We start from the raw sequence: 108354 nt of genomic DNA, 5'->3' as shown, positions 1-108354 counted from the left end.
GCAACATAGTGAGACTCTGACTTGGAAAAAAAAAAAAAACTTCACTATCTTGGCTAGAGCTACCATTTAGTAACAGACTGTTGAAGTGATTCCTGAAATACAGTCTAAAGATTCCATTTGAGAGTGGAGAGGGTTGGTGAGGTCTCTCCATGAGAAGTCCTGTCTGAGCTAACTCCCCTTCCCACCAGATCCAGGGGCTTCCTCCCTGCCTCTGGAATCTGGACCATGGCCTCAGCCAGAGAATCCCTGGGTGGAATAGGCAGCTCAGGAGCTAGCCCCTTCCAAAATAGATAGAGGGGTCAGAACCCCCATATTGTTGGCTGTGGTGTGACTTAGGATAGGCAGTGTCCAGAGACCACAGTGTCTGGTTGACTGCAAGATGCCGTTCTTAGGAAACACAACACCACTGTCTGTCCCAGGGACACATTAAACTCTGAGAGGCTGTGGATGAGACATCTCCACCTTCAGGGTTGTGAGACTGAGAAGTAGGACAATGTGAAACTGATGCAGCAAACATGGTGCCTGAACGTGTGACAGTGAGAACCCAGATGGGGCTCTGCTCATACTTGGCAGCCATGACACTCCTGGAAGTGATGTGTAAAAAGTAATGGATATGGCTCAGTGCCCATAGCTCAGTGGTTAGGGCACCAGCCACATGCACCGGGGCTAGTGGGTTTGAACCCGGCCCAGGCCTGCTAAACAACAATGACAACTACAACAAAAAAAGTGGGTGTTGTGGCAGGCACCTGTTGTCCCAGCTACTTGGGAGACTGAGGCAAGAGAATCACTTAAGCCCAAGAGTTTGAGGTTGCTATGATCTGTGATGGTATGGCACTCTGCCAGGGGGACATAGTGAGACCCTGTCTCCAAAAAAAAAGTAATGGATAACAGAAAAAGATGCTCATACGACATCGTTTTAAAAGCAGGTCATAAAGCTTGTGGTATGAACACCAGCGGGTGTGGAGCACCACCCTCACACTCCCATCACACCAGAAAAGCTGCAAACAGCATCCAGTGCCCCATGAGGAACACAGAAGGATGTTGTCAGTGGGCAGAAGGTGGGGAGAGATTTCTGAAAGAGCCAATGGGGTTAAACTGACAGAGAAGAGCTTGGGGAGAGTCAAAACCTATAACAAGAACCAAGATAGCAAAAATCCAAGCCTGAGGGATGAGCTGAGTGGGACAGGATTGCTGGGAAGGCCGGGGAAGGACGACCCTCAGCCCTGGCTCTCTCAGTGCGCTGTGGCCACAGGAGGCTTGATCTCACCACCCCCAGCCTGAGGCCCCAGACCCCCCAAAGATGGACTGTCAGCCTGAGACAGCCACAAAGATAAAACCAGAGCAGAGTTGGGAGTTCATCTGGGAGAGGTGGCTGCCTGGCCAGCACATGACACAGTGTCCACCGCCAGAAAAAAGTGCTCATGGCCGGGGCCCCAGCCTGCATCTGCATAGACCCACAGCATAGCCTGAGGCCCCACAAGCCCTCCCAAGCCCACCCTCCTGCGGGGGAGACAGGCACACCCCCTCAACGGAGGATGACTGGGAAGTCAAGACTGCTGACGTGAAAACCTGGCCAGCTTGCCAAACCACAGCACAGTCTTGGCAGAGGAATCAACTAAACAACTGGCAGATAATTGTGGGACGCCCCCAGGACAGAAACTTGCCAGAGGGCGGGAGAGCAAGGACAAGAAGGGCCGCGTCCCTCTCACAGGAGTGTCAGAGCAGACAGAAACACAGGAGGGTGAAGTCCAAGACAGGACTGAAGACACGTCTCTGAACTGAAGAACGAAAGACCTGCGGGAGTCGGGCGGTGACCCAGGAGAGGCTGACACCGATCATGGCATGAGGGGGGCCTGCTCTGACGCTTTAGAAGGACTAGCTGCAGGCCAGATGTGGTGGCTCATGCCTGTGACTCTAGCACTCTGGGAGGCCAAGGTGGGTGGATTGTCTGAGCTTACCGGTTTGAGACCAGCCTGAACCAGAGCAAGACCCCATCTCTAAAAAACAGCCATGCTTTGTGGCAGGTGTCTGTAGTCCCAGCTACTCAGGAGGCTGAGGCAAGAGAATAGCTTGAGCACAGGAGTTTGAGGTTGCTGTGAGCTATGAAACTACGACACTCAACGAAGGGGGACAAAGTGAGACTCTGTCTCAAAAAAAAAAAAAAAAGGAAGAAGGACTATCTGCATCAGACAAGGCCTCACAACAAAAATAACCAGAAATTTTATATAAAATACAGGGATTTAAAAAATCTGATTAAAGATACCAGCTCACTATCACAACACACTAGACTTCCTCTGAGGGGTGAAGACCCCGGAAAGGGAAGTGTTTTTTTCCCTGGAGGCATTTGGTGATTAGATTGCTGTCTTAACTCAGGCTGCCATTCGTTTGCCTTCCTGAGCTGCTTCACACTGGCAAAGGGAAGAAAGGAAGATCCTTTGGGGCAGTGCCTGTGGCGGAAAGGAGTAGGGCACCGGCCCCGTATGCTGGAGGTGGCGGGTTCAAACCTAGCCACAGCCAAAAACTGCAAAAAAAAGGAAGATCCTTTGTTACTAATCTTTTCTACTATGATGAATAGTGTGACTTCATATAAAACATGAAAATCCAAGCCTGAGGGATGAGCATTGCCTTTAGTTAATCTATTTAATTTCTCTGCTTATCAGTTTAGTTTTTAGTTGATCCACTGTAGTGTTGTCAATGTGCCTTTTTGTGCCTCTCTGTGCTTTACAGATGCTTTTGTCTTTTTAAAATGGGGGGGTCATTTAATTTTTTTTTTGTAGAGACAGAGTCTTATTTACCGCCCTCGGTAGAGTGCCATGACGTCACAGGACTCACAGCAACCTCCAGCTCTTGGGCTTCCGCGATTCTCCAGCCTCAGCCTCCCAAGCAGCTGGGACTACAGGCACCCGCCACAACGCCCCGCTATTTTTTTGTTGCAGTTCGGCCGGGGCTGGGTTTGAACCTGCCACCCTCGGTATATGGGGCCACCGCCCTACTCACTGAGCCACAGGCGCCACCCGGGGTTGTTTAATTTTGAGTTTGGCTGTAATCTGTGTACCCACACCACTCCTCCTCCTACAGTAGGCCTCTGCATTTTTTTTTTTTTTGAGAGACAGAGTCTCACTTTGTCCCCCTCAGTAGAGTGCTGTGGCATCACAGCTCACAGCAACTTCTAGCTTTTGAGGCTCTTGCCTCAGACTCCCAAGTAGCTATTTTTGTTGCAGTTTGGCTGGGGCCGGGTTCGAACCTGTCACCCTTGGTATATGGGGCCGGTGCCCTACTCACGGAAGAACAGGCACCACCCAGCCCCTGCATTTTGGTTTTAAATTTTTTTTTTTTTCAGCTTGCTTGTTCATCATTCTTCTTCGTTTGAAGTACTCTTTTTTGTTGTTGTTCATTTTCTTTCTTCTTTTTTTCAATGCTTCCTCTGGCGATGCTCTGTCCTGTTGCCTCCCCAGTAGCTGGGATTACAGATGCCCACCACAACGTCTGGCTGTTTTTGATGTTAGTAGAGACAGGGTCTTGCTCTGGCTCACTGCTGGTCATACTGTTCTCGAACCTCTGAGCTCAGGCAATCCACCTGCGCTGGGACTATAGGCGTGAGCCACCATGCCCAGCCAGCACCTGCATTTTGAATCAAAATACTTCCCCTGAACTTTGGCTCCGGGGAGTCATGTGATGGAAGTACGTGCACGAGGTGTGCACCCCCGGAGGTGGGCCTGTACTTCCCGGGGCACACGCCTCGTGTATGCACTCCTATCAAGTTTTCAGTACTTTTCCCATATTTTCTTTTTTTTTATTGTTGGGGATTCATTGAGGATACAAGAAACCAGGTTACACAGATTGCATTTGTTAGGCAAAGCCCCTCTTACAATCGTGTCTTGCCCCCAAAAGGTGTGGCACACACCAGGGCTCCACCCCCTTCCCTCCTTCCCTCTCTCTGCTCTCCCCTTCCCCCACCCCCACCGTGTCATTAATTGTCCTCATATCAAAATTGAGTACATAGGATTCATGATTCTCCATTCTTGTGTGCTTTACTAAGAATAATGTGTTCCACTTCCATCCAGATTAATACAAAGGCTGTAACGTCTGTTTTTTGTAATAGCTGAATAGTATTCCATGGTGTACATATACCACAGCTTGTTAATTCATTCCTGGGTTGGTGGGCATTTAGACTGTTTCCACATTTTGGCAATTGTAAATTGAGCTGCAATGAACAGTCTAGTACAAGTGTCCTTATGATAAAAGGACTTTTTTCCTTCTGGGTAGATGCCCAGTAATGGGATTGCAGGATCAAATGGGCGGTCTAGCTTGAGTTCTTTGAGAATTCTTCATCCTTCCTTCCAAAAAGGTTGTATTAGTTTGCAGTCCCACCAGCAGTGTAAAAGTGTTCCTTTCTCTCCACATCCACGCCAGCATCTGCAGTTTTGAGATTTTTGTGATGTGGGCCATTCTCACTGGGGTTAGATGGTACCTCAGGGTGGTTTTGATTTGCATTTCTCTAGTAAATAGGGATGATGAGCATTTTTTTCTATGTTAGCCATTCATCTGTCTTCTTTAGAGAAGGTTCTATTCATGTCTCTTGCCCATTGATATATGGGATTGTTGGCTTTTTTCATGTGGATTGATTTGAGTTCTCTATAGATCCTAGTTATTAAGCTTTTGTCTGATTCAAAATATGCAAATTCCTTTCCCATTGTGTAGGTTGTCTATTTGCTTTGGTTATTGTCTCCTTAGCTGTACAGAAGCTTTTCGGTTTAATTAAGTCCCATTTGTTTATTTTTGTTGTTGCAATTGCCACAGCAGTCTTCTTCATGAGGTCTTTCCCCAGGCCAATATCTTCCAGTGTTTTTCCTATGCTTTCTTTGAGGATTTTTATTGTTTCATGCTTTAAATTTAAGTCCTTTATCCATCTTGAATCAATTTTTGAGTGGAGAAAGGTGTGGGTCCAGTTTCAGTCTTTTAAGTGTGGATATCCAGTTCTTCCAGCACCATTTATTGAACAGGAAATCTTTCCCCCAAGGTATGTTCTTGTTTGGTTTATCGAAGATTAGGTGGTTGTAAGATGTTAGTTTCATTTCCTGGTTTTCTATTCGATTTCAAATGTCTATGTCTCTATTTTTGTGCCAGTACCATGCTGTCTTGACCACTGTGGCTTTGTAGTACAGACTAAAATCTGATGTGGTGATTCCCCCAGCTTTATTTTTATTACTAAGAACTGCCTTAGCTATACGGGATTTTTTCTGGTTCCATACAAAATGCAGAATCATTTTTTCCAAATCTTGAAAGTACGATGTTGGTATTTTAATAGGAATGGCATTGAATAGATAGATTGCTCTGGGAAGTATAGACATTTTAACAATGTTGATTCTTCCCAGCCACTTTCCCCATGTTTTCTATTCTTTTCCCTATCTTGTGGTTATTTAGCCATATGTCATACATTTTTGTTTTCAGTACTTTCCCTCCATACATCTTAGTTTCAGTAATTTTTTCACTTGGTTTTATTTAAAGGTCAGTTGGGGGACACTTGGTACTTCCCGGTCTGTTTCCCAGGGAGTTAGCCAAGCAAGAAACTGGGAGTGAACTAGAAGTGAGAAATCAGGGCGGCGCCTGTGGCTCAGTGAGTAGGGCACCGGCCCCATATACCAAAGGTGGCGGATTCAAACCCAGCCCCGGCTGAACTGCAACCAAAAAATAGCCGGGCGTTGTGGCGGGCGCCTGTAATCCCAGCTGCTTGGAAGGCTGAGGCAGGAGAATCACAGAAGCCCAAGACCTAGGGGTTGCTGTGAGTCTCGTGACATCATGGCACCCTGCTGAAGGCAGTAAAGTGAGACTCCGTCTCTACAAAAAAAAAAAAAAACAAGTGAGAAATCAGTTAGTAGTTTCTCATTTATCTTGGGGGTGAACTAGACTTATTTCATCTCTTTGTTCTTAAAGTTTGCAGTCTGGAAATTTGCCAGGAGTTAACTGGTATTTTCCCATTATAGCTTAGGCATAACAAGTCCCCCCTTTTCTTTTTTTTTGGGGGGGGGGTTAAATCATTGACACAGTGGCAGGTACAAGGTTGGGGACAGGGTTAAATTGATTTTTAGTTATTATAAGTTTGGTGGTGCTTATTTGCTTTTTAACTTAAGCAGTAAATTGATTCAAAATGCAGGGGCCTACCACTAGGAGGAGGAGGAGCAGTGGTGTGGGTACATAGATTACATTTTTTTCCCCTCTTTTTCCAGAGTTTAAAGTTTAATTAAGACAAGTCCCTCAAGGAGTCTCCGGGCTTCAGCCATGTGTGCAGCAGCCAGCGTCCAGTATGTGGCTGGAACAAGCACGTTGGCCATTTAAAAAGTTACTTTTGTTTTCTATGGGGTAGTGAAGTTTAGCTATGAGGAAATTAGGTGAGGGTTTTTCTTTTCTTTTTTTTTTGAGACAGTCTCAAGCTGTTGCCCTGGGTAGAGTGCCATGGTCTCATAGCTCACAGCAACCTCAAACACTTGGGCTTAAGCGATTTTCTTTCCTCAGCCTCCCAAGTAGCTGGGACTACAGGTGCCTGCCACAACACCCAGCTATTTTTTGGTTGTAGTTGTCATGGTTGTTTGACAGGCCTTGCTGGATTCAAACCTGCCAGCTCCAGCGTATGTAGCTGGTGCCCTAGCTGCTGAGTGAGATACAGGTATCAAGCCTAGATGAGGATTTCTTAAATACTGACAGAGATGAAGTTAAGGTTGGGTTTAGTATAAGAGAATGAAACTATTTAGCAGTTATTTACAAGTTCTGGATTTCAAGGTTAAGGTTTACATAGTAACAAACTTAGCACAGTTTTTAAGATAATACATAGTTTTAAGAGTTTCTATAGAATTGATTCAAAGTTCTGGATAATTGAAGTGAATATTCTTAAATACCCGTTGAGTTTGGGGCCATATGAGGTCATGATATAGTTACATAATTTACTGGGAAATTTTTATTCAGGTTTACAGCAGATAACGTTTAATACTGTACAAATTTTTTTTTTTTTTTTTTGTAGACAGAATCTCACTTTATGGCCCTCGGTAGAGTGCCGTGGCCTCACACAGCTCACAGCAACCTCCAACTCCTGGGCTTAAGCGATTCTCTTGCCTCAGCCTCCTGAGTAGCTGGGACTACAGGCGCCCGCCACAACGCCCGGCTATTTTTTGGTTGCAGTTTGGCCGGGGCCAGGTTTGAACCCGCCACCCTCGGTATATGGGGCTGGCGCCTTACCGACTGAGCCACAGGCGCCACCCAATACTGTACAAATTTTCTAGTGTGGTCGATAGATAATTTTTGTTGAGTTTCAAGGTTTTAGAGCAAATGTGACTACTGTATATAATTCTATACTCTGGCTAGTTTCTTAATCTCATTTAACAGTTTAGTAAAATAGTTATGTTTTCTTTTATGAGCTGACATTACAGACAAGGTTGGGATTTAATACAGTTGGGCCACGGCTTCTTTTCTCCTTGAATTATTTTTCTTTTTCCAATTTTTCTCTTTACTAAAGACAAATTATAAGTAGAACTAACTTAGTTGCTAAAATAAGCTGAATTTTGAGTATACTGGGTTTGATTATTTGCATAAAGTGCATCAAGAATGATTATTAGCCATGTAGGCTTGCTTCTTTTTAAAATTGGCTTTGCTGGAACTTTTTATAAGGAATCTCAGGAAACTTGAAAGTTTTCCACAAGCCCACGTTTTATCTGTGCCATTAGATACCTGTATGCATTGGGTAAATTCCTCTTCTTTTGAGGTCCCAAGTACATTTTGGTTCCTGGACCCATTAGAAAGTGACTTTTGTTGGCTCGGCACCTATGGCTGAAGCGGCTAAGGCGCCAGCCACATACACCTGAGCTGGCGGGTTTGAATCCAGCCCTGGCCCGCCAAACAACAATGACGGCTGCAACCAAAAAATAGCCGGGCATTGTGGCAGCCGCCTGGGGCCCAGCTACTTGGGAGGTGGAGGCAGGAGAATCGCTTGAGCCCAAGAGTTGGAGGTTGCTGTGAGTTGTGAAGTCATGGCACTCTACCCAGGGTGACAGCTTGAGGCTCTGTCTCAAAAAAAAAAAAAAAAAGAAAGAAAAGAAAAGAAAAAGGAAAGTGACCTTTGTTACTTACTATAGATCAGGAAATGGTACTGAAGGGTGTCTGGCCAGTTTTTTCCAAAGGGCTTGTTTTTTTTCTTTTTTTTCCAGACAAAGTCTCAAGCTGTCCCCCTGGGTAGAGTGCCATGGCATCACAGCTCACAACAACCTCCAACTCCTGGGCTTATGCGATTCTCCTGCCTCTGCCTCCCAGGTAGCTGGGACTACAGGCGCCTGCCACAATGCTCGGCCATTTTTTGGTTGCAGCTGTCGTTGTTTGGCGGGCCTAGGCTGGATTCGAACCAGCTCAGGTGTATGTGGCTGGTGCCTTAGCCTCTTAGGCTCCAGGTGCTGAGCCACCAAAGGGCTTTTTTAAATTGGTCTTATAAAGTTAACCTTAATTCCTTAATGCAGTCTGAACACCTCTGGAAATGCTATTCCTGCTAAAGCCTTGGTAAAATAACCAGTGTTTTCATTATATTTTATAGAACAAAATAGATTCTCATTGAACTTATGCAAATAACTGTATTGTCAGAAATTAAGAATACTTACAAATAGGGTGGTGCCTGTGGCTCAAGGAGTAGGGCGCCAGTCCCATATGCCGGAGGTGGCAGGTTCAAACCCAGCCCCGGCCAAAAAAAACCACAAAAAATAAAATAAAAAATAAAAACTGTTTAAAAAAAAAAAAAATAAAATAAATAAAAAAAAAAAAAAGACAAAAAAAAAAAAAAAAAAAAAAAAAAGAATACTTACAAATAGCTTTTAAATTCTGAAGAAATCAAGGAGAGAAAAAGAATACATGTTTTAAATTCTGCTTATAAGTACATACATTGCTTGAAAAGCTACAAATAGCTTACAAGATAGAAAATGGTTTTTTCTTGAAAACAGAACACAAAAAGAATTACCAATATTTCAAACAAAAAGCCTTAACAAATCAGTCCAATTCCACGTAACTGATTTCTGTTCTCTTTGAAGTTAGATTAGCAATACTTATAGACATGTGAACTTTCCAATCAACATTCTAAAAGTCTGCTTTTCCTTCAAAAGTATTTAATTTTCAAAGACTTTGGAAATTTGAATTCAAGAGAATTCATCAGTTTCTCTTAATATATATATATATATATATTTTGTAGAGACAGAGTCTCACTTTATGGCCCTCAGTAGAGTGCCGTGGCATCACACAGCTCACAGCAACCTCCAGCTCCTGGGCTTAAGCGATTCTCTTGCCTCAGTCTCCCGAGTAGCTGGGACTACAGGTGCCCGCCACAGCACCCGGCTATTTTTTTGTTGCAGTTTGGCCGGGGCTGGGTTTGAACCCGCCACCCTCAGCATATGGGGCCGGCGCCCTACTCACTGAGCCACAGGCGCCGCCTGCTCTCTTAATATTTTTTGAAGGACAAACTTTGGACTTAGTTATAAAAAAACATTTTTTGAGGGCGGCGCCTGTGGCTCAGTGAGTAGGGCGCCGGCCCCATATGCTGAGGGTGGCAGGTTCAAACTCAGCCCCTGCCAAACTGCAAAAACAACAACAAAAAAATTAGCCAGGCATTGTGGCGGGTGCCTGTAGTCCCAGCTACTTGGGAGGCTGAGGCAAGAGAATCGCGTAAGCCCAAGAGTTAGATGTTGCTGTGAGCCATGTGACAGCACGGCACTCTACTGAGGTCAGTATAGTGAGACTCTGTCTCTACAAAAAAAAAACAAAAAAACATTTTTTGAGATGAATTAAAACTAGTATCGATAATATATGATAAGACAGACTAATATTTTACAATATTGGAATATACATATAAATATAATTTATAGTCTTGGTGCCCATAGCACAGTGGTTATGGCATAGGCCACATGCCCTGAGACTTGGCGAGTTCAAACCTGGCCCAGCCAGCTAAACAATGGCAACTGCAACAAAAAAATAGCCGGGCATTGTGGGCACCTGTAGTCCCAGCTACTTGGGAGGCTGAGGCAAGAGAATCGCTTAAGTCCAAGAGTTGGAGGTAGCTGTGAGCTGTGACAGCATGGCACTCTATGGAGGGCCACATAAACTCTGTCTCAAAAAAAAAAAAAAATATATATATATATATATATAATTTATATAAAATTAACTACCATTTCATATTTGACAATGTTTCCTATATATTTTAAATATACCAAATAAGTCTAATATGTCTTTCCAAAAAGACTAAATTTAGAGTTTTGATTTTGGAAGGTTTGTCAAATATCAAAGGTTTAAAATATTTCTTTAAACAAGATTACAAGTTAGGGGTGGCGCCTGTGGCTCAAAGGGGTAGGGCGCCAGCCCCATACACTGGAGGTGGCAGGTTCAAACCCAGCCCCAGCCAAAAACTGAAAAAAAAAGATTACAAGTTAAAAGATTTTAAAGGCAATACTTAGTTAGCTGGATTACATGTAAATTCCATTATAAATGTTCTCTTGTGAGTTTCTATTTTTCTTTAATTTCTTTCAGTTTCAAAAACTCATTTTTTACAAAATAGGATCACAGTATACTACAAAGTTAATTATTTACTTGGCTAGACTGACAATTAGAAGGTTTAAAAGGTGGCTTGGCACCTATAGCTCAAGGGGCTAAGGTGCCAGCTGCATACACCTGAGCTGGCAGGTTCTGATCCTGCCCGGGCCCACCAAACAACAATGATGGCTGTGATAAAAAAAAGTAGCCAGGTGTTGTGGCAGGTGCCTATAGTCCCAGCTACTTGAGAGGTGGAGGCAGGAGAATCGCTTGAGCCCAGGAGTTGGAGGTGGCTGTGAGCTGTGATGCCACGGCACTCTACCGAGGGCAATAAAGTGAGACTCTGTCTCTAAAAAAAAAAAAAATTAAAAATAGAGTGGGGCTTGTGGCTCAAAGGAGTAGGGCGCCAGCCCCATATACAGGAGGTGGTGGGTTCAAACCCAGCCCTGGCCAAAAACTGCAATAAAATAAAATAAATAAATAAAAGAAACTAGTAGTGAGCAAAGAAACCAGTACAAGTCATCTACTACTAAATACTTTTGTGCTATATTGTGTAAAAATACAGTATCTGGGACTAGAACCCCAGGGGAATATAATTCAGCAGATGAAAGTGAAAGCACATATAGGATGGCGTGCATCAGGTTAGGTCAGATATGACACAGCTGGTCTCGTTGGTTTAGGTCCTCCCTGACCCTCACACCCTGTTTCCCATTCTAAGATGCTGAGTAGTGTATGTGGATTTGAGAGAGGATACCTGGAAAAATAAGGTCTAAGAGAACAGAGGTCTAGGTGGCGCCTGTGGCTCAAAGGAGTAGGGTGCCGGCCCCCTATGCTGGAGGTGGTGGGTTCAAGCCCAGCCCCGGCCAAAAACTGCAAAAAAAAGAACAGAAGGTCTTCTCAAGGAGACCCAAGGATACACACCTGTGAGGTCCTCCCTGGTGCTCAGCTCTTAGGAATTTGTAGAAACTTAACTTCCTGGGACCTGGAAAGTAACACTTGCTCCCACTACTGTAAAAGCTCTCAGTTCTGTAAAAGCCCATGTTCTCCAGCTTGATTCAAACAGACCAATGAGAAAGGGACCCATGGGCCTGAAGTTTTTGATTGGGGATAAAAAGGAGAAGACTGAGCCAGTCAGGGAGCATGGCCATTTTGAATTCTTCTGTGCAGTCGCTCCACTGGCTGAAATAAAGCTCCTCCTCTTTCAAACACGATGTTTGGGTGTTCATTCTCTCCCCTAGGCCTCATCTTCCTGCAATATTTCTGGTTTCCTGACTGGGAAGCCAGACCATTTGAGGAGAGTGCAGGCTCAGATGCACCTGGTTGTTGTCTCCAACCCTCTGGACACTCACCGGGGGAGGGGAGAGTCCCTGATCAGCCTGGGCACTGTGAACCACAGAGCACTTTAGGGATGGCAGTTTTGCATCCCTGTGTGGAGGCCTTGACTGGGTGGAGAAAGGACCCCTTCAGTAGGTCTTCAAGGAGTCAAACACTGGGAGGAACTGGCACCTGCCCTGGAGATGTCTGAAGCAAGGTAGGACTAGTCAGGACCCACTACATTTGAGTGGAAGAGGGGTCTGATCAACCTCTGGGTGTTACATCGCTGACGAGATGGGTGGGAGACATGAAACTGTGGGTGTGATGTGACTGAGGCAGACACCTAGGGGGGTTCTGACTTCCCCTTACATTGCTGAGGGCAGCGTTGGTTCCCAACCACAGTACCAGAGAACGCCTCGTATGGCCAAGTGGCAGTTTGTGTGGGAAACCGAGGCTGCCCAGCTCAGGAAATGTGTTGGAATTGTGTGTGTGAGAGTGCTTGGAGACCGACAGAGATGAGTAACAGTAGAGAGGGCTCTGGCCCCCACTTCACAGGGTGAAACGATTGTGTGACTGCCCCATGCCGATGCCCATTTCACCCCATCTGTAATGTGTCTGTGGTTTGTCTGAGGGAAGGAAATGGAAAACACATGGGAGAAGCCCACGCCATTGGGAACTGTGCTGAAGCATTTTAAGAAAAGGTTTACAGAAGACTATGCTGTAACTATGTCTCCGGGGAGATTGAGACTTTGTGTGAGCAGAAATGACTCAAATGCCTGGTTGTTTAGGCAATTGTGGTATTCCTTTGGCGTAAAATTAGTTTTAAACCTGTTATTTGTTGGGTCCCACCCCGGGTGCAGGGTCTACTAAGACCTGTGGAAACTGGCGGTGACCAACTGAAGAAATATAGCGTTAGAAACGACAGTAAAGAAAGAGACACGAGACACAGAGTAGAATTAAAGGTGGGAGCTCAGAGTCCACGGCCCATGTGTGGGCTCCTGGCAATGGCCCCAAGTGTTTGCTACACTCTGATTTTATTGATGTCTATTTGAGGGTAAGATGAGGGAGGGAACAAAGAGGCCAGCAGTTTCTCTGATTGAGAGTATCAGCTCCTATTGTTATTATTATTAACCTTAAGGGTAGCCTTGTATTGGTAGCGCCTCCTGCTTGAGATCACACACACAGATTTCTAGGGAGGTGTTAAACTCTGCTAGTTCCCTGTGGAATAAAACACCACCAGTGTTAATCTCCTCGGAGGAATTGGTAGGAGGGAAGAATTTTCCTCCCCTTACCACCACGGAGGATCTTCCTCTGTGATAAGGGATATAAGCTCTTCTGCCCATATCTTAGGGCTGGAGCTACTCCCTTGACCTCTGCCGCAGGCGAATGCAAATCTCCACGATGGGTATCTGCTTTGCCTGTTTACTAGGCAGGAAACAACCCAGTTAATGTATCTTTTTAGGTCTTTGTCATAGCCTCTTCTATGGCCATTTTTCCTCAGAGTGCTCACAGACCCAGCAGGGGTGTTTTAAGCTGTATCCCCAACTGGCTAGAATTTCAGGAAAGGCAGGAAGCTTGCTAGCAATGGCTAGCTTAAATGTAAGCTAGCTGACTTTTCTTTGTTCCAACTCACTCAGCTTACTTTTTAATTTTCCTCTTTTTCTGGGGGTGCTTTCCTTTGCCAAGAATGGGGTCTTTGGTCCCCATTCTCCCTGCAGTTATTAAAGTTCGAATGTTCAAAGATTCTAAAACTTCCACCTCTGTAATATTTCTAAATTTGCTACATTTGGCTGTGAACTTATGTTCTTGATTTTAAGCCTCTGAATTCTGAAGTCTAGAGAGGTAGCTATGGTAAGGCATAAGAAACATGTTCCCCCATACTTAGGCCAGCAGCTACAAGGCAGTCTACCCACATGGCCCCTTCTTCCCTTCTCCAACTTTGCCCCCCTGGCTATCCTGAGAGAAAATGGATGTTCTGGTTTCCTGTTCTCAGTCATAAATTCTGTGCCTGGTAAATGAAATAAGGACACAGGTCCTGTCCTTGGTGGCCATTTTTGATGCCATGTGGCCATGTGAGACTTAGGGGACAATGAAGAGACATCAGAAATGATGCCTATGTTGTGGTTTCAGAACATTTTTTGGTAACTTGAAACCTTAAAGTCGTGTTATGTTCAATGAAAAGTCTCTCGTTTGTAAAATGTAATAATTTGGTTGTTTAGATTATTTGGGAAACTGAGTTTTTGTCAAAGAATAGATTTTTGCCTTTTAAACCTTCTTTCTAATTATCAGGTTAGCCAAGCAAATAATTAACTTCATAGTAAACTGTGATCCTGTTTTATGAAAAGTGGGTTCTTTCTTTCTTTCTTTCTTTCTTTTTTTTTTTTTGAGACAGAGCTTCAAGCTGTTGGCCTGGGTAGAGTGCTGTGGCATTACAGCTCATGGCAACTTCCAACTCCTGGGCTCAAGTGATTCTCCTGCCTCTGCCTCCCAAGTAGCTGTGACTACAGGCACCCACCACAACGCCCGGCTATTTTTTGGTTGTAGTTGTCGTTGTTGTTTGGCAGGCCCAGGCTGAATTCAAACCCACCAACTCCAGTGTATGTGGCTGGTGCCTTAGCCACTTGAGGTGCCAAGCTGAAAAGTGGTTTCTTAAGAGTAAGAAAAATTAGACTGAAAGGAAAATGGCATTGTGTAAGAAAGAATTTTTTGTGGTAAATTTTGTCCTGAAACAGAATTGTTATTTAAGAAAGTGAAAGGCAGAACAAACCAGAAGGACTAGAATGCTTGTAAATTGTTTATTCAGGTTGAATTAGGCTCATAAAGAAAATTTGTGAAGGAATTTGCATGTGATCCAGTTGCCTATGTATTGTCTTTACTATCTTTTGGCTTGTAATCCTGTTTGAACAAATGTTTTAAGCCTTTGATATTTGACAAACTTTCCAAAATCAAAACTCTAAATTTGGTCTTTTTGAAATATTAAGACCACGGAAAGTCTGAGAAAGACATATTAGGCTTATTTGGTATGTTAAAAATGTATAGGAAATACTTTCAAATATGAAATGGTGGTTCATTTTCTGTGGATTATGTTTATATATATGATCTAATATTATAAAATATCAGTTTGTATTAATGTATGTTGTTAGTAATAATTTTAATTCATCTCAGAAAGTATTTTTGTAACTGGCTAAGTCCAAAGTTTGGACTTCAAATAAAAGTAGTACAAAAGGCTGGCAAATTCTCTCAAATTCAAATTTCCAATGACTTTGGAGTTAAATTGAATTAAATTTATTAATTTAATAAATTGTATTTATTTATTTATTTATTTATTTTGCAGTTTTGGGCCAGGGCTGGGTTTGAACCCACCACCTCTGGCATATGGGGCCAGCGCCCTACTCCTTTGAGTCACAGGTGCCACCCAATAAATTTTATATATTAACATCAGACTAGACTTTAATTAGAAAGCTACCATGTCCATGAGTATTGCTAACTTAACTTCAAACAGAACAGAAACCAGTTACATGGAACCAAGCTGATTTGTTATGGCTTTATGTTTGAAATATTGCTGATTGTTTCTGTGTTCTGTTTTCTGGAAGTTAAGAAAACCATTTTCTATCTTTCAAGCTATTTGTACCTTTCAGCAATGTATGTACTTATGAGCAAAATTTAAAACATATTTTTTTCTCTCTCCTTGGTTTCTCCAGAATTTGAAAACCATTTGTAAGTATTCTTAACTTCTGACAATATAGTTATTTGCATAAGTTCAATAAGAATCTGTTTTGTTCTATAGGACACAATGAAAGACACTGGTTATTTTACCAAGGCTTTGACTAGAATAGCATTTCCAGAGGTGTCCAGACTGCATTAAGGAATTAAGATTGACTTTAAAAGGCCAATGAAAAAGCCTGTTGGAAAGACTGATCAGATGCCTCATTAATAACATTTCCTTTTTGTTGGTTTGTTTGTTTTTTTGAGACAGAGCCTCAAGCTGTCGGCCCTGGGTAGAGTGCTGTGTCATCACAGCTCACAGCAACCTCAAACTCCTGGGCTTAAGTGATTCTCTTGCCTCAGCTTCCCAAGTAGCTGGGACCTCAGGCACATACCACAATGCCCAGCTATTTTTTGGTTGTAGTTGTCCTAGTTGTTTGGCAGGCCCGGGCTGGATTCAAACCCACCAGCTCTGGGGTATGTGGCTGGTGCCTTAGCCACTTGAGCTACAGGCACCAAGCCCAATAACATTTCCTGATCTGCAGTGAGTAAAGAATGTCACTTTCTGACAGGTCCAGGAATCCCAAGATAAAACCTGGGCTTGTGAGAGGCTTTCAAGTCTAACCCAAGATTCCTTCTTTTTTTTTGAGACAATTTTACTTTGTCACCCTCGGTAGAGTGCTATGGCATCATAGCTCACAGCAACCTCAAACTCCTGGGCTCAAGCTATTCTCTTGCCTCACTCCCAAGTAGCTGTGACTACAGATGCCCTGCTATTTTTAGAGACAGGGTCTTTCTCTTGCTCAGGCTGGTCTTGAACCTGTGAGCTCAGGCAATCCACCCACCTTGGCTTGCCAGAGTGCAAGGATTATAGGTGTGAGCCACCAGGCCTGGCCTTTCCTTTTTTTTTTTTCTAACCCAAGTTTCCTTATAGAAGGTTCCGGCAAAGCCAATTTTAAAAGGAAGAAAAGCCTAGATGGTTAATAATTATTCTTGCTGCACTTTATGCAAACAATCAGACCCAGTATACTGAAAGTATAGTTTATTTTGGCAATTAAATTAGTTGTGCTATAATTTGTTTTTAATAAAGTGAGAAATAAGGGAGAGAAAAATGGTTCAAAAGGAAAAATACTGCAAGCCACCTCTATTAGATTCCAGTCTTGTCTGCAATGCCTTCTCATAGAATGAGACAGCTGTTTAACTAAACTGATCTGTTAAACAGGACTAAGAGACTAGCCAAAAAATATAGAATTATATACAGTGGTCATATTTGCTCTGAACCTCTAAGACTCAACAAATGTTGCCTGGTAGCTACACTGGAAAAATTTGTGGTTAGCTACACTGGAAAAATTTGTGTAGTATTAAACACTATCTGCTGCATCTATATAGAACCTGAATTAAATTTTCCCAGTAAGTGGTGCAACATGGCCTTATAAGTGGCCCCAGACCCAACTTGGAATATTCACTTGAATTGCTCAGAACTTTGGATCAGTTCTGTAGGAGCTGTTAAAACTAGGTATTATCTTAAGAACTATGCTAAGGCTGTAAATAAGAATACTAAGGTTCTCGTTGTGCAAACCTTAGCCTCGAAATCCAGAACTTGTAGATATTTGTAGGTGTCTGCTAACTGCTTTCATTCTCTTACCCTGGACCCAACCTTGACTTGATCCCTGTCAGTGTAAGAGAAACAGAAAGCCACAAACATATCAAGGTGGCTGAGGTGATGCAGAAGCCAAATGAAAGCCCTGGAGATTTCTATGAAAGACTGTGTGAAACATACAGACTGGCCAAACCAATGTATGAAGCCACAAAGTGGGGAGAGAAAGGGCCAATTGGGTAGAAATCCGACCAACCAAAAGCTTTCAAGAGGCTGAAGGAGGCTGAACACAGTGGCTCATGCCTATAATCCTAGCACTCAGGGAGGCCAAGGTGGGTCGACTGCTCGAGCTCACAGATTTGAGACCAGCCTGAGGAAGAGCGGGACCCTGTCTCTAAAAATACGTGGGCTTTGTGGTGGGGACTTGTAGTCCCAGTTACTTGGGAGGCTGAGGCAAGAGAATCACTGGAGCCCAAGAATTTGAGGTTGCTGTGAGCTATGATGCCCCAGCACTCTACTGAGGGGGACAAAAGTGAGACTCTATCTCAATTTAAAAAAGAGAGAGAAAGAAAATTAAAAGGGGCTGAAGGAAGAACTGCAGGCGGCCCTGGCACTAGGCCTCCCTGACCTGGCCAAGCCTTTTGAACTGTATGTATCAGAAAGAAATAGAATGTAGAGTCCTGGGCAAGACCAGTTGCTTATCTCTCTAGGCGACTTGACGGGGTCTCGAAAGGATGGCCTCCATGCCTAAGAACACTTGCAAACACTTCCATGCTGGTGCAAGAGGCTGATAAGTTGACTTTGACACAAAACTCAAGAGTCTGGGTACCATATGCAGTGGTCACTCTTATGAACACCAAAGGGCACCATTCGTTGACCAACTCATGCCTCACTGAATATCAAAGCTTACTGTGTAAAAATCCAAGTGAGTTACAGAGGTTGTATGCATGAGGCCATGCACTTAGGACAGAAGAAAAAATAAAATTAAGAAGCTTCTAGGGAGATACTTCTACATTCCCCTCTTGGCCACCCTTGCCAAGAAAGTCGGCCCCCATTATGTGATATGCAACCAACACAATGCTAGACAGGGACCATCCCTGCCACCTGAAATTCAGTCCTATAGGGCAGCTGCTTTTGAAGATGTGCAAATGGATTATACTGAGTTCTCCAGATGTGGAGAAAACTGTTAATTACTAGTTCTGGTCTGCACGTGCTCAGGATAGGTGGAAGCCCTCCCCACCAGGATAAAGAGGACTCGTGTTGCCCAGAGAAATCATCCCATGGTTTAGGTTGTCAATCTGGATTGGATCTGATAATGGACTGGCCTTGTAACAGACATAGTGCAAATAATAGCCAAAGCCTTGAATATCACCTGCAAACCACCTGTGGCATATAGGCCTCAAAGCTCGGGCAGGGTAGAGCACATGAGCAGAGCCATAAAAGCAGGCATGGGTAAACTCTGCCAAGTTTAATTGGGTACAGGCCTTGCCGCTAGTCTTGTTCAATATTAAATGTACCCCTTCTAAGAGGTCAGAGTACTTCCCTTGTGAGATAATGTGTAACAGGCCTCCACCAGTCCTCTGCCATTTACCAGGGACTCCTAAAAGAACTGGGAGAGACTGAGTTCAAAAGGCAGGTAGAAGCCCTAGGAAGAGCAGCAAAGAAGATCTCCACTGGGGTAATTAACCATGTTCTGTTTAGTCTTTTGTGTATGTATACCCTTTCTCTCCAAGGGATCAAGTTGGGGTCAAGGATTGGAACCTGATCCCCTCAAACCAAGGTGGAAGGGACCCTGTACCGTCATCCTGACCACACCCACAGCAGTGAAGGTGGAAGGAATCCTCACCTGGATCCATCACAGCAGGGTAAAGAGAGCTTCACTGCCCCTGTGGGAAGCACAGACAGATCCGGCCAACCCCTAGGAGGTAACTTTTAAAACAGTCAACATGCCCTGCTCCAACCACATACTGGGAGCTGGCTGGTCAATGCCCCTCTGAAGCCTGAGGAAGCTCCAAGCGAGACTTGTCTTAATTGGATTTTGGACTTTGGGAAAAGGGGAGGAGGAATGTGGTCTGTGCACCTACACCACTAAGGACAAAAGGTGACTTTTACAGCTTTTATGAATGCAAAGGCACCCAGCAGGGAGCTCGCACTCATGATCAGACACAGTACTCAATATGTGACACAGAGAAAGGCGAAAACCCTTATGTATATTACAACCCCACAGAGCCCCCATCATGGTAAAATTAAGGCCTGGATAGCAGACCTAAGAGGAGTCACAGTCCCTGAAATCTGAATGCTGGTCCAGACCAGGGAAATAGAAAAGCCCAGCCAGGGGACGCTTCAGTTTAATGCCTGCACTGCAGCAGAAGGAACTAGGAAAGAAACGATAAGACACATCAGAAATGTGTCTGTGCCTTAGATTTCATAGAAAAGAGGTGTCGGTGGAATGTGAAAGGTGAAAATGTACAATAGAAGGCACCTGGGACGGTGAGGACTGCAGCAAGAGAAATATCGTGCTCAAAAAAAAGAGTGTGGAGACAGACTGCTCCATGGGTCAGTGTAACCCCCGGAGCTAGTCTTGCAAATTAATAACCAAGTAAAAGTCATATGAGGCATGGTAAAGAACAACCCAGACATTGACCCAGGCTCCAGTACAGACTTGGGTTATTCCCTGTCTCCTCCCACTAGTAGTCAGGGCTATACGCTGGATAATCAAGACAGATGCCAATCAGAAAACAAAAATCAAAAAACTGTGTCACACTGTTCTATATGAAACGCTACCCGCTCCTGCTGGAGCAAGCTCATAGTGAGACTCCAAATTAAAATATAGAGAGAATCTCAAAAGGGGAGAATAAGAGAGGATATCCAGAAAAAGTAAGGTCTAACACAGCGGTTCTCAACCTTCCTAATGCCGCACCCTTTAATACAGTTCCTCATGTTGTGGTGACTCCTAACCATAAAATTATTTTTGTTGCTACTTCATCACTGTAATTTTGCTACTGTTATGAATCTAATGTAAATATCTGACATGCAGGAAGTATTTTCATTGTTACGAAGGGGTCGCAACCCATAGGTTGGGAACCCCGCTGGTCTAAGAGAACAGAGGTCTTCTCAAGGAGACCCCAAGGATACACCTGCAAGGTCCTCCCCATGGTGACTCAGCTCTTAGGAATTTGTAAACTTAAATTCCTGGGACCTGGAAACTAATGCCTGCTTCTGCTTCTGTAAGAGCCAGAGCTGGCTTCTCCAGCCTGATTCAAACTGACCAGTGAGAAAGTTCCCCGTGGGCCCAAACTTTGTGACTGGGGATAAGAAGGAGAAGAAAGAGCCAGTCGGGGAGCTGGCCATTTTGAATTCTTCTGTGCCGTTGCTCCACCGGCTGAAAGCCCTTCCTCTGTTAGACACGGTATTTGGGAGTTTGGGAGTTCGTTCTCTCCACTGGGCCTCATCTTCCTGCAACAGAGTTTATGGAAACACTGTCCCAGGTGAGGGTGGGATGGGGGATCCTGAGACTCCTCCCTTGGGGACATCTTGGTGGGACCTTTTCCCCTCCACACCCAGTCCTCCCAGATGGCACTGAGTGAATCCTCCATTTGGCCATGACACCCTGACTGGCCTGTGGGAGCTCGGAAGGGACCTGAACTGGGTCGGGGGCTTGACTGGACATCCCTGTGTCTGTGGCAAGCCAGGGTCTCAGCAGCTGTGACAGCTGCTCTGGCTTCCACCAGCCTGGAGGAGGTGGCAGTGAGAATAAGCTGGGAGGGGCAGGTGAGTGTGCCAGGCCACAGCACCTGGAGCGTCCTCTGCAGTGAGAGCGGCTGCCCCTCCATGTGGACTTGGCCTCGCAGGGCCAGGGACGCCCTCAGGTAGCCTGGCCGGCTCCCGGGGTCTTTGCTCTGGTGTGTCTGTTGCTTCCAGAAAGGGTCAGGAGGGACAGTGGCACCACACAGACTTCAAATCTAGGAGCACATGTCACCCCCCTGACAGCCCCCAGCCCTGCCCAGCCCACCTCTGACATGAGACAACACAGCTGGGAGGCCTGGGAGGACTGAGACCTCTGCAGGACAGGGACCCAGGTGCTGCTACACAGGCCACGGAGGTGTAGGGTGGGTGCCTGGGGATAGGGGTGTGAGCCAGTCCCGGGTGCAGACAGGGGCAGGACCCATAGGGGACAGGCCCGCGCCACTGGAGCACCAGCACACACGTCCCTTTTCCCTACCCAGGAGCACTGGGCACAAGGCCTAGCAGCGTCTTGGGTCATAGGTGACCCTCCTGCGAAAGAAGCCAACCCCAATCCCACTGGTCTAGGGGTGCTCCAAGGGTGCTCCAAGGAGCCCAGAGGATCAAAGATTTATTTATTTATTTATTATTTTTTCGGAGACAGATTCTCAAGCTGTCACCCTGGGTAGAGTGCCATGGCATCACAGCTCACAGCAACCTCCAACTCCTGGGCTTAAGTGATTCTCTTGCCTCAGCCTCCCAAGTAGCTGGTGCCCGCCACAATGTCCAGCTATTTTTTTGTTGTTGTTGCGATTGTCATTGTTATTTTTCAGCTGGCCCAGGCTGGGTTCGAACCTGCTAGCTTCAGTGTATGTGGCCAGTGCCCTACCCACCAAGCTACAGGTGCCCTCCAAAGATTTAGATGCAAGATGAAAATTACAAAGGTAGTCCAGGTGGTAGCTCACGCCTATAATCCCAGCACTCTGGCAGGCCGAGGTGGATTGCTTGAGCTCATGAGACCAGCCTGAGCAAAAGCGAGACCCTGTCTCTACTAAAAATAGAAAACCTAGCCAGGTGTTGTGGTGGGTGCCAGTAGTACTAGCTTCTCCGGAGACTGAGGCAGGAGGATACTCAAGCCCAAGAGTTTGAAGTTGCTGTGAGCTGTGATGCTATAGCATTCTACCCAGGGTGAGAGGATGAGACTCTATCTCAAACAAATTACAAAGGTGCCAGAAAAAACTCTGGCAACATAGCTTCCTAATTGTTTAATGAGGAAAGGCCCAATAGCAGTGCCCAGGAAGCCCTGCAAGGAACAGGCTGATATATCGATACGTGAAAACCCAAAATTTCTGCTTGACAAGAGTGGCCTGAGCAACTCTGTATGCCACCCCTCAGAGTGCATAAATGATTAAATAGTTCTCCACCTGAAGACAATGCTCCTGGCAGCTCAGGCCTGTAATTCCAGTACTCTGAAAGGCCAAGGTGGGTGGATCACTTGAGCTCAAGAGTTTGAGACCAGCCTGAGTCAGACAGAGCAAGACCCCATGTCTAAAAATAGTTGGGCAGTGTTGAGGCGGGCACCTGTAGTCCCAGCTACTTGGGAGGCTGAGGCAAGAGAATCCCTTGAACCCAAGAGTTTGAGGTTGCTGTGAGCTGTGACGCTACAGCACACTACCAAGGGTGACAAAGTGGGACTCGGTCTCAAAAATAAATAAATAATTAAAGACAGTGCTCTTAATGTTATTTTACATGTATTGTATTCTAAATAAGCTCTAAATAAGTTTCATCAGTTCTGGAGGAAAGTTCTTAAACATTCACATATTCCTTCAAACTCTTAGTGTTTCAGAATCCTATGGGAGTGATGCAAGCAACAAAAAGAAAAAGGCCACTCTTAGTACAAAGGGCACCCTGGGTGGGAGGAGCAGCAGCTCCCACTGTTCTTCTAGAAGCTCCTAGAGCCACTGACCCACAGCCAGGCCACCAATTCCTGATCGGCAGAGTCAGGTGAGTGGGGAGAGACATGGCAGATGACGGCTGTTTCTGCAGCAGCCAGACAACAGAGCCAGCTGGGGGAGAGCTCCTGAGCAGCCATGGGCGGGGCTGCAGGGGTAAACACAGAGGGGCTGAAGCTCATCTCAGGTGTAGATGGAGACCCATGGGGCCTTAGAGGCCCTCCTAGGGGTCAGGCCTCATTCTGAGTGTGGTGGTGGCCATGGGGGATGGGGGAAGTGATCAGAGTGCAGTTTAAGGAGTTCCCCCCTCAGGCGGCTGGGTGGAGTGCAGGCAGAGAGAGCAGCAGGGCTGGTGGCTGGCAAGGGCAGGGTGTCAGGTGGGCAGTGCAGAGCTCCCCTGCACACTGTAGAGTTTTGAATGGAGAGGAGAGTCGGGTGACTGTGCGTCGTGGCAGGGCCAGGCTGTGGTCCAGCCTGTGAGACCGCAGCTGGGCAGTGGCCTGCAGAAGGGATGCGGATCAGGTCATTTGGGGCTGTGGGGGTGTGGAGAGGGTGCACTGCAGTCCCAGCCCCTGCTGCTGAGCTACTCTCTGTCCGCTCATAATTTTGGTGTCTGGACCCCTGGAATCACAGCCACCCTGTCCTGCTCCACTCTGGCCCAACCTCTCCACCCACAAACACCACGGGAGACAAGAACCCAGAACCTCCTTGGGAAACAGGGCCAGGTCTCACCAGCCCCTGTGGCCTATGACCTCAGCCCTGCCCCTTCTTGTGGTTTCTGTTCTTAAAAATCCCATCATGTGGGGTGGGGCTTCTTAGCAGGTGCAGGCTGACCGGAGTCTGTGTCCCAGGGTTGGCAGTTGGCACTTCCCAGGGAGCAGGCTGGAGACTAGCAGCCTGGATGGGCAGAAAGGACCCATAGGGACACCTCAGACATTCTTAGAGACCCTTAGGGCATCCCTCTCTCATAGCCTGACTCAAGGCCAGACATAGCATCCAGCCTACCCATCTACACTGCATCACCAGCAATTCCCTGCCAGGCACTGCCAACAGAGAGAGGACAGTTCTGGCGGGGAAGGGGGAGCAGAGACAACCGCCAGCCCCCCACCCCTGGCACAGGGCCACGGGTCTGAGTCTGAGGTCGGCCTCATCATGAACAAGGCCCTGCAGTGTGCCCTCTGCCTCCCACTCTCCCGCCCTGAGTTAGCCACGCTTCATACCAGGCGACTGCCTCCTTTCTGCTGGGCCTTCTCCCTGCAGGAACCCTGGCTGTCAGCAGAGCTCACTGCAGGGGCAGCCCTCCTACCACCAGTCTGAGACAGGCTAAGGACCTGGCGGGGGCCCTGTGATTCTGTAGGGTGCTGTGATGGGGAGCACTCTGGACCTCTGCCCTCAGCCCTGGAGACCAGAGACTGATGTCAGAGAGGCAGAGTGCCAGTGCCAGGAGAGGACAGGAGCCATGAGGGAGGTAGACAAGAGCTTTAAGGTAAGCGACTGGAGTTGGTGTGAAGACATCCAACAAACCAGGCCTGGTTGAGGGCAGGCACACCACCTATGGCCACGACACACACACCCCCACCCTGGAAACAGTTCAGTGAACCAGATGACTGACACCAGTCCTGCAAAGCCCCATGGGCAAATCCTGGTCTCAAAAAAATTCATTGTATTTTGTCTACTAAGTGCCACTACATGCAAGCTCAGAGAACTAGAATTTGTGGAAGAAAATTATTATTATTGGGTATATTTAATGATTTATCTGTAGTTAGGAATTGTTAGTATTTAAGGTTTGAAACAACTAAACACCTGCACCTTGATGGTGGGTTGAACAACAGATTCTTTTTTTTTTTTTTTGTAGAGACAGAGTCTCACCTTATCGCCCTCGGTAGAGTGCCGTGGTGTCACACAGCTCACAGCAACCTCCAAATCCTTGGGCTTAGGCAATTCTCTTGCCTCAGCCTCCCGAGTAGCTGGGACTACAGGCGCCCACCACAACGCCCGGCTATTTTTTTGTTGCAGTTTGGCCAGGGCTGGGTTTGAACCTGCCACCCTAGGCATATGGGGCTGGTGCCCTACCCGCTGAGCCACAGGCACCGCCCAACAGATTCTTTTTTTTTTTTTTCCTTTTCTGGTTTTTGGCCACGGATGGGTTTGAACCTGCCACCTCCAACGTATGGGGCCGGCACCCTACTCCTTTGAACCACAGGCACCACTTAACAGCTTTTTTTTTTTGAGATACTCTCAGTCACCCTGGGCAGAATGCCATGGTGTCATAGTTCACAGCAACCTCAGACTCTTGGGCTCAAGTGATCCTCTTGAGTAACTGGGTTTACAGGTGCCTGCCATGGGGGACTGCTAATTTTTCCTTTTTTTTTTTTTTTTCCTATGATCAGGTTGGTCTTGAACTATTGGGCTCAAACAATCCTTACGAAGAGTGGTGGGATTGCAGGAGGGAGGCAACATATTCAGCACTGGGGAGCAGAAAACCCACCAACTCATGTACTGGCTGCACTGGGAGGTTCCTTTGTGAGGAAGAGAGGACCTGCAGACTGCCTCAGGGGGGCCTCCCCAGCACAGAAGGCCACTGCAGGAAGTGACCTGCTCCTGCAATGTCTTCCTACCAGGTGGGGCTCTGCAGCAGGGTGTGGGTTGCTCTCACCACCCCTGCCGGCCCAGGAGGCGGGGCAGCGAGACACGGGGTTGTCCTTGCCCTGTGGGCAGGGAACAGGGCCCCAGAGCGCTGGAGTTTGGGCTAGCAGTGCCAAACTGGTGGCTTCCCCCTTCCTGTGTAGACCCTTCGGCTACAGTTACCCCACTAGAACGCAGGGGAGCAGGGACAGGAGTGGGGCGCGGTATGGGGGGACACCAGGTGAACCCCCGGATCAGCAGCATGGTGAGCGTGGCCCATTGCCCCCATGCTGTCTTCTCAGAAGCTCTGCCAGCCCCCAGCTTAGTCAGTGGCAGGATGGAGTGACTGTCCTGCCTGCCGTCCTGGCCTTTGCCCATGCCCAGGGCCTTGCCTTCAGCTGCTGTGGGCCCCGTGCTCTCCCTCACACCCAGCTCCCTACACCAACTCTGCTGAACATGCTGGGTGGTCCCTGCTTACCGCCATCTATCTTGCCAGGGTTCTTCTCTTTGGAGGGTCATTTGGCAGATTCTACTCAATATTTTAAATAAGCATCACACTCTGGCGCTGAATTCGGGGTCTGGAAACTGCCCCTGGGAGCATCTGTACAGGAACAGAGGACACGCCTCATGAGGTGGAGCCAGGCACTAAACAAGCGAAGCAGCAGCCCCAGCCAAGTGTGCCAAGGACCATGTGCTGGGTGCTGTCCGTGGGCCACTGGCACAGTGCAGCCTAGACGGAGAGTAAGGACCAGTCACAGGATACTGCCCAGTAGCTTGAGTTAGCCCTGTGCAGACATCAGCAGGAAGCCCACACCTGCAACCCCTTCCTTTCAAAACAGGCATGGCAGCACATCAGACTGCCAACTCCTTAAGGATCCAAACCCAGCGTGTCCACCGCAGAGGAGACTGACAAAGTGCCAGGCCTGAAGACCACTGTGCCTGGGGGCCCTTACATTTTCCCCTTTATAGATGTGGGTCTGCAACCTTCCTGTTCCTGAACACGGAGCCCAAAAGCAGCTGAGCACTGTAGGCCTGGCTGCGAGCGCTGACAGAGCAGCAGGCCCGCTCTGTGCCACAGACTAAGCCACAGAGACCTGACACCGAAGGAGCCACACAGAGTGGCTCAGAAGAGGGCAGGCACCCCAGGCGCCAGGCACTAGAGACTCCCAGGGCAGGAGGGCCTCTGAGCACATGCTAATCAGGTGTTTCAAAGAGGGGAACTGGGTGTGCCTCAGAGGCAACCCTGCCTCCCCAGCCCAGTCCTCCATACCCAGCACCAGAGACAGTGGGGCAGATACCACAGTGCCCTCCCAGGCAGGGCAGGGCAGGACACCAGCCCCTGGTCTCATGCTGGAACTGACAGAAGAGAGCACACTGCAGGCTGGGCTGCAGGTCTGGGATACAGCCCGTTCCCTGCTGGCCACAGGCTGAAGTCTGGAGACGGTTGTGCAGCCGGCATCACTACAGTAAAGCCCCGCTGCCTCCCAGCCTCCCAAAGCAGAAATACAGGACACAGCAGGATGGAACACAGTGCACAGTGAACAAAGCACCCATTAAATAATTTTATTGGAAACTGGTTAAAAATTAAGGCACTCCAACTTTATGGTGTCCTTGAGATTACAACTTCGTAGCTGCTCTTAGTACTAAATCAGAGAAATTCCAGGAACAGAGGCAGCCTCACACACACTGCACTGAACAGCCCACATTCACGAGAGCAGTGTGGTTTTCTATACATATGACAATATGAATACAAAGTTCACTAGAGTCTACTAGAAAGTTTTTATGAATAAACAGTAGAAAGTCAAATTTTGAAGGCATCTATAAAATACTTAGAAAATCTTTGTAATGCTTTAAGTTACTACAAATGCCCAAGAAGTCAGAAAAGTAAGACTAAAGAATTTGTTAGAAGTTACGTTCTTAGTTTGTGAAAATTTCAGGGTGAACTGTTAGTTCACACCATAGTCACAGTTCAAAGGGCTCATCCAAGTGTGTGATGCTGGATCACAGTAGTGACCGTCTGTGAGCCTGATTCTTACTGATGATAGTTCCCTCTCAGTGTGAAGTGTGTGAAAATTGAATACGTCACTTATTTTAGGTGCTGTCAACCTATTTTCCCAAAGCAAAACTTTTTGAAATTCAAAGCAATCTGGCAACTGGGACTATTCTCAAATCTGTTTTAGGTACATGAGCAGAGCTTTTCACACAGTAATGTCATTGTATTTTGCTTTCCCTGCCATGAAGTGCTTGGTGTATTTACTGAAGTCACACACTTGATTTTAAGGAAATGCATTACATGACATGCACACCACGGCGGACACTCAGAGTACCATCAGGGAGCTCTCAGAGAGGCTGACTCTGAAGGGTTGTCCAGGCCAAAGCGCTAGTAGCAGAGTGATCTCTCAGGGCAGGACATTACCCAGTGCCTGCTGGGTGCTATGGGTGGAGCCCTTGCTGCATCCAGGGCACATAGCCCTCCCTAGAAAGGCTGACATGCGGGATAGCTCCTGCCCTCTCCTTGGGCAGACCTCCCGCAGCACTGATCCCAGACAGCCTGATGGGCAGGCACGGGGATCTGTGACTTGTGCCAGACCCTGAGGGTGTTGCCCAGGTTGGACACAACAGGGTCGTCTTCCTCCTGTAGTTAGCACACAGCAGCCAACAGCCCCTTAGAGACAGCTTGGAAAACCACATGTATAATTCAAGTTTCTACTGGGAAAAAGATTTTCATGGTCTGTTAAAGATACAAATTTTAAAAATTGTCCAGTAACTTAGATGAAAGTTTTTTTGTGAACTTTTAATTGGGGGGGGGGGTGAATCATAAAAAAAATTAGGGTGATTTTACATATTCCTTAATGCCATTCCACACAGTTGAGTCTAGGAGGTGGGTCCCTACTAGAACCCCAGGTGTGTTGGAACCCCACACATCATCAGCAAAAGCCACCTGAGTCAACACAGGTATAGATGCAGACGGGATGAACACACCAGGCCGTACACATACGGTACAGAGATGCTGTTCCTGGTTTTATGTGGAAATGATGAGGGACTGATGAATTCTCCCCACAACAAAGGTAAAAATGACTTTGATTTGTTACTGTGTGACGCTTCTTTGAGTGTGAAGCTTGTTAGTGGGCACAAAGGAACTCAAGAGTTCTGCTGCCTGATAGAAGAATGAACAGCAGCAGTGAGTTAGTGCTGTTAGGCTGCTTAGTTTGCGATGAGCTTATAAATCAAGCAGTAGTAGAACAGGCACATTTCCTTCTCAAAAGAACAAAAACAAAACCCCCAAAGGTTTGCTGTCCCAAGTGACTACAGAAATAGAGATAATAGGAAACAGAAGTTTTCAGGGACAAGAGACGGATTGTCCTTTCAAGGCACCTCCCCAAGCAGCCAGTTGTAAAGGGCTGGCAGGTGCACAGTGTCAAGGTCGGTGTCAAGGTCAGGAGATGGACAAGGATAGAGCCTCCCCGCTGTATCATGCTGAGGAAGGTGCGCGCCACACACGCAGCTCTGGATTGCTCTGGAGTGTGTCAGTTGTTTTCAAATCTAGCATATGGGTTTTCTTCTTTAAACAAACCTGAAAACAGAATAAACCTGAATTATAAATCCATTCACTAAAACAGCAACAAAATTTTAAAAAGCCATAAAGTTAACAAAGTCTAACATGAAGCCCTGCTAAAGTTGTAAGAGAAACAGGTGTTCTTTTTTTTTTTTTGAGACAGTCTCACTTTGTTACCCTCAGTAGAGTGCCGTAGCGTCACGGTTCACAGCAACCTCAAACTCTTGGGCTCAAGCTATTCTCTTGCCTCAGCCTCTTGATTATCTGGGACTATAGGCGCCCAGCACAACACATGGCTATTTTTAGAGACGGGGTCTTGCTCTTGCTCAGGCTGGTCTCAAACTCCTGAGCTCATGAAATCTGCCCACCTTAGCCTCCCAATGTGCTAGGATTACAGGCGTGAGCCACCACACCTAGCCATACACACTCTTTCTCTTTAAAAATCTATTTTACCTGCCAAAATTATCAGGAGCAATGCAACAAATCTCCTTCCTGCAAGTTTTTTTGGCAGAGGTGATGGGGGGAGAGATAATAAGAGAGGGAGAGGCAGCAGGGAAGTGGTGAGGAAAGAACAGGCTCACAGCCCTCTCTCACTTGTCAGCGGAGACCACAGGGGCCAGGCTTTAAGGGTGAGGCTCCATGTCAGTTTCAGGGACTGGCTGTGAGACACTAAGGCCAGAAAAGAACAGCCTTGTCCAGCTCTACTTTTATTTTAAGGGGAAAACCAAAATCAAAGGAAAGGTTTCGTGAACGCACTGGTATTTGTATGATTCCAGAGCCTTCTCCCTTGGGGAACTCCTGGGAATTCTTCCCCCTCCTTGAGGCTTTCCAAAGTGCAAGCCATTCAGTATATTTGTCATAAGCCGGCACAAAGAGATAATTTCATTAGTATGATTAAAGGGTCAAATTAAAAACCAGTGGGGGTGGCGCCTATAGCTCAAGCAGCTAAGGAGGCAGCCACATACACCAGAGCTGGTGGGTTCGAATCCGGCCTGAGCCTGCCAAACAATGACAACTACAACCAAAAAGATAGCTGGGTGTTGTGGCGGGCGCCTGCGGTCCCAGCTACTCGGGAGGCTGAGGCAGGAGAATCGCTTAAGCCCAGGAGTTGGAGGTTACTGTGAGCTGTGATGCCACAGCACTCTACCCAGGGCTATAGCTTGAGGCTCTGTCTCAAAAAAAAAACAAAAACCAAAAAACCAGTGGGACACTCAGTCAGTGCAGGATACAGAAGACCAGCCCCACTGACAGCCCTTCCCCCGGCTGGGGCCCAAGCAGAGCCAAGGTGGAGCAGTTCTAAACACTGCTTGTGTTTACATTAATGCTAATCAGATGTGGAAAAGCTCTCCAGCCTGGCAGACGCACAATGGCCGACCCTGCACTGCACAAGTGTGCACTCAGCAAGGGGGATGACGACACTCTGGAGCCCCATCCCCACCCATGCCACACACACCAGAACACAGGACATGGAGGGCCAGCATTGGGGAAGGAAGGGCAAGGGCCACGCTGAATCAGGGGCAGAGCGGGCTCAAAGACAACAGCCTGACAACTTCAGAGAAGCCCAGAAGCCAGCACAGCCCTGCCCAGGCACAAAGAGGACTGCGGGGCAAAAGCACAGGAGGGCAGGCTCTGCCAGCTGCTGGACATCTAGCTACCCTCATAGCAGAGGAGCCGGGGCCTCGGAGCACCAGGAGAGCCTCACAGCTGGAGATGACCGGAGGCCTCAATGGACGGGAGAGGGACATCCCAGCCAAGGCAGAGCCAGCCCTGCGCACGCTCATCCAACAACGCCCCTCAGAAAGAGGTGACTGTTTACTGCTGCTCCTGGGCTCTGCTCTAACATCGTCTCCTCAGATGACTGAGACAAATTACAATGACATGATGTCCCTAGTAGGCAAGATCCTAAAATTCCACTAAACTATGACAGTTCCTTATACAAAGGGGGACTCCAAAAGGAATGTGCATTAGAAAAAGATTTTGGGGCAGCGCCTTTGGCTCAGTGAGTAGGGCACTGACCCCATATACGGAGGGTGGCAAGTTTGAACCTGGCCCTGGCCAAACTGCCACAAAAAAAAATAGCCAGGTGGCAGCGCCTGTGGCTCAGTGAGTAGGGCGCCGGCCCCATATGCCGAGGGTGGCGGGTTCAAACCCAGCCCCGGCCAAACTGCAACAAAAAAATAGCCGGGCGTTGTGGCGGGCGCCTGTAGTCCCAGCTGCTTGGGAGGCTGAGGCAGGAGAATTGCGTAAGGCCAAGAGTTAGAGGTTGCTGTGAGCCGTGTGACGCCATGGCACTCTACCCGAGGGCGGTACAGTGAGACTCTGTCTCTACAAAAAAAAAAAAAAAAAAAAAAAAAAAAAATAGCCAGGTATTGTGGCGGGTCCCAGCTACTCTGGAGGCTGAGGCAAGAGAATCGCCTAAGCCCAAGAGCTGGAGATTGCTGTGAGCTGTGACGCCATAGCACTCTATGAGGGTGACAAAATGAGACTCTGTCTCTTAAAAAAAAAAAAAAAGATTTTGAACTTTTCCAGATCAGATTTAGCCTGTTAACACAGTGATCTGAAGGAAGTGCAGCAGGCTCAGTCCTGGAGATGCTCTGAGGCCCTTGGCCACCAGGTCCAGACAAGGGAGGAGTCAGTTCCATCATACCTGGCACCATCATACAACCAAAAAACCTGGCCAGAAAACACCATTACTCTTTACGGACTTTTAATATCATGTAAGTAGGGGGAGTATAGATAATTTAATGTATATTTCCAATTCACTCCAATTAAATGAAAGGTTTACACTTGACACTCATGTCCATTCTGGCTACTTCAAAGTCTCCCCCTAGAATCTCCCCAAACAAGAACAATGTCTAGGAGACACGGTGAGAGGAACTACAGCCTCAGTTTCTGTGAATTTTCTGAAAAAGCAATGTTGCCTGTGACATTCAGAAGATGAGAGTTGAGTACTATGCACCCCGCAGATGGAGGGGCTGCACTCAGGACAAGGACAGGAGCTAGGGCACCAGCCACCCGGGGACACCCACGTTAAGGCTCAAATGAGATGACAAACAGCTGCACACAGGCCATTCTGGAAGCTTTTATACCGTGTGAGCAAACAAGCATCCAAGAAAGCACACATGCTGAAGAAGCCCAGTGAGATGCAGGGCTCCGCCTCTGGCGCTCTGGGCAGTGGAGAGAGCTGACCACAGCACCACCCACAACGATGCTGAACCCACAGGACAGAACCCGCAGCCCAAATCCTCAGCTGCATCTCACTTGGCATTAACGAGGACCAAGACAGCCTGGTGTCAAAGCCCAGCCCAACCGACTGAAAAGGAAACAATTCTCACCATATTTTTTTCTGATTTCATCATGTCTTGACTTCATCTCTGCTCGCCTAAGAAAGAAAAGAAAGAAAGATTGTGGGCGGTGCCTGTGGCTCAAGGAGTACGGCACCGGCCGCATATGCCGGAGGTGGTAGGTTCATAAACCCAGCCCCGGCCAAAAAAAAAAAAAAAAAAAAAAAGAAAGAAAGATTGTTAGCACCAAAGTACAAAGTACAACATAACATCAAAGCCACGCTCTGCAGTCTCCTTCAGCAGAGGCTGCAAGATCCTTCCAGTGGCCTCCCCCCAGTTCCCAAAATGAGACAGGATGGGGGTAGGCTTGGCTATGAGGCCACATCCCTGTCAGGGCAGGGCAGTGGCAAACAGTCTTCAGAGCTGCTCCAAAATATTGTCCTATTCTTTTCAGTAAAAGCAATTAAAATCCCAATACAGTAATTTTTAAAGTTTTTTCATATAAAGAAAATGCACTTTTTAAGTTTCAAGCTAGATTCCAAAGATGGTTAGGAAAAGGCAATCGTCAGCCTTCATTTAGTAGCACATGACCTCAAGGTGACCACATGGAAGGTCTGTCCAGCCTCTAACCTCACCAGCTGCCAGTCCCACCAGTCAGCCCTTTTGTTCCTCCCTTTGTCCAGGTGTGGATGATACAAGCCACCTCAGCTGCCCCCAGGGCTGCCAGACAGCCCCTGCAACACACTCAGGACAGTGCTGTGTCAGAGACTGGTGATGCCAGACCCAACTCCGCCACGGGCAGATCCTGCCCAGTGCTGTCCCCTCTCCGCCACTTTGCAGTTAAAACAAACAGCTGTTAAAGTGCAAACACAGGTGTTTTGCCTGCCAGTCACCAGCAGCTGCAACCCTAGTTCTCCAACTGGAGAACATGGGACATGGGCAAGGGAGCATAAACAAGCTGGGCACCCAGGGCCCACCACACGCACTTTCTCCTCACTTTCCTACAGCCGGGAAATTCCATGGATACTGAACACACTCTTAATTCTTTTTTTAATTTCTTTTTTATTTTATTTTTATTAAATCATAGCTGTGTACATTAATGCAATCATGGGGTACGTGCTAGTTTTATACACAATTTGAAATATTTTCATCAAACTGGTTAACATAGCCTTCATGGCATTTTCTTAGTTATTGTGTTAAGACATTTATATTCTATATTTAGTAAGTTTCACATGTACTCCTGTAAGACGCACCATAGGTTGTGGTCCCACTAATTACCCTCCCTCACATTCTTAATTTTTAAAACCTAATAAAACTCAAGACTTATTTCCATGGCCTTCCAAAACTTCCACGTGGAAGGCCGAGGCCTCACCTCTCCTCCTGCCGCATCCGCCGCTCTTCCTGCTCTCTCATTGCCTTCTCGTCACTCTTGTCCAGTTTCCGACCCCTTTTCCTCCGGCAGCAGCAGCAGCAGCAGATAGCAATACCCAGAAGAAGAGCTGCCCCCACCACTGACATGGTAATAATCAATGCTTCAAAGTTCACTGGAAAAGCAAGCAAGCTGAGTGAGACTGATGTCGAGCATAGAACCTGCCACTGTGGAGAACGATCTCAGAGCACCCAGATGCTGGCTCCAAGGGCTTGCAGAGCCCATGGCTGTGCCCCTATGACAGGGTCCCAGGATGGCTCTCTTGGAATCTTTCCTTTTTTTTTTTTTGAGACAGTCTCACTTTATCACCCTCGGTAAAGTGCTGTGGCATCGCAGCTCACAGCAACCTCCAACTCCTGGACTTAGGTGATTCTCTTGCCTCAGCATCCCAAGTAGCTGGGACTACAGGAACCCGTCACAATGCCTGGCTATTTTTTGTTGCAGTTTGGCCGGGGCCAGGTTCGAACTCACCACCCCTGGTATATGGGGCCAGCACTCTACCCACTGAGCCACAGGTGCCGCCCGACTCTTGGGAGTCTTTCAACCACATATATGTGACTTACAATTTATGGGTAACTCCAATGAATTTAAGTGATAAGACAGTTTTTCTCACTTAATACTTAAGTTTTTCATGCCTTTAATCCCAGCACTCTGGGAGGCGAGGTGGGTGGATTGTTTGAGCTCAGAAGTTGGAGAACAGCTTGAGCAAGAGCGAGAGTCCATCTCTAAAAAATAGCCGGGTGTTGTGGTGTGCAACTGCAGTCTCAGCTACCAAAGAGACTGAGGCAGAAGGATCACTTGAGCCCAGGAATTTGAGTTGCTGTGAGCTGTGACACCATGGCACTCTACTCAGGGCAACAAAGTGAGATTCTGTCTCGAAAAAATAAAAAAATACGGGGGAGGAACAAGATGGCAGCTGAGTAACAGCTTCCTTGCAACTGGGCACAGTGAGACTAGGGAGAGAAGACTCCAGGCATCTCCGGCTGGTGGGATCTGCCCAGAAACATCCCTCTGGGGACATAGGGAGTCAGTGAGAGACTTCTGAATGCCACGAGGAGGACAAAAGCAGTGGAGAACTGGCAAGTGGTTGCGTGTGTTCAGTCTAATCCTGCCGGTGGCTGTGAGTACAGCAGCAGTGAGACTGCAAACTGGAAAGGCCTTACCTGTGAGCTGCTTTGGTTTCTTTGGACTTGGCACTCAGTTGAACTACCTTGAGAGAACTTGGGCAAGAGTGTGGAGGACTTTAAGCATTGTCTAGGGCCCTATTACTGAGCCACTGAACCACCAAGCCCGGCTGTGGGTCATGCATAGCCATTGCGGGAGAAGTACCCCAGCAAGCTCTGCCCTCAGGGTTGCAGAGAAGGATGGGGCGGGAGCTAGTAATCTAGTGACTGAGGAGCCTAAAGGCAGGGACTGAGACGCCTTACAGCCTTAGCTCTTGGGGGCATAGAGTGAGACAGGTTTTGTCACACTGGGTAAGTGGACAGCCACTTCGGGAGTGATCCCAGTGACAAGTGCTTTCCTGGGAAAGCTTCTGCTTAGCCAATAAGTGGGCTGAGGAGAGATTTAGGCTCTCTACCCTGTGGGGTTTGAGAAATCAGCAGAGGCCTCCAGTCTCCATCTCGTACAGCCATATCAGCATTGTGATTAACATCTCATACCCCAGAAGATCACCTGTTGCTCAGACAATATTCAGCAAGATACATATACATACTGCTTTGTTTTTTTTTTTAAATTTCAACATTTTCCCTCTAGATTTTTCTTTTCTTTCTTTATTTTTTTAGTTTAAACATAATTTTCCATTGTTGCCTTCTTTAACAATTAGAACTTTTTGCTAGTGTTTCTACCCCTATTATTTGTTTTTTTTTTCCCCCCAGTTTTATCCTGTAAAGTTTCCTGTTTGCTTGTTTTGGTTTGATTTATGGCATTTATGGCATTTTTGTCTTTCCTCTCTACTTGGTGGAGGTGGGGTACTGTGTACAAACAGGCTAGCAAAGAATGGCTGACCTCAAGGGAACCACACAACCTGGCACCCCCAGAGGTTGGGGTTTTTTAGGTTGAGTCAAAGTACCCTACTGTACACCTATATTGATCTGTCTCCCTCTTTCTGTGCCTCTCTTCTTTTTGTCAATATTCCCTTTTACTCACCCCCTTACCTTTCTCTTTTTTCTTCCCCCCAACCCCTTGCTCTTCAATCTTCTCATCCTTCTGGTCCTGTATCAAAACTCTTCGAAACCCTAGTCCAGAGGCACAGTAAATTAAACAGCAAGAGGAAGTAAAAGGAAAATTAGGGCAAAGAAACAGATACAAGAAAACACTCATGAGGAAGAATCAGCAGAAAAATCCTGGCAACATGAAAAACCAGTCCAGAGCAACCCCTCCAAGGGACTGTGAGGTAGCTACTACAGAGGATTCCACCTAGGAAGAAATGTAAGAAATGACAGAAAGGGCATTTAGAATATAGGTGATGAAAACAATGAAGGAAATGATGGAAACAATGAAGGAAACTGCTGACAAAGTGGAAAATAACCAAAAGGAAATCCAAAAACAGAATCAAATAAGAGATGAACAATATGAAGACTACAGAAAGGATATAGCAGAGTAGAAGGAACTGAAGCAGCCAATTAGGGAACTTAAAAATGCAATAGAAAGTATCAACAGATTAGAACATGCAAAAGAAAGAATCTCAGAGGTAGAGGACAAAGCTCTTGAGATAACTCAGATAGTTAAAGAGGCAGAAAAAAAGAGAGAAAGCAGCCGGGCGGTGGCTCACGCCTGTAATCCCAGCACTGTGGGAGGCTGAGGAGGGAGAATCGCTTGAGCTCAGGAGTTCGAGACTCGCCTGAGCGACAGTGAGACCCCGACTCATGAAAAAAAATGGAAAAACCCAGCCGGGTGCCGTGGCAAGCGCCTGTAATCCCAGCGGCTTCCGGAGGCTGAGGCAGCGGAGTGCCTGCAGCCCAAGTCTGAGGTTGTGGTGAGCTACCACACGCACTGCACTCTGCTCAGGGGCATAGAGTGGGACCCTGTCTCAACAAAAAAAAAAGAGAGAGAAAGCAGAACGTTCGCTGACAGAATTAGGGGACTTTATGAAGTGTTCAAACATACGAGTTGTAGGAATCCCAGAAGGGGAAGAAGAATGCCCCAGGGGAATGGAAGCCATACTAGAGAATATTATAAATGAAAATGTCCCAAATATCACCAAAGATTCTGACACACTCCTTTCAGAGGAATATCGGACCCCAGGTCACCTCAACTCTAACCAAGCTTCTCCAAGACACATTGTGATGAACCTGTCCAAAGTCAAGACAAAAGAAAAGATTCTTCAAGCAGCCAGAAGTAAGCGCCAGTTGACCTACAGGGGCAAATCCATCAGGGTGACTGCAGACTTCTCTAATGAAACTTTTCAAACAAGACAGTGGTCATCGACCTTTAATCTACTTAAACAGAATAATTTCCAGCCCAGAATTCTGTACCCTGCTAAGCTAAGCTTTAACAGACAGAGAAATCAAAGCATTTACTGATATACAAACATTGAAGAAATTCGCCACAACAAGACCAGCTCTACAGGAAATACTTCAACCTGTTCTACACACTGACCATCACAATGGATCAACAGCAAAGTAAGAACTCAGAAATTAAAGGACAGAGCCTAAGTTCCACAGTGATGCAAAAGATAAAACTAAGCAATGGACTCTCACAAAATAAGATGAATAGAACACTACCACACTAATGGCTTGAATTCCCCACTGAAGAGGCATAGATTGGCTGACTGAATTAAAAACACAAGCCATCCATTTGCTGTCTGCCAGGAAACACACCTAGTTTCAAAAGACATATTAAAACTCCGAGTTAAGGGTTAAAAGACAATTTTTCAGGCAAACAGATTCAGAAGAAAAGAGAAGTTGCAATTTTATTTTCAGATACATGTGGATTTAAAGCAACTAAAGTCAAAAAAGACAAAGATGGTCACTTTACATTGGTCAAGGGAAAAATACAACGAGAAGATGTTTCAATTCTAAATATTTATGTATCCAACTTCAATGCTCCCAGACTCTTCAAACAGACTTTACTCAGTCCGAGCAATATGATATCCTGTAACACCATAATAACAGGGCACTTTAACACTCCTCTTACAGAGCTGGACAGATCCTCTAAACAGAAATCAAACAAAGATATAAGGGACTTAAATGAGACCCTAGAACAACTGTGCTTGATAGACACATATAGAACACTCCATCCCAAAGATAAAGAATATACATTCTTCTCATCATCCCATGGAACATTCTCCAAAACTGATCATATCCTAGGACACAAAACAAACCTCAAAAGAATCAAAAGAATTGAAATTTTACCTTGTATCTTCTCAGACCACAAGGCAGTAAAGGTGGAACTCAAATCCAACAAAAACGTTCAACTCCACACAAAGGCATGGAGATTAAATAACCTTCTGTTGAATGAAACATGGCTGCAGGAAGAAATAAAAGGAAATCATTAACTTCCTTGAGCATAACAACAATGAAGACACAAGCTACCAAAACCTGTGGGATACTGCAAAAGCAGTTCTGAGAGGAAAAATTTGTCGTTTTAAATGCCTACATTCGAAAAACAGAAAGAGAGCACGTCAACAAACTCACAAGTCATCTTATGGGATTGGAAAAAGAACAATCTAGCCTAAACCCAGAAGAAAAGAAATATCCAAAATTAAATCAGAGATCAATGAAATTGAAAACAAAAGAATCGTTCAGAAAATTTATGAAACAAGGAGTTGATTTTTTGAAAAAAAAAAAAAAAAGAAAAAACGAATATAATAGTAAATCTTTGACCAGACTAACTAGAAATAGAAAAGTAAAATCTCTAGTAAGCTCAATCACAAGTGATAAAGGGGAAATAACTGATGCCACAGAGATACAAAAGATCATCTCTGAATACTACCAGAAACTCTATACCCAGAAATTTGACAATGTGAAGGAAATGGATCAATATTTGGAATCACACCCTCTCCTTAGACTTAGCCAGGAAGAAATAGAGCTCCTGAACAGACCAATTTCAAGCATTGAGATTAAAGAAACAATAAAAAAGCTTCCAACAAAAAAAATGCCCTGGTCCAGATGGCTTCACACCAGAATTCTATCAAACCTTCAAGGAAGAGCTTATTCCTGTACTGCAGAAATTATTCCAAAAAATTGAGGAGGAAGGAATCTTCCCCAACACGTTCTACGAAGCAAACATCACCCTGATACCAAAACCAGGAAAAACCCCAAATAAAAAGGAGAATTTCAGACCAATTTCACTCATGAATATAGATGCAAAAATTCTCAACAAAATCCTAGCCAATAGATTACAGCTTATCATCAAAAAAGTCATACATTATGATCACGTAGGTTTCATCCCAGGAATGCAAGGCTGGTTTAACATATGCAAGTCCATAAACATTATCCATCATATTAACAGAGGCAAAAATAAAGATCATATGATCCTCTCAATAGATGCAGAAAAAGCATTTGATAAAATCCAGCATCCTTTTCTAATTAGAACACTGAAGAGTACAGGCATAGGTGGCACATTTCTAAAACCGATTGAAGCTATCTATGATAAACCCACAGCTAATACTTTACTGAATGGAGTAAAACTGAAAGCTTTTCCTCTTAGAACTGGAACCAGACAAGGTTGTCCTCTGTCACCATTACTATCCAACACAGTGCTGGAAGTTCTAGCCAATATAATTAGGCAAGACAAGGAAACAAAGGGCATCGAAATGGGAGCAGAGGAGGTCAAACTCTCCCTCTTTGCTGACAATATGATCTTATACTTAGAGAACCCCAAAGACTCAACCACAAGACTCCTGGAAATCATCAAAAAATACAGTAATGTCTCAGGATATAAGATCAGTGTCCACAAGTCAGCAGCCTTTGTACACAGCAACAACAGTCAAGATGAGAGGCTAATTAAGGACACAACTCCCTTTACCATACCTTCAAAGAAAATGAAATACCTAGGAATATACCTAACAAAAGAGGTGAAAGACCTCTATAAAGAAAATTATGAAATCCTCAGAAAGGAAATAGCAGAGGATATTAACAAATGAAAGAGCATGCTCATGGCTGGGAGGAATCAACATTGTTAAAATGTCTATACTTCCCAAAGCAATCTACCGATTCAATGCCATCCCTATTAAAATACCAACATCGTACTTTCAAGACTTGGAAAAAATGATTCTGCATTTTGTATGGAACCAGAAAAAAACCCATATAGCTAAGGCAGTTCTTAGTAATAAAAATAAAGCTGGGGCATCACCATACCAGATTTTAGGCTGTACTACAAAGCCACAGTGATCAAGACAGCATGGTACTGGCACAAAAATAGACATTGACATTTGGAATCAAATAGAAAACCAGGAAATGAAACTAGCATCTTACAACCACCTAATCTTTGATAAACAAAACAAGAACATACCTTGGGGGAAAGATTCCCTATTCAATAAATGGTGCTGGGAAAACTGGATATCCACATGTAAAAGACTGAAACTGGACCCACACCTTTCTCCACTCACAAAAATTGATTCAAGATGGAAAAGGACTTAAATTTAATGCATGAAACAACAAAAATCCTCAAAGAAAGCATAGGAAAAACATTGGAAGATATTGGCCTGGGGAAAGACCTCATGAAGATGACTGCCGTGGCAATTGCAACAACAACAAAAATAAACAAATGGGACTTAATTAAACCGAAAAGCTTCTGTACAGCTGAGACAACAACCAAAGCAAAAAGACAATCTACATAATGGGAAAGGATATTTGCATATTTTGAATCAGACAAAAGCTTGATAACTAGGATCTATAGAGAACTCGAATCAATCCACATGAAAAAAGCCAACAATCCCATATGTCAATGGGCAAGAGACATGAATAGAATCTTCTCTAAAGAAGACAGACGAATGGCTAACAAATGTAGAAAAAAATGCTCATCATCCCTATTTATTAGAGAAATGCAAATCAAAACCACCCTGAGATACCATCTAACCCCAGTGAGAATGGCCCACATCACAAAATCTCAAAACTGCAGATGCTGGCGTGGATATGGAGAGAAGGGAACACTTTTACACTGGTGGTGGGACTGCAAACTAATACAACCTTTTTGGAAGTATGAAGAACCCTCAAAAAACTCAAGTTAGACCTCCCAATTGAACCTGTAATCCCATTACTGGGCATCTACCCAGAAGGAAAAAAGTCCTTTTATCATAAGGACACTTGCACTAGACTGTTTATTGCAGCTCAATTTACAATCGCCAAAATGTGGAAACAGCCTAAATGCCCACCAACCCAGGAATGGATTAACAAGCTGTGGTGTATGTATACCATGGAATACTATTCAGCTATTAAAAAAAACGGAGACTTTACAGCCTTTGTATTAATCTGGATGGAAGTGGAACACATTGTTCTTAGTAAAGCATTACAAAAATGGAGAACCATGAATCCTATGTACTCGATTTTGATATGAGGACAATTAATGACATGGTGGGGGTGGGGGAAGAGGAGAGCAGAGAGAGAAAGGAGGAGGGAGGGGCTGGGGGGAAGGAAAAGCAGAGAGAGGGAAGGAGGGAGAAGGGTGGGGTCTTGGTGTGTGCCACACATTTTGGGGGCAAGACACAATTGTAAGAGGGACTTTACCTAACAAATGCAATCAGTGTAACCTGGTTTCTTGTACACTCAATGAATCTCCAACAATTAAAAAAAAAGTATAATTATATTCAAATAAAGTATAACTTTATTCAAAAGTATAATTAAAAAAAAAAAACGAAAAATATAAAAATAAAATAAAAATAAAAGATGTTTGGCCCAGTGCCTGTAGCACAGTGTTTACAGCGCCAGCCACATAAACAGAGGCTGTTGGGTTCGAACCAGACCCAGGCCAGTTAAACAACAATGACAACTGCAACAAAAAATAGCCAGGCATCGTGGTGGGCGCCTGTAGTCCCAGCTGTTTCGTGAGGCTGAGGCAAGAGAATCGCTTCAGCCCAAGAGTTTGAGGTTGCTGAGAGCTGTGATGCTACAGCACTCTACCCAGGGTGACAAAGTGGGACTCTGTCTCAAAAAAAAAAAAGTTTGAAGCCTGAGAACAGTTAAGAGAAACCAGAAAGAAAAATAATTCTAAGCAGCTTATTCATAAGTCATAATTCAGCATAAGTCATTCTAAACTCTTAATTTAGTGGAACTCATGGAAATGGAGGTGAAGCCTGACATTTGATGCATATACATATGTATGCATTTGTTTTTTGAGACAGAGTCCCACTCTGTCACCATGAATAGATTGCCGTGGCATCATAGCTCACAGCAACCTCAGACTCCTGGGTTCAAGAGATCCTCTTGCCTCAACCTCCTGAGTAGCTGGAACTACAGGCACCTGCCACAATGCTCGATTAATTTTTCTATTTTAGTACAGATGGGGTCTTGCTCTTGCTCAGGCTGGTCTGGAACTCCTGAAATCAAATGATCTACCTGCCTTAGCTTCCCAAAGTGTGAGGGTTACACGTGTGAGCCACTGCATCCAGCCTTATTTATTATTTAAACCAAAGTCCAGAATATTACTATCAGCCAGGCACAGTGGCTCATGCCTGTAATCCTGGCAATCTGGGAGGTAGAGGTGGGAGGTTAGCTTGAACTTAGAAGTTCAAGAACAGCCTGAGCAAGAGCAAAACCCTCTTTCTACTAAATATAGAAAAATTAGCCAGGTGTTGTAGCTGGCACCTGTAATCCCAGCTACTCAGGAGGCTGAGGCAGGAGGATCACCTGAGCCCAGGAGTTGGAGGCTGCAGTGAGCTATGATGATGCCACTGCACTCTAGTGCTGGTGAGAGTAAGACCCTGCCTCAAAAAAAAAAAAAAAGCCTATTACAGTTATTCCCAAGACAAATTTCTTTTGGGGCACACATGGATCACCAAAAAGAGTGACCCTAGAAGAGAGGACCAAGCCATGGGACAACATGGGGGCATCTTCAAAGATGAGCATCTTTTGATATTGTGGGGTTTGAAGATGGCTGACTAATCAGTATCACATGGTATCATGACATCCTGTTGAAACCAAACTTCACAAGTACAAAGTTAAAAGAAGTTTTACGATTCTTTTCCACTTCCTCTTAAAGATCTATGAATTAAAACCAGTCAAGTCATTTTCCATTCAATTCAAACCAGAGCCAGTAAGAACACCCTAACGCTGCTTAGTTAAACCAGCTCACTGGAGACAGCTTCACTTCCCAGCAGTGGTGTCACCATATGATTCCATTTGTTTTTAACTAAAGTTAAACATGTGCCACCACCTACAGTACTCTAACCTCCCAGGTCCCTGGGCTGCTGTGGGCTGGGAAGGTGAGCCTTCTGCAAGGTCCCTGGGATATGGCTAGAGAGGCTGACGCCCAGTCTTCTGCTTGACTCACTCACTCTGCCTGCAATGGACCCCGGACACACTTCCTAGCAGCTGCTCTTTCAACAGAACTCATCTTTAAGATCAAGAGGTGGGCGGTGCCTGTGGCTCAAGGACTAGGGCTCCGGCCCCATATACTGGAGGTGGTGGGTTCAAACCTGGCACCAGCCAAAAAAAAAAAAAAAAAAAAAAATCAAGGGGTATCATCATATTTGATCAAATGCCTCTTATGCTTGTTTAGTCACTTGTCTTTTCCTACTTTGACCTGTTCTGCAAGTGGAGAATTGCAAAAATAGTACTTAATAGGCAGAGTTAGTAAAAAGGCCCTTATTCTCTCATATGGTATAATTTTTGGACTAGAGAATCCTGAAAAACAAACTTAAAATACCAATTAGGTCAACAAAATAGCTGGCTCTAAAACGTATCTATCTACCCTCCAAAATCACTTTTCTGATTAGTAATTAATTTCTAACAAGTTACAAAATAAAAACACATCACAATGGGAAACAAAACTTGGGCTTTCTATGTTAGTTCCGCAGGGCAACTCTACCAGATGATACAAACATGACCTGAAAGAAGGAGTGACACCTAGTTTCTAGACAGAAAGCCAAAACTGTAAAGATCTTGTTTTTCCCCAAAGGAACATGTATTTTATTTTTTTCCTTAATTAGGCCTAGGCAGGTTCAGACTCGTCATCCCCAGTCTGCAGGGCCAGTTTGCTCTACTGACTGAGCTATGATGCCCAGATTGAACCTGTGTTTTAGAGCATTACAATTAGAACACAAAAATAACTTTGCCTAGGACTAGATAAAATGGTTCTACAGTTATCTGTAAGGCCTACAGCATAAGGCCTAAATTTACTATCATGTGCTGCCATGACATCTGGGCAACAAAAGAAGCCTGCGTGGCCCAACCATAGTTCTCCTCCCCACCTTGCTCCTGCCAGTAGGGTCCCCAGTCAAGCAAATGTCCATAGCTCCCGTCTGTCACCCAGTAGCAGACTGCAGTCCCCTCCGCCCTCAGGACTGAGCAAACAAGCCAAGGGCACCCGCCCTGGAGATCAGGGCACTCTACCTCCTGCTACAAGGCTGCACCAGTGGCTCCCCTGTGTGGTGCAGTGTGCCCTCACCTGGGCTGGGACTGCCTGTGACTAACAAGCACTGCTGTCTATCTCACTGGTCCAGGGTGTCATGTATTGGGCCACCCCTATCACCTTGGATGGGAGTTTCATTTCACAAGAGAGTGAGCAGAACCACCTACCACTTGAAGAGGTGCTCAACATCATTAGTCAGAGACATGCAATTTAAAACTACAATTAGATGGCTAGGCGTCTGTAGCTCAAGTGGCTACAGCACCAGCCACATACACCAGAGCTGGTGGGTTCAAATCCAGCCCGGGCCTGCCAAACAACAAGGACAACTCCAACCAAAAAATAGCCAGGTGTTGTGGCGGGCACCTGTAGTCCCAGCTACTTGGGAGGCTGAGGCAAGAGAATCTCTTACGCCCAGAGTTGGAGGTTGCTGCGAGCTATGACACCACGACACTCTACCCAGTGCGATAGCTTGAGGCTCTGTCTTAAACACACACACACAAAATTAGACAGTACAGCACACCCAGCAGATGGACTAAAATTACAACGACTGGACACTCAGAGTGGTGGCAGGATGTGGAGCAGTTGGACGTCACCCCAGTGCTCAGAGGAGCGACTGCAGACACATCTGGCAGACGCACTGAGCCCCGAATGCTGTGGCCCGGCTACCCCACTCGGCAGTCAGGGCCCAGCGGAAATGAGCACCTGTGCTAACGCCAACACGAGAACACGTACAGTGGCACCAGGAACACTCAGCGCCATCAGCATAAAACAGACAAACAACTCTTGAACGCCTCACAACGAGGTCACCAGGTGAACAAACGGCCTGCATGAGTCTCAGACACACACTGGGCAAAAGCCAGACATAATATTGTATTATTTTCTTCCTATAAAGACCAGGCAACACCAGTCTGTGGTGACAGAGGTCAGTCAGGGACAGCCACGGGGGCCTGACAGGAGTGGACCTGCTGGGAGCACAGGAACATCCTACGGTATTTGGCCTGAGTGGTGCTAACTTGAATATGCACGGGAGTAGACACACGTGCACATCCTGTGTGTGAACTGTCGTCTACACAGAGACTTAAGACATGTGCACTGCACCTTAATAACAGGAACTCAAAATGTCCAGCCTCCCTGGTCCGGGAGCTGTGTGTGGAAGTCAGTAAAGGAAGGCTCCACAGAGCAGACAGCGGCAGGAATGCACATAGCGCAGCCAGGCCCAGGGGAGCCTCTTTGGTTGAGGCTGGCAGAGAGAATGGCCAGCTGGGCAGGTATAATAGGTGTGCACTCACACATACACCTCCTGCACAGATAACTCACAATTACAACTGTTCACTCCCCCAACCCCAGACAACTGCTGAATTCCCTGGAGTCTTGACACCAGAAATAAGTTCTTTCAGATGGAGGCTGTGACGGATTTTGAGATGAAAATCAATTAGAAAAAAGATAAAGAATAAGCTGCAGAGGGGTCCAAGATACAAAACACAAAAAGAATGATCAAAGGACTCTAAGAAGATATTGGCTCGTCCATGAAGCTTAAGATGGCCTACATATTACCCCAAAACCTGAAGCCATAAAAGAAAAGATTAATAAATTCAACTACTTAAGAATGACTTCTAGGTAGCAAAACACATCACAAATTAGTTTCTTTTCTTTTTTGAGACAGAGTCTCACTTTGTCCCAGTAGAGTGCCATGGTGTCATAGCTCACAGCAACCTCAGACTCTTGGGAGCAAGCGATTTTCTTGCCTCAGCCTCCCAAGTAGCCGGGTCGACAGGCACCCGCCACAATGCCCAGCTATTTTTTTTTTTTTTTTTTGGTAGAGACAGAGTCTCACTTTATGGCCCTCGGTAGAGTGCCGTGGCCTCACACAGCTCACAGCAACCTCCAACTCCTGGGCTTAAGCGATTCTCTTGCCTCAGCCTCCCGAGTAGCTGGGACTACAGGCGCCCGCCACAACGCCCGGCTATTTTTTGGTTGCAGTTTGGCCGGGGCCAGGTTTGAACCCGCCACCCTCGGTATATGGGGCTGGCGCCTTACCGACTGAGCCATAGGCGCCGCCCACCCAGCTATTTTTTTTAAGAGACAGGGTCTCGCACTAGCTCAGGCTGGTCTCGAACTTGGGAGCTCAAGCAATTCACCCACTTCGGCCTCCCAGAGTGCTGGGATTACAAATGTGAACCACTGTGCCTGGCCCACAAACTAATTTAAAAGGCAAACTTTTTGAAGCTGGGCACAGGGGTTCAAGCCTATAATCCTAGACCTCTGGGAGAATGAGGTGAGCAGATTGCTTGAGGCCCGGAGTTCAAGACAAGCTTGATCAAGAGCGAAACCTCTCTACAAAAAATAGAAAGATTATCCAGGTGGTGTGGCAGGCACTTGTAGTCTCAGCTACTCGGGCAGGAGGATCATTTGAACACAGGGATTTAAGGCTGCTGTCAGAGCTAGGCTGATGCCATCACACTTTAGCCTGGTGACAGTGTGAGACTGTCCTAAAAAAGAAAAAGAAAAACCCCAATCTAAATCTCACAAGGGCTAATCCTTTCTAATCCACCCATGCAAGTTTCAACTTGCTAGGCAGGCTTCATTTGTTTCTATAAGCAAAGAATTTTACATTTCTTGATTTTTGTGCATCAAAGCTTTTGTAATAACACCTGTAAAATTAACTATATGCAGATGGAGACCCATTAGAAAAAAACCAGGGTGGGCGGCTCCTGTGACTCAGTGGGTAGGGCACCAGCCCCATATACCATGGGTGGCGGGTTCAAACCTGGCCCCAGCCAAACTGCAACAAAAAAAACAGCCGGGTGTTGTAGCGGGCGCCTATAGTCCCAGCTACTTGGGAGGCTGAGACAACAGAATCTCTTAAGCCCTGAAACTGGAGGTTGCTGTGAGCTATGTGATGCCACGGCACTCTACCGAGGGTGACAAAGTAAGACTCTGTCTCTAAAAAAAGAAAATAAAGAAAGAAAGAAAAAAACCAGGGCTGTGTCTGTGCTGAACAAGGATTCTTCAGCTTGGGAAACTGTAGATCCATGGGAATCCACAGTGGGTTCGAGGTGGCACATGAACACGCCAACACATAATGTGCAGATAAGTCAAAAGACAGTACCTAGGCTCAGCGCCTGTGGCTCAGCGGCTAGGGCGTCAGCTACATACACCGGAGCTGGAGGGTTCAAATCCAGCCTGGGCCTGCCAAACAATGACAATTGCTAAAAAAAAAAATAGCCAGGTGTTATAGTGTGTGCCTGTAGTCTCCGCTACTTGAGAGGCTGAGGCAAGAGAATTGCTTGGGCCCAGGAGCTTAAGGTTGTTGTGAGCTGTGATGCCATGGCCATCTACCAACAGCAACATAGTAAGACTCTGTCTAAAAATTAATAAATAAATAAAACTCACTTTCCGACCCTTCCACGTGGAGAAAGTTCATGCTGGGGTGATAATCTTGAAGGTTACCCTCAGACTCCCCAGGCCCCTTTCCCAGACACAAGACCATCACTGCTCCCAGCCATCTCAATGGGGGTCACAGAGCTAATTGCACAGGTTTCCAGCAACTTACGTTAACTGAGCAAATACTAAAATCTTCAAAGGGCACTGATTTTGTAAGAAGCAATGGAAATGACTTACCCCAGCAAACGCCCCAGCGTGCAGAACTCAACTTACAAAGAGAACCAGGTGGCAAGATTTTTGTAACTGGGTAGTCCAAACATGCCTTGTTACTGTTGCACCAGAGGCACTGAAAGAGAACAGCGTTAACAAACAACCCTCAGAAACAAAGCACAAAAACAAAGAATCTGATTGCCCAGGACCCAACCACTTCTCATGGCTGCCACTGCCGCCCAGCATGGCCATCTCTCTTGTGTGGCTGTGATGGCCTTGTCCTCTTGGACTCACCCCAGGCTCATAGTTACTCAGACCTCTTCCACAACTCTCTGGGCCACAGCTTTGGGGCTCCATGCTACTTCTGAGAACTGCCAACCCCTGTTCTGCCAGGAGCCCCCCTCCCCAGACACTTACCAGCCAGCCCCAGCCCCAGCCAGCCTGCTTCACACTGGCCCTGCTCCCTGCCCTCCCTGCCCTCAGCACCAGCTGCTCCACTGCAGCACCAGCCAACACACTGTACACGTGCACCATGCCAGGCAGGCACCTGTGCACATCAGTGGCGCAACCCAGAACGCAGGGCAGAGTCTGGCCCAGGGCAGGCATTCATTAAGTGTCTGCTGAATGGACTCCAGCAACCATGGTGATTGCTATTTTTAGAAAGTTCCCATGCATCCCACCTCTGACCTTTACAACTGTACTAAATTGTTGCCAGCCGCTTAAAAGATAATGCAATTGGTTCAGCACCTGTAGCACAGTGGTTATGGCACAAGCCATATACACCCAGAGCAGCAGGTTCGAACCTGGCCCAGCTGAACAACTACAACAAAAAAATAGCCAGGCGTGTGGCGGGTGCCTGTAGTCCCAGCTACTTGGGAGGCTGAAGCAAGAGAATTGCTTAAACCCAGGAGTTTAAGATTGCTGTGAGCTGTGATGCCATGAACTTCGAGGCATAGCGAGAATGTAACATAGTGAGACTGTCTCAAAAGAAAAAAAAAAAAAAGATAATGCAATTAAGACTCCAAGGCATCTGGCCAGAACTTGAGAGCAGTCCAAATGCTCCCATGGGAGCCCTTCAAGTGTCGGGGATGAGGATAAAGTGGTGCAGAGACGTCACATCACACCAGTGGGCACAGCAGCAAGAAGGCCCGAGAGCGCGTTGTGGACAGACACTGTGGGCAACAGGAACTGCAGCCCAAGTGACTCAGGCAGAGGACGCACAGCAGGGGCAACCGAACCGCAGTTTCAGTGCACCTGAATGTTGTTGCCAACCAATGTTGGGACATTGCCTGCTATTTTAAATCTTGGTATTAACAATGCTATTGTTTTTTAAAATAGGATAGAAAAATCATAATTTTTGTTTTTGTCCCAGGTTAAGGTGAAAATCTTTTATAATTTTTTTTGAGATAAGAGTTTCACTTTGTCACTCTTGGTAAAGTGCTGTGGCATCACAACTCACATCAACCTCAAATACTTGGGCTCAAGTGATCCTCCTGCCTCAGCCTCCAGAGTAGCTGGGACTACAGGAGCCTGCCACAATGCCCAGTTGCTTTTTTTTTTTTTTAAAGAGACAGGTCTTGCTTTTGCTCAGGATGGTCTTGAACTCCTGAGCTCCCTCAGCCTCCCAGGTAGCTGGGACTTCAGGTGCCTGCCACAAAGCCCAGCTATTTTTAAAGATGGGGTCTCACTCTTGCTCAGGCTGGTCTTGAACACCTGAGCTAAAGCAATTCACCCACCTTGGCCTCCCAGAGTGCCAGGTTTACAGGTGAGAGCCACTGTGCCCTGCCTCATTATAAATTTTTATTAAAATATAACCCAGGCTTTTTTCCCCAGCGTTATTTATATAGTGACTACTTTAATGCCTTATTTAAATGGCTTAGAGCATTGGCTCGGTGCCTGTGGCTAACGCAGCTAAAGCACCAGCCACATACACCTGAGCTGGCAGCTAAAAAACCCAGCCCCGGGCCTGCCAAACAACAATGACGGCCGCAACCAAAAAATAGCCAGGCGTTGTGGCAGGCGCCTGTAGTCCCAGCTACTTGGGAGGCAGAAGCAGGAAGACTCGCTTGAGCCCAGGAGTTGGAGGTTTGTATGGATGTTGTTTTTTTTTTTTTTTTTTTTTTTTTGAGACAGAGTCTCACTCTCTTGCCCTGGCTATAGTGCTATGAACACCACAGCTCAGAGCAACTTCAAACTTTTGGGCTCAAGTGATGCTCTTGCCTCAGCCTCCAGAGTAGCTGGGACTGCAGGCGCCTGTCACAACGCCCAGTTACCACAAGACCCTTGCTCTTGCTCAGGCTGGTCTCCAACTCCTGAGCTCAGGCAGTCCACCTGCCTTGGCCTCCCATAGCGCTGGGATTATAGGTGTGAGCCACCACACCTGGCAGTATTTATTTTCATATTTGCTTATTTTTAATGAAGATGGGATCTTGCTAAGTTGCCCAGGCTGGTCTCAAGCTGCTGGTCTCAAGTGATCCTCCTGCCTCACAAATAGCTGGGATTATAGGTGTGCATCACCACGCCTGGCTACAGTTTAACCTAATAAACAGCAGGAAAATGCTGTCTATTTTGGCTATTTGGGAATATTTTCCATTTATGTCTGGGATTAACAATGTTTGGCTAGTTCTGCCTTTTCAAATAGCTCAAGATATAAATGTCTAACTTTCCATTTTGATATGACAATTTTACCACAAACCTAAGAGGGGACATATAACATTGTTTTTGGTGAGGTTTAGTTTGGTTTGTGGTTATATTTTCTTTGGACAGGATATCAAAATCTATCTTTTCAAACTGTATTATTTAATCAATGAAATAATATGCATGCAGCACATAACTCAGACAGCACCCAGGGGACAGTCTGCCACACCCTCTCTTCTACCCCTAGGCACTTGGCATGCTTCCAGAATCCTTCCCTGTGCACTCAGGGACATTGAAGTCTGGGGCTGACCACACGTTAGTTACTGTTCCTCTGCAGCAGCCTGACTTGCTCTGGTCTGGGTTCAGAGCAGGAGTCAAGTCAGGCCTTGAGATAAAATCTGCACCCACCCCTCCACTGTGACGTGGCCACCTTAACTGAGACTGATGTCATCATCACACCTAACCCAGGTGGTGAGGGCTTCACAGGGCAACGCAGTAAGTACGCTCTCTAGACTGCAAAGCAGCATGCAACAGAGAGCTGCTTTTATGGCTGAAATGAGTTCCAGCAGAAAAATCCAGAGACCAAAAAGAAGCCCCATCATGAAAATACCACTCAAGCTGTGCATAGTGGCTTACATCAGTAACCCTAGCACTCTGGGAGGCTGAGGCAGGTGAACTGCTTGAGCTCAGGAGTTTGAGACCAGCCTCGGCAAGAGCAAGACTCCTTCTCTACTAAAAACAGAAAAATTAGCCAGGTGTTGTGGCGGGTATCTATAATCCCAGTTACTTGGGAGGCTGAGGCAAGAGGATCTCTGGAGCCCAGGAGTTTGAGGTTGCTGCGAGCTAAAGTGTCCACAGCACTCCAGCCAGGGCAACAGAGAGAGACTCTGTCTCAAACAAAAAGAAAAAAGAAAAGAAAATACCACCCATGAGGACTTGACCCACTTGAACGAGTTCAACATTATCAATGACAAGATCTGAAAGCTACAGTCATCATGTGTCTCAAATTTTAATCAGCATATCAAGTACCCCTTAAGTCCCACAAACTGACAAGATCTGTCTAAAGCCTCCACTTCTCCATGGGTGAGAAATGTTTTTTTTACAAACATAGCTAATACCTTGGAGTGGAAACCACCTAATATATCTTTCCTGACTAGTCTCATGTCGTGCACCCTCACTGTCAGGGTAAGAGAAACAGGCCCCACAGTTCTCAGTGCCCTCTAAAGCCTGGAAGGGGTGAGGGATGGCGGCCTCCCTGGTATCCTAAGGCAAAGATACCACAGAACGCTGACTTCTGTCCCAACTGTTGCCACCCACTGCTGGGCTGTGCGCAGGTTTTCCCAGGCTGGTGTCAGTGCCGCAGTGACACTACATGTAAGTGCTGCTGAATCTAGCTCTCTACACCACACACCTGTGCGGAGATCTGTGCTATGGCTACTTCCCCACCACTGCTCCGACTGCTCCTAGACAGACAAATGAACACTCAGTTCAGATCGCAGCACAGAGTGCCTGGGAACAACCCTGACAAGTCTCTGACCTGCTCTGTCAAGAGGAGGATTGGGAAACTTTGCTCCAGAATAGCTACCCTCTTGCTCAAAGTTATCCAGGGATGTAGAAGTGGTGGGGACAAAATCCAACCTTACTGGCTGAGTATTACGTTATTACATGAGATGCTGTGGATAGCATCAGACCCACTGGACCAGAAGGCCTCTAAGCCACTGAACCAGCCCACCCTGTTCCTGTGTGGAGAGCGAAGAGAGGAGTGTCTACCACAGCCCCTGACAGGTGAGGCAGGTCCAAGGTTTACAGACAACCCAGTTCCTCTGCCTGTTAAGAAAGCTGACCCTGCAGCTCTAAGCAGGGAGTGAGCGATAACACCTCCAGGCTCTCGGCAAGTGTGGACAGAAGCCCTGCTCTGCTCCCAGAGCATTTGCCACCATGTCTTGGGGGCCCATCTCATAGACAAAGTCACAGCCCTACCCCTGACAGGCCTCTAAGGCCTCACTCCCCAGGAAAGTCCTGGTGGCAGGCTAACAGTCACCTAAAGCCCAGCCAACCTGACACCCCCCAACCAGTGCCCACACCCACCAGGCCTGGCCGACACACTCATCTTCCACACCCACGTCTTCCACATCCACAAGCCTTATGCTTCCCCCGCCTACTACAGGAGTGAATGCTGATCGTGCAGGTGGTACCTACAGTTTTCATGGCAAGGTTTTATGTGCCTGAGAAAGGCTAAAATAACATTCAATAACTATCAAATAAATACCTTTACAAACCCCAAACAGGAGAACTATTCAAGCACACAAGCGACTCTGTGGACTTAGAGAAAGCCATGTGCTCTCGACGGCACTCAGCTCTGCACACTGCTTACCGAGACGTTCTTCAGGCACTCCTCACAGGTTCTGTTTGTGTTCTGAGAACAACCTGCAGGGAAGACACAGAGACAAATAAACTACCAAGAAACAAGGCAATGTCAGTATTAGCTCACGAAGACAGGGAAGGTGTAAAGGGGGGACGCCGACACTGAGATGCTCTGATTTGGAACTAACAGGATGACTACCCTCTCAAGCCTCTCCTGGCAACAAGCTTTCCTCAAGATATTTGGAACAAAGGCTGGGCACGGTGGCTCGCACCTGTAATCCTAGAATTCAGGGAGGCTGAGGTGCATAGACCGCCTGAGCTCAGTAGTCCCAGTCACTTGGGAGGCTGAGGCAGGACAATCGCCTAGGCCCAGGAGTTGGAGGTTGCTGTGAGCTGTGTGACACCACGGCACTCTACTGAGGGCGATAAAGTGAAACTCTGTCTCTACAAAAAAAAAAAAAAAGAAAGACCTAAAGACCTGCTGAGGAACATTCATAGCAGCTGTGTCTGTAAAAGCCCCAAGCTGAAAACAGCTGACATCCCTCTGTAGGAGGATGGACAGACAGACTGGAATGTTCCTACAATTGGGCAGAGAACCAAGAACAGCAAACAGGCGGCTTCCCAGCTGCAAGAGACCTTGTGAGAAAGAGGAGATTCTAAGCAAAAAGGCTATCTATCTTCCCTATAGAGGAGATGTGTAGTGTGGCCATGTAATCACTAACACTATTCAGCCAAAAAAGAAATGAACTGGTCTATGTAGAACACAGGTGCATCTAAGAATCATTGTGCAGAATGAAAAAGCCTCTATGGCCATGGAAGAGCATGTTGCACATTTCCATGGCGATGCAGCTGCACAACAGCTGAAATTCATCTACGGGGGACAGGGGCAGACATGGAAGAGGGGTGGGGCCCAAACTTTCTGGACTGAGGGTCACTTCTAGGTCTGGATAGGGGTCGTAGCTACACAGACGTAACTTATTGAAAAACACTCAAGGGCGGCGCCTGTGGCTCAAGGAGTAGGGCGCCGGTCCCATATGCCAGAGGTGGCGGGTTCAAACCCAGCCCTGGCCAAAAAATCACAAAAAAAAAAAAAAAAAAAGAAAGAAAAACACTCAGTTTCCTGAATTCCATCGTATGGAAAATTTATCTCAAAAGAAAGACAAGACAGCCACTGAACTCTGGCCACTGACGCTGTGACCAACTAGCACACACAGAAGGCTGGACAGAAAAAACACAGCAAAATGTGGTGACAAAGCCTCCATGGGGTGTATGTGTGTGCACTACAAAGAGCATTGCCTTTGCTGTATGTGTGAAGATTTTCATCATATGCAGAGAAGAGCTTCAGCTGTAAGCTACAATTTTACTCACTATGTTTACTAACAGGGACAATCCAGAGAGTAAATTGGCACTTTGAAATAGTTGGGGTCCTCCTCTCCAACAATCTAGTTCTTCTGTATTCCGTTTTTCTAAATAAAACTCCATTTTATTTGAAATGAAATAACATTTTGTCACATATTATGCTATCACAATTATTACTAATTAGCACCCTTGTCTAGCAGTGTGCTATTCAATCTGTGTTGAAGTCATTTTAAACCACTCTATTTATTTTTTGAGACAGAGTCTCACTCGGTCATCTGGGATAGAGTATGTGGCGTCACAGTTCACAACAACCTCAGAGTCTTGGGCTCAAGCGATCCTTCTGCCTCAGCCTCCCTCGTTGCTGAGACTACAGGTGCCCACAGCAACGCACAGCTAGTTTAAAAGGTGGGGCTCTTGCTCAGTCTGATCTTGAACTCTAGAGCTCAAACAATCCACTCCCAATCTCAGCCTCCCAAAGTGCTGAAATTACAGGCGTGAGTCACTGAGCCCAGCCTTTAAACTACTTTAAATACTCAAAATGACAGATTTTATTCAGCCCCAGGAAGGTAAAGAAAACTAATCACCACTGAAATAGCTCCTTTCCTACAGCTGTGCTGTGCTGAGAGCAGCACCACTGACACCTTGGCACTGTGGGACAAAGGAGTCCCAGGTAAGGTCGACAAAGGGTAAAGATACCTGTGGTGGGTGTGCTCAAGCACCATTATGAACTCTGAACTCTGGATGGCTGTGTTCACAGAACGGTGGCACGCAATTGCAGAGGAGCACACTCAGCATCCAGGCCTTGGTTGTTCTGTGCTAAGAGGAACCAGGGCGGTCTTGGATAAATGGCTGATTCCAGAACCAGAGCAAGGAAAGGACAAGATGAGCTGCAGACAGGTGCTATGCCTGAGAATGGCACAGATTTGTGAGTAAATGGCAAGACGACCTCAAAGCCAGCCTGGAAAAGAGTCTCCAAGGCCAAATCTGGGACAATTTAAACGTCAAAATAAATGACAGGCAGGGCATGTTGGCTCATAGCTATAATCCTAGCACTTTGGGGAGCCAAGGCAGGAGAAATGCTTGAGGCCAGAAGTTCAAGACCAGGAAAGGAGAGAAGAGGGAGAGGAGGGGAGGGGAAGGCAGGGGGACAAAGAAAGTCAGGGACTCCAATCCCCTGAATGAAATAGTCTATGATTTTATACTGACAAAATAAAACAAAGCCAACTAGCAAACAGAAGAATGGGTTGGGCACAGTGGAATTGTGCTCACACCTATAATCTCAGCATTTTGGAGGCTGAGACAGGAGGGTGCTTGAGCCAAGGAGTTCAAGACCAGCCAGGGCAACACAGGGAGATCCTGTCTCTACCTTCCCCCGCCAATTTTAAGTTAGCCAGGTGTGGGAGCATGTACTTGTGACTCCATATACTCAGGAGGCTGAGGCAGAAGAATCAACTGGGGTCCAGGAGTTCCAGGCTACAGTAAGCTAGGATTGTGCCACTGCACTCCAGCCTGGGGAACAGAGCAAGATTTTTGGTAACTCTGTATATTCCAATTATGTAGAATGTTCTTGTCTAACCTACTCTCAAATGGTTGGGTCAAAATAACAAGCAATACAATTATAATTTGCAATAAAATTTTAAATATTAATCAAACACAAACAAGAGTATTATAAACTGAAAACCAAGCAGATCTGGGGACGTGCTAAAGCAATGGAGCAAATAGTGAGAGCACAGATGGGACTCAGACTTAGTCCGCTGCCCTCCCCCAGCTTTTGTGCAGCTTTGAGGTCTTTCCACATAACTCTGGGGAGGATCCTTAAGTCCTTTTTGAAAAGACAGAAATAGGAAAGGATGCTTCCTTCCTCTCGGTCTAAGAGTGGATACAGGAGACATGGATGATATAGTACAGGAAGTCCATCAGGATTTGCCTTTTTAAAGCCTTTTTGGTCTCTAGTCTGTGCAAACTGAAAGAACTGAGCTCCAAGATACCATAAATCCATCCACCTTCAGGCCTTTAGATTATGGGCCAGTCTGAATCAACAGACAGGCATGGGAGAAAGAGTCAAGGGCAACTGCCCAATGTGTATCCACCATATCAATAACAGAGTGGGGTTTCAATGTGGGGGAAACATCAATGTCAAAAGCCTTCAAGGCTGGGAAAAAAGATCATTCTAGTCTCTCTCTTTTTTTCTTTTTGAGACAGAATCTTACTTTTTTGTGCTCGGTAAAGTGCTCTGGTGTCATAGCTCACAGCAACGTCAGACTCTTCGGCTCAAGTGATCCTACTGTTTTAGCCTCCCTCACAGTTGGGACTACAGACGCCCGCCACAACGCCCAGCTATTTTTAGAGACAGGTTCTCACTCTTGCACAGGCTGGTCTCAAACTACTGAGCTCAGGTAATACACACACATTGGCCTCCCAGCGTGCTAGGATTATAGGTGTGAGTCACTGCACTTGGCCTCCTAGTCTCTCCTTTGAAAATACGTCATTTTACAAAGTAAGAAAGGAAAGACAGTAACCATTTATTACTGCTTGGAAACAGGCAGTCACTCATCTCACTTATCTCATCATGGGACACAGAAAACCATGGGCTGGAGAGCCAGAGAGAAGAAAAATGCTCTTGCATTTCTTAAGGCTAATATTGAACATGAATGCTTTCACTTCTGAGGTCCTCTGAATGTGAGGTTTCAACTTCAATTTTATTTTTCAATTAAAGAGCTTCCAGGATGGGGCCTGTGGCTCAGTGGATAGGGCACCTGCCCCATATACCGAGGGTGGCGGGTTCAAACCCAGCCCCCGCCAAACTGCAACAAAAAAATAGTCAGGCGTTGTGGCGGGCGGCTGTAGTCCCAGCTACTCAGGAGGCTGAGGCAAGAGAATTGCCTAAGCCCAGAAGTTAGAAGTTGCTGTGAGCTGTGTGATGCCACAGCACTCTACCAAGGGTGAAAAAGTAAGACTCTGTCTCTACAAAAAATAAAGTTCTTTACAATTAAAAAACTTCCAGTGTCACTGATTTTGGAAATTAAAGTAAAACAAACAAAAAGTGTTTTCACTGTCAGGATACACTAGCCCAGGGTGACCCTTTAAGTGCTTTCCTAAAGTTTCCAGAGGGTCAATAAATTCATTAAGCACAAAAGGACACACTAGCATGTGTACTTTTTATGTTTTTTTTTTTTGTGGTTTTTTTTTTTGGCCGGGGCTGTGTTTGAACCCGCCACCTCCGGCATATGGGACTGGCGCCCCACTCACTGAGCCACAGGCGCCGCGCGCATGTGTACTTTTTAAAAATAAGGCAGCAAGCCTGGGCACAATGGCTAAGGCTAGTATTTTGAGAGACCAAGTCAGGGGATTGCTGAGACTAGCATGAGCCAAGAGCAAGACTGTCATCTTTACAAAACATAGAAAAATAAGCCAGATGTGGCTCATGCCTATAGAACCAGCTAGTCAGGAGGCTGAGGCAGGAAGATCACTTGAGCCCAGGAGTTTGAGGTTGTAGTGAGCTATGATGATGCCACTGCACTCTAGCCCAGGTGAAAAAGACCCTGTTTCAAACAAACAAACAAGGCAGCGAGTAAGTATATCACTCATTCTGTACCCATCACAAAACAGGCTGCAGGGAGCAGTCCACCATGGCCCTCAGTGGTAGAACAAGTCCCTGAAAGGAGCACTGTGCCCACTCTGCACAGAAACGGGCATGGAGAACACCTGCACTATCAATTCCAGCCAAGAAAAGAAGGCGATTGTTCATTTAGACCAGTGGTTCTCAACCTTCCTAATGCTGTGGCCCTTTAATACAGTTCCTGTGGATCGCAACCCACAGGTTGAGAACCGCTGATTTAGACAAAAAGTCCTTGTCATCCTACTATTTCAGTAGAAAATAAAAGTGAAGAGTAGTAGCATACATAAAAAATATGAATCAAATGTATGCTGCAGCATTCTGTACAACTTACTTAGAGAGCCATGTTTCTCAGCCTTTCTGAGGTGGGGCAGAAATACAGAGTCCCCCTGTAAATCAAGAGTCCCCACTATAGGGAGCAGTTGAGGAGACTCACCGCCCAGAGGTGGCTGCCACCGGGCTCCTTAGGACTCCTCTGTAGAGTGCAGCAGACTGAGGTCCCTTCAGAGGTCATCGTCCCCCAGATGCTCTTGGATTGAGTCTAAACTCAACCCCAAAAACAAAGTGGGGTCTAAATACCCTATCAAGGCTTTTTAAATTTCATGAATTTCATTCTAAAGATCTTCCATACACAGTGGGTTTCTAATGTCTCCCCTCCACCAAAACACACGAAAAGAGATTAAAAATTGTTGGCTCTGATTTAGTGTGATCCATTCTTTAAATTCACACAGTATCCTTGTAAAGAAGACAAAGTGTTTTGAACATGATTACTGTGCTCACACTGCTATGACAGGCAGTAAAAATCTCATACAAAGCAAACACTCTGCAGGAAAAGGCTCTCACTGCTCTGAGTAGCGCCTCTCTGAGGCAGATGCAGACCCTGACACACCTGCACAGTAAGCACCAACATGGCATGACATTACTCCTCCCACTGCAAGGTGCTCCTAGGGAGAGAAGCTGCCCAGGCCTGAGTGATTACAAGCGGTGAGCACAGCCTCCAACTACAGCAGGAAGTGCTGTCCAGCTGGCACACTCAGTAGCACCACAGTCCACTCACCTCACCCATCTCTGCACCCTTAGGAAAACCAGAGCAGGAGCAGAATCAGGGCAGCCACACAAAAACCTCCGGGTTGCTTTCCTGACACACCCACTCTAATAATGCAGCAAACACACCCCTGAGCCACTGATAATTCCTATATCACAAACTCTGGCAGACACCCATTTGTTTGGTGAAAAGTATTCACTGCACATTTGTACTTAGAACTTAATTAAGCCAAAAGTTCCTTGTACTATTCAACTCCTTTATTAACAAACTTCAAGACGGCAACCTGTTAATGCCACAAACACTAAACCCACCAGGAAGCAGGTAAAAAGAAACTGAAACAATCCTGCACTGGAATGAACATTCAATACAGCTGCAACCAGAACAGGTGCTTTGCTATGCCACAGTTAAAGAGAACCTGACTGAACCTGACTGAGTCTGGGGCTGCCAAGAGTTGACAAAAGTATCAGCCCCTCAAGCTGAGCCTAGCTCAGCCCTAAGGTCACGAAACTGAGGTTAAGGCGCTATTAAGTGATCATCTGGACACTCCACGCCAGAAGCCAGCATCACACTTCTGAAGCAGGTCCAACGATGACATTCTCCAGTTTTACTTCCCACTAGCCCCGGGAAAGCTCCCCTCCAGAAATACTCCCTGCTTCTGGAACTCTGTGGGCTGCAAGTCGGGCTCTTTCCTTCGCCAGAATTCCCCTTGCCCAGCGCCCTAATTGCTGGCCGGTCTCCCCAGCAACTCGGTTCCTAAAGAATAGGAGCGCGGTCTCTCGGTCACCACCGTGGCCCCAGTGCCTGGCACACACAGGATAACGAATTAAGAATGCCCAGGTGGGAATGCCCGTCTGGACAGCGTTTAAACGCAAGCAGTTCGCTCCGAAGCAGATACTACAGCATCCTTTTTCGATAAAGCCTCTCCTTGCCTAAGGCATGAAATAACTGCAAGCGCTCGCCGCTGTACTCAGAACTCCGCGGCATCTAAGATCACACCGGCTGCGGCCCTCGGGGGAGCCCACGTTTCCAGCTCGGGTCTGACCCCCGCCCGCAGGGAGCGCTCTCTCAGGGTCGCAGTGAGACTAAGGGGGACCACAGGGTGCCGGGCACGGCCGCGGCGTCGGCTCCCTACACAGTCACGCGCGCAGAGTGGCCGCAGCAGCTGGACAAAGACAAAGGGTGGGCCGCGGCTCGCCCCCGACACTCCTCCACCGCCCCGCGGCCCCGTCGGCCCCGGCGCCCTCACCCGTTGCGGGCGGCTCCTGCGCGGCGACCGCCGGGATGAGCAGCAGGAGCAGCGCAGCGCTGCCGAGGGGCAGCCCCCAGCACCGCGTCGGCCCGCGGGCCCCGCCAGGCGCCATGGTGGCTCTGCGGGTCAGTCAGTCAGGAATTCCCGAAGACTCCAACGCCAACCCAGCCCGTTTCTGCCCGGAAGAGCGGCGGCGCCGGAAGTGCCCCGGAGGGCGGGGCCAGGCGAGTGCGCAGCCGCAGGCTTTGGCTCGCTCCGCCCCTCGTCCCAGGCCCTTCTCCGGGCGCCTTAGCGGCTCGTGGCGCCTGCGCAATGGAGCGGGCTCGGTAATGGCAGCGATTGAGGCTTAGTGCTCCTACGTGGCGCGGCAGGGCAATGAGTGTAGGCACTGTCCCTGGCCGAGCGCTTTGAGGGCAGAGCATCTCGGTGGCCTTGACCCTGAAGCGGAGCAGCGGTCCGAGACGGTGTCCCCAAGCGCTGCTAACGCTACTCTGAAAAGGTTCCTGGAAGAGGAGGAGGTGCCGCGCCGGGTCCGGGGCGCCCGCCTTCTGGGGCCAGAGCTCCGCGCGCCGGTCCCCTCGATGGTCGTAGAGGGTTTGGTTATGTGTGCGCTTGAGAACGCTTAAATCACTCTCAAAGTGGGCCTCGCCATGTGCTACGGAGCTGCCATCCAGGTTCCCGACAGGAAAGTGCTTCGCCCCTCCTTGGTCTCCTTGGGCACTGAACGGCCCCACAGTGATTTCCCCGTTGGGGATCTCCCCTATGGTGATGACTCCCTCACCGTGACACTCCCCAGTGACTGCCGCTGGTACCACCCCTGTCTGGGTTGGCCTTGCTCATGGCCTGTCCACCCCCTCCCCCACCAAGGCTTAGGGCCCCTCCGTGTCAGACTCTAGTTAGGTATTTTGAAGTTCAGTAGATAAAAAGAAATACTAAATACTGAAGCTTATTTTTTTAGGCTACTTAAATGACAGAAATAACATACAGGCGTGAATATAAACACAATTTAAAAGCTGTTGGAACCCTCTTCTAAACATGTTAAGCCTTGAGAGAGAAATGACTGTGATCTGAGTCACCTGTTGTTAGGACTTCAGTTTTCCAATTATAGATTAACTCACTTCTTACAGTTCTTACTGTGTACAATGACCAGAGAGAATTAAATGACGTCAGTGACAGAAACCTCCTGCCTTCTTAGTTAATGATCCTTGTAGATTAATTCCCTTTTGTTGTCTTGCTTTGCTTAGATCAGATGACGGGAAAACCCTTGACTATTACACCCTCCTCAAGAAGGCCAAACGTGCCTTTCCCAAGAAGTAGCTCTGCCTGTAACTAAGTTGCTGTAACTCTGCCAGCATTGTGTGGGAAATAGGGTAATCCCACAAATACCCTGTCTCTGCCTGGGTAATGAAACCTCAACTTCCCTACTTAGAAATGCTGTTGCCAGTCCTTAGGAGTTGGTGTTTCCAGGTGGGCCATCCTCAAACTTTGCATTTGAATAAACTCTCTTTAAATTAGATTCTGAACCTTTTGATTATTTTAGGTTGACACAGGAGTCTAGGTGCTTTCTTTTCAAGAAAAGGTTTCCATAGCCATAATAGAGTAGTAGAGTGAAGATTTGGGAATTGTTTAGCAGATTTAGGGATTGTCCGAGAGTAAGAATCATCTCCTGTGCTTACTCTGATCCATTATTTGTAGCTGTCCAGACTATCCTGGCTCAGTAGGAGCAGTGGTTGGATCTACTAGTGATGTCTGCCACAGGTGGGGTACTTACCAAAAGTGAAGTGTCTGCCACCTTTCCTCCGCAGTGCCTTGGTACAATCTACTGGGTCATGCTCCGTTGCTGCTGCACACCTACCTTGGGGGGGCACTGGGGCAGTGTGGCAGTGAGTTGTGCACCCCTCCCTCTGTTCTAGCATGCTATGATTCAGCCATGTGGCCCCTAAAATCATCCCTACTTCCTTTCTCTAAGAGGCTTTCAACATGGGTTGGATTTAACCTGCCCTCTACCCCAACGCCAGTGGGGAAAGGATTAGTGAAGTCTCTGGCTAGGGGCACTGGTGGCCCTTGTGTATTCCTGTTTTCTTCATCACCTCATCCAGCCCCAGTACTACAGTTATGGAAAGCCAGACCCAGGGGTATGACTGCCCAAGGTCACAGGGCCAGAAGAACAGCTCCTCAGGATCTGTGAAACCCATAGACTGGGCTCAAAGCCCAACTCTACCAGCTCCAATCTTCCTGACCTCAGCCAAGTCATATGGCCCCCACAGGCTTCACTCCCCACAGCCCTCCTCATAGTTGAGGAAGCAAAGGAGATCATGTGATTGCACACTGAAATCACTAGTGGATGGTCTGTCTTGGCATCATGTTAACTCTCCTGTTCTTCCCCATTAGGACAGCCTGAGCTAACACATCCCCGCAGCGCTGGGCAGAGTCTCCTCAGCTCTATTAGAAATGGTTTACCAGAAGCCTGTTCATAAGCCCACTGCACACAGACAACAGGTTGTTGGTGTATTTGTGTACATGGCAGATGCTTAACCAGCATGCCTTCTGCTTTGCACTGGCTCATCATAAAGTGATAAAGTTCATTCCTATCCATGTGGGGCTGCAGAGGGCCCTTAATGGCCATAAACTGTGTCTCTGACCCACACCTTCCAATTAAAATACTTTACATCTTCATTAAGATCTTCTATTATATAAAAAGATATTTAAAAGTCCATTTGCAGAAACAGTAAATATAAGCCTGGGCTTAGAATTACCCCCTGAAACATTTTTCTTTAATCCTAACAATGCAACCACACAATGCCAATTGAATGATAATCAAAAGACATTGGGTATTTGTAAGTAGTAATGACTCACAAAGCCCCACAGAATACTACCACATTTAAGAAATTTATTTATTTATTTATTTTTTGAGATAGTCTCACTTTGATGGCCTTGGTAGAGTGCTGTGGTTTCATCGCTCACAGCAACCTCAAACTCTTGGGCTCAAGTGATTCTCCTGCTTCACCTCCCTGGTAGCTGGGACTATGGGTGCCGACCACAACGCCAAGCTATTTTTAGAGATGGGTCTTGCTCTTGCTCAGGCTGGTCTCTAACTTCTGAGCTAAGGCAATCCACCTGCCTCAGCCTCCCAGAGTGCTAGTATTACAGGTGGGAGCCACCACTCCCAACCCCTATGACCACATTTTAAACAATGCCATCAGCAATGGCATTTTTTTTTTTTTTTGAGAGAGAGTCTCATTATGTCACCCTCGGTAGAGTGCTATGGTGTCACAGCTCACAGCAACCTCTAGCTCTTGGGATTAAGCGATTTTCTTGCCTCAGCCTCCCAAGTAGCTGGGACTATAAGCGCCCATCACAATGTCCAGATTTTTTGTCGCAGTTGTCGTTGTTTTAGCTGGCTGGGGCCAGGTTTGAACCCTCCAGCCTCGTTGTATGTGGCTGGCACCGTAACCACTGTGCTATGGGTGCCAAGCCTTAGCAATAGCATTTTAAAATAACAACTGAGTTTGGGGACAATTCTGCAATGCAGAAGTTAGAAAAATTCTAGGTAATTATAGCCTAAATTCCTGTTTTATCCACAGTGAAGTTGAAATTTAAAAGGAGGAGGGGAGCATTCTGCAGCTTAGCATGTCTGAAGTTCACAGACATATTTCAATTGTCAAAGATCTCCAAGTTCACAGGAATGGCCCAATGACAGTGTATAGGAAGAACAAATTATAGTGACTTTTCAGACAAACAGAATGATTACTTAGAGCAGTCTGTAATTAAAAGTATATATGTCTTTCCAAGAAGAAAGATAGTTAAGGAATTAGACTGACAAAATCACAATGTTGGGTGGTGTCTGTGGCTCAGTGCGTAGGGCGCCAGCCCCATATACCAAGGGTGGCGGGTTCAAACCTGGCCCTGGCCAAACTGCAACAATAACAACAATAAAAAAATTGAAATTACTTTAAAAAAAAAATCACAATGTTATCAGCTTAGGGGACAGGTGCATCCCAGAGCTGTGGAAAGGGCTGTCCATAGGCACAGACCAGACACAGCAGGCTGAGGCCAAAGCCCTCATGGTTCTTCCAGAGTCACCACTTAGGAATGTCCCATTTTAGAGTCACCTGTTGGGGACTTTCACCAGATTTGTTATTTGGTGGTTAAGCACCTGTACCATCTGTTTGGTTTTGTGTACATGTGTGTATGTATGTATATATATATATTCATTACTCAGTAGGTTAAAGAATTACTTCAATAGAAGCTTCACAAAAAGAATGAAGCTTTTGGTGACACATTAAATCACCAAGGTTGCTAACACTAGGAAAGACAAAGAGAACTTTGAAGGGAAGCTGGAGAGAGTGAGAACTCTTAGGAGGTGTCGGGGAGGGAAAGGCTGTATTCACAGGCCAGAGTCCATTTCCCGTGTTTGGACTAAGCCACAATCCTCAACCATGTGGGAAGGGTGGGGGTTGCGGGGGCTTTGGAGCTGGTCTGTGGTCAAGTGAGGCCTCTCAGGCTCAGGGATTTGTCCTTGACCAAGACACAGAAGCTTCTGATTGCCAATCCTTTGCAAGTAGTCACCATTCTCAAAGCACTTTCTGTATCAGCCTTTCAAATCCTCTGAAAACTAGTGGGAAATGTAAAGAAACACACACGTACACAAAATGGGTTGAAAGCAACTGACTTTACCATTTGTCTTGCTAGAGATCTCTTCTGGGGGTCAGGCCTGGCCCTCATCACAAGCTTCCTTGGCAGAGATGGACATGACGCCCTCTGCCTGCCTAGGAAGCTTTACCTGGGTTGACCCTTCCTCTGCCCTCCCTCCTGAGGAGGCATTGCCACCCTGCACACACAGCCCACAATGCCTGCCGCAGACTACACCTTCACCTTGACAGACCTTCATCTTCTAGCTTTGTCTTGTGGTTCTTGAACCTCAGTGTAACTCAAACCACCTGAAGACCCATAAAAGCCAGATTGTTAAGCCCACCAGTAGCACCCTGACTGAGCAGGCCTGGGCCAGGCTGAGGATGTGCACTTCTAACAAGTGCCCAGGTGAGCTAACCCTGCATCTCACATCTCCACACTAGCCATGGAGAACAGGGGTCCAGGGCAGTGAGTCTCACCCACCACTGTGCTCATCATCTCAGGCGCATCTATGTTAAGGGCCCCTGAGTTGGGACACATCACTAGTGTGGATACCCCAGAACATCTGGCCATTTCCAGTCCTTCCCACCTGCCCAGGTCCCAGGTCCGAGTCAGGCGCCACAGGAGATTCTCACACATGTGAGCGTTTAGCAGTAAAAGCAAGGAGCCCAGAGAAGATACCTCCCATCTGTGCCCACTTACAGGTCTGCAGTGGTGCCCAGGATGGACAGGGGTGCAGTTTGCCCAGACCGAGGGCCTTTCTAGGGTAAAAGCTTCACAGCGTCAATGTTGGAACATTTGAGCTATGGTCATGGTTGGTGTTCTCTGATGTCCAGAGCTCCTAGCAGGATCTGTGTGGGGCTCAGTAGTGCATTTCCTTTGAGACTGTGAGCTGCTTCAGCAAAGCCTAGGGCTGTTCACGTACCTCCCTTCCCTCTGAGCACCCCCCGCAAGAGGTCTGAGGACTCCAGGCTTATGGTGACTGGCCTGGTCCCAACTGTGGACAGTGTAACCAGGTGAAGAATAAGTTGCTGAAACACAAGACCAACAGGCACACAAGGGAGGCATACAAAGGAGAAGGCAAAACTCCAGTTGGGGCTGAGCTCACTAAGAGCTGCCATAACCATCAGCTCCAGGTTGGCTTGGATATGTTACAGAAGACTTTGACCCTGGGTCTCAAACCCAGGGCTTTGAGGGGCCCTGGGCCTCATCTGGGCATTTACCCATCTGGTCTGCCACCCTCAGATACCTCTACATGCTATAGTCACACACGACTTGGGCTTGTGCACTTGTGTGATATGAGACCAACAATGACTTCCCAGTCTCCCCAAGAAACAACCCATGAGAAGTGAGCTTCTTTATGACTCTCTTCATGACCATTGTCCCAAGAGCAGGCCCACACCTGAAAGCAGAGAGAATGCCCATTTCTCTGTTTGCTTCTGTTCTGGTCTCTGGTGGGGCTGCCACCTCGGTTCTGGAAATCCACCTGGGATTTGGGACAGAGGGCACAGGGAGAGGCTCTGCAGGCATGGCCCAACAGGTAAGGAAGGAAAAAAAGAAATAGAACCCTGCCCCATGGGGGTTCTGCAGCCCCACGGTCTGCAGGTGGTCCACACCCTTATATGGGAAAGGGTGGTGGGCAGCTGAGGTAGCTGCCGAGTGCACCAAGGTTAGAGATCAGCCTCTGTGGACAGCTTGCACTGAGGTTTTATTTTTTTTTCCATGCACATGATTGGTTAACAGTATAATCAATTTTGTTTTATACTCTGATATGTTTAAATATAAACAAACTGGCATCACCTTTAACCAGACCGCTCACCTAACTTGCACATAGGAAACCCTGGGTCCAGCCTCCCAAGACTTAAGCAATCCTCCCTGCCTCCCACCCACCCTCCTGTGGAAAGATCTGTGTACATCAGAAGGGGAGGCTGCTCCTCCTGGTTGGGGGGTGTCTATATAAATACCTGCCTTTATCTGTCAGGTTAAGAATAGAAAAAGCAGTGGATTTTTGGTTAATTGGTGCCACGGTCTAGAGCTGTAAGCGTCTTGGTTGTGTGATGGGGGAGATGTGGTGGTGGGAGTCCTGCTGATTGGCTCCTAACTTTCGGCAAACTTAGGGTTCATGACTGTCGTGGTGGCGCTCTTGAAAAGGGGGTTATCCTGGTGAGAAATGCAAACATGGGCTTGTTAGTGGGAGATTTCAGAGCAGGCTCTTTCTCCCCGAGGCCACTGGGTCAAGGTGGAAGCTGCTTGGGCCACCACCTGCTTCCGGTTGCTGTGGCCAGACTCCACCCACGGCAGTGTCACATGAATAAGCTGCTGGGGAGGGCCAGTGTTTGGCCACACACAGATGATCACGGCCCCAGCGGCAAGCGGTCAGAGCATGGGAGGCACCCCCTCCACATAGGACCCCCAAGGACGGCCACTTACGTTGTTCCACTGGGACTTGAGTTTCTCTTTCTCAAAGCGCTTATACTCCCGGAGGTCACTCAGGTGGGTCAGAGCCTTCCAGATGACCAGGAGCAGGACACCGATGAGCACAACCCCTGCCACGGTGCCCCCTACGATGGCAGCGATGTTGGGGCCCTCCACACACTCTAGGGAGGAAGCACACACACCAGAGAGTCAGTCCCTCCCTCTCTCACCCAGCCCGTGTGTGCTGTCGGGTCCATGGTCACTGCACAGCATTTAGTCTGACAGAGGGTCCCACTGCCTGGGTCACTGTCCATCACCACCCTGGCCCTGCCCCCACTGGAAACAAGCTAAGCCCTGTGGTTCCATCTGACCCAGACAAGAAAGGATGTCCAGGCTTGGTGCCTGTAGCTCAGCGGCTAGGATGCCAGCCGCATACATTGGAGCTGGTGGATTCAAACCAGCCCGGGCCTGCCAAACAACAATGACAACTACAACCAAAAAATAGCTGGGCATTGTGGTGGGCGCCTGTAGTCCCAGCTACTTGGGAGGCTGAGGCAGGAGAATCGCTTAAGCTCAAGAGTTTGAGGTTGCTGTTAGCTGTGACATCATGGCACTCTACTGGGGGCCACACAGTGAGACCCTGTCTCAAAAAAGGAAAAAAAAAAGAGAAAAGAAAGGACGCCCAGGTAACCAGTCAACCAGGGCAGAGTATTCATATTTGGGTAGGAAACAGTGCCTGAGGGGCCCCTGCCCTCTTCCCGCAGTGGTTAGGAGTGGACTGGAAGGGTCTCTGCTCCAGTTTGCCCCTGGAATGTGCCCCTCAGTAACCAATGGCAGGAGGCAGAGCCCTGCACTGGGGCGGGTTAGGCGGCCTCAGGGATGAACAGGGCAGGGTCCTGGCACCCGTGGCGACTGTGCCTGGCCTCCCCCCAGTTCTGCCATGGCCCTCTACCCAGGGTGACAGAGTAGACTCAGTTTCAAAAAAACAAACAAACAAAAAAATAAAACAAAAAAACTCAACAAACAAACAGTCCTGGTAGGCTGCTGGCCTATGACCAATGGGGTCCCTGGAGTGGTCCCCCCAGCCCCCAGCCTCTGAGTGGGAATGGGTGGGGGTGCTCGGCATCTGGGGACTGTGTGTCTAAGACCCTGCAAGCCCATCTCATCATGTGTCTGCTTAGCTTATGCCTCAGTGTCCCTGAACCGTTTGTCATCATTATCTGGTGGCCCTCCTGACATCTCCCCTTCCCACTGTCCTGACTCCCTCCATCTGTCCAATCCTCCTCCCCTGTGTGTCCTTCAAGGGCAAGCTCTGTCAGCATGCTGTGCCCCCAGACCCTCCTCCCCCCCCAGCTGCTGTGGTTCCTGAACTCAGCAACCCTGACAGGTCTGTGTCCACCCGGCCACCACTCAGATGCATCACTCTAATTCTGAGAACTAGCTAGTGGCTTCCTGGTGGGTTCAGGAACAAACCTGAACCCCCTCCTGGGACTCACAGGGCCCAAAGGTGACCTGGTCCACACAGCCTCCACCCACACACCCTCCTGGTCCCCTCTGGATGCTCTCCCCTTCCCCTCCCAGAGACCACCGACCTTGGGACCCCTCCCCACTGTGCCTTGGTGTGGCAGGGTGAGGTTCAGACCAGAGCCAAAGGCAGTGTTTGGGAGGCAGGTAAGGCTACTGCAGGGATTAGCAGGGCTGAGTGGTACCCAGCCTGCCTGAGACGCTCCAGGGCTGGGATCTGAGCGCTGGTGGGAGATGTCACCAGCCCTGGGACTCTGGGACCTGTGCGTAGAGGAATGGCACTGTCTCAGGTGTCTACCCCAGCCCCCATCCTGGGTCAAGTGAGGATATGAGGGGCTGTGGGGGCCGCAGCAGGTGGACGCTCCCCACCAGCTGGGCCTGCCTGGGCTCTGGGAGGGAGACCCTCCACCTGTAGCATCCTCAAATCTGTCAGGTCTCTGCCCTGGGCCGGAGGTTGCAGCCTCACCTCGGGTTTTCTCCACATGGATGTCATACTGGTCCCACCCGTCCCGCTGACTCATCGTGTAGGTCATCCAGCAGCCCTCCGAGTCCCGCTCCTTGCACGTCCTCCAGCTCAGGGGCTCCTCCCGCAGGTGTAGGCCGCTGCACGCTGCGCTACAGTTCTTCTTGAAGGGGCCCGTGTTGAACTGCAGACACTCTGCACAGAAGCTGCAGGGGGTGGGGGGAATGCCCTGGCGTTGCTCAAGTGGGGGGCTGTGGTGCCCATGGGGTATGAGCCAGGTGGGGACGGTGGGGTGGAGGGCCCTGGACACCTGCTCCCAGCCGCAGGTGCGCAGGTGGAGGAGGAAGAGGGGCCAGGGAAGGCCCCGCCCAGGAGCGTCTGGAGGGACCCTGAGGCGCAGAGGGCTCTGGGGGGTCCGGGCTCTGGGCGCTCACGTGTGGTTGCTGCAGGTGAAGTTGCAGCCCTGGCACTCCTGGCACAGGGGCGGCTGGTAGCCTGGGTCGCACTCGCAAGCGTTGCAGCGACACCGGCCCCGGCCGCTGCACTCCACGCCCCGCTGGTTCAGGCAGCCGTCCGTGCTCTTCTGGCACTGGCAGGCCGAGCCCTCGTAGCCGATCTGGCAGTTGCACGTGCCACAGAAGCAGAGCCCTCTCTCTGGAAGGCAGGGGCGGGAGGCTCACCCCGGCCCCCGCTCCTGCCTGCACCCCGCCCGCAGGCCCCGCACGCCCAGCGGCCTCCCCGCCCCAGTGGACGAAAGTGCTGAGACACGCCCCCCACCCGCGCCTCCTGGCCCGTCCGCCCTCCACTTGCCCCCCACGCCCGTGGGACCCCGGGTGGGCGAGGACCATCGCCTTCTGGGGCCCTCCCCAGCAGTCCCAGGGACATAGACACGGAGGCAGGGCCAGCGGAGGGTCGCCCGAGGCCGGTGCCGTCTGCTCATCTGTCTCCCGCGTCCCCTCTTTCTGTTCCCACTGGCTGCCCCAGTGCACAGCGACAAGCCCCGCCTGCAGCAGGTGCCAGCACGCGAGGACCGCGGCTGCTCCGCCTCCCGCCCCCGCCCCCGCCGGGCGGCCCCGGCGCTCACTTGGGCCTCCGCAGACTTGGCCGTCGTAGCGCTCGCAGTTGACGTTGTCACACTCGCAGTACTGCCCGTAGATCTGCTTGTTAGGGACGTCGCTGGTGTGGCACACGCACTGTCCGCAGATGCAGTCCCCCAGCCCCGAGCAGACGATGGAGTTGTTGTCCTTCCGGCAGCTTCCTTCCAGCTCCTGGCTGCTCCGGCCCTGCGTCTGGCACTCACAGCTTTTCCCGATGTAGCCAGCGTCGCACCTGGGGGTGGCAGGCGTCAGAGCTCTGCCCGCAGCGCTGATGGGGACAGCCACCCCATCCTCGGGGTCCCACGGCCTTGGAGAGCACTTGCTGTGGCGCGCTGCTCCCGCTCTTTGCTGAGCACATACTGTGCTCCCTAAGCGTGTGGGGAGAGCTGCTCCCTCCAAGGACGTCCCCTGAGCACATATTGTGCTCCCTAAGCGTGTGGGGAGAGCTGCTCCCTCCGAGGACGTCCTGAGAGGGAAGCAGACGCGTGACTTTGGCTGTGAGCGGGAGTCTGGGCAGGCTCACTGTGGAGCTGTGTCCTGGGCCCTGAAGGCAGGCCATCCAGGGATGCTGGCACTCCAAGGGTGCCAGTGTCTGCCCTCTTGTGCCCCAGGGTCTATGTGGCCGGTGGGGACTTGGCACTGCCCTCTGCCACCTGCAGTGCTGCCCAGGCAGGTTTCCAGAGGATTCTGGGACAAGGTGTCTAGTCAGACTAGGACAGCAGTCCCCAAACCACTGTCACACAGATGCCAAGTGCACTCCCAGGAAGCCAAAGAGATGACCCTCGCAGGCTGTCCTGCGATGGCTGTCCTGCCCCCCAGGGGAGGAAGCCACAGCACACAGTCTCAGTGACCTGTGTCTGAGACCCACTGCCACTGGCTTCAGTTCCAACTAAATCATCCTCATTCTCCCTGAGGAGGCCACCTGAGAGCTGCACAGGGCAGAGTGGCCACTGAGGAGGGCACAGGGACAGTCACAATGACCACCATGTTCTGAGCTGCAAGAGGCACGGGGGTCGTGGGGCCTGAGGGGCGAGCAAGGCACCTTGATGAGGGTGTGGGTGGACAGAGCAGCCATGAGCAGAAGGTGACCGGGGCACAGGGTGGGTGCCTGGGTTGCCCAGCAACTCTGGCCCAGCAGGCTGTGTCTCTGGGTTCCTGAGCAAATGGGCACAGGGGAATGGGGACTCTGGGAGTGGCAGTCCAGCCCTGGGGCAGGCAGCAGGCAGCAGGCAGGGACTGGAGTGGACAGTGGTGTGAAAGGACGGCCTGTTCTCTGTGCTGCTGGCCTGTGCCATGAAAAGCTCCCTGCTGGACACACCTGTGCCCACCCTTTGCCCTGAGGCAGGGCACCCACCCTGACTGCACCCTGAGCCTCGGGGTGTGAGCACATCCAGGGTGGACTGTGGGGACCAGGCTGCCATGGCTGTTACCTGTCCCAGAGGCCTTCTGGCTGGGGCGTGCCCCAGGGCTACTGGCCTGATGGCCCTAGGTCCCTAAGGTCAGAAAGAGATAGGCCCACAAGGGACAAGTGAGGCTGGGTACAGAAAGTCACCTGCCTCAGGTATATACAATGGGGCTCCCTACACCCCTGAGATGGATCTCCCTGCTTTGCCAAGAGGCCCCCAGTCCACCACTACCCCTGCATGGGCCCTCCATGGCTAGAACATGGCTAGTGCAGGTGGGCACTGCTGGTGCCCACCCAGGGGCAAGGGCTCGGGGAGGGCTCTGGGTCGAAAGCCCAGTTCTCCACCTTCTTCTACAGGATGGAGTCCTGAGGCGCCTGTCTTGTGGGTGGGAGTGGGAGGCGTCACCTGCACCTACCTCCCTGCAGATGCTGCCCTGTGGGGTGGGGGAGGGGTGTCACCTGCACCCTCCTCACCTGCAGACACCACACTCCAAGGAGCCTTTGTCATGGCAGAGGCTGCGGTCCCGGCTCTGGTCCCGGCACTGACACTCACACTGGGGAAGGACCTGAACAGTCACTGTGTCTGTGAAGCCCAGAGGACGGATGACAAATGACTGCTCCTGGATGCACTCTGTGGCCGTGACCTTCACCTGGAAGGTGATCTGCAGGGGAGGGGCGGGGCTCAGGCAGGGCCCTTGGGTGGCCAGATCATGCCCTGCCCCCCTTACCCTGGGCTCTGGGAGGGAGCAGGTCAATGTGGGGAATTCCAAGGTCATACTAAAAATGCAACAAAAGCAAATATTTTGCTGGGTATTAATTGACAGCCAGAAGAAAGAAAAATCAAATGACTGGATAATAAATTTAAACCTAAAATATCAGGCAAAGGACTCAATGCCTTTTTTTTTCTTTTTCTTTTTTTTTGAGACAATCTTACTTTGTCACTCTCTGTCGAGTGCTTTGACGTCATAGCTCACAGCAACCTCAAACTCTTGGGCTCAAGCGATTCTCTTGCCTCAGCCTCCTAAGCAGGGAAGCGCCCACCACAATGCCTGGCTATTTTTAGAGACAGGGTCTCATTCTTGCTCAGGCTGATCGTGAACCTGTGAGCTCAGGCTATCCACCCGCCTTGGCCTCCCAGAGTGCTCTCAGTGCTCATTTCCAGTGACCTGTGTGGCCTGTGCCTGCTTTTGTCCCATCCAGCCCTGATCTGTAGTTTGCACCTGCTCTGCCCGTCCAGTGCCTCCCCCAGGATGCTGTCCTCACTCACTCACTCAGTCTACACTGGCCAGACCCAGGGATTTGGGGTTCTTTTGCTGTGTTGATCAGTGTGACTTCGTGGTCCAAGGAGTGTGCTGAGCCTCCCTGCACCCTCTCCTGACATTTCTGACTAACTCTGTGGGAGGAACCAGGGTGCCTAGCAGGAAGAGATAGTTCTGATGTGCTGCATGACCAATTAATTTATGTTTTTTAAAACAGTAGTTTAGGCTCCATACCTGTAGCTCAGTGGCTAAGGCATCAGCCACGTACACCAGAGCTGGTGGGTTTGAACCCAGCCTGGGCCTGCCAAACAACAGTGACAACCACAAGCAAAAAATAGCCAGGTGTTGTGGCGGGCGCCTATAGTCCCAGCTACTTGGGAGGCCGAGACATGAGAATCATTTAAGCCCAAGAGTTTGAGGTTGCTGTGAGCTGTGACACAACAGCACTCTTCTGAGAGTGACACATTGAGATTCTGTCTCAAAAAATAAATAAATAAAAATTAAAAAAATAAAATTGTAGTTTAGAAAATTCGATTAAAAGTTGATTGTAGGTTATGAACAAGGAACCGAGACCGAAGAGGCGGATGTTGAGGAAGGCACACACAGACCACAGAAGCAGCATCGAGGACACCAAAGTCTGCTGGCAGTTTTAAGACAAAGACCTGTCTCTTGGTGGCTTTGCCTCTCCCCCAGTGGGACTCTGGGTGAAGGTGGTAAAGAGGGGGCCCTGCAGAGGTGGGACATGCCTGTCAGTGAGAGGCACGCTGTGAAGGGGATTGGAAGAGCTGACCAGCAGGTGCAGGACGTGCTGGGAACAGCGCAAGCACCAGATCTCATTAAGAGAGAAAAACCTCTCTGGGGGAGATAAGAGGAACATGCTTCTTCCCCCCAGTTCTCCGTGTGGTGTGGCATCAGCCCATCTGCCCGCAAGGCTCCGGGAGGCCTCACAACCTCTCTTGGAATTTGTGGTCTGATTGGGGTCTGCCTTCATCTCCTGCTTCTAAGCTTTGTTCTTTGTTTCATTAACTGCCTCTCAGTTCTTCAGTTTAACGTCAGAGTAGAGTTTAAGTAAAGAATAACTTGGCTGAAGTGGCCAAAGAGCAGCGAGTTAAAGTGGTAACTACAGTAAGGATGAGGCCGAGTGCAGTTTGTTGCTTTCCCTCATGATTATTCATTAGCTGATTTAAATGACAACGTATGTAATAAATACTGCGTTAACCCAGGACACCGGGCCTTCACTGTTCCTGGCATAAAGTGGTGAAGGTCCCCCTGGGCCCACTCTTTTAACTCCTAGGCTGTCTTTATTTCCTTCATTCTCTCATCTCCGCTAAGCACTGGGGATACCCACAAGCTGTGTGGGGGCTATCCAACTTCACCGGAAGCGTCTGGCCTGGGCAGAGCTGATGCTTGAAGGAAAGAAAACTGGAAGCCCTGCCTCCCTCCTGCTCACCCCACAGAGCCTCAGTTTGTCTGTGTGTGCCTTCCCCAGACCCCTATGCTTCCAGCTGTCCCCATGACCCTGCCAACACACTGGGATGGGGACCTTTGGTCCTAGCTGTCCCCAGGACCCTGCCATCTCATCAAGGATGGGGATCTTCTGTCCTTCTAGCTGTACCTAGGACCCTGCCAGCACACCAGGATGGGGACCTTCTGTCCTTCTAGCTGTCCCGAGGACCCTACCAGCACACCAGGATGGGGACCCTCTGTCCTTCCAGCTGTCCCCAGGACCTTGTCAGCACACTGGGATAGGGACCCTCTGTCCTCCCAGCTATCCCCAGGACCTTGTCAGCACACCAAGAACTGTGCCTGGGCCCCTGCTAGTGTGCTGGATGGAGACCCTTGGCTGCACAGCCAGGCTCACCGGGACACCGATCTGCACGCCGTCACAGTCCCCTCTGGGTTGGCCAATGTGTGACACTCCATTGCTGCAGAAGGAGTCATAGGTGACTTTCAGGGTGTCGGGGAGGGTGCTGTGATCCAGGAAGACCCTGGAGGAGAGTTTCTGTGGGCAAAGAGTGGCTGTGCTTAGAGTTGAGTGTCCTGCCCTCCTGGCCCTGCCCTCCCAGTGGTTTGGATCTGGCTCCATCTTCCACCTCCTCCTGGGTCCCAGCATCGACTAAGGACACACACACACCCAGGGAGAGCACGGCAGGGTGTGCAGGGTGGCAGTGCTGCCAGCACCCAAGTCCACCCCCCAGACAGGCCAACTGCAGATACCAACGTGGACACATGAGCCCCGTGAGAACAGGGGCTGGAGCTGCCCTCAGCCCTGCATCCCCAGTGCCTGGCACAGGGGAGGAGCTGGAGAGGTTGGTTAAGTGACGGGAGAGCCAGAGATGGAGAGACACGGATGGAGAGACAGGGATGGAGAGAGACAGAGACAGAGAGACAGAGACAGAGAGACAGAGATGGAGATACAGAGACAGAGAGAGAGACAGAGACACAGACGGAGATGGAGAGACAGAGACAGAGAGATGGAGAGACAGAGAGAGACAAGAAGGAGAGAGGAGGAGAGACGGGTGGAGGGAGAGGACACGGCGTTGTCAGGTAAATGGCCACAGTGGGCAGCACCATCCACGGAGATGGACACTGTGGGCAGCAGTGGGGCGCTGGTGGGCCTGCTGCCAGGTGTGGGGTTCGAGGAGGCTGTGAGGAGCACAGAGCCTCCTCTGTGGGGCTCTAGGCCAAGAGGTCTGTGGGGCTCCCACATGCCATGTCCAGCCCTAGGGTGCTGGCCGAACAGGTCCCAGGCCAGACCTTCAGGAACACCTTTCCCTGGGGCTGCATTTTCTGAGGGGCTGGGGACTTCTGGTGCCAGGGGCCCACTTGTGCCCATTGGGACTGTGGGACCCCCAGGGAATGGCTGTGGGTACAACTGGCCAGGCCACACACCAGGCAGGAGTTTGGTGGGTCTGGGGCCTGCCCAGGATGGGGTTGGGGAGCCGATACCCAGGAGATGCTCCAACCCAGGCTGCCTTTTTGAAGGCAGAATCACAAGGCTGTGATTTCTGGGACCCGGGGGGCATTACCCAGCCTGCCAGCCGTCCACCCCCTATTTCTCCACAGAAACCCAGCAGGGAAGAGCCTAGAATGAAGAGGGCTGGAGCTCATGTTTCAGGAGCACCCAGGTGGGGGTCTTGGTGGCCACATCCTGCCATCAACAAGATAGCATGTTGGGCCCGGGAAGTGGCCAGGCCAGGTGTCTAGGAGGCCTGCAGGCTGGGCGTTGTGGGGCTGCAGGAGGCTGCAGCTAGCCCTGGCAGGCAAGGGGGTCTCACATTATAGGCGTTCTTGATAAGCTGGACCACGTTGCCAGAGTCCTCGGACAGCTCCCCGACGGCTGACTTGGGGATGATCTCGGTGAGTTTCTGTTGGGCAAGATCAGGCACAGTCCAGCTAGAACCTGGTGCTGCAGGAGCCTCTGCCCCGGGCTCCCACCAGTGTAAAATGGCCCTAACTGTCCTCAACACAGCTTCCTATTTTGCTCGGTTACAAGAGCCACCTTCAGGGTGGCACTGACAGGTGACAACTGGCTCTCAGGACGTAAAAAGCCCTGTGCTGAAACTCTGCTGGCTCCTGTGCTGTGAGTCCCCCATCCTGCATTTCGGGCTAGTGGCCTCACTGGGCAGGGGAGGGGTGTGTGGCCGCACCAGCAGATGGCCTTCCACCACAGAGGCACAGTAGGTGAGTGGCCTGAGAGCATGGACCATGGTAAGATGTGGTCAGTCATCAGGAAGCGGTAGGTTCTGGGTCTCTTAATGCATCTACATGAAGTAATTTTATTTAGTTATTTATTTTTTATTTTTTTGTAGAGACAGAATCTCACTTTATCACCCTCAGTAGAGTGCTGTGGTGTCACACAGCTCACAGTAACCTCAACTCCTGGGCTTAGGCGATTCTCTTGCCTCAGCCTCCCAAGTAGCTGGGACTACAGGTACCTGTTACAACGCACAGCTATTTTTTGTTGCAGTTTGGCCGGGGCCGGGTTTGAATCCGCCATCCTCGGTACATGGGGCCAGCACCCTACCCACTAAGCCACAGGCACACAAAGTAATTTTTTTTTTTTTGTAGAGACAGAGTCTCACTTTGTTGCCCTGGGTAGAGTGCCGTGGCATCGCACAGCTCACAGCAACCTCCAACTCCTGGGCTTAGGAGATTCTCTTGCCTCAGCCTCCCGAGCAGCTGGGACTACAGGCACCCGCCACAATGCCCGGCTATTTTATTTTTTGTTGCAGTTTGACCGGGGCTGGGTTTGAACCCGCCACCCTCAGCATATGGGGCCGGCGCCCGACTCACTGAGCCACAGGCACCGCCCTAACACACAAAGTAATCTTAATAATCACCGTGTTAACCCTGTGGCAAGGGGCCAGGCAGGCCAGGCCCAGCTGGCCCAGGATTGTCCTGGGGTAGACGACCAGAGCCCCTCACTGCACATGGCCCCAGCCAGCCTCTCCCTGCGCCCTCCCCCACCTTCGCTCAGTGCAGGGCCTGTGCCATTTCACAGGAGATAGTTGGGTGGGTTCCAGGAACACACAATGGCTGCCAGGTCCCCTCCTGGCCTTAATCCCCTCTCAGACTCCCCAGAAGGGATCTGGCCCCTCCACAGGCCATTAAGCACCACCACAGCCTGTCTCCATACCTCTTCCGGCCTCCGCTGCCCACTCCCATCTTACCAGCCAGGGGGCCCAGCCTGGCTTGGGGAAGCACTCGGCCCAGAATGCATTTTGAGGATGGTCTGGCCGGTGCTGTCCACATGTGCTACCTGTCGCCTGGACCATCACTCAAGATCACTGTGAATGAGGTGTGGGAAACTGAGGCTGGGGCAGGCCTGTGAGCCCTGAGTCACAGCAGGGGTGTTGGGAGATGAGTCTCCCACTCCCAGCTTCCACCCTGTCCCTATGCTGTCTTCTGGACCCCGACTCCTGCCACTAATAGCCAAGGATTGGAACCTGCCACAACTTGTGAGGAAGGGACTGTCACAGCTGACTCATAGACAAGGGCATGGGGGCTGTGGGGTCCTGGTCCAGGGTGGCCTCTCAGCTGCCTCCCAGACTGCCCTATGCTGCACTGAGCTGCTGTCCTTGCTTGGCAAGACCCCACCAGATGGCCCCACAGTGTGACATGGAGTGGGGCCTTGGGCAGTGTCAGATTGACCTCGGGAAGCAGGGGACAGGGGTCATCCAGGCTCCTGTGACAGATCCCCAGTAAAAACCCTGGACCCCCAAGCCTGGGTGAACCTTCCCAGGGGCAGTGCTCCAAGTGTGTTGCTGCACATTGTGGCTGGGAGGGTGCAGCGCTGTCCACACCTCCTCCGGAGGGGACACCTGGCAGCCTGGCCTGTCTCTCCTGGACTCCACCTGTGCACCTTTTACCTTTGCGACTTTGTTCTGGACCCACCACAGCTGTGACTTTAGTGGCTTTTCTGAGTTCTGCAAGTCTTTCAGCAAATCACTGAAGCTGAGAATGGTCTGGGGAGGTCTGACAAGATCTGAGCATCTTGGACACACTAACTCATACCCTTGAGATGTTTTCCAGCACCCGGCCAGTTCTCACACCACCATGCACATGTCATTTGCAGCAGAAATGCAGGAAAGGGAATTGGTCGTGCTCTGGACACAGCCGTGCCTGCCTGACCAGGCTGACAGGACAGGGCCATGGCCACAGGCAGAGGGAGCAGGGACTGCAGGGTGCACGCTGACCGCGGGCACGTCATCCTTCCCAGTCCTGCAGCCACTCCAGGCTGTGGATGCCAGGTGCTGCTGTCCGCACAGATCAGTGGATGGGGAGGCCCTCTGCTCTGTGGGCTGGGGGGCCAGGGCTCCCTGATGATGTGAGTCAGGCTGTCTTCTCCCGGGAGGCCTCGGTTTCCGTGGTGGTTGAGTGGCGATAAGCTCCCTGGCTTGGGGGTTTGGGGAAGTCTGGCCCAATTTCAAACCCAGGCACAGGATGCAGATAGGCTGCATCCTCCCCCAGGTGGGTGCCGAGTCCTGGGGCTTCGTCTGTGTGACTCTGGCTCCGCTGCCTGGGGTGCTGATTGAAGGCTTGTCCCAGCCCAGGTCCCTAGTCAGGCCTCCATAGCCACCTGCCTGGGTACCATCACCTCTCACCTCAACTCTGCTGCCATCTGCTTCGACCCATCTTCCTGGACTGGTCGAAACTGATGCTCAGAAAGCCCCCAGATTGGCCCGCTGAGGGGGCCCAGAGTCCTGCCTGGAGAGTTCCACGCAGGCCCGCCCACCTGGACGGAAGCCGGCTGATTTGAAGCCTCCACTCCCTGGGCAGAGAGGTGTGAAGAGGTTGCTGGTGCTTTGGGCCTGGTGCTGGGGTGCAAATCCTGACCCTGCTATTTATTGTGAGCACATCCTGGGGCCGTTGGCCCACCCTGTCCAGACCTGGCCTCCTTGTAGGCAGGTCAGCCATGCAGGCCACTGTGAGGCACCAGCCTGGCCCCACGGAGGCCCCCTGACACCCAGCGCTGCTTCTCCAGCCAGCTTAGAACATCCCCTCTGACACCAAGAGACATGCTATCAACGTCATTGAATTTCAGGGATGGGGGTTCCTTCTCTTGTCCACACACAGGTGCTGTCACCTGCAAGGAAGCCTCAGGCTCCTTCACCAGGGAAACTGGGGCACTCCGGCCTGTGGGGCGCTGGAGGGGTGGCCCCACCCTGATGCCCGGGACCCAGCTCCACTCACCTCGTAGGTCTTCACCATCCTCTTGGTCACGGCAAAGATGGGCTGGATGTTGCTTTCGGCCAGTTTGTGCGCCAGCTGGCCCACCGACGGGTAGTCCTGGAGAGAGGGATGCCCGGTCAGCCCCACTCGAGACCGGGGATGAGGCTTCCAGGCCACCCGTCGTCCACTCCCACCCTGGAAGTGGATGCCCTGGGAGCAGAGGGCACCGCCAAGGCCCTTCCTGTGGTGTTGGTGGCGCCTTCACTGCAGAAGGTGCACAGGTGACGAAATTACAGGGTGATGGGGAGACCAGTTAAACTGAGCACAGTTAAGAAAACGTTGAAAACTGACGTGCTTCTCCATCAACACCGTTACTTTCGGAGTCATGTGAGCGTGGCAGCACTGTGAAAGTCTGTACTGGGGGGCGGTGCTGCAGGATCCCAGATCCGGCCTCCACGGCACCTGCTCTCACCATCTAAGCATCCTCCATTTCAGTAGAGGCCCAATTCTGCCACTTGGAACATCCAGAAATTTCTTCATGGATTTGCTATGTAGGTTGAAAGGTGGTGCCCTAGCTCTAGTAAGGTGGTTACCCTGCCCTTGTCCCCTCCATAAGTGGCTGGTGGCCACAGGGCCTTCCTCCCCCTGAGCGTGTTGGCCCCTTGTCCTGCCAGGCAGCGCCAATGACATGGGGTGGGGGGTGCTCACAAATTCGTTGCTGCTCTTGTACATGTTGTCCTCCAGGTGACAGCGGCCGTCGTTGGGAGTCAGGATGGCACCAAGCTTCCCATCACCCGCAAAGTGGAAGCCGTCGTCCGTGGCAAACACCAGCAGCCGTGTGACATTGCGCCAGCCGATTTCCTCCTAAGAAGATGACGGGGTGTGTGGTGTGGTTATCTGGCTCTGTTTCCCCGGCTGAACCCTCACAGGTGGGAGGAGAGGAGGCAGAGTCGGCAGCAGCCCCGAGGCAGCGTCAGCTGCAGAGACTACAGGAGAGAGGACCCGGCCCGGGGCCAGTTTCTCCTCTTGTCCCGTGTCCAGCCAGATACCAGCGCCCAGGAGGAGCCTGAAGAATGTCTGTTAGGATGACAACTTCCAAACGCCTGTGACTATGAGGCGGGAGGGTGAGCTCCACGGAGACAAAGCCCAGGAGTTAGAGTGCTCACAGCGTTTACTGTGCCCGCCCAGGAGTTAGAGTGCTCACAGCCTTTACTGTGCCCGCCCAGGAGTTAAGAGTGCTCACAGCCTTTACTGTGCCCGCCCAGGAGTTAGAGTGCTCACAGCCTTTACTGTGCCCGCCCAGGAGTTAGAGTGCTCACAGCCTTTACTGTGCCCGCCCAGGAGTTAGAGTGCTCACAGCCTTTACTGTGCCCGCCCAGGAGTTAGAGTGCTCACAGCCTTTACTGTGCCCGCCCAGGAGTTAGAGTGCTCACAGCCTTTACTGTGCCCGCCCAGGAGTTAGAGTGCTCACAGCCTTTACTGTGCCCGTCCAGGAGTTAGAGTGCTCACAGCCTTTACTGTGCCCGAGGACCTTTCCACACAAATGAAGAGGGAGCCTCGGGACCAGGATGGGGAGCTGGTCTGCCACAGATGGCCCCTTGAGGGCATGTGCAGAGACTACTTGCCTCCTGGACTGTGACCTTGCACCCCTGTGCTCAGCGTGCATCTGCGCTGTGACCCGGCACACCCAGGTGACTGTTCACGAATGTGCTCAGCATGTGACTGTGCTTTAACCCTGCACGCCCAGCTGACCTCACGCATGTGTGCTCAGTGTGCGTCTGTGCTGGGAGCTGGAGATCAGAGGGGGACCTGGAAGGTGAGGACAGTGCCTGCCCTGGAACACGGGCCCAGGAGATTATGACTCTTCTGTTGTGAGCACAGTCCATGGGCAGAGCAGGCAGGGACCTGGTGAGGGACATGTGCTTGGGACAGCCATCGCCCTCCCAGCCTGGAGGGACCACATGGGTCCAGGCTGCCACTTGCACAATGTTAAGCCTTCAAAAGATGTGTCCAAGGTCACAAACGCAACTCACAGCTAACAGTGACCTGTGGGGATGTTCTGGGCCCTGTTATCATCATCCTCCCTTGCTTTCCAGGTTTCCCACCTGGGAGGCACCTGGGGCTGCTCTCCCCAGCCCCAGGCTGGCAATGCCACAGGTGTGGTGAGGGACCTTGGTGCTTACTCCTAAGATGACCCTCTGGCTAGTGCGGGTGGCCCTGCAGCACTTGATGGAAGTATCCATGTTGGGGAAACCACAGACCTCTGAAGGAACAGCAGCCTTACCGGGCAGGCCGCGACCTGCATCATGGCGTCCAGCCCACCCTCAGGGGCGTCCAGGTTTCCAGAGATCAGCTGCTTTCCAACCTCCCTCTGGAACTGGTTGGCGTTGTCGGTCAGCTTCAGCACGTGCCTGAAGGCAAATGGTGCCTGGCAGCTCACCTCCTTGTTGGGGCATGGGTTCCTCAGCTTCTCAGGGTGTGTGTTGACAAAGGGCAGCACAGTTTTGTCCACAAAGGACCCAAAGCCTGGGGGACACATGGGTGAGGCTGGGGGACACAGGCTGGCCCAGATGGCAGGGCACGCCTTGGAGCCTGAGGGTGAAGCTCAGTATTCCCTCTTCAGGGTTGAGCAAACGAGACAGCCGGATGGCACAGGTGTGTGCGTGGAACTGAGTGCATTGCACAGCATGTGTGTGCATGCCCATAGCCAGGCACGCACCTGGGAGTGTGTGATCATGTTCACATGTGGGCACAGTGTGTGTTCCTGTGAGCATGTAGTAGTGTGTTTGCACACATGTGGCGTGACTGTGGGTGTGCATGCACATGTGGGGCCAGGTACGCATGCAGACACACGAACATCATGTGCATTTGCATGTGTGCTTGTGTGCGGAGCTGTGAGCGTGTGTCCCCATGTTTGAGCGTGCACGTGTGCCTCCCGCATGTGGAGCAGGTGGTGGAGCGCCGTCCTGGGAGCACCAGGTGGGCTGAGAGGCTGCGGGTGCCTGGTGTGGGTGCACCCAGACCGGTGCTTTCTCCTGGCTCCTGCCTGTGAAGTGCTGAGATACCAGCCCCACCGGAGATCACTGCCATTGTCTCCTAATGCTGTTGTCACCGTGCGGTCCATGTGCTTGTGTGTTCTTTAATGCTTAATAATATGCACTGTAAGACTTTTGTCTTCTAAACACCCCCAAAAACAAATAAAAGAAGGGGGAGGGGATGAGGGGGTTGGACAATGTCTGCAGGTCTCCGGGAACTGATGACTGGGCCTGGCTCTGGCGGGACGCAGGCCCCACTGCAGCCCTCTGTCAGGAGTCCCTCTCCCCCACCTAGCACCTGGAGGTGTGTGGGTGGCAGGGGTGGCCGGGGATTTGGAGAAGGGCTGAGCCAGTGGCCTGCAGCGGCTGTGGCCCTCACCAATGCGGCCGGACTCCGTGATCTCGTTGAGGGCCCGGAGCAGGTCGCCGCCCAGCTTCTTGACATTAATGAGATCATCCAGCATGGAGTAGGAGAGGTCCATCAGGTAGTACAGGTCGATGGGGTAGCCCTTAGCCCGCCGGAAGGTCACGTTGAACACAGCCGCCTGACCTGCATGCAGGGCCACAGAGAGTGAGGGGGTCCTCTCCTGACCTTGCACAGGCCTGCGTGATGACCTTCTCTCTCCCAGCCCCAAATCGTCCAGACTCCCCTTGCCTGCAACCTGGTGGATGCCCAGGTGGATTTAAATTTCAGAGAAAGGACACACACTAAGTGGTCAGATGCTACATCGAGACATTGTGACCAAGGAAGGACTGTGTCCTCCATGGTGTCCCTGAGACCATCACTCCATATTTTCACTGACCCTTCCCTGTGTTTGGATACTTGCCCCCAAGTCAGGGCCTGCACAATCGGCACCATCGCAAGGTGCACGGGGACGCAGCCCTGGATTGTCACCACACCACACGGCCCCAGTGCCATGCAGGCTTCATGGCTGTACCCCGTGAGGTCTGTGTGGGAAGGCACATCCCTTATCCCCATCCTCGGGCAACACGAGGCTGTGTGAGACTGTCCATCTGCTGTGCTAGAAACGTGTGTCCCCAACACTCCTCATCCCTGAGGGGACGGTCTTAGGAGGTGGGGACACCAGGGCAGGAATAGGACCCCTGCCATCCCCAGAAACCTGGCTCCTACATGCTGCTGGCCCTAGGACCTTTTCCCTCCTGCTGGCTGTCACCTGACTGCCCCCACAGCCCCATTTGCCCCAGGCTAACCCACTGGCCCTCTGACCACGCTACTCCCAAGGGCCATGCTCCTCAGCCAGACGCTGCTGTGTCCTTCAAAGCCACCCCTCCCTGGGTGCTCACAGCCTTCTTCCACAGGCAGTGCTCAGGGATGGCTGCCTGTTCCCTGCTGGCCTCACCATGGCCTGGGCACTGGTCAGAGCCCTCTCCCGGAAGTGGACAGGGCTGTGTTCTGCAACAGGGCTCCCTGGGCAGGCCAGTTTGGGCAATGCAGTTTAAACGGCTATCCAGGTCTCCAGTCACAGGACTTAGTAGAGTCTTGACTCTGTTTAGAACCCTGGCCTACTGAGAGTCTTTTGCAAATGGCCCGTCCTCCCTTTTATTTATTTTTATTTTTATTTTTTGAGACAGAGTCTTACTATGTCTCCCTTGGTAAAGTGCTATGGCATCACAGCTCACAGCAACCTCAAACTCTTGGGCTTAAGCAATTCTCTTGCCTCAGCCTCCTAAGTAGTTAGGACTACAGGTGTCCACCACAACACCTGGCTATTTTTCTGTTGCATTTGTCATTGTTGTTTCGCTGGACTGGGCCAGATTCGAACCCATCAGCCTCGGTGCATGTGGCTGGCGCCATAACCACTGTGCTACAGGCACCGAGCCTATCCTCCCTTTTAGAAAGACACAGAACACAGGGCTAAAAGGGAGCCCAGCCATCCAGCCTCGACAGTGGGGGTTGGGGGTGAAACACACCTGGGGACAGAGAGAAAGGGCTGAGGTGAAGCTTGGACTCTGGCTTATAGGCAAAAAGCCTATATGCAAGACTTTTATTCAGATTATTTCTGTGAGAGTAAGTTAAAAGTCTTTGGAGGGCAGAATGGAAAAACCTGGCTAGCACTCCATTGTTGTAATAGGCTTGGTCATGTAAGAGAAATGGCTTACTGACCTTTGGCCTGTGCAAGGAGGCAGGGCTTGAAAGTAAGCCTTGTATATCTCAGGAAATTCCAAACCTCTCCCTTAAGATGGATGACTGCCTCCAGATGGTCTGTTAAAAGTCAAGGTATTGTAGCCATTTGGTCCCCCCCAGAGTTCTGTCTTGTGTCTGTTCTCCTGGAGCTTTGGTTTTTATGGTTTGTTACTTTTAGTTTAGTTTGTTTCTTAGCATAAGAAACAACTTTAGATAAGGTTAGAAGTGCTGTTATAGGCTTAGCTGTAGACATCCTGACACCTGGTGGTTAGGGCCTGGGTCTTTGAGTTAGAGCTAGTGGATTATTGATTTATGATGCGTATGTGCAGTTGTGGTAAAATAAAGATTTCTTGTCACACGCCTAAGAGAACGGTGATCTCCTTTTCTATTAGACAATTTCAACTGTAGGACCTATACTCTGGCCCGCTGTGGCATTCATATCCCACAACACTGGCCTACCGTGTCCAGCCATCCTTGGACCTCACCGGCCCACCCTGGCATGCAGCCTGGACACACGCCCTGTCTGTTCAGCCCTGACAACCTAGAGCAGGGCCGAGCTCCCAGCAAAGCACCCACCACACAGGTGCCCAGCCCATCCCCACTGAGGCCACCCTACCTGGTCGCAGGTAAAGTGTCACTTTTTGTGGGGACAGCTGCTTCTGACCCCCCTCCCGGTCCTCCTGGGTTTCGGCAAGGCTCCTGGGGTCCATGATGTCATCAGCCACACAGCCCCTCATTAGCAGCTGCTGTCGGGTGTCACAGCGAATGGAGTCAGGGTCTCCTGGCCCAGTGAAGTTCTGGGGGAGGTGAGTTGGGGGTTAGGATGAGGGCAGAGAGAATGTGGGGGCCGCCCTCCACGGGCTGCAGGAGGCCGACCAACCCTTGGAGTCCCTCTCCTCCTCCACACCTGACACTGGGGACAGAGTCCCTGTGGGGCTGGGTGGGGGTCAGAAGCCCCTCCCCGCAGGCTCCCAGGCCTCATCCAGAGACCCTAACGCTAACCCCACCAGCTGCCTCCAGCAGTGACAAGGACCCAGGGTCCACCATCTCCAGCCTGAGGCTGACTAAGCAGGGAAGCCGCAGACGGCCCAGAGCCAGGAGTGACACATGGTCAGGCATCTGGCCTATGGGCTTCCAGGCTCCATCATTCGAATCTCTGTCCTCAGGGAACATGTGTCCCCTTGCAGCTGGTGCAGCTGTTGGGGGAGCCCACAGGAGGGGGAGGTGGGAGTCTGGGGGCTCTTGGGGGAGCCCTCTGTGGGGGAACTAGGGGCCTGGGACCCCTGAGGGGATCCCTCTGTGCGGAGAGGTGGGGTTCTGGGAGGAGCCTCTGCAGGGGGTGGGGAAGGTGAGCTTGGAGCCCAGGAAGTCACCCTGAACCCCAGCTGCCTGGGCCTTTGGCCTTTCTGTGCAGATGGCACCAAGTAGAATGCATGATGTCACTGAGCACCCAGGAAGCTGAGGTCCCAGATGGGAAACTTCTCTGCGTTTTCCCCATACCTGGGCGCCTGTTGCTGCTGGGAGCACCACTGGGCCACTTGCTGCCCCTCTGGGAAGCCTCTCTCCTGGGACATCTGGTCAGGGGCCCCTCAGAGCCCATGCTGCCTGGACAGGTGTCTCAGGCCACAGGTGGCACCAGAGCCAGGGCTGGCCTGGGTGACTGAGTCCATCTGTCCTGGTCTCAGATCAGCCTGGCTCTGGGCCCTGGGCCTCTTCTGCCCTGCCCTCAGACACAGGATAGGGTCCCCATCCCAGAGAGGGGAAGGTAGGAAGGGACCCCCAGGTCTTTTTTCTTTTTTTTTTTTTTTGAGACAGAGTCTCACTTTGTCATCCTCAGTAGAGTGATGTGGCGTCATAGCTCACGGCAACCTCAAACTCTTGGGCTCAAGTGATCCTCTTGCCTCAGCCTCCCAAGAAGCTGGGCTTACAGGTGCCCACCACAACTCTTGGCTATTTTTAGAGACAAGGTCTTGCTCTGGCTCAGGCTGTGTACCCATGAGCTCAGGCAATCTACCCTCTTTGTCCTCTCAAGTGCTGGGATTACAGGTGTGAACCACTGCACCTGGCAGGCCCCCCTAGCTCTTACCAGCTTCTGGCACCAGGAGCAGCCAGGCCCCGACTGGATGCAGTCCCGGCAGGTGCTGACCTTGTACTTGGTGCACTCCTCAGCGAGGCCTAGGGGATGAGACTGCTGGTGAGTGGACACCTGTCTGCCCTGGGCTGCCCCTCAAGGGTGAGTAGAGGAGGCGGGGAGGTGGCCTCAAGGAGGGGATCCACATTATCCCCTAGATGAAGAGCAAACCACCACCCCCCAGCACCTGGGGAGACTGAGGCCCACACCTAAGACCTGCTCCCAGCCACCTAGGAACTTCTGTCCAAGGGGACATGAGGGCGGGCCCTGTTCCCCACATAAGAAAGACACATGGAGTGGCCCCCACGGGACTCACCAGACCCGAAGCAGAGCAGCTCCACCAAGGTGAGCAGCAGGTGGCTCCAAGCCAGCATTTCCTGTGGAGGGAGGGGTCTTGGTGGCAGGCCTCAGGCCCAGACTCTGGGTTGATGCCTCCCAGAGCACTCCCTGGCCTGGGATATGGAGCTGGGGTCCCGCCCGTGTGCCATGGAGCCTGAGGCTCAAGCCAATGCTGTTAGTCACTCTAAGTCCCTGCACTGGCCCCAGCTGCCAGAAGGGAGATGGTACACCTGCTCAGCAGACACACATGCCTATACAGGCAAGTGCATACATGAACACATGTGCACACATGCACACAGCACACACACCAATCACATGCACACATGCACACACTACACTTACATGTGCTTTGCACACTCCACCTTTGTGAATGGAGTCTGTGCCCAGTGCAGGGACTCACTTGGGCTGGTCTCTTGGTGGCAGCAGAAGCGGGGCCAGGATGGGAAACAGACCCTAACATTACAGATGCCAACTGTGCATGACATCTGCCCTGAACTCCCGGGAAGGATAGGCCATGTGGGGTCAGCTGACTGCCCAACCACCCCCACCCTGCTCCTGGGGAACTGGCCATTTGTTTCTAGCCCTCCCCCACACCTGCCCTTCAACCCAGGTGTTAGTGGCAACAGAGGCTGGGAAGCAGGAGTCCCCAGGAGGCAGTGGTAAGAAGTGATGTCACTTTTACCCTGGGCTGTTATCAGAAACAAAGGTCAGAGGCTCCCTGGGCCAGTGCCAACTGCTCTTACAAGGGCGCCCTGCTCCCACTGGGGAGCCCAAAGCTAAGGGGCAGACCCAGGACAGTGAAACCCAGCTCAAGGCCTGTTGGAGCAGAGAACAGTGTTGGCTCCTGTGCTACAGCCAGGAGGCTTGGGTGCACCCCTCCCCTCATGGGTCCTGCCCTCACCCCATCCCCACGTCTGGTACCCAGATGCTCTGGGGCCAGAGGGATGTTGGCCAGGAGCTCTCACTGGGGGGGTTCCTGCAGCTTGGAGGCTCCAACCAGCCCCAAGTCCCTATCTTTTGGCGGTGACCTTATTCCCTGGCACCCAGCAGGATTATAATCAGAGCCTAGAAATGTCAAAACAGAACCCATAGTCCTTCCCTTTCCAGGTTCAAAAGCAGAACTCGCACCCTGACCTGGCTTCCTGGGTCACAGCAGTGGGTACAGTGGGTAGGCGGTTTCAGTTCGCTCTGGGCCCACCCTGTCTGGTCACAGCCTGGATGCCTCTGCCCCACAAATGCTCACAGCAAACAGCATGTAAATGCCTTGGATCCTTGAATGGGGAAACTGAGGCCTCAGGCAGCAGGATGTGGACCTGGGCACCTGATTACACCTGTGCATACACCCAGCTGATGGGGAATACCCCCTGGTTACAGCAGGACCGAGCCTCAGACCACAATGGCCTGACCCTGACTGCAGGAAGCAGGAAGGGCTGGGGGGCCACCTCCCCCAGTGAGTGTTGCACTGTGGGCAGCAGCCCTGGGAGGCTCGGAGCTGTGGGGCTGCAAAGGGGAGCAACAGCCCTGGACTTCCGCCCCGGATACCCACACTGAGCCCAGACAAATGGTGGCTCTGTGAGCTCAGGGGGGTGGATGGGTAAAGACCTAGCACTCTGGGAGGTAAGGCAAGGCTGGGCACCTGGAGCCTGAGCCCTCCCCTCTGTGTGGAAGAGCAGGGCCACAGCATGCCTGCCCCATGCCCCAGCAGCCAGGACAGGCCCTCAGAGGCCTAGGGCCTGAAACCCTCTGGGCCTCTCAGCCTCACTTTCTCCTGCGTGTCCAGAGGTAGGTGTGGGCCTGTGCCCAGCTCCCAGGGGTATGGGACCACACAGAGGGCACACAGCACCGGCACAAACAGGCCCTCACCTCAGCAGGGGAACAGGTGCCCCAGAGCTGAGCCAGCAGGAACAACTGGGCCAGGAGGCCGGGGGAGCCTAGCTTGGAGGTGGGACAACCCCCAAAGGGCCCACTGCTTTCCTGCCACCCAAGTGTGGGCAGCCCCTCCTCTAGCCCCTGGGTTTTTGCAGAGGCTTCTCGAGCCTAAGGGTGGATGCTCTGACCAAGACAAAGGTGCAGAACATTAAGCTGAGGCCACTGGGAGACCCAAAGCCCGGGAGACTGAGCAGAGCTTTGCACTAGAGCCTCATCTGACCTGCACCCTGCCCACTAGGGAAGCACCAGCACAACCCCAGGCAGCTGGGGTGGTGCCTGTGGCTCAGTGGGCAGGGCACCGGCCCCATATATGAAAGTGGCCATTCAAACCCGGGCCTGGCCAAACTGCAACAAAAAAATTGTGGCGGGTGCCTGCAGTCCCAGTTACTGGGGAGGCTGAGGCAAGAGAATCACCTAAGCCCAGGATTTGGAGGTTGCTGTGAGTTGTGTGATGCCACAGCACTCTACCAAGGGTGATAAAGTGAGACTCTGTCTCTACAAAAAAAAAAAAAAAAAAAACCCAGCCAGCTGCAGGAAATGACACCTGTCACCAAGTCCTCTGCACCTCAGAGCCAGGGGGCCCTCCCTACCCCGGGCATCAAACGAACACAGCTAACAAGATCCTACTTCATCATGAATAAAGCCTTCAGGTTCTCAGACATGAAAATGGTATCAGAAAAAAAATTGAGCAGATCCTTTCTAAATCACATGCATGTTCACATGAGAAACAGAATCCACGCAGAAAACGACAGAACAGCCAGGCGTGGTGGCTCTCATGCCTGTGGTCCCCACACTTGGGGAGGCTGAGTCAGGAGCATCGCTTGAGCCCAGGAGTTGGGGGCTGCAGTGAGCTGTGATCCCATCACTGCGCTCCAGCCCGGGGGTGGGGAGAATAAGAGGAAGAGGAAACATTAAGAAAGAAAACTCTGAGTGAGGCAGCGGGGAGAGGGTGAAGCCCAAGTTGCAAAACCCTAGGACGAGGCTGCTTGAGAAACCAATTCCAAGTGGTCAGGCCCCACTGACCACTTTTTTTGCCTCAGAGCCTGCCCCTGACTAAGCCCACTTGGGAGGTAAAACGCACCTGTGCTGACTAAGAGGCAGGTGCCCAGAGGGATGGGGCTAGGAAGAAGAGTAAGCAGGAGCCCAGTATCCCCCCTGGGATGCAAAATAGGCGTCTGCCTCTTCACACCAAAAGCCAAGCATTGAGATGCATCATTTCTGCTCTGTATACACAGAGGAGAGAACAGGACAGAGGCCATTCAGGGGGCTGGAGAGCTGTTCCTAGGTCTTAGAGGTTCCGGGCAGATCCAGATCAGGAAAGCAGGCAGAATGGAGGAAAACCCACCCCCGTCATCTCTGATCCACCTGACCTACAGATTGTCCAGGTGTCCCTGCGACTGGGTCACTCTGATCATTTTATCACCAGGGAAGTCTGATAGCAGAATTCTTAAGGGCCACAGTTTCTGATAAAGTGGGTAAAATGAGACCCCCACACACACATTAATTAGGAAATTTAAAACACTCCGCAAATACCTCCTGTGTCAAGGGGGATCAAATCATATTTTCAGGCCTTTTAGAAAAGAAGCTGACACTTTCTCTGCCTGAGACAGGGTGGGGGTACCCCAGCTCCCCCGTGCCCTGTTGGAGACCTGAAGCCTGAGCCCCACATGCTTTTGCTGTGGACGTAAAAGCATGACAACTAATGTGTAGGAGTTTAGTTTCCTGAAATAAAACAATGAAGGAAATAGGACAATGTGTGTCTCAGAGAAAGGGAACCTCAGCACACCAACTAAAGAAGAAAACAGCAAGAAGGCAAACTCTGAAAACCACACATTTTGTACAAAGTAAACTGCGCAGAGAAAATAACATCTTTCCAGTGCAAAAGGTGAATGATAATCTTTATCTGTAAAGAGATTATAGAAATTATTAGCAAAAAGGTAAAACCTCATAAAAAAAGGGTGGCAGCTGTGAACAGGGAATTCACAGAATTAGTGAACACATGAAAAAGTCACTTTGCCAATAACCAGCTATGCTGATCAGAATATCTAGATTTCTTGTGTAGCTGCCACATCAGAAAATGTCATTAACATAATAATTCCTGCCCAGTGGACTCTTACTCAGCAACCCATGTGAAAAACAGCCCAGGGCAACTCAGTTTCATGCTAGAAAGGGAATATATGGGAAAAAAGTAAAAGTAACTGTCATAAAATATTCTGAGTTTCTCTGAGTATTTACCAAGTTTTCCACAATAAACGTATATGACATGACATTTTTGAAACTCTGAATTCCATGGTAGCTGATGAATTTCCGTGAAATTGCTTCTCCAGATTCCAAAGCCATTGATTTTTCCCTTCCTACTGCCAACATTTCTGAGGACAGTTACCCGTGACCTCGGGGTCTCCCTGCTGGGCCCCTGCTCACCCATCTTCAGCCACTCACTTGTTCACTTGTGGGCAGGTGCCTGTGGCCTCTCTGGGCCTGGCACGGGGTGTCCTGTGGCTCTCCAGGATTCCCAGGCTCTGACCTTTGCTGACTCCTGCAGCATCCCCACCCCACACATTGCCGAGTTTTCTGCATACTCAGAAACCTCTGTCACCACACGTTCCAATGCACTGCCACACTGGACACCACTGAAAAGTCCCCTGAGCTGGGAGCTATACCCTCCTGGACATGGGGCGCTGGGAGAGATACATCTGCCAGTGCTTGGGCACCACACTCGGGGACCCTGCTCACAGCAGCTCCCAAGGTCCTCTGCTTGGTCTCCCAAGGCCTCTCCCAGGCAGAAGCCCTGGCTCGGGGAAGTCTTGCCTCCCAGAAAGGGGGTGAAGTGAACAGATTCAGCCCCTGACCTTCAGTCTTCAGCCAGCCGGAGATGCATGTGGCTGCCTCCAGCTGTAGCCAGGGTGCAAATCCCCCAGATGCCTCTCTCAGAAGCTTCCAGTGCAGCAGAATCGAGTCACTTGGGTTTGGAAGTCTCTGCATCTCCAACTGGCCAGATCTGAGCATCCAAGAAGTCTGAGCCCAGCATGACCCCACAGCTCACATAATGAGAATTGAGGCCATGAGGCCTTGAATGCTCATGGGTGGAAGCCAGTTGGTCCCCGAACCTCTCTACCAAGAGGCTGGCTTGCTGATGGGGGATATCTGGACACACCAGCCCACCTAAGGGCTCTGGCTCTGCCAACAGCCAGCCCTGACTCAGGAGCACTCCCTGGGGGGAGGGGTTGGAGGAGGTGTACCCCTGCCCCTTACTTGCTGTCCCTGCCTGGGGCACAGGTCCCCAGAGATGGGAGGGGCCAGCCGGCTCCTGGAGTGAGACTGCCATATCTGTGCTCTCATCTTAGGCCCATTTTGTGCCAAGGAAGACAGGGTGTGATTACAGCAGTATTGGGCCCAGCCTGCCTGGCAGGTGTCACCACATCGGGCACACCGAGTTGGGGCTTCCCAGTAGCCTGGTCTGTAGCTGCTGGGTAGAACACCTGTTACTATCCCCTGGCATCTGGTGACCTTGCCTAGGAACTGGAGCAAGCCCACAGGTGATGCAGGCTGAGGCAGCACTGTGATGCACACACATGGTGCCAGGTGTGCAGAAAGGGGGCTGAACAGCACCTGGCTGTGGAGTGGGGGACCCTGAGACTCCAGAGCCGCCATGGTTCTGTGCAACCCCATCTGCAGAAGCACACGCTCCTCGGCCTATTGTTTCCTGCAGAGCCCGGCCTGGGCCGCGGTGCACAGAGGGTATGGTGTGGGAGCCACACAGCTCCATTGGGGCAGCAAGCTCCACTCGTTCATGGGGGCAGGGGAGACTGAGTCTGCTCATTTCACCCCTCTTCCAGACAGGCCAGACAGGCCCCTTGAGCTCCTGTGCAGAGCTTTCAACAGGGCACTGCATACCTCAGGGCCCCGGCCCCCTTGAGGTCTCTGGGCTGGAAGCCACTGCCTGCTGTTTTGGGCATATCCTGAGGCCAGGATTACCACACATGCTTCACCTGAGAAACCAGAAGGCAGCTGAGAGGTGCCGGGCTGCCCAAGCAGCGTCTGGACAGGTTGCTGGCCATGGCAGGAGACCTGGGCTTCTCTAGCCTGACCTGTGCCCTTCATGAAAGGCCCTGGGTAGGTTGGGTCTCTCCTCCGCACCTGCCTCTGCGCCTCTGCTCCACTGCTCACCTGCTCACACGCTGCCAGAGCAGACACAGAGCCGAAGCCCAGCCTCCTGAGCCCAGGTGACCATGGGTACTGGGAGGTGGGGCGTCCACCCTATGGCTTGGGGTGTGGCACTCAGGGGTGGCCCCAGGCTAAGGTGTGGGCTGAGCCACCACCATGCAGAGACCTTGTTGGAGGCCTCTCCCAGGCAGAGGGTCCTGGGCCCCTCTCCACAGCCTGTTCATTCTGCCAGAGCCAGTCCTCTCCTCTCTGCATGTCTCTACTGTTACCCACCCCAGGACGCTGCAGAGAGGATGGAAAAAGTGGATGCAGGGCCAGTGACCCCAGAGTGAGCTGCGGTGGGTGGGGGCTATTCTAAAGTATAAGTTGCAGGTTGCTCACTAAGAAGGGCTGAGGTGACATCGGGCGGCCCAGAGGTCCTAGCAGCTCTTCTTCCTGTGACTTCCTCAGAATCTGGTATCAGTCCCCAAGCCACCAGGTGTCAGGAGAAGGTGAATGACAGTGTGCGTCCCCTCTGCCCTGGGGTCCCCAGCTAGTACTCTGGAGCCATCTCTCTCACTCTCCTCCTCATAGCTACCCCCAGGGGATGTCCCAGGTGCCTCAGAAGAGAGGGGCTATGGGTGTCAGCCCTGATGGGGGACAGCAGAGCAGGACCCCAACCCCTAGCCTGGGGAGCAAGGGTGTGGTGGTGCCAGGAGTGGAAGAAGTACAGAGGCTGGCTGCAGGGTTCAGTGCCTGGTGGGCCCAGGTAGGCCCAGGAGCCAGGGCACGGATTCAACCCCTCTCCTGAGAACTTGGGAGTAGGACCCAGAAGCTGTACAGGGGTGACTACCAGCTAAGCCCTCAACCCTCTGGACCAGAGTCACAATCCAGCCCTTGTTCCCCAAGAGCACGATACTCACTCAACTTCTGTGCAGATGAGACCAGTAAGGCAGAATCCCAGGGCCATGGGGGAGGAGGCAGGGGGTGCTGAGGGGAAAAGGGGTCCATGGGCACACGTGCACACACATACCGCATACACACCAGACACATGCACACACACTGCACACGTGCACACACACCACACACACGCACACACACCAGACCACGCAGATACAGACACACACCCTCCACACCATACATACATACATGCACACAGATACACAGGCACACACAGTGTGGTCTGGGAGACAAACTCACCGGGCCGAGGGTGGAGATGTGCAGAGAGGAGAGGAGGGGGCTGGCTCAGGCTGGACAAGGCCCCAGGACCCTCCCATAAAGTTGGATCCTCTACAACTCCACCCATCAGCCTGGGGTGCGGTGCCTCGTGAGCCCCTAGCCTCCTCCTGGCCTTGTTGGGTTCCATCTCCCACAGCCCAAAGATCAGCCTGCATCCTCCCCTGTGCTGGAACCCCACGCCCCAGGGAGCCCTATCCCGAGGTGGCAGGACTTCCCCTTGTTGTATCTCCATCGGAGGTGACTCTGGAGTGGATGGTGCTGAGACCCCCTTCCTGTCGGACACCCCAGGGCCGAGGTCATGGGAGGTATGTGCCTCTGGAAAGGCGGAGGCTGCTCTTGGGGGAAGAACAAGGATTCTCCTCCTTTCCGTGAGGATGGAATGGTGCCCTTTGAAAGCCTGAGTGGATGCGGAGGGCTGGCTCTGTGCACTCACCCTCCTGCGCTCCGGACGTTCTGCGCTGTGTCCCTCTGGGCTGGGGGCTCTGCGATTCTCCACAGGCAGGCTCTGGGCCATGGCTGGAGGACACAGGCAGAGACTCTGGGCCTGAGGCCTGGGCTTCCTGTTGTCACCAGCTCCTCCTCAGAGGAAGTGGAGTAGCAGGTGGTGGGTTGCGCCACTTGGGGCCCTTTGCCCCAGCCCCTGTCTGCCCCACGTGGTGGGGTATCAGAGAACAGCCACCAGAGACAGGTGCCGTTCATGTGCATTCACAGCCTGAAGTGCAACAGCAAGGAATGAGGGGCGACTCGTGGGGACAGGAGCCTATGGTGGCACTGAGGAGTGGCTGCCCCCGGAGGAAGGGGCCCAGAGTACAGAGGAGAGTGCTTCCTTGGAGGGGAAGGAGAGCACAGAGACGTGGGAGCGAAACTGGTCCCCAGAAGAAACAGAGCAGAATCTGTAAGCCCTAGATGGAGCTGAGAAATCAGCTTGGGAGCAGAATACAGCATGTTTGAGAGCTCACCCTGAGCCCAATATCCACGGGCACATCTCAAACTCCAACACGGAGGTTCTTAAAAGCAAACTGTGGAAGGGTGGGCATCTCCCACCACCCCGAGAACAACATTGCAGACTCGCACATCCCCGGAGCAGGACGGTGGCTGCCTTGAAGGGAAATGGCTATGGATCTGGGAGATGGATACAGAGGGCTTCAATTTTATATTGTAAAGCTTTATTCATAAAAAAGAAAGAAGAGAATGTTCTGGGCAAGGAAAGGGAAAATGTTTTTGATATGATGGGCTGGTGGGTTTAAGGGCATTGGTAATGGTGCTGTCTACACTTTTTTGCATTCTCGAAATAGTTTATTTTTTTAAAAGGAAGTGGGAGGGCGTGACTGCAAGTGAGTGGGAGGATTTGAGGGTGATGGAAATGTTCTGAAACGGGATTGTGGCGATGACTACATATCCCGGCTCTGCAAATTTTACTAAAAACCATCAAGTTGTACACAGTGAAAAAGTGAGTTCTGGCATGTAACTTATACCTTAATGACACCATTTTAAATGAAATTAAAAATATTTAGAAAAAGTCCCAGTGCCTTCCAGGTCCCAGCTTAAGAAAGGGTAGGCACAGTGCACCCAGTCTCTGTTTCTCAGCTCAGCGAAAACACCACATGGAGTAAAACAAGGCAGGCAGACTGAGGTCCTTGCTAGTGCCCTGTGTTTTCTTCTCCCAGATCTCCTGGCGGAGATCCAAGCAGCCTGAGCCCAGAGCAGCACAGCGAACCTCTCCAGAGGGAGACTCTCCAGTCCAAATGGTCAGGGAGAGGATGTGGGAGGAGGGAGCGTGCAGAGGAAACGTGCTGCTTTAACTTCTCTCTCCTGGTCTTGCCCCAGCGACAGACCCCTCTCCTGGAGCTGGCCTTGTGTTCATTACAAGAGTGACTTTGCCCCAGAGGGAGACCCAGGACACATGTAACAATGTAAGGAGGAAAAGCCCCAGTTTAGAGCCAGAGGACCAGGAAAAGAGGCCCCCAGAAGTCCCCTCAGTAAGGTGATAGGGAGGGTCCCATAAAGCTTTGTACAAGGTTCCGGACAAACCCTGGGCAAAGTATGTGTGACACGGCCCCAAAGAGCACATCAAAGGCTTTGAGAATTCAACCATGGGGTAGACCACTGCCAAGGTTCCAGACTGAACCCAAGAGCATGCCGTGAGTTGGATCCAAATACACCATAAAGACTCTGAAAATTGAATTCACATTGGACCCACAGCCTGGAAGATGCAGGTCTGGAACTCGAGGTCTGAACCAACCAGAATGACAGCAAAAACAAAAAGATCCATGCTGTCCAATGTCCAAAATGTCCAAAACTCAAACTCCAAGTACTTAAACAACAATAGAGAGAATCTTGAGAACTCCTGAAAGATAACAGATGTCAACTTTGAGTTCATCCACATATTGAAATGAATTATCACAGTGTTTAAATTACTGTTATGAACATGCTCCATGAGACAAGGATAAGCACTCTTAAAACGAATGCAAGGGTAAAAATTCTCAGCAGAAATATAGAAGCTGTAAAACTAAACCTCACATAAATAGTAAAATGTAAAAATATGGTAACAGAAATAAAAATTCACTGAATGGGATCAATAGGAGAATGAAGACAACCCAGGAAAGAGCAAGTGAACTTGAGATCAATAGAAATCACTGAGCATCAACAGCAGAGAAGAACAGAGATTTACAACAAAGAGCACAGCCTCAGGAACCTGTGTGCTGGCAGAAAGCAGGAAGTATTTGAAGAAATAATGACTGAAAACTTTCCAAATTAGGTTTAAAAAGCACAACTTTGCCAGGTGCAGTGGCTCCTGTAATCTCAGCACTGTGGGAGTCTGAGACAGGAGGATTGCTTAAGCTCAGGAGTTAGAATTAAACCAGATAATAAGCCTTAGAAAGATTTTAGGGAAATTTCCAAATAAGCGGCATACTTCTAAACCCATGGAAGATGTGGAAGCCTCAAAGGAATTAGAAAATATTTTGAACTGAGTAAAAGTGAAAATGTGGCATGTCACATTTCTCTGGCTGAAGCCCCCAGAGGGACATCAGTAGCATAAATGCTGGATTCGCAGCACGTAGGGACCCCGCTGGGTCCTTGCTCTAAGGGAAAAGGCTGCAGAGAGACAGAAAGCCAGCAACAGAGAGGCTCGACAGGCACTGGGGACACACACCCCAGAACCACAGCAAGACACTACGGTGCACTTGGGCAAATTGAAAATTAATAGTTAAAGATTATGAGGCTGGCACGGAGGAAGCGTGACACCACTCACGGGAGCACAGAGTGTGCACCACTCTGCTCAGCAGCCACTTCCCAGTACCTACCACCAGGAGCACCGTTCTGTGCATCTTTCTTGCGGTGTTGTTTGGGAAAATTGTAAGTAAATTTCATGGACTACGAGGGAGGGGACACTAAGGCCCATCCATCCTATGCAGATGGGGGAGCAGCTGAAAGAATCCAGCTGGCGTGAGATCTTAACGATTGTACTAGGTAGAAACAGTGTGAGGCAGAACAATAAAAACATTCACACACACACCCCAAGATGATTCTAAGCCTGCCTCAGAGAGGTTGTCTCTGTTGTCACCTGGTGGGTGCCTTCTGTCCATCCTGAGAAATACGAGCATCTGTGTACAAAGTGTGCTTTTGCACATTTATGAGATTCAGTAGCCTTTTCTTTGTGGAAGGACAAGCAAGTAGTTTGTGCCTTTAATTTGAATGGAAATTGCAGCTCAGAAAAGCTGGGTGGCTGCCCGACCCTCTCGCTTTGCACCAAGGAAATGACAACTACAGAAGGAAGTGCTGCCAGGCACAAGTAGGTTGGTCCATGCTGACCCCAAGTGAGGAGTGAAGAGCTGCTGACCCCAAGTGAGGAGTGAAGAGCTGCTGACCCCAAGTGAGGAGTGAAGAGCTGCTGACCCCAAGTGAGGAGTGAAGAGTGGGCCCTGACAGCTCAGGGCACGTTCTGAAATGCAAATGTCGGAGCAGGACTAACAGCAGGTGTGGTGACGTCACATGTGCCCAGCAAGGACCTGGCTCCAGGCCAGGCTGAGGAAGCTTCTCCCTCAAGTCCCCTCCACTTCCACCTGTGTCTGACCTTATTTCGCTGGATGTCCTGTAAACCCCATGTTCCAGATACACACCGTTTGGTGCAGAGGAACGCCTGTGGCCCTCCAGCCACAACACGGGGCAGTTGAGAGATGTGGGGTGCAGCCAGGGTGAAGAGATTACAGAGACTGAGGCCTGTGCTTGTTCCTCTCCTGCTCTGGGTGCTGGCCTGTCCCCCTGGCCTCCCTTCACCCAGCTTGCAGCCCTAGCTTGCAGCCCCAGCTTGTGGGAAGGCAGCTTATCTGTGACAGGTGGGATTCCAGATGGCTTTTTTGAGGAGAACCCCCAGAAGCAGGGCTTGAAAGTTAAGGTCAAGGCCAGAGCACAAGAGGTAGGGATGGGGGGACAGCAACAATTTGGCCAGCAGTGAAGTTGGAGAGGGGCCAGGGCTGATGAGATGGGGATGGGCCCGCACCACCCACACCACAGGGCCCTGTGCCCCAGTAGGGGATGTTTCCTCGCCTCACTACCAGCCAGCTACTGGGCATGACCCTCCCCCTACTTGGCCTCTCTGTTCTTTTTAACTTCTTCCTGCCAGTGACCTCTCTCTGGGGGTCCCATGCTGCTTCCTCCCTGTGCAAAGGGAGGTACTGGGGGAGGGGGGAGGAGGTGACACTCCTACGAGGGGCAGGGCAGGAAATGAATGGTGTGGGTGTGTGGGGTAGGGAGGGGGTGGTGTGCGGGTGTGTGTGTGTGTGTGTGCTTTGAAGAATCCTTTGTTGTTGGCACCCCACAGACCAATGGGTAGACAGCTGGGCTAGTCCCAGGTCACCGAGCCAGGGCTAAGTGTGACCCAGGACACGCACTCCTGGGGGCCCAAGGGGAGTGTAGGAAAGAGGGAAGGGCTGGGGAAACTGAAGGATGCTGAGCTGGCCTGTCCCACCCACCGCCGCCCAGTGGCACAGCCTCTTCCTCCTTAGCCTTCCTCTTTGTGGCTTCCTCCCTGTGGGATGGAGCTGAGGAGGTGGCTTTCTCACTCCCGTGACTCACCCAGAAGAAGATGTCAGAGCAGCCAGGGGCAACTAGACACCCACTTTCTCCCATGGCCAGCACAGGCTGACTGACAGCCTTGGCCAGGAGAGTTCCACTGAGAAGCATCTCACAGAGCTGTTGCAGAGTGGGAGGGCGTAGCTCTAAGTTCAGGAGTTTGAGCAATGAAAAAAGTTAAATAATTATCAACTTGAGGGGAAAACTAAACAGTTGTACAAAGAGGAAAACGCAATTCTAGTACGTCCACTTGGCTTCGCAGTGAAAAGCATTCATGTGCTTAGAATATCAACGCATTAAGTCCAATTAAAAACAAAACTTGATACAGCGCTATGGCAGGTGGGTGGAGGGGGGACTAACACCCTCGTCTACCTAGTCTCGCACCTTCCCAGTTCATCATGAAGGCAGGCTGACCTCTGTAGGGCTCCTGCAGGTTGGGCGAGGGCACCTAACTCTGCCCCAGGCTTGCCTGGACTCTAGCCCTGCCAGCCTCAGAGCACGCCCCTCTTCCTCCCAATGCTTATCAAATTGCCCCTTCTGGATCCATTGTAGTTCTTATCCACCCAAGCAGAGGCTCTCAGATGTGCCCATGGAGGTCTGGGCTTCCCTTACCAAAGCAGTTTTGCTCCTTTCACTCTAGACTCTGTGATTTGGTTTCCACAGGTACTTCCTATGTCCCTGAGCACACCCCTGTTGTCCCTGAAACCACCACCTCCATTTCCCTTCCAGAAAGGTCTGACCCAAATGTTATGTGAACAGGTTGGGTCTTGCTGGTGCCACCAGCAGCAGTCAGCCCAGCTTCATGGAGTGGCTCCTGTGCAGATGGGTCCTCCCTCCCCTCTGCTGAGTCCCAACCAGTAGGAGTGTCCCTCTGGGCTCTGACGTGGCATTTTACACACATGACTGTGACCTGAGAGTCCAGTGGAGGTGAAGACAAAGGCCTGGCTCCTCCCCTTAGTGATGGTCATCCTGTGCCAAGGTCACTGAGTATGAGTATGAGGCAAGGGTGTTGTAGAATACGCTGGTGCCTGGCACACAGAAAGGGCTCAGCAGATGTTAGTGACACAGAAACCTGTGTTTCTCACAGAGAAACCTGTGTTAGTGAAGGGCAGCAATGATTTAGGGCTTACTGGCCCTGTGGTCTTCACTGTGACTACTCAGCTCTGCCCTGTGACAGCAAAGCAGCCACAGATCATTCAAAATAAATGAGAGTGACTGCATTCTAATAAAACTTTACTTACAAAAATAGGAGGAGGGCCAGCCTATGGGTGGAGATCTGCAGCAGACCTCTGGTCCAGCCTGTTGGTTCTCTGGAGGAGGGATACTGGGCACAGCATGTGGGGAAAGGGCACACACAGGACCATGGAAATGGAGCAGACATGGAAGACAATGGCATCAAGGAACTGACCCTTATGGGACTCGGAGTCTCTTTCCACAATCTCCCTTTGTGGCCTCTCCCACTTGTTTTGAAATTCCTTTGTTGGAAGGACATGGAGCTCCCAGCTGGCTCCCCACCAGAAACGCTGAGGTGGGTGTTCCAGCCTCTACCCCACTGGGCCCCCTCTGAAGCCAGCAGAGCCAAGCAGGGGCCTTTTCTCCCTATCCTGGGGGAGGGGGGACCAAAGACCATTCTTGGCAAGGGAAAGCACCCCCAGAAAAAGAGGAAAATTAAAAAGTAAGCTCAGTGAGTTGGAACAAGGAAAAGTCAACTAGTTTACATTTAAGCTAGGCATTGCTAGCAAGCTTCTTGCCTTTTCTGAAATTCTAGCCTGTTGGGGATACAGCTTACAAACACCTGCTGGGTCTGTGAGCAACTCTGAGGAGAGTAATGGCCATAGAAGAGATCACGGCAAGTCCTAGTAAAAGATACATCTTCTAGGGTGTTTCCTGCCCATTAAATACGCAAAGCAGATATCCATGGTGGAGATTTGCATTTGCCTGGGGCAGAGATCAAGGGAGTAGCTGGAGCTCTGAGATATGGGCAGAAGAGCTTATATCCCTTATTGCAGAGGAAGATCCTCTGTGGTGGTGACGGGAGGAAAATGCCTCCCTCCCACCAATTCCTCAGAGGAGATTAATACCGGTGGCGTTTTACTCCACAGAGAACTAGCAGAGTTTAACACCTCCCTGGAAATCTGTGTGTGTGACCTCAAGCAGGAGGCTCTCCCAATACAAGGCTCAGATTTCAGATTTCTGAAGGCTACCCTTAAGGTCAATAATAATAATAGGAACTGATATGCTCACTCAGAAACTGCTGGCATCTTTGTTCCCTCCCTCATCTTACCCTCTGGGCAAATAGACTTCAATAAAATCAAAGTGGAGCAAACACTCTGAGCCCCGACACCTATCCCTTGCCCCTCTGGTTCTTGTCCTAGCCCAGAGATGGCCTCTTAGCCTGGAAGGCCCTGTCCAGAAAGATGTCACCACCTTCCCCCAAGAACCCCCCACCGGCTGGAGAGCACCTTCCCTCTTCCTCCTCCCTCTGATGTTTTTCTCTCTTGGAAACATCAGACTCTCCCTAGTGGCCCCTGGGCCAGTCTAGCTTCTTGCATACAGAGGAGCTGGGCAGGCCAGTGGGGTGGCCTACTGCCTTCAGGTAGTTCCTGAAAGGCACCTTTTTCCATTTGTAGAAAACAGAAATGGTGACCCGTCTCAAGACAAGCAGAGAGCCTGGGAAGTGGGGGCCCTGTGGGGTTGGTGAATGAGGCAGGGCAGGAGTGGGGGAGGTGGGTGCAGATGATAAGGACTGATAAGCAGGGGTGCCACTGAGGTTGACAGAACTTCTAGAAGGGGGGCTCGCTTACTCTAATCTGGGTGTGACCCTAACCACACAGGGAGGGAGTGACTCCAGAAAGGTCACACACAGGGCAGGCCCGGCTGGGCTGATAGCTGCTGGTGGCACTAGGGAACTGACTCTTTCACACTGCAGCAAACAGGCTGTCCAGCAGAGAACAGAGGCCCTGGGAGGCCAGACAGGGCACAGTGCCTCATCCCTGCTCTGTCACCCAGGCTGGAGTGCAGTGGCATCAGCATAGGTCACAGCAACCTCACATTCTTGGGCTCACGTGATCCTCCCACCTCAGCCTCCTGAGCAGCTTGGTTTATGGGCACAGCCACAACACCTGGCTAATTTTTTTTTTTTTTTTTAGAGATGGGATCTCATGCGGAGGCTGGTCTTAAACTCCTGGCCTCAAGTGATTGTCCTGCCTCCACTTCCCCAAAGTGCTGGGATTACAGGTGTGAACCACCGCAAATGACCAGGTTCTCACTTCTTAAATTGTTTTTCTGTATTTTTCAAATTGTCTATAGTAGCCATGTATTAATTTAGAATCAGAAAAGGATGTCATTATGAATTGAGTTAATCAGACCTCAAACAGACCACAGGACTCAACCCCAGAGGCCCATCCCTGTGTAGTCCAGAGAGGGCTTCTGAAATGAGGAGAAACAGGACAGAGGGAGACAGGCCCAGGGCCACCCCAGCCCCTGATGCTGTGCTGGGCAGAGACGGGGCAGCCCGGCCCTTGGGAATCACAGTGGGATTAATTTTACCCTGAATTTTCGAATGTGAGAACATCACAGCCCCAAATCATTTGCCTATGAACTTCCTCTAGCCTCTCCCTCACCCCGACGCCCCCACCCTCTCCGTCCTGCGGGGACAGACGGCCAGGCCGTCCCGGGGCCACCAGGGACGTGGGGACGCGCACAGGTGGGGGCCGTCGCTGCTGCCCCGGCACCCGCGGGAGGCTGTGGGCGGAGCCCCGAAATTCCCCCATTACGCTCAAACAGCACCAAAGACTCAACAGGGCGATTTAACCCCAGACGTCCGGGAGCCAGAGCCAAAGGCTGCAGGTCACTGGGGCGGGGGGAGGTGCCCGAACACAGCTGTCCCCACCGGCGCACCACGCCAGGCCCCACGCCCGCTCAGGGCCAGAGGACTGGACGCGGCCGCCTCTGTTGGGCAGTGCGCCCCGCGCAGGTGTCACGGCGTCCCCCGCCGGCACCCGCTCACCTTCTCGGAGCTCCTGGCCGTGGTCGCGGCGTCTCTCGTGGAACTGGGCCTAGGGGAAACGGGAGGCAGGATTCTCTCTGCCTCAGTTTCTCAGTCCGTAGCCGGCGGTGGGGCAGGTCTCAGCTACGCCCCGGGAAGCGGTACCTCCTTCCCCAGATGCTTCCGCGGCCGTGTGTCTCCAGCCAAGAAAGGGGAACGCCTCCCCTCTCGCACTTCCCCGAACCGCCGCCGAGGCAGGCAGCGCTGGGGGCCCAGTCTGGACAGTGCGGCCGGTGCGCGGAGCGTCCCCGTGTCCGGTCCCGACACCGTCCCGCCCGGCTCGGTCCCGCACTCCCGCGCGCTACAGAACCGCGGCGGGGCCGCTGGCGCCCACCCAAGCGTCCTTAGAGAACCCCCAGGCGTCCCCATTGTAGGGATGGAGAAACTGAGGCAGGAAAGTTCAGACCCTGGAGCGGGGCAGGGCAGGTGAAAAGAACCTTCCCTCCCCGGGAGAGGCGGGAGCAGGCCAGGCCGGCTGGGGCTGCGGGGAGGGCGGCTGGCGCAAGGCGGCCGCAGCGCCCGGCTTCCCGGTGAGGAGGGCGGGAGGGCTGAGCCGGTGCCGGGTCCACCAGGCTCACGCTGCACCCAGAGGCCGGCGGCCACCCCCCACGACGCCCTGGCAGCGGGCAGGTGGAGGGGCGCCAGGGCCCGGCGGGGCTGGGGTGGCGTCAGGCGGCGACCACTCGGCAACGAGCCACCTGGCAGGAGCGCCCGCCGTCTGCAGCTCGCGGTCGGTCTAGGCAGCCTGGCGGGGGTAGGACCCGGGGCCCCACCGGGAATGTGCGCCCTCGGGCGACCGAGGCGGAGTCTGAGGAGGACCCTGTAGCAGTCCTGGACGTCTGGGGGCAGCCTCCCCTGCCCATGATGAGGAGACAGGCCGGGACCCGGCTGGGGAGCTCAAGGCCACCGACACCCATCAGAGTGGTCCTGGGCTGGGATCCTTTGAGTTGGGGGGCGTGGGGAGAGGTCCCCTTCTGCCTGTGAAGGGAGAACAGGGTGAGAAGGGGGATTGGCCGCGGGAGGGGGGGAGGGAGGGGCGGAATTTGGGGGGGAGGAGACCAGCCAAGTTTCAGGTGACAAACACAGGGGCAGGTGCCATCTATCTGAAGGGGAGTAGGCTGCCTGGGTGGGGACTGAGAATTCCATTTGGAGATTTCCAGGAAGGTTTCAGCTGGAGACAGAGTGTGGGGGTCCACAGAGAGGAGGCCATCCAGGACAGGGCTGGACACAGGGGCCCAGGGCTTTCAAAAGCTGGTGGGACAGGGTGGGCAGCAGTCACCATTGTTTACCTGGTACTGAGAAAGCAAGTAACCCAGGAGAGGCCACCAGCAAACTGTGAAGTCAGGGCTGCCCATATGCGCCCCTGAGCTGGCCCAAGGAGAGGTGACTGGTGGGACAGGCAGGGGAGCATGTCCTCAGGTGGGATCAGAGCCAGGTCTCCCTGTCCAGACAAGAGGTTCCTGGGACATGTCAGAAGTGTGGCTGAAGAAGAGGGTGAAGCAGGTCAGCCTGTGATGCTGGGGACCTCCGGGTCTCAGCACCTGCTGCCTGGAGGGCCCCTCCTCCGTTCCAGCTGAGTTTTATCTACACATACCTGTGCTATTGCCACCTGTGTCCCCCTGAAGACGTTGTAGGTGCCTTTGGTAAGTGGGGACATGCAGGGAGGTGCAGCCCTGCCCACACTCGAGAAGGCTCCGTCACAGTTCTCAATCTGTGGGTTGAGACCCCTTTGGAGGTCAAACAACCTTTTCACAGGGGTAGCCTAATATCAGATATTTGCATTACGATTCATAACAGTACAAAAATTATAGTTATGAAGTAGCAACAAAAGTAATTTTATGGTTGGGGGTCACCACACATGAGGAACTGTGTTAAAGGGTCACAGCAGTAGGAAGGTTGAGAACCATCATAAGCTCTGCCAGCCTTGCTCACAGCCAGGGCAAGGGGTTCTGGAAGTTTCCAGGGGTAGGAGAACCACTGTAATCCCACAACTTTGGAGGCTGAGATGGGAGGATTACTTGAAGCCAGGAGTTTGAGACCAGTGTGGGCAACATAGCAAGACCCTGTCTCTACAAAAAGTAAGGAGAAGAGAAATCCAGACATTAGTTAAATGTTGAAAATTATTTTACTCAGTTACTACTGAGGTAGAGAAAGAGCTGAGCGCCACTCCAAGTATGCTGAGGTGACTAGTGCTTCAAAGGGAGGAGGTGTGTGTGGAGGAACAAAGCTGTGATCAATGTGAATGCTGTTAGGCCAGCTGGGAACACAGGTCCCGTTCTTCCTGATGACATTTCGGAAGGATGGTTCTCAGGTTTTGGAGAAAGACTCTCCTGGTTTGTAGGAGATGCCTCTAGCATCTCAAAGGACAGAGGAACAGGTCCCAGTTGCCAGCTCTAAGAAAGGATGGCTGGGGCCTATGTCAGGTGGTAGCTAGAACAAATAATACATCCTTTTCATAGTCCTGAGCTTTCCCAGACAGCCACTCAAGGTGGGTTGCTGGAAGTGTTTAGAGCTGGCCAGGTCTCAGTGCAGGAGCTTGGATGGAGTCATTATGCACCTAGAGTCCTTCTGTGGCTCTCAATACCCTCTGCAGACTTGGCTCTGCATCACCCACACCCCCGCCCCCACTGGTCAGAGACAAGGACGTCTCTGGGAAGAGTCTGTCCTCCTCCACCTGCTCTGCTTTTCTGTTGCGGTTCAGGACATAGAGCCCCCACATATGGCACTTTGCCAGACTGACCGCTGAAGGAATTTGAGGAATAGGCAGGGTCCCCACAAGTAAGGCAGCGGATGAGCCCCTATGCCTGGGTTCTCCTTTGAGCGTGGAACTAGCATTTCCGGTAGTCACTTTTATTGGACACCTGGATGTAGGCCGTGTTGGCACCGAGCAGCGGCAGGGTGTGTGTAGCACGTGGATGCCCCTCACAGTGACCCCCGCCTTCCAGAGGCCCAGCTCACCGGCACTTTTCATGGTTCCTGGGCCTGATGGAGGAGGGTCATGACCACCTCCTGGGTGCTGTCTCTGAGGGTGAGCCAGGTAGGGGACAAAAGGCTGATGGAGATGGGCTCCTGCCACTTCAGTCTCTTAACAGGTGACGAGAGCCCCTGGGGCTTGTGAAAACTCAGGTCCCTGGGCCTGCCGAAAGGTCTCTTGTTCAACAGGTCTAGTGTGGCCTGAGAATTGGCATCTCTAACAAGGCCCCAGGTGACACAGATGTGGTTGCAGCCCAGCACTACATCTTGGGGGCACACGTCATGTTCTGTAGCTCTGGACCTCCTGCTTGGGCTGGCCAGTGCCAGGGGCAGGCAGGCTATGCACCCAGTATGTCTCGGAGGTGTTATCCGTAAGCTTGAATGAAACTCACTGAAGAAAGCCTTCCTAGTTCAGGCATGGAAGGTAGGGGCTGGGTTTGTTAACCACACCCCTCTCCCGTGTTTTTTTTTTTTTTTTTAAACCTCTACCAGGCATCAGGAGCTGGACTTCCACTGGGATGCCCAAGTGAAAAACTCATCCTGTCCTCCAGGAGGGAGGAAAATCAACCATTATGATTCCCAGGAGGAGCTATGTGCACAATGGTGTGGCAAGTCTCATTACTCAACTGGGGAAATCTGAGGTGGCTTCCTGGAGGCAGTGATACCTGGACAGGCTTCACTGAGAGAGGATAATGTTCTGAAGAGTGAGTGTGAGAATCCAAGTGGTAGGGATCCACCAGGTAGGGGAATAGCAGGTGCAGAATCAACCAGCCCCTCACCAGGTGCCCAGAGCTCATGGAGAAAGCCTGGCCTCCCTCAAGGGACAGTTGCTCAGCTATACTGATACCTGTGTGCCTGTCCCAGTCTGTGCCAAGAAAAAGGCAACACCTTGTGAGTGTTCTGACTGGAGACCCCTGGCTCTGAGTGGGAATTGCTTCCTGTCTTCACAGAGGGGTGCTTCTGCTACCCTGGGAGTCACACTGGCTCTCCCCTGGCCCAGCCCACAGCTCCAGCCCCAGGGATGCCCAGAGGACCAGAGAACTTCCTTCCTCCTTTAAAGCTGCCAGCGGCAGAGACCCTGGCGTCCTTGGGAAAAGGCAGTCCAGGATGCCAGAGGGATAGGCCTGGGACACGGGAAGGGCCTGAAGCAGGGTTGGGGGTGGGGTGTGTCAATTCTCGATCCTCCTACGGGCCCAAAGGGAACTGTGAACACCCACCCATCTGCAGGTTCTTGGTGCAGGGGAAGGGCCTCTTTCAAGTTGGTGATCCCAAAACAGATATGTGGTCAGAGGCAGCTGGCAAGTCTTCTCAGCAAAGCCCTTCTTAATGGCATGCACTGGGAGAAGAGAGTGAGGAGTGTGCAGAGGAGACCCTTTCTAGGAGACCCCCTGCACCGCAGAGCTCTGCAAGGGGCTGGCACCCTCCTGCTGTGCCCCTCAACCTTAGCCATCTGCAATTCCCATGATGTGGATGCCTGAGCAGCTTTCCTTGAGGGGTCAGGCTGCTCCCACAGGCCCAGTGATTCCCTGGGTCCCTTCATCACTGGCCATGCTGAGTCAGAGCAGCCCCATGCAGTCTAGCTCTGGGCAGCCCAACAGGTCTGTAGGGGCCTCCTCACCTGACTCCCACTTGGTGTGACAAAAAGGATAAATGGGAAATTGCTCACTGTAACCGTGAACTCCTCTCAAGCTACAGGCGTGTGCCACCATACCTGGCTAA

General features: G+C 50.5%; 2 protein-coding genes across 3 annotated transcripts; both read right to left on the bottom strand.

Moving 5' to 3' along the window:
* Window positions 1-27738: 27738 nt before the first annotated feature.
* Window positions 27739-60318, bottom strand: PTTG1IP (PTTG1 interacting protein). The gene is made up of 6 exons (XM_053564468.1): window positions 60107-60318; window positions 52851-52903; window positions 47867-47975; window positions 33677-33848; window positions 32356-32402; window positions 27739-29038 (listed from the first exon to the last, which is right to left on the bottom strand). Exons 1-6 carry the CDS (start codon window positions 60219-60221, stop codon window positions 28992-28994), a joined length of 543 nt encoding a protein of 180 aa, XP_053420443.1. The 5' UTR covers window positions 60222-60318; the 3' UTR covers window positions 27739-28991.
* Window positions 60319-66430: 6112 nt separating this feature from the next.
* Window positions 66431-103800, bottom strand: ITGB2 (integrin subunit beta 2). 2 transcript variants are annotated; one of them, XM_053564248.1, is made up of 17 exons: window positions 103624-103800; window positions 94975-95057; window positions 87208-87268; window positions 86847-86935; window positions 85377-85557; window positions 82994-83164; window positions 81864-82105; window positions 80288-80443; window positions 79601-79696; window positions 76183-76272; window positions 74766-74906; window positions 72120-72307; window positions 70228-70472; window positions 69578-69797; window positions 69147-69349; window positions 67172-67338; window positions 66431-66901 (listed from the first exon to the last, which is right to left on the bottom strand). In XM_053564248.1, exons 2-17 carry the CDS (start codon window positions 95053-95055, stop codon window positions 66839-66841), a joined length of 2394 nt encoding a protein of 797 aa, XP_053420223.1. In that variant the 5' UTR covers window positions 95056-95057; window positions 103624-103800; the 3' UTR covers window positions 66431-66838. The 2 variants fall into 2 exon arrangements, with proteins under 2 accessions (XP_053420223.1, XP_053420224.1); XM_053564249.1 differs by lacking the exon at window positions 94975-95057.
* Window positions 103801-108354: the final 4554 nt, after the last annotated feature.

Source organism: Nycticebus coucang, chromosome 16, assembly GCF_027406575.1.
Source record: "Nycticebus coucang isolate mNycCou1 chromosome 16, mNycCou1.pri, whole genome shotgun sequence".
NCBI lineage: Eukaryota > Metazoa > Chordata > Mammalia > Primates > Lorisidae > Nycticebus > Nycticebus coucang.
The sequence above is the reverse complement of the archived record's forward strand: the minus strand, read 5'-3'. Positions and strand labels throughout refer to the sequence as shown.

Excerpts from the sequence above, each read along its gene's own strand:
- ITGB2 (XM_053564248.1), bottom strand. The coding sequence starts at position 95,055 with ATGGCCCAGAGCCTGCCTGTGGAGAATCGCAGAGCCCCCAGCCCAGAG. Across the intron at positions 82,106-82,993 it reads CACGGAGTCCGGCCGCATTG|GCTTTGGGTCCTTTGTGGAC; the intron begins GTGAGGGCCACA and ends TGTGTCCCCCAG. Across the intron at positions 69,798-70,227 it reads CCAAGTCTGCGGAGGCCCAA|AGAGAGGGCTCTGCTTCTGT; the intron begins GTGAGCGCCGGG and ends CCTGCCTTCCAG.
- PTTG1IP (XM_053564468.1), bottom strand. The coding sequence starts at position 60,221 with ATGGCGCCTGGCGGGGCCCGCGGGCCGACGCGGTGCTGGGGGCTGCCC. Across the intron at positions 52,904-60,106 it reads GCAGGAGCCGCCCGCAACGG|GTTGTTCTCAGAACACAAAC; the intron begins GTGAGGGCGCCG and ends TCTTCCCTGCAG. Across the intron at positions 33,849-47,866 it reads ACGCTGGGGCGTTTGCTGGG|TGAACTTTGAAGCATTGATT; the intron begins GTAAGTCATTTC and ends TTGCTTTTCCAG.